This window comes from Myodes glareolus, chromosome 3 (genome assembly GCF_982192425.1).
Source record: "Myodes glareolus chromosome 3, mMyoGla1.1, whole genome shotgun sequence".
In the NCBI taxonomy this organism is placed as follows: Eukaryota; Metazoa; Chordata; class Mammalia; order Rodentia; family Cricetidae; genus Myodes; species Myodes glareolus.
In genome coordinates, this window is record NC_142028.1 from 71,896,790 (window position 1) to 72,010,846 (window position 114,057).

Genomic DNA, 114,057 nt, shown 5'->3' on the forward strand with positions numbered 1-114,057 from the left:
ACAGGAGGGGGACAGAGGAGCAGGAAGAGTTCAAGGCCACTTCTGGGCTACATAGCAAATTCGAAGTCAGTCAAATTACATGAGACTCCTGTCTCAAAATAAATAAGGGGCTGGACCTGGTGACAGAGGCCTGTAATCTCAACTGCCTTGGGGCTAACACAGTTTTACTGGAAGTTCAAGGCTGAAGTGGGCTAATGATGAGTTCAAGGACAGCAAATCTGGTAACTCAATGAGAATCCATTTTTGGGGGGAAGGTTTGTTTTGTTTTGGGGGACAGAATTTCTCTGTGTGGCCCTGTCTGTCCTAGAATTCGCTCCATAGACCAGGCTGACCTCAAACTCAGAGATCCACCTGCTTCACACCCCAACCCCCCAAGTGTTGGAATTAAAGGCATGTGCCACCACGGCAAGGCTTGACATTGTTTCAATAAAAAAAAAGAAATATTTTTAAAGTGCTTGGAATGAAGGTTCTGTTCACAGGTAGAATGTCTGTCCAGCAAATGCAAGACCCTAAATTCAATACTGAGTGGACAGGGGAAGGAGGGAATAGAGTAAGTGGATCATATTTGAAATATAAACACTCAGGAGTCAGAAGTAGGAAGGCAGTAGGAACGCTGCCCCAAGTTCAAGGCCAGCCTGTTTTATGTAGCAAATTCCAGGCCTGCCCAGGCTGCTTAGCAAGAGTCTGTCTCAAAAGCCAAATGATGATGATGATGATGATAGTGATGATGGTGATGATGATGATGGTGGTGGTGATGATGATGATGATAGTGATGATGGTGATGATGATGATGGTGGTGGTGATGATGATGGTGGTGGTGATGATGATGATGATGATAGTGGTGGTGGTGATGATGATGATGGTGATGGTGATGATGATGATGATGATAGTGGTGGTGGTGATGATGATGGTGGTGGTGATGATGATGGTGGTAGTGATGATGGTGATGGTGGTGATGAAGGTGATGGTGATGATAGTGATGGTGATGATGATGGTGATGATGGTAATGATGATGATGATGGTGATGGTGATGATGATGATGGTGATGATGGTGATGGTGATGATGATGATGATGATGGTGATGATGGTGGTGATGATAGTGATGAAGAGAGTGGAGGAAGAGTTATGTGAAGTGGCTTCATTTGAAATTTGCTACATTTTGTTTTAAAGCAGTCCCATCAAGAGACACTGAACTCTTCATGACTGAAAAGATATGTAAAACAAGTGAGAGATGAGCTCTCTCTTGGGATGTGATGGCCTTTGGGGAGATGGAGTGGAGGTTCTTGGGGTTGGTTTTAATGGGCAGAAATGGAAATTTTTTCACAGAATGCTGAGCAAAGCTCCAGGGCTATCTAAAAAATTGCAGAGTTCATTCTATGCATTTTATATTATTAAAGAATAAATTTGTCACAGGACATAAGAAAGGAACAGTTGTGAACAGCTGCTTAGCAAGAGTCTGTCTCAAAAGCCAAATGATGATGATGTCTCAGTCATCATATTAGCATTTTATATGAATCTGATATCTGATATTATTCTTGCAACCCTGTATTCAGAAGTACCCATGGCCTTACCAACAGCTAACACAAGCATGGAATACATCTAGCAATGCTTGAAAACACAGCACATTCTGGGCTGGAACTGTAGCTTAGTTGGTAGAATGTTTACCTTATGTATGTGAAGTCCTGGGTTTTATCCCCAGCGCTACATAATTAGGACTTGGTGACTTACGCCTATAATCCTAGCACTTGGGAGGATGAGGCAGGAGGATGAAGAGTTTAAGTCTACCCTTGGCTATATAGTAAGTTTCTCATCTTGGACCACATAAAACCCTGTCTCAAAAAAACAAAAACTAAGAAACAAAACAAATACCCACCCCTACCAAGCTCTGAATAAGCCCTTTCACGCTTATATAGCATAGAGGTAAGCTGTCAATCAGGTCCCCTCCCTAGTTCCCTGAGAAAGGTGAAACTCCCATGAACACTCTGCTGATTGGGAATCAGTTTGTTTGATGTCTAGTTTCTTCCTGAACCCCTGCATATTTTATCTGTGGTTCACTAATTTGATGGGGCCAATTTCAGGGATGATTTGGAGTTTTGTCTGTCTCCAGTGTGTTTGAGTAGGTTACAAAGATTCTAAAAGATTCTTAAGCTTACCTGGGCCCAGAGTCTGTTGTCTCAGAAACAAGTTCCTCTAGGGGGCAGTGTGGATAAACTCCTTGGCCAATCTACGCAGGTAATTCTTAGACATCTGATTATCAAAACAGATGGGCACCTAGTCTCCGGAGATCAAACAAACAGAGAACAAAAAACACCTTGACCAAATAGAGGGTATAAAGACTCATGCCTGTAATCCCAGCACCTAGGACACTGAAGTAGAAGTACCACAAATTCCTAGCCATTCTGGGTTAACATCAAGGTCCTCAGAAAACAACAAAGCCAGGCAGCATGCTTGCATACTTGGGAAGCACAGACAGGAGTATCTGCAATTCAAAGCCAGTTAGCTATACAAAGAGCTCCAGGTCAGCCAAGGCTACATAGTGAAACTTTGACTAAAAATAAATAAATAAATAAATAAGAAAACAAGGATTGGGGAGGAGGAGGGCAAGAAGGAGAAGAAAAAAAAAGACTGCAGAGCTAACTCAAAGGTTAAGAGAAGCACATTCTGTTCTTCCAGAGGACCCGAGTTCAGAATCTAGTACTTCTTACGGTCAAAATAAAACACTGTGGTTTCTCGAGGGATGCAGCAGCAGAAAGGCTGCAGGTCCCTGAGTGGCAGCAGTGGGCAGCAGGCCATGAGACCATGACAGACTATGAAGGCAGCCGGGTCCCAGGTAGGTAGCTGTGTGGAGAGCAAGAGCTGCATGGTGGGGCAGCCAGTCCCAGGAGGAGCCGCAGCTGTGGTGGGTGAGAAACAGATGGATAGGCACGCCATGCAGAGTGAGGTTGGATATTTATTTAGTGGGTTATGGAAGGGAAGGGGAAAGAGAATAAGGGGGGGCAAGGAAAGAAACAGAGAAGAGGAGGGAAAGAGAGGGGAGAAGAGAGGAGCCACAGCAGCAGCTACCTCTTTTGGAGAAAGACTGAAAAGGAAGAGAGCTCAGGCTGGAAGCAGAAGAAAGATCTGGACAGGGGTGAGGGAGTTGGGAGGGTAGGCTTGTCTCTTAAAGGGACAGGACAATTACATTCCCATCTCTTTTTTTATACTAAAAAGGCAGGAGGTTAGGCACAACAGGCTAAAGAAATTGGGGTGGCGATTTCTCAAGACTGCTTCCTGCTTATTTGTGAGTGTCATTTTGGGGGAGAAAGCTGAGAAAGCTGGGTGTTTGTCACATCCTGGCGTAGCCAGTCTGTTTGTTCCTGTCTGGTATTTGTGGTATGGAAATGTCTGGTGTCTCTTACACCTGTTTAAGGTATTGGCAGAACAGAGGACAAAGTTAAGTTTAGGAAAAAAAATTTAGGACCAAGGAATTGAGGGGTGTGTATCTGGCATGTTTAAGGTGGATCCTTCAATTCGGCTCCCTGGAACTCACAAGAATTCTTTGGGTTTGTGAAAACGTAAGCTTTAAACAGTAGTATATTTATATCAGAAGGACTGTGACAGATATTTTTGCATAATGAAACGTATCTTTAAGACTATGGAAGGTAGCATGAGAGAGAAATTTGATTAACTTGTATTTGTCCTCACACCTTTATAACTTGCAGGTTCACACCTTAATAACTTGTATTTGGGGACTGGAGAGATGGCTCAGGGGTTAAGAGCATTGACTGTTTTTTCAGGGGACCCGGGTTCAATTCCCATCACCCATGACACCCTCACACAGACATACATGCAAGCAAAACACTAATGTAAATAAAAATAAATTATAAAAATATAATAACTTGTATTTGTGTTTTACTGAAATTTGTTTGGTGAGGTTGTCTTTTAAACTGAGAAAACCTCTAAGCTGTCAAACTGCATCAGAGATCTTTGAGAAGGATAAAATTTTACTTGAGTTGTTGATTAAAAAGTGACAGAGAACTTACTTGGTTGGCACCCAGAGCTACTCCTCAGGGTCCTCCATGGTCGTTGAGGGTCGTATTTTTCTTTTGCTGTTTAGCACAGGGCCTGCCAGACTCCAGAAGATCCTGTGGGCTAAGAAATCTGTAGGAAGACAAGCCTACCTTGACCTGAGCAGCTAGTCTGTCGATTTCAGTGATTTTGTCCACTGTCTGGAGATCTTCAGTTTAGATGAAAGGCAGTTATATCCAGTGGTCAGCACTTGGCAGTTGAAACAAATTGCAGATGGACGTAGTTTTGTGCCCATTTGTCTTTTGCCTTCTTTGGAGGACATAGAGTGCTGCTGCTAGGAGCCAACCTGTCTTTTTTTGTTATGAAAAGTTTTTTAATAATTAAATATTTAAATGCCATATTCCCCCAGATCTCTGAGTAGTTGAGGGCTGTTTATTAGGTATAACTACAGTATAGAATAGAAGGAAGATCTGCTTGCCTTGGGGGGTTGGGCGGGGCTTGTCTCTTAAAAGGACAGGACAGACCATTACAGTACTAAAATCTGGTGGCTGACAATTGCTTGCAACTCCAGCTGCTGGGGTCCTGTCACCCTCTGCAGGCATCCATGACCACCCTCACATACATGACATACACTCACATACATACGTAAAAATAAAAAAATAAATCTTTGGGGCTAGAGAGATGACTCAGTGGTTAAGAGCACCAGCAGTTCTTGTAGAAGGCCCTGATTCGGTTGCCAGCACCCATATGGTGGCTAGTCATTGTCTGCGACTCTAATTTTAGGCACTCAACAACTTCTTCGGGCACCGGGCATACATGTGGTTCATAGACATATATGCAGACAAAGTATTCATTCACATATAATAACAATAAATAAATCTTTTTAAAAGAGGAGGAGGAGGGGGTGATTGTAACTCAGTTTAGGCTGCGTGTGGGAGTGATCCCGGAGATTGTGTTGTTCCTGCTATACTTACCCTGCCTTCCCTAATGAAACTTCTGTTACTAATTCTGTCCCCAAGGTGATTTTCCTATAGGGATGCCAATAGCTTTCTTAGGATCAGTTAGTACATTGGACTCTTGTGACTTGATCGGCAGCTAGATGAAAATGTAGACTCAAGTTCTCAAACTTGCAAAATCCAAAACTGAAGCCTAACCAGCTCCTTTAATGAGCCCCAGGATGGACTGTTTCCTCAATCACTTGTTCATGCACAAGGCAAAGTCATGAACACAGTTTCCATGGTGGCTGTTACGTGTGGACAGCCTACAAGAAGGGGGAACTAAAGTCACCCTCTGAGAAGCGTAGTGATAACATTTACTACGCATCTGATCCTGTTCTGGGCACTTCCAATATGGATTTTTCTCATTAGATGTCATCGCATTCCTCTGCTCTGCATGCGTCAGCCTACCTTAAGGTGAGAAAGAAACCCAGTCTCAACGCTGCTGCTTAGAGAGACAAGGCTTATTTCCCCTGATGCAGAACAGTAACAAAGAGTTCATAGCTGTTTGGGTTAAGGCTTCATCCCAGCCCCTGGCATCCATCTATCCAAAGAGTCTGGAAAGTTTGGGTGGAAAGTTCCATCCCAAGCCCCCTCCCCTGGGAGTTGCCTCAGTCCAGACTCCACCCGCAAGAAAGCCTGCCGAACGATGACCCCCTCCTCAGAGATGCTCAAGACCCACAGGGTCTTTGTAAACTGCAACCCAGAGAACAAACACGTGGCTTTCCGGTCTTCCTTCCCATCTTCATCCATGGGGGCTGGAAGGCCACCTGGGAGTGTTAGTATCTATTAAACCTGGACTTTTTCTAATTCGGTTTGATTCAGTCTAATTTGGATTATGGTGTCGGCGGAGAGGTTTATTGGGCAGCAAAAGCTTTTCATCAACCTTGTTCTTGCAACACAAACACCCCAAAGCACAGCTCCATCCCGATTAGCATGACCAATTTACAGTATGGATTTTGAGTATCCTCCATGAGCCCATGGCTTGGTCCCCAGTTCAGAAATTTCAGATGTATTAGAAAGGTATTGGGAGGTGTTCAGATCATAGAGAAAGCACCCTAAAGTGGGATTTTTGGATCGAGACCATCTTCTCCTTTTTTATTTCTAGTTTAATGGATAAAACACTGCTGGATGATTTTCCAGCTGCTCAGAGAGGAGACAGGAAAGAGAGATCAGAGAACCACGTCTATTTGGGGGGGGCAGTTTAAATATCTGATGGGTGTAGTCTTGAGCATCTCTGGAGAAGGGGCTATTATTTGGTGGGCTTCCTGAAATGTGGCAAGGTTTGGAGAGAGATGAGGGAGGGAGATTGGGGTGGAATTTCTACCAGATCATTCCAAGACTCTTTGGGTATATGGATGCCAGGGGCTGGGATGAAGCTTTCACCAGAACAGGTAGGTTGAAAGGTCAGTTTAGAACTGGTGTTGGGTTGGGTGGTGGTGGCAACAGATGCCTTTAATACTCAGGAGGCAGAGGCAGGAGGATCACTGTGAGTTTGAGGCCAGTCTGGTCTACAAGAGCGAGTTCCAGGACAGGCAATAAAGCTACAGAGAAACCCTGTCTTGAAAACAAAACAAAACAAAAAATAATTCTAATGTAGATATATCCAAAATAAATGAAGTTCTTACAGCAGCTGTGACACACGCTTCCCTGCAGTCTGTCATCCATAAGTTTCTTACTGCTGGACCATCTGCCTTCAACATCACCTCTCTGATTTCTCAAACTGCCCAGCTCTCTACACAAGCCCAGCCATCTAATCTGTCTTCAATGTCTCTAACATCCGATGCTTCGTCCCCAAGATCCTATGTGTCTCCAAGAATAAGCACACCTCAGGCTAACACAGTTCCGACCAAACCTTTGATTAGTACTCCACCTGTTTCATCACAGCCAAAGGTTAGTACTCCAGTAGTTAAGCAAGGACCAGTGTCCCAATTGGCCACACAGCACCTGTAACTGCTGACAAGCAGCAGGGTCGTGAGCCTGTCTCCCCTCGAAGTCTTCAGCGCTTAAGCAGCCAGAGAAGCCCATCCCCTGGCCCAAATCATACTTCCAGTAGTAATGCATCAAATGCAACAGTTGTACCACAGAATACATCTGCTCGGCCTGCGTGTTCATTAACACCTACACTAGCAGCACTCTTCAATGATAATCTCATAAAACATGTTCAAGGGTGGCCTGCGGACCATGCAGAGAAACAGGCATCAAGATTGCGTGAAGAAGCCCATAATATGGGAAGTGTTCACATATCAGAAATATGTACTGAATTAAAAAATTTGAGATCTTTAGTTCGAGTATGTGAAATTCAAGCAACTTTGCGAGAGATAAAGAGATAAAGAGGATACTGTTTTTGAGACAACAAATAAAGGAACTCGAAAAGCTAAAAAATCAGAATTCCTTCATGGTTTGAAGATGTGAATAACTGCACGTGATATCCTATAGGAACTGTAAATCTTTTGCCCAGTCAGAACATTTTGAGCTGCATTAAGTGGACCGTTAAGCCGGGCAAATGAAATAATAAGGGGACAGGGATCTGTGAGAGTCAATTCAGGGGATGGATACAAGACTGATTTGTAAAACCCTTGAAGTGTAGATTTCTTGTAGATGTATCTTCATCTGATGTAAATATGTTTTGTAGAGTGAAGCCATGGGAAGCCATGTGTAACAGAGCTTAGACATCCAAAATTAATCACTGCTGAGGTGGCTAAATGCCTAGCCTTTTACATGAAAACCTGTCTGCAAAGTTAGCTTATTTTTAAAAAAGAAAAAAATGGGGGGGGTTAATTTGTCATTCAGAAATCTTGCATTTTCAGAAATCCAGTGCAATCGCCAGGCGATCTGTGTCTAAGGATATAATTTTGAGCAGTGTACAAATATCATGAGACAACTGTTCCGCTCTTGGACCTGATCAGAAGCAGTTCTGCTTCATTTGTTTTGCAAAGAAATATTTTCATTTCCTGTATGTTCCATTCCCTCTGAAGTTCTTGGCCTGATTTTATCCATTTTTAAGGCGCCCCTTCTCTTTTCTTAGGGCACCGATGCTGTGGTACTTTTCTAGAGCCTTCTCATTCCTGTGCACAGCAGCTGGGAGTGGCAGTGGTTGAGCATAACCCATGTTTGTACAAATTATTGAAATTCATTTGTACCCTGTAAGAATGGACTTAAAAGTACTGCTGGGCAAGTGTGCTGAAAGTACATTGATGGCTCAAATATAAGAAAGTGGCCCAATGAACGTGGTTGTGGGAAGGGAAAAGGAAGCAAAGCTAGTCAGACGTGAATTGTATCTGTTGTAATAAACATGTTTAAAAATGAAAAACAAAAAGAACTGGTGTTGTTTCCACCTGCCAGGCCATTCAAAGGATGGGTGAATCCAATGACTATTTTTCAGAGTAATGTAAAACAATGGCACTATCTCACTGAACGTCCCCGACATACACACGCCTTTTTAAACAAAGACAGGGTCTCACCATAGAGTCTTGGCTGCCCTGGAACTTGATATATAGACCATTCTGATCTCAGACTCACAGAGATCAAACTTGTCTCTGCCCTCAGAGTATTTTGATTAAAGGTGATCACACCTGGGTTATGCTCTTGTCTTCTAAGGGTTAATACAAGTGTACTGAGAAATACCTAGGTTCAGTCAAGGGGAACATGTGTAGGATGTTTCTCTTCTCTTCTTGTCTTCTCTCTTAAGAATTCAATTGCGACACATAATTTAAGAGAAGTTTATTTAGCAAAGCAAAACAAAATACACTCCAGGCAAACGTGGGGCAGGCTGCCGGAAGGGAGAGTCCACTGGGTTCTGCACTGTGGATTTTTAAAGATGGTTCTTATAGTCTCCTCCTCTTATGATGTCATTGTCAGTTCCTTTCTTTGACCGCCTTCAAGTCATCCTACTCTGATATGCTCCAAAGGTCAAGGTGTCCTTGTGCTCCTTTACATTTTCTCCTTATCAAGAGGTCCTTCAGTGGCCCTGTACGGTCCCTGGGAAAGTGTCATGGTGCCTTTATTTCTGCAGGATGGGAAGAACATAATTGCTGCATCAAAGCTGACAAGCTGCAAAGGGTTATTTCATCCCACCCAGCTACCAGGATATAGTTGTTTCCTGGGTTAGCGTAGGCCTAAGTCTCTGTTTACCCAATCAGCTGGTCTCTAACTGCAGAAGAGATGGACAGCTTCCACGCTTCTGCTCCTGTGTACTTGGCTATCTGTTCTACCAGAACGAGGATGCTGAAAGAATTCCTTCCGGAGGGAGCCATGAAACAGCACTACTCTCTTCATAAGAGCCCAGTGACAAACCGAAGCACAATTCCACCAGAGTCCACCCTGGAAAACCAATGATTTTTTTTAAAATTTTTTTATTTTATTGTTATTATTATTATTATTTTGTTTTTCAAGACAGGGTTTCTCTGTAGCTTTGGCACCTGTCCTGGAACTAGCTCTTGTAGACCAGGCTGGCCTTGAACTCACAGAGATCCACCTGCCTCTGCCTCCAGAGTGTTGGGATTAAAGGCGCGTGCCACCACCGCCCAGCTGAGAACCAATGATTTTATGGGGCTTATTTGCAAAGCATGAATAAGAGTCTACTTGTAAGGGCATAGGTGACCCCAAAGCTACCACACTGGATAGTCTTTTCACCCAGCATAGTTCTCTTCAGTGAACCTCCCCCCAGCCTATATCTGCTAACACCCCTGAGGCCAAGTGCATCTAGGGAAGAATTGCATACACATGGTTGAAAGGAGCAGCTAGATTCACAGGTGTGGGTCTAATGACCCTCCCTACTTTCCCTTTCTATGAAAAGGTGTCAGCAATCAACAAGCTGTTTTCTGACAGACTCTTAAAAGCAGGAACAGCTTATCTGATGTAGACACAGCTGTTTTGCTCAGGACTGCCTTTTATAACACAGGCTATTGTAGGGAGCAGAGGAAGCTCTGAGTAAGTGGAGTACGGAGCAGTTCTATCTTTAGATATGGACAAGGCCTGCCAAGGACTCCAAGTCCATAGAAAATTGGCAAAGCTGAGCTGGGCAGTGATGGCACACACCTTTAATCCCAACACTTGGGAGGCAGAGGCAAGCAAATCTCTGTGAGTTAGGCCAACCTGGTCTGCAAATGAGTTCCAGGACAGCCAGGGTTACACAGTGAAGCCATGTCTCGGGGGAAAAAAAAAGTCTAAAAAAGAAAGAAAGGAGGGATGGAGGGAGGGAGGAAAGAAGGGAGGGAGAGAGAAAGGGAAAGGAAGGAAGGAAAGAAGAAAGGAAAGAAGGAAAGAAAGAGAGAAGAAAAAAGGAAGGAAGGAAGGAAGGAAGGTTGGTTGGCAAAGCTGTTACCTATACAGGCCAGGCTAGAGAGAAATAATCTAAGTTTTTCTTGTGAGTCGAAGTATTTAAGAACAATTGATCAGTCTCCATAAAGACCTAGCAACTGCAGTTTCCTCCTCCCGGATGTTTACAAGTCAAGACTGGTCTACAGAGAGACCTCCTACAGAGACTAGCTAACTCCTCCTTCTGAGCTGTGTCAATAGTTCAGATTCCAGCCTTAGACCCCCCCACCACACACACACCTGATCCCAGATTCAGTGTAGGTGTCTGTGTAGCTGTCATTTTCCTCATTTCCTGGCTCACCCTAGCTATGGTTCCAGGACTCAAGTTTCTCGGAATGTGGCAGGGTATGATACATACATACATACATACACAGAAGGTGTATGCGAATTAACTGTATTGTAACTTCTAGGGAACAAAAAGAATACAAAACTCAGGATGTGTTTTACAGGACAGAAACATATTACACTGTCAATGAGTGTTTGTTGAACAAATGAATGAAGTGCCATTCAACATTGCCCTAACTCGGTATCTATCTAGTATGTAGTTTCTCCTATCCTATTCTGAAACAACTTGAACAAGGCTTTGTTTCTTTCTCAGGAGCCCAATTTGGCCTTGATGACTGTTCTACTTTTACTGCTATGATCAAAACAATGACCAAAAGCAACTTGGAGAAGAAAGGGTTTATCTGGCTTACACGTCCCAGTCCCAGTTAGTTGATCATTGAGGATCATCATGGCAATAACTCAAACAGGGGTGGAGGGCAGAACTATGGAGGAAGGTTTCTGATTTGCTTCAGTGCTTATATTTAGCTACCATCTGCCCAAAGGTGGTATCACCAGCAATGGGCTGGGCCATCCCACATCAATCAACATACAAAATGTCACACAGACTTGCCTACAGGGCAGTGCGATGAAGGCATTTCCTGTTCCCTCCTCCCAGATGGCTCTAGTTTTGTATTAAGTTCACAAGCAACTAATTGGCACAGTGACTTATATTTCATGGGTGGGGGAGCATTTAGGCCCTGACTCTCAAATCTCCCATTACTGAATTACACCTCTACCTTCATCTGGACCCAGTTTATAGACTCCCTCCAGTTCAAATAAAATGTACCCCTTCATTTGTATACTAGACCAAGCCGCTTGTTGTGTTCTGGATACTATCTTCTCTGGCCTCCGCAAGGACTTTTCTTCTGCCAGTCCTTTTGTTTGTAACATTTCCATGCTTACACAAATACGCCATCTAGTTTTCACCGCTTCATTCCACACACCGGGTTCCAGCCATGTTAACTTTGCCATTCTCCCATTTTCCTCTCTCTTCTTCCTTGCATTTCTTTCTTATCCCTCCCCTCATGACCTGGAACACATGCTCCTCCTGGCTCAGTCTCTCAAGCGCTGTGATTGCAGGGGCTTTGTCATTCTTAAACATCAACAACAAAAAAACCTCATGACTTTCGTATTTACTATTTTCTTGCCTGGGGAACTCTGACTTTTTTGTTTGTTTTCCTTTAAATTTCTTTTTTTAAAAAAATCAAATTAGGGGCTGATGAGATGGCTTAGAAGTGAAAGCACCTGCCGCTGAGGCTGATGACCCGAGGTGGATCTTCACAACCCACATGGTGAACGTGCACCACCACGCCTGGCTTGGTTTTTTGTTTGTTTGTTTGTTTTTGTTTTTTTATGAGGACCCTGTTGTGCAGCAAAGAAGCTCCGGCAAGCTAGGGGCTTCAGAACTGCCACAGATATGTGGATATTACAGCTTCTTTTGCTTCTCCTCCTCCTCTTCTTTTTTGGTGGGACAAAGCCTTTTTTCTGCTGTGAAGTCTAGGGTAACCTGAGTTCAGCATCTTCTAGCCCCACTCTCATGGGTGCTAACATTGGGGTGTGCTGTGTTTTGCATATTTTTCCCCCCCGGGACAGGGTTTCTCTGTGTAGCCCTGGCTGTCCTAGAACTAGCTTTGGAGACCAGGCTGGCCTCGAACTCACAGAGATCCGTCAGCTTTACCTCCCGAGGGCTGGGATTAAAAGAGTATGCCACTACTGCCCGGCTCGCCCGGCCATTTTTTAAGTCTTTAATCCACAAACTTTGGATATTGATAGAAGTTTATTCTTTTACATATTTTCAGGGTGGTGGTGGCGCACAGCCTTTAATCCCAGAACTCAGGAGGCAGAGAAAGGTGGACCTTTGAGTTTGAGACCAGCCTGGTCTATAAAATGAGGTCCAGGAAAGCCAGGGAGAAACCCTGTCTTGATCTCCTCAGCCACTGCCCTCCCCCCAAAGTTCGTTCGTTCTCTCTCTCTCTCTCTCTCCTTAGAATCATCTCAACGCTAATTTTAGCTGATCCTTTCTCCAGCAATTAGTAATACCATTCCCATTATAAAACAAGTTCCTTTGTGCTTGTTTTCAGTTCGGGCCTAACAATCTTTGTTTATTTTCCTCCAAACGGGAGTGCTTTTATCCAGGCTTCATTCATTCTGTGATACCGTTGCCTCGCTCTTCGGCTCGCAGCTCGGCTGACACATTCTCTCTCCTATCTCGATTGTCTCTAGGCCCTTGGCGCTCCTCGACTCTGAAAGGCCTGTAGAACCCAGGGCCGCTAGAACCTCGCCGTTGCTAGGCTGTAGCTAGGGCGGCTGCGGTGGAGACTTCTGAGAGGAGCAACATTCGGCGTCCTAGTGACGGAATAAAGTTGGCGCCAGCGTCGCCACCGAGTGCGTCACCATTCACGGGCGGCCGGGGGCGGTGCCAGGCGGAGTCACGTGGTTTGGTTGCCTACGCGCTGCTGGGCCGTGGGAAGATGGCGGACGGAAAGGGAGACGCCACCGCCGCCGCCGCCGGGGCCGGGGCCGGGGCTGAGGCTCCGGCAGTCGCGGGAGCCGGAGCCGATACTGAGTCCATGGCTCGGGGTCATCGGCCTGCCTCTCCCGCGCCGGGAGCCCCGGGCCTGCGACCGTGTCTCTGGCAGCTGGAGACCGAGCTTAGGGAGCAGGAGGTGTCCGAGGTCTCATCTTTGAACTACTGCCGGAGCTTCTGCCAGGTGAGGGGCCGACTAGCTGGCCGAGGGTGGAGGGGCGGGGAGGCCTGGGGAAGAGGCCCCGAGTCCGCCTGAGAAGCCGGGGGCTGGAGGAGAAAATGCCACCCCCGTGTCTCGCCGCGCCCCCGGGCCGGGCAGGCCCAGCTCTGCCACAACCCTGACTTCAGTCACTGCCGGGGCGGGTTGCGCTGGGCGGTACTGAGAGCCCAGAAGAGCTCCCTGGAAGGGCTGTGCCCTGTCGCTCTTGCCTGGGTCCTGGCCGGGTGGTTGGAGCGCCACTGCCCCCCTGAGGGATCGATTGCCAGTTCCTGCAGGGAGACGCTTCTTCTTTTTTCTGAGTAGTGTGCTGATCTCCAAACTGGAAAGCCCTGGTTTTTCTGAATAATCAGGAGAGGTGGACAAGAGCTAGAGACTTGTCTTTGGAGTCAGCATCTTTTGACTTCCCAGAGATACGGCGGTTGGTTTTGGATGGCTTCGAGAAATTCCGGATTAGGATTACTGAACCGTTTGGTTGGTTGTGGTTTTGGGGTTTTTTTTTGTTTTTCATTTGGGTCGGGCATGAAGAGCTATGTTTATGCCATCCTGTGACCTGTTCTGTATCCGTTTGTGGATTGTACTGAGAATGGGGCTCCTGAGTCCTGTAGTGGGAATCAGACTGGGAGTAGAAGAAGTCGGGTGAGAAAGGTATGGAGTGGCCTATTCATCTGGTGTCGGGTGATTGATCGTTTCTGTGCGGGTCCCGATCTATGGGGCTGCATGCTGACGGGTGTGTTTTTAAGTTTGCTCTCCATGATCATATTGCAGTGTTTCGCCATGTTTTCAAGCGCCTCACAAGTGTAAATGACTGCCCTTATTGTTTCTGCTTCTGGTACTTGCACTATCGGGTTTCAGTCATCCCTCTGCTCCTCATTTGGCATACCTTAGAGAATACAAAATAATCGAAGTATGTTGGTACGTGGGCTCTTAATGAGCAGTTGAGCGCTGAAAAATTGTGGTGTTACAAAGTTGTAGTTGGGACAGGGAACAATTTACTCTGCTAGTCCTGGACAGATTTAAAGTTATCTCTGTTAGGTGCTATTCTGTTGGTGTCTACCCTGACCCAGAACCTCGTCTGTTTGGATTTTGGTCTCTGCGCATCTTTTCTGTACATTAGATCATTCCGGTTCCTGTGTGCGTGATGTTCAGCATTTCCATTGTTGTGTGTTTTACAAGTAATGATCATTCTTTTGGGGACTGTCATTTATTCCGCAGACTTTTGCCAACCCTTAGAATGGTGTCAGATGTTTAACCTAGCGTTGAGGAACCGTGAATAAGACTTCCCTTGATGAGATGTCAGTATTTGCAAAGCAGGGTGGGGAATACCTGTAACTCCAGCACCGTGGCAGGAAGATCTTTGCAAGTTTAAGGACACCGTAGGCTTCCAGGCTAGGCTCCTCAGATACACATTTCAAAAAGAAATGGCAGTATTTCCAGTGCAGTTTTGGTAGCGGTGAGGAAAAGAGTCACACAGAGTGTGTGAGGGAACATCCTAGTGAGAATGACAGGGAAAAGGTGAATGTAATGGGAGAAGCTCCTTTGAATAGGATAGACCCTTTGACTTCTGGGATATAAATGAATTCTAGGAAGGCTGGGGCTCGGGCTGAGAAGGCACACAATGCTATGGGACAGGAGGGCATTAATTGCAGGGAGAGTGGGGGTAAGAAAACAACTGAGGATTTCGAGGAGAGCTTTTGCTCTTGAGTTACCTACCAGCAAGGCTCACAAGTGAATGTAGCCAGTTAGGTTGGATCTTCTCAGAATACACTGTAGGTAAGTGTTCTGGGAAACTGTGACCATGAATTAGGTTGGCTGAAGAGCTTTCTAGGTTTTACTTTTTTTTTCCCCCCCTTTCTTCCCTCTGTGTACCCCTGGCTGTCCTGGAGCTTGCTCAGTAGACCAGGCTGGCCTTGAACTTCATCTGCCTCTACCTCCAGATCACTGAGATTAAAGGCAGGCACCACCGCTGCCTGGTTTTGGTTCTGCATTTGAAAGGCAGAAAAAGAAACACTTCATTGTACTACTACTGAGTGCTGAAGATGAGAAGCTGGGTGCACATAATATATAGATTGGTGGTCATTAGTGCATTTTCATAAAGGGCTGAACTGTACTCTTCCAGTGTTTACTACTACAAATTGTTTTATTGGGTATCTAGCGATGTCATCCTAGCCTGGGTGTGGTGGTACATATCTTTAGTCCCAGAGGCAGAAGGGGCAAGTGGGCCTCTGGGTTTAAGGATGCTTGGTCTACATGGATCATTCAGGCGTACACACTGAAACCCTGTCTCAAAAAGAAAGAAATGCTCAGTCAGGCAATAGTTGCACACTTTTAATCCCAACACTAGGCAAGTATCTGAGTTTGAGGCCAGCCTAGCCTTCAGAGCGAGTTCCAGGATAGCCAGGGCTACACAAAGAAAACTTGTCTTAAAAAAAAAAATGTTCTAAAGACTTAAATTGTACCAACAGTTGTAACATGCTGTTAACAAATAAGAAATAAGCCAGGCAGTGATAGCACATGCCTTTAATCCCAGCACGCAGGAGGCAGAGGCAGGTGGATCTCTGTGAGTTCAAGGCCAGCCTGGTCTATAAGAGCTAGTTCCCAGGATAGGCTCCAAAGCTACAGAGAAACCCTGTCTTGAAAAAGCAAAAACAAAAACAAAAACAAAAAAAAAACAAATAAGAAATATGTCTATCTCAAGCCAGACAAGTAATTAATGCATGCCTTTAATCCTAGTGCTTGAGAGGCTGAGCCAGGTGAAAGAGCAGCAGCCAGTGTTCTTTATTTGTTTGTTTGTTTGCTTGCTTGTTTGCTTTTTTTTTTCTTTTTCCCAATATAAGGTTTCTCTGTGTATCTCTGGCTGCCCTGGAACTCACTCTGTAGACTACGCTGACCTCGAACTCACTAATATCCGCCTGCCTCTGCCCCTCTTAGTGCTGGGATTAAAGGTATGTGCCACCACTACCTAACTAGTTTTCTTAACCACTGAGTCATCTCTCCTGTCCAAGAACTCTGGTTTTAGGGTTAATCATCCGAGACTCTGCCTTGGTAATAAGGTGAAGAACAAGCAAGGAAGATACTCCAGCTTCCAGTCTTTGTTTGGAGAAAGACCATTCCCAGAAGTTGTCCTTTGACTTCCATGGTACCACACATCTGCACATAAATGTTCTTTAAAGACGGGCGGTGGTGGCGCACGCCTTTAATCCCAGCACTCGGGAGGCAGAGGCAGGTAGATCTCTGTGAGCTTGAGGCCAGCCTGGTCTACAAGAGCTAGTTCCAGGACAGATGCCAAAGCTATAGAGAAACCCTGTCTCAAAAAACTTAAAAAAAAATTTTTTTTAAAAAAAGATTAATGCTACACTTTTTGTTACTGTTGAAAAATTGATGTCTTTAGATTTTTTTTCCCCTATATTTAGGAAACCAAAATTCTCACAGTTTAAGTCAGCAAGGTGATTCAGTGGATGGAAGCTGCCGAGCCTGATAACCTGAGATTGACCCAGTGACCCACATGGTAGAATAAGGTCCTAATCCCTTAGGTTTTCCTCTGACCTCCACATGTACAGACTAGCATGCCCTTCAATGAATGGATGAAGGAATGAATAAAAATTTTAAAAACATTTTGAAAGTTTTAGAACTGGTGGCTCTATTTGTAACACAAGCTTTGAAGGCTTTTTAATTAAACTTCATTTAGCATACATGAAATTAGGAGGCAGATGAGTGATTCTACTCTAAGAATACCAAAGTAATTTTATGAGTAAACATGTTTCATACTTTTAGATTCCAAGTTTATAGTAACATTGCACATATTTTTTTGTTTGCTCACTTGCTTTTTGAGACAGGGTCTGACTTTGTAGCCTTGGCTTCTAGACCAAACTGTCCTGCCACTCAGAGAGAGATGCCTGCCTCTACCTCACAAGTGCTGGAAATAAAGGCTATACACTCCCAGCTCAACTTCATTGATTTCTAATGGTTAAATAAGTACTGCATGTGTCTTTCTGGATTTGTTACCGAGTAGAAGGGTTCTGAGTCAAATAGGCCACACAATAATTATCTCTCTATGGTCAGGGTATGCATTCCAAGACTGTTGATGTCAGAAATTGCAGGCACTATAAAGCTCTTTCCATACTGTTGTCATTGTCCTTGCCCTCAGGCCCCCCCCCCCAAATATTTACCCATGGAGCAGGTGGGATGATTCAGAGAGGAAAATTGGAATCGGTTACTGCAAAGCCTAATAACCTGCGTTCAGTCCCAAGAACCCACAGTAAGAAAGAACAACTAACTCTGCAAAGTAGTTCTCTGACCTTCAACACATTCACCAACACAAATAACTAAGTAGGCTTACTTTATAAATCAGGCATAGTAACCCCGTATCCTAGAACAGTTACAACAGTAGACTGTAGTGAAGGTTGTCTGAATGGTGTCTCTTTCTCAAGGTGTCATGTATCCTTCCTATGATGACATGAGATGAAGTTCCTAAGAGAGGAAATGAAAGATGGACTTCTTAGGACTTACCCATTAGCTTTAAGCTATATAAGGATCACTTGAGCACAACCTCCGTAATAACTGAGCTGGCTACACAGTAACTAACATTGTAGCATGGGTATTTGAACAGAGGGATGTTTATGTCCCTAGTGGGGTAGAGATGGGTGGCTCAAGATTTCATTGCGCTACTTAAATCAGTGTGCCATGCCATTTAAAAGTTAATACATTATCATTTGGGGACTTTTCCATTTTACATTTTTGACTAGCCAAAAAAGTATGGGGGCTGCCATTCTATCTTCATTTAAATTAGCTCTGTGGACTTTGTTGTTGCTGTTTGTTTTTTCCTGAAACAGGATTTGTAGCCCTGACTGTCATGGAACTCACCTTGTAGACCTGACTGGCCTCCAGCTCAGAGAGTCACCTGCCTCTGCCTCCCAAGTCCTGGGGTTAAAGGCGTGTGCCACCACTGCCCAGCCTGGGTGGTTGTTTGAAATAGAATCTGCTGGTTTGGGTGGCTCAGGCCTTAGTTCCAGCCCCTGGGAGTTAAAGGAAAGGGAATAGAATTTGAAGTCAGCCTGGGCTATATTAGACCGTCACAAAAAAACAAACAAACAAAAAAACCAATAACAACAAAAACCAGACCAAACTGAAAATGGCCTGAGATGTAAATCAGTTGGTAGAATGCTTGCCTACTCTGGAAGAAGCCCAGGGCATGGTGATGCACACCTGCACTAATTAATACTCAGGAAGTGGAAGTGAAGCAGGAGGTGTTAAGAATTTTAAGGTTGGTCTTAGGATGTGGTCTTTGGTAGAATGCTCTTAGCATGCCTGAAGCCCAGGGTTTAGTACCCAGAACCCACTAAACTGGGTGTGGCGTATCCAGGGTCAGAGATTTAAGGTAAACCTCAGCTATAATGCCAGTTTGAGGCCAGCCTAGGCTCCAGAAGAACCTGTCTCAAAAACAAAACAAAGCAAGCCTACATCTAACGTGGTGTTGGGATTATAGGACTGTATTGTGAATCAGCCTGCCTGACTGGCTTTTTAAGGCTGGGTCACTATATATATCAGTACATACCAGGTATAGGACTCTGTGTGTACCAGTCTGTCCTTCAATTTGTAATCCTTCTGCCCCTTTACAAATGCTAGGATTGCAGGTGTGGGCTAACTAGTACAGGAAGTTATTTTTTACTTAGTAGCCTCAATGCTTGACAAGTGTTTACCACTGAGCCCTTCCTGTGTGTTTGTTTGACATTTAGTTTCAACTGTTTTTTCTTGACATCATTGTTTTAGTTGGATTTCTCCTTTATTTGGAGCATTATTTTCACAAATTTCTTGATTTCTGATTGGCCTTATCTCTGGTTTGCGTTTCTTTTAAAAATTCCTGTAAAGAATGTCTTATTCTGTTACTCCCCACACACCACAAACATACACCCTTTAGGACCGGATCTAACTTAGCTAGCCAGGAGCACTACATAGACCAGGCTAGCCACACTTGCCTTTGCCTCCTGAATGTGCTGCACTGCTGTCCCACAGTCCTATGACTTCACCCTCTTGAGTGCTGGGGTTACTGGCATGAGCCACTGCACCCAGCTTTCTTTGTGTTCTTTGTATTTAATAAGTAGTACAATGCTGACATATAAATGATATATTTAAAGGATTTGTCCTACTGTGTGTGCGCGCACTCATATGTTCATGTTCTAATGCTTGCAAGTGCCCAAGGCGGCCAGGAGCGGGTATCAGTCCGGTCCTCTGAAGCTGGAGAAGCTAGTTACAGCCAACAGGCATAGCTGCTGGGAACAGTTCCTGGTTCTCTGAAAGAGCAGCAAGCTGTTTTAACTGCTGAGCTGTCTTCTGTACCCACCGCCCACTTCAAATAATTAGTGGAATGAGCTAGAGTGTAGGAACTTCGTGGCACTTGCAGGAGACAAGAATTTTAAAAGGAACACCTGTCTGGGGTAAAGAACGAGGTAGGAGACTGAGCACTTCCTGGAGAACATTGTCAGCTCTAGCCTGTATTTATATAATGTACACATTTCCCTGTGTACATTGAGGGGTTAGGGAGGATGGACAGATAATATGAAAAACATTTTAGTATTGTGGAAGAATTGAATTAGCAAATGAACAGGACAACAGTGCAGAGATGGTGAGATGGAAGAGAGCTTGGTGACCATGAAGAATCCTGGGCTCATTATTTTCAGTATATTGAAAGAAGTTTAAATCAGTCTGAAGGTGGAACTAGAAGAAAATTTGCCTAGCATGCCACATGGTCTGGATTCTATCGTCAGCATCACAGATACATTTTAAAGCTTTCAATATTGTGTGTGTATTCATTATTTATCTAAGTGTAAGTATACGCTGTCATTGTGCTGGTGGGGGGCATCAGGACAGCTCTCAGGGAGTCAGCTCTCCTTCCCCAGTGAACTCTGGGAACTGAACTCAGGTTGTCAGACTTGAGAGGCTGGTGCTTTTGCTTGCTGAAGCATCTCCTTGGCCTGCAAAAAAGTAATTTCAAACACATTAACTTTTCTTCTGCCTCTGCCTTCTCTTGGGAGATGTCTAGATAGAAATTATATGGCAAGCTATTCTCTAAGCAGAAGCTAGCCTTGTACCTTGTATAACCCTAACACTGAATAGTGACCTTCGAAGCAGTGGAAACTTTGGTTGTTGTGTCTACCATGGGGACACTGTTTCTTTTGCTGTTCTCTGAAACATCTGTTGTTCTGTTTCATTCTGTCCACCCACTATTTGAATAAATAGAAGCACCAATAATTGTAAGACCATGAAGACTACCAAAACATAGGTGTTTTGTCTCATTCAGATCAAATGTCTATCACCTCTTCCAGAGCCCTTCCTTAACTGTCTTTGGTTCTGAGGAGCAGGTCTCCAGGTTAAACTCAGCTTAACCGCTCAGCTGTCCCGTGGGAGAAGTAAAGGTGTGAGCCACCACCTCCCGCCCTGGCTGTCTTATCTAAAATAGCACTTTCTGCTTCTCTTCAGGTCACTGCCTATCTGATCCTCCTGACCTCTACCTGGACGGTGTCAGGAAAGTGTTGACTTCAGAGTTGTTCCTAGCACTTTATGGGAATGTAGTAAATATAATTGCTGGTTTTAAAATTTTTCTTAAAATTTGCTTATGCTTTATTGTATGTGTGTGCACTGGGTGAATGTGGGCATGTGGAGATCAGAAGACAATTTTGTGGAGTGGTTTTCTTCTGTGTGGGTTTATCTGATTGAGTTCACATTGTCAGCCTTGGTGGTAGGTGCCCTCACCCACAGAGCAATTTCACAAGCTATCATCTTGTTGTTTGTCTTTGAGACAAGGGTCTCATTGTGAACTGCATTGGCTTGGAGCTCAAGTAGCTACTAGTGCTGACCCTGGAACTTCTGCTCCTCCTGCTTCTGCCCCCTGAGTGCTGGGCCTACAGGTATGGGTCATCTCATGTGTATTGTTTCACAGATGTTTCAGAAAGCATGCTTGGTTATTTATACCTGCAACATAAATTCCTCGATTAAAAAGAATGTTGATGGGGACAGGAGAGATGGCTCAGTGAGTGATTAAGAGCACTACTGCTGCTCTTCCAGAAGATCTGAGTTCAAGTCCCAGCACCTACATGGCTGCTCACGCTGTCTGTAGCTCCGGGAGATCAACACGCTTATCATCATGGGCACTGTACACACATTGTGCACAGATATATTTACAGGCTAAGCACCTATATACATAAAACAGTAAATTTTTAAAGTTTTGGTAGATTTTAGTCTACCAGTAAATTAAACAGATATGTCTATCAGTTTGTGAATCCCTATTCTCTGTTTATCCTTACTAATTTGATATTATTAAACTTAATACTTTTAGTGTTAAAAGCATGTTCTCATCTTGCAAATTTGCATTGAAGTAACTGGGGTTTTTCCATGTAGTTATTTAAATTTTCTTTGAAAATATTTTTATTTGTTCTTTGAGAATTTCATGCAGTATATTTTGATCATATTCATCACCCCAAGTTCCTCCAAAATCTATCCCCACCTTCCCACCCGCCCAGCTTCTTGTCTTTTTTTTTTTTTTTGGTCCCCCCCCCCCCCCATCCAGTCCAGTGTGATGTCCAGTTACTCTTGGGTGTGGGAACATTCCCCGGAGCATGATCAATCTACCAAGGGGTCAATCTTGTGCTGACTCTTTTCCAGTAGCTATTGGTTGCTGATAGGCCTTCATTTAGTGCCTACTAGCCTTCTCCATGCTAGAATTTTGTCTGATTTGAGCTTGTCTGGGTCTTGTGTATATTTTCTCAGCATTCTTTACACTAGGCATTCTTACGTGGAGCTGTCCTGTTTTATCTGGAAAATATTGTTTCATTGCTGTCATCCACCACCTAGGGAATCTATCCCAGGTCACACTGTCTCTAAAACAAAGCAAACATAACAGCAAAGGCAAAGAAGAATATATCCTAAAGTGTTAAACAGAGAGTCTGCTGAAGCGATTGGGAGGTGATATGATACATTGTGGTGATGTATTGGGGCTGTGAGAGATTTGTCTTTTGTCTTTTTAGAAGTGCTTGGTCTCTTAGTTACTGTTCTTCCGTTGCTGTGAAGAGACACCTTATAGAACAACTATATAGAACAAAGACAACTTATAGAACAAAGCATTTTATTGGGGGCTTACTTGCAGTTTTGAAAGGTGAGTTCATTGATCACCATGGTAGGAAGAGTGGCCAAGAGCTTACTTATGAACCACAGGCAGCAGGCAGAGACTGAGGGAGACAAGGTCTACTAGTGTGAACTTTGAAACCTCAAGGCCACACCTCCTAATCCTTCTCAAATAGTTCCCCCTGTGGGGGCCATTCTTGTTCAAACTACTTTAGTTTCTGACTCCTGCCTCATGGGATTAAAGGTATGTGTCATCTTATCCTGGTCTGGAGAGATTTGTTTTTTTCTGTGTGAGTGCTGTTAGCCTCTGGGAGCTCTAAACCGTGGATGAATAATTAGAAAGATCTGTGCTTTCCTTTAGTTAACTTTCTTACATTTTAATGCTTGTTAGGTTTGTAAATAGGGACATAGAGTACCACTGAAGGATGCATGCATGACTTGGGAATTCAGTTAGCTCCAGATGTTTGTCTGTTGTATCATTATCAAAGTAATTGAGTGAATCTTTTGTGTGTGAGTGTAATATTAGGGATTGAACGTGGACCTTCTTACATGGTACACAGTTTACCACTAATCCGGAACTATGTATACCTAGCCTTTAAACTTTGTATTATGAAACTGGATCTCACTACATTGCCCAGACTGCACTTGAACTTACTCAGTTACCTGTTCTATCCTTAAAACTGCATTCTTACAAACTACCTAGAATTAACAGGCCTGTGTCACTGGGCTCAGATATAAATCTTATTTATATCTTAATAATAATTTGTATAATTACAGTGCCAAACCAAAAATGTACAAAAGGGATGGTGACCTCTCTCACTCCAGGCTAACCTGGAACTCATTTTGTAGCTCAGACTGGCCTCAAACTGAGTTCTCTTACCTGAGTCTAGATTACTGGCATAGCCATCAGCATTCCTGGTTTGTGTGGTGCTGGGATCAATCCAGAGCCCCTTACAGGGTAGACAAGCCCTCTGCCAATCCACAGCCCCCAGGGTAAGACGTTACTTAGCCGTAACTATTAAGATTATATTTGTGCCTCTGGTGGGTTCTCTTTTACCCCTCTAGAGTAACCGCCTATCCCAATAGAAGCCTCACTACTAATTTAGCTAAGATTGCTTGTTTACATGAGTTGTTATGCTTACTCTTTTAATTTGGCTTTTTTCTTTGTAGCAAAGTCTTGATTTCTACTTTAAAAGGACTTGTAAATGCAAATGTTAATTTAGAGTGCATTTTCCCATAACAATTTAGCAGTAAGTGTGGAGAAAATATCATGCATGCTTGGATCAGCCTGGTGTTTTCTTTGTCATGAACTAGAGAGCATGTATATGTATGTATCTTTGATGTTAGGAGTTTGCACTTAAGTCTTCCATTCTCGTTTAAAGATAGATATATTTACTTATTTGCAGTGTTCTGTCTGCATGTATCCCTACAGGCCAGAAGAGGGTGTCGGATCTCATTACAGATGATTGTGACCCACCATGTGGTTGCTTGGAATTGAACTCAGGACCTCTGGAAGAGCAGCCAATGCTCTTCACCTCTCTTTGAGCCATCTCTCCAGCCTGAAAGATCTTTCATTCTAATACCTATTGACCTTCAGCCTTCTTACAGATGTGTATTATCTAGAGTTGGAGGATATAGACAGCTGCTATGCAGTAGGTGGCTGGGCACATTAAATGGGACCAGATACTATTGCTCTTATCTTTGCTTGAGTAAAAGATAAGTGTGTTAATTTCTTTCAAAGAAAAAAATTTAAGATAGGATTCTGCTGTGTAGCTCAGGCTGCCCTAGGATTTGGTACTCTCTTCTGCCTCCACATTTAGGAGTTATGATACGTATATGCTACTGTGCTTGGTTCAAAAAAAGTTTTTGTTTTGAGACAGGGTCTTTATGTAGCCCAAGTTGGTCTCAAACTTTGAACTTCTGGTATTTCTGTCTTTACTTCCCCAGTGCTGGGATATAGGCTTATACAACCACATCTGGCTTATGGGGTGCTAGGGAGCCAATCTACTACTTCTTACAGGTTACAAGCCTTAACTATGTCTCTAGCTTCCCAGAAATGTGTAGGTGTGTATGCGTGTGGTATGTGTATGTGTGTAACTGAGCTGCAATCTCAGCCCCAAAGGATAGGGCGAGGGAGGGGCGAGAGATTGATTGATGTCTGTATACATTTTTGAATATGTGTGGAGATCAGAGGTCAGCATGTCGTTTTCACTTTCTCTCCTGTTTTCTTACTGAGACAGAGTCCAACTGAACCCAGAACTCCTCTTTGGCTCCTCTTGTCCACAGGAATTCTGTCTCCACCTCTCAAGCACTAGGATTACAGACTGGCTGCTATATCTACTTGGGTTTTATATGGATGCTAGGTATCTGAACTCCTGGTCCTCACAGTTGAGGGGCAAACATTTTATCCACTGACCATCATTGTGTCCCCCAAAGACATTTGCAAAGCAGCTGTTCTATTTTCTCGTCAGTATATAGCCAACGGAAAGGGAAAGGTCCTGGTGTATTGTTGCAGGATGATCACACTGTGAACCCCAACATTGCCATTTACTGAAAAAACCTGTTTCTGGTTGTGGTGTGGCTCAGCCGTAGCACGCACGTTTAACCCAAGAGCTTTCTTCTTAAATAAAGTCAACCATAGATCAAGAAATTGGAGCAAGCAACCAGTTGACAGGAAGGAGCAAGAAAAAAAGGAGAGAGCAAGAGGGAATCAGGAAGATGGAGAGGGAGATGCACAGGAAGTAGAAGGGAGGGACATTCAGTTAGAGGAGGTTGGTTGGAGATGGCATAGGAGAAGGAAGGCTTCTGGGACATGGGCTGAAGAAGGAGGTCAGCTGGATGCTTGCTTTCTCTGCCTCCTGAACCAGCAGGCTTTCACTCCAGCATCTGGCTCCATAGTATTTATTGGTAAAATCGAACGATTGAGATTTTGCTGGGAGGGGGAGGGGAAACGAACCTAACAAGAGTGTCACAGAACATTTTTTTTAGCTACTTTTAGATTTTAGAGACCTATCTCTAAATCTAAAAGATTTTATGTATTACCAATTACAGTGAACTTCTGTTGTATATAAGTGATAAATACTTGTTAATGCTTGTTGTGAATATAATAGATTTTACCTTTTGTAACCAATAGATTGGTCTCTTTTAAAAAGGTTTTATTTTCATTCCATATGTACACAAGAGTATAGACCCAGAGAAGCCAGTTTAATTTCAGGTGATCGTGAGCCACGCAAAGTGATAATATAACTCGGGTCCTCTACAAGAGTAGTATGCACTTTTACCCACGGAACCACCTCTCCAGCCCCATTTTATTTTATTTCCTTTTGGTCTTTTGAGACAGGGTTTTTCTGTGTAGCCCTGGCTAACCTTGAACTTACAGAGATCTTCCTGCTTGTCTCTGGAATTAAAGGCATGTGCCACCATACCAGGCTGCCATAGATTATTCTACTTTTTTTTTTCTTTAAAACTTGACTATCTACATTATGTGTTTCTTTCTCTTTTTCCTTCTTTTGGTTTTTTGAGACAGGGTCTTAGTTCAAGTTGACTCCTGATCCTCCCTCCTAAATTGCTGGATTCAGGCATGTATTATGATGCCCAGTTATGTGTTTTACTAGTTTGAAGTATGAATTTATAACCTGCAAATTCATGTCCCTGGGAAAAATAAAGCCATGTTTCTATAATTGTAGAATTTTGTGTTTGAAGTAAGAAAGAACTTTGGAAGTCATTTAGCACATCTACTTGTCAGCTAAAAACGTATTTAAGTTTTTAATTATATTTTTATTGAGAGAGAGTGTATCTGTCCAAGTCACAATGCCCGTGTGGAAGTCAGAGGACATCTTTCATGAGTAAGTGTTCTCCTTTCACATTGTAGGTCTCAGGAAGGGATCAAACTCAGGTTATCAGCATTGATGACAAGCACTTTTATCCACTGAGCCATCTAGCTGACCCTTAAACCCGTGTTTTGTTTTGCTTTGAGCCCAGGATGGTTTTATGTAATTCAGACTGACCTCGAACTCACTATAGGTTATTTTACTTTATTTTAGACATGGTGTTCAGTTATGTATCCTGATTGGCGTGGAACTAGAGATGAGCCTGCCATTGTGTTCTTAGTACCGGGATTAAAGTCATGTACCACTCCATCATGCCCACTAAATTTAGTGTAGTAGATGGCATTCTCCAACTGACTGAGCATATGTGCCCGGAAAATTGTCTTATTATACTTTGAAAATAATTTAGCACCTTTTAACAGAAGTGCAGTGCATAGGCCTGTTAAGTCGATGGCCTAGTAGAGAAGATAAACATTAAACAAATGTTCATATTACATTTGCAGTAGAACAATAGTGTTTGATGGCCAAGTGTTTTTATTTATCTACCTTCTAACCAGCTTGTCCTCAGGGGAGAACGTAAGTAGAGTAACTCCCATTGGAGCAGTAGATGTAGCTCAGCCATAAAACACTTGCCAAAGCATGCTAGAGTTCCTGAATTCTATCACACAAACCATGCATTCTGGTTTTGTGCTTTTTACCATGACTTTTTAATGTTACTCATTTTCTTGGCCTGGAATTGCTGTGTAGACCAGGCTGACTATGAATTTGCAGTCATCCTGCCCATGCCTTCAAATTCCTGGGATTACCAGAGCGTATCACTCCCAGCTCTCTCCCACCAAGTTAAATCTTACTTGATTTATATGTGTATAGTTTTTTTGCCTGCATGTCTGTTCACAACGTGTATGTAGTGCCCAAAAAGACCAGAAAAGGGTGTCAGATCCCTTGGTACTGGAGTTTGTGGGTGCTAGAAATTGAACCTGGGTCCTGGAAGAAAATCCAGTGCTCTTAACTACTGAGCCATCTTTCCAGCCCTTAGGTTGCATTTTTTTATGTACGATCATAGTCTGTTTGTTTGGCCTCTTTGACTCAGTGTAATTATTTTGAAATTCATGTTAGTTTCAAAATAATTGGTTCCTTGGTATGGATATACTATAATTTTAATATTCATTCAGCTGTTGATAAATATTAAGTGTTTTCTAGTTTGTGAATACTATAAATTGAGCTGTTAGGAGCTTTCTTTGTTTTTGGTGTAGACAAAATGCTTTTATCCTTTTTTTTAGGTGAATAGCTGGATCCCTTGGCAGGTTGCATCATTTTACATCCATCAACAAAGTAGGAAGTCTGTCTTTTCTTTCCTGATAGACGCTGGACACTGGCATCTCTACTTTCTAAACTGTCACTACTCTAAATTCGTGGGAGCTTGATGAAGCTCCAATTTGCATTTCCCTTATGAGTTATGTTTAGTATTTTTTCTTGTGCTTACTTTTACAATCTGTGTCTGGTCCTCTGTCCAGGACTTTGGCTTTTTTTTAAATACATTATGTTTATTATTAGCATTCTATTTATTCATCTTTGTTTTCGAGTAAGTTTTTTTTATTTTATGATCATTAGCATTTATGATCATGTATATCTCTTTGAGGGTATCAAAAGCCCTGGAACTGGAGTTACAGACAGTTGTGAGCTGCCATGTGGGTGCTGGGACTTGAACCTGGATCCTCTGGAAGAGCAGCCAGTGCTCTTTACTGCTGAGCCATCTCTCCAGCCCCGACTTTGTCATACTGTTGAGACGTAAGAAAAGTGTCTGTTTCTAGATAAAAAGTTAGATGGGCTCGCAAAGATTTTCTCCTTTTGCTTCTTCTACAGTTAATTCAAAACATACGTTCTTAATTTTAATTTCAATTTTTCCACCTTTCCTTTGGATTGTAATTTTCATCTTTGCCTAAAGAAAACCTCCCCATCTTAAGAACATTAAGAAACCTTCTGTGATTCCCCTGTAGAGATTTTATAGTTTTAAAATTCAGGTATATGATCCATTTGAAGTAATTTTTTTATTTAGTGTAAGGCAAAGGTGGACATTGCTTTCGTAAAAATTTGAATTTCTAATTAAACACTATTTGTTGAAACATCCTTTCTCTTTTGAACTGGTTTTGTGCCTTGTGAGAATCAATAGTCAGATTGTAGGGCTGCATTTCTGGATTCAACTCTGTGTCATTTTTTGCTTTGCTGCCAACAGCACATTTATTTTGCTCTTTTCAAACAGTATATTATAAAAGTGATATCGCATGTAGAAACAGGAAAGGTGGTACTTGCCAAGGATTGGAGAGTATGGAGAATATGGAGGTTTTGTTTGATTTGAATTGATTTTTCGAGACTGGGTTTCTCTGTGTAGGCCAGGCTGATCTCAAACTCACAGAGATATGCCTGCATCTGCCTCGTGAGAGCTGGAATTAAAGACGTTCACCACTATGCCAAGTTTGAAGTTCTTATCTTTTTCTAAAAATAAATTTTCAAGGGCTGGAGAGATGGCTCAGTGGTTAAGAGCATTGCCTGCTCTTCCAAAGGTCCTGAGTTCAATTCCTGGCAACCACATGGTGGCTCACAACCATCTGTAATGAGGTCTGGTACCCTCTTCTGGCTTGCAGACATACACACAGACAGAATATTGTATACATAATAAATAAATAAATATTTAAAAAAATAAATAAATAAATTTTCAATATTCCAAGTTGTGTGGATGAGTGTTAGTGACTGTTGCAGATGTGAATGCTTTCGCTGCTGTAGAGTTGTAGGTGTAGGCTTGTGCGGGTACTTGTTATGCTACTTATTTCACCCCAACTTTTAATTGCTTAATAGAACACCTGTCAACATGAATGAGGCCCAGGGCTCAATCTTCAGCACTGCCAGACAAAGCAAAAAAATCCTAGAGGGGTTGGTTGTCTTAAAAACGATGGGGCTTGCTGAGTGGTGGTGGTGGTGCACGCTTTTAATCCTAGCACTCAGGGAGGCAGAGGTAGGTGGATCTCTGTGAGTTCGAGGCAAGCCTGGTCTAAAGAGTGAGTTCCTGGACAAGCAGAGATACACAAAGGAAACCCTGTCTCAAAAAAGCAAAAGCAACAAACAAAAAAACCGATGGGGCTTGGACTGGAGAGATGACTCTATATTTAAGATGAGGCAGAGATCAGCTTTCAAAGAGCCAAAATCCTTGTCATTCCCTCTTACACATTTAAGATGGTGATACTTTTATCATATATGGCAAATCACAAATTTAAAAATATCCAACCTTGGGGCTAGGGTTGTAACTCAAATTGGTGAGTATTTGCTAAACATGAAGGAAACCTTGGGTTCTAGTTCCAGAATCCATTAACCAGGCTGGGTGGCATAAGTTCCAGCTCTTGGAAGAGCTTACATTTAAAATCATTGTTAGCTGGGCAATGGTGGTGCACACCTTTAATCCCAGCACTTGGAAGGCAGAGGCAGGCGGGTCTCCGTGAGCTTGAGGCCAGCCTGATCTACAGAGTGAGTTCCAGGACAGCCAGAGCTGTTACACGGAGAAACCTTGTCTTACAAAAAAGCAGAGAGAGGGAGGGAGAGGAGAGATCAAGGCCAGTGTGGGGTACATGAAACTCACTCTAAAAAGAAAAGAAAACTCATTGCAGCAATGAACAAACACTGTAGGTTATCTCAGTAATTGTGCTCACTAAAGTAGAACAGGACAGTTGTTTGTATTTATCTCCCTCCCTAGAGCCTTCCTTTTGCACGTTCAAGTTTCTCTAAAATCTTGAGGCTCATAGTTGATCCTTTTCATTTATTTAACCTTTTTTAAGTTAATTTATTTTTTTATGTGTTTTGCCTGCTTGCATGTGTGTATGTGTGCTATGTTCAATTATGTGCATGCTTGATGGTTGCAGAGGTCAGAAAAAAAAAGCATTAGACCCCTGTTACTAGAGTTCAAGATGGTTGTGAGCTACCATGTAGGTACTTAGAACTGATCCTGGGTCATCTACAAGAGCAGCGTGTGCTCTTAGCCACTGAGCTATCTCTCCAGCCCCATATTTAAATTTTTTAAAAGATGTTTTTATTTTATGTGTATGAAGGTTTTCCTGTGTGTATGTGCACTGTGTGCATGCCTGGTGCCTTTTGGAGGTTGTTGGCCAGATCCCCTGGAACTGGAGTGGATGGTTGTGAGTGATGGAAATCAGGCCCAGGTTCCCAGTAATGGAAGCAAATGCCCTTTAGCCATTTAGCCTTTTCCAGCCCCAGTTAACTCCTTTTAGATTAATTGAAGTAAAATATATATGACATAATTTACTTAACATGGAGTGGGGCTTGCTGTGTGTATTTCTGGTCTCAGATTCTTGAGTTGAAGCTTTTTTCTGTTTTAACTTCCTCTGTATGCTCTTTTGTCTGTATCGCCACACCTGTATCCAGTTAATTACAGCGGTATATTCATTTATGGTGTTGTACAACAGAACTTTTTCATCTTCTCCAAATGAAACTGTTCATTAATCACTTGAATCCCTATTTTCTCCTTTCCCCTTTCTATGAATTTGATCTAGTATGTACCTTTTTGCCTTCTTTTTTGAGACAGTGTCTCTGTGTGTGTGTCTCTCCATAGCCCTAACTATCCTAGAATTCACAGTGTAGACCAGGCTGGCCTAAATCACAGAGATCCAACTGCCTCTGCCTCCTAAGTGCTGGGATTAAAGGTGTGTGCCATCAAGCCTGGCTTTTATTTTTCTCCCAGTTTTTAAAATTTGTACATGGATGTGTGTTTATGTAGGTATGTGAGTGCCTCGGATGCTGTGGGAGTGAATCAGTTCTTTCCTACATGTGCATCCCAGGGCTTGAACTCCCGTCTCCTATTTATCAACAACTGGTGGTCTCTGAACTGTCTCAGCTGCTCCCAGTTTCATCCTTTTGCATGTGGGTGTCTTGTTTCCTAGGACTAGTTAATGAAAAGCTTGTCTTTCGTATTGAATGGTCTTGTTGCAGGTTTTGAAAATTATTTCACCATGTACATAAGATTTATTTCTAGACTATCTGTTGGATTCCATTGGTCTCTAACTCAATTCATAATTTTAAATTATATTATAAAAAATTTCAGCCACATGGTGGTGAGAAGGTTGTTAGATGAGCACAGTGGCACAAGCCTGTAATCTCATCACTTCAGAGGCAGAGGTGTAGGATCAGGAATTCAAGACCAGCACAGACTACACTATACCCTGCCTCAAAAAATAAAGAACAAACAACAGAAATACAATAAAAAGAATTGTAAATCAAATAAGTAAGATGCTGAATTTCTCCATTAAGCTGATCTTTTTTGTCTATGCAAAAAAACACCTCTTAACTCAAAGGAATAGTTTATTCTGGAGCCAGATATGAGTGGCAGTGGTCTGGGAACGTGAATTTCCTCATGCTTCTAGTCACACTAGTTTAGGTCGGACAAACATTGGGGTCATCAATGAATAGCTTTAAAGGGGACTAAAAATAGCTCACGGCCTTGTAGAATCTTTGACTCAGGTGTGACTACACTATGTCAAAAAAAAATAAAAAAAACAAAAAACCCAACAGATCACACTTTAAAATTTGTATTTAAAATATACTGTTTTATGTGATAGCTCTTTAGTGTGCCACTTTCTTTTACTGATACTAGGATTGTAATTGAAATTAACAAGTTATGGGACTAGAAATTCTATTTATAGTCCATTCTAAGAGAATAGTCATGAGGCACCAAGTTCCAGTGGATAGTTTTAACTCTGTGGTCTCTAAGCAAAACAAAAAGGTGTGGATGTGGGAAAAGAAGTCATTACAGCGTAGGGATGTATGCATGCATGTAGAGTACCTTATATATAATTTATTAAATTGTCAAAGATCAAGTTAAGACAGTAAGATAGTCATGAAGTAAAACCTTAGACATACGGGAACTTATCTTAATGTCATATTCGATATTGCTGAGTTAAGAGAGCAGAACAGGATGTGGTAGTAGACACCTGTAATTCCATCATTTAGACTGAAGCAGGAGGATTGTGAGTTCAAGGCCAACCTGGGGTACATTACTAAGTTTTAGGGTCAGCCTTGGTTACATATTGAGTTCCTGCCTGAAAAAGTCAAAACAAAGCTGGACGATGATGGTGCATGCCTTTAATCCCAGCATTAGCATTTGAGAGACAGAGCCAGGAGGATCTCTGTGAGTTCCAGGACTGTTAGGGCTGTTACACAGCCTGTGTTGGGGCGGGGGAGACAAGAGTCAAAACAAAAGTTAGAAATCATGATGTCCATAATGGAATTGGCTTCCGTACAAGGTGGTTGTGCAGCATTGAGCGCACAGTGAACATCTACATGTGGCTGGAGCTAGAGCTCAGTGCAAGAGAGCTTGCCCAGCATGCCAAACTGAGTGGTGGTCACTCAACAAAGATAAAAGTAAAGTCAAAGGAAGCCCTACAATAAATGTAGAAACATCACATCAGCATAACGTGCTTCACTTTATACATTGAGGAAACTCCTAAACTTGCCTGTTAGCAGTGATCTGTTTCTGGATTGTGTTTTTATGCATTGTGGGAAAACGTGTGTATTTAAAGATATACTATGGCTACGGCAAAAGCAAGAGGCATGTTAAAACTGAAAATGAGATGAAGCTAGGAAGCATATTTTTGACCCATGGCTGGATCACTTTCTAACATAATCTGGGGAGAAGGGGATGGTGGGTTGAATCCAGTGAAATGTCATCAGGGTGTGGATAAAGAACTGTAGATGGATGGATAACAAGTAAGCCAGATTCCTGAACTTCAAGCAGCTGTAACCTAATGTGCGGCGTATGCGGTGGGTCACAGCAGCAGCACAGATGGAAGACTCTGGACTGGACTGGACTGGACTTTAGTTAACTTCCTGAGCTGGCACAGCCCACTCTTCTCTTCCCATTCAGGTTTGTGTAGACCTATTTAGTCCTCATGGCTAATTGATGTTAAGTCTCAGTCCTGACCATCTCTGAAGTCCTCACATCCTCTTACCTTTCTCTTTAAAACTTTGCCCACTGCTTCAGGGATGAGGTTTGATTGCTGACACATTTTGTTTGTTTATTTGTTTCCAGAAAAGATTACTCTGGGTAGCTGTGACTGTCCTAGAACTCACTCTGTAGACCAGGCTGGCCTTGGATTCAGAGATCTGCCCGCCTCTGCCTTCTAAGTGCTGTGATTAAAGGTCTGCCCGGGTAGATTTAGAATTTGGCCCCCACCCAATAGCGCATCAAACAGGTCTATAATCCCATAATCCCAACATTTAGAAGGTTGAAGCAAGTGAATCAGAAATTCAAAGTCATCCTTGCCTAAATGGGAATTTTGAGACTGACTAGGACCCTATCAGTACTTTAAAAAAAAAAAAAGTGACTGCACAAGTTGCAAGAGGTAGGGTTTTAATTAGCACTTTCTCATTGTATGTGAGCAGGGTCTAGCATGCTTGAAATGCTAGGTTCAGCTGTACACCCCCCCACACACACACCACACACACAGGCCTTGATCAGCCTCTGCCTCCCCAAGTGCTGAGATTAAAGTCCTGTATCACCGCCACATGACTTTTTAAAGGGTAAACTGCTAAAGATATGCCTTTTCCTTCCTTTATAATCCCAGCACAGATCATTTTTGTTCTGAGCTTCTGCATTCTGGGATTCTCCAGATAATCTGTATTCTCTACCCTAATGATGCTATAGTCTTCTTTCCATCTGTGTAAGAGAATCCGGTGGCCTAACCTGTTTTCTCCCAGGCAGACCGTAGAGATTTGGCTCACTCTTAGGCTTGTCTCCTTTTCCCACTGTGTGGCATTGGCATACTTCTGAACAAAATTCTTTCTTTTCTTGCTTTCAAATTTGTACTTATTTTATGTATATGGGTGTTTGGTCTTCATGTAAGTCTTTTTGCTTTTCTTAACATCACCCATTTGATTATTTTTAATTATGTGAATTTGTCAGTCTGTGTGTGGATGTGAGTGCCGGTGCATGTGGAGGCTGTAAGAGGGTGCTAGGGTTTTAAAGGCAGTTGTGAGCTGCCCAGCAGGGATGGTGTGTGTGTTTGCTGCGAGTTTAACTTGAGCCCTTAACAAGAACAGCATGTCCAGCTTGATGTGGTAACGTTTAATTCCAGCACCCAGGAGGCAGAGGCAGGTAGAACTCTTGAGTTTGAGGCCAGCCTGGTCTACATAGCGAATTCAATGACAGCCAGAACTACATAACAGAGAGACTCTGTCTCAGGACAAAGAACACTATGTACTCCCCCGCCCCCTGGTTTTTGAGACAGGGTTTCTCTGTGTAACAACTGGAACTAACTCTGTAGACCAGGCTGGCCTTGAACTCATAGAAATCCCCTGTCTCTGCCTCCCAAGTGCTGGGATTAAAGGTGTTGTGCCACCACTGCCCAGCGCACTATATACTCTTAATGAACACTTAATGTGACTGAGCCATCTTTGTAGATCCAACATCACCCACTTTTAATTTGTTCTCTATTCATTAAAACTATGAATAGTATGATCCAAAGCTGGACATCTTGTTATTTCCCTTATAATCTTAAGAGCTCATCATCATAAATACAGTCCCTGTTGACTAAAGCATTGCCATGTGATTCCTGACTGTAATAGAGTGAAAGCCCTTAGGAAAGTGCCAATTCCATACTACAAGCCCAGTGAATATAACTATGATTTTCTGTGGAAAAATTAATACTAAAATTGAAATGTATCCTTTGCATAAAATGTGACCACCCTGAAATTACTCTCTCCTGATAGTTTCATAGAACAAAATACGAAGATGACAGAACTAGCCCACAGTCATATAACCATTGCAATCTAGTTGTGTTAGCAGTTTTTAATCCAGCTCTTTGTGGTCTTTTCACCCTATGCATTGATTCTTTTTTTATAATTTATTTTTAATTTTAAGCACATTGGTATGACAGTGTTAGATTCCTGATCCAAACTGAGTTACAGACAGTTGTGAGCTGCCATGTGGGTGCTAGGAGTGTTTGAACCCGGATCCTCTGGGAAGGCAGCCAGTGCTCTTAACCATTGAGCCATCTCTCCAGCCCCGCATTGATTCTTTAATGTCCAAATATCTTGCATTTATACCACACCCCCAAGAACTGGAGAGCGTTCAGATCTGCAGAAATGTGAAGCAATTCTGATGAAATTATCATGAACTTGGAATAAGTCACCAGCTATTGACGTGGTGGGTGGGCTGAGTTATTTTGTGAGCTAAAATCAACAAACTTTGGTGTGATGGTTCCAACATTATTTTTAGTTTTGGCTCCTGAAAAGAGGCAGAGGAAATGAAAACAGGTGTATTTTCTGGGGAAGATGTTTGGTTTTGTACATAATGATGTTTGAGACTTGAATAGGCCATCCAGTTGAAAATTTTTAATAGAGATTTGAAATATATAGCAAGGGCTTGAGGAAGTGTTCTCATGATAGTCTGCCTGGAACTTGAGTAAGAGCATCCTTTAAGAGTATTTAAATACAGCTCCGTGGTGGTGGTACACATCTTAATCCCACAATTCAGGAGGCAGAGGCAGGCAAGTCTCTGTTAGTTCGAGGCCAGCCTGGTCTACAGAGTAAGTTCCAAGACATCCAGGATTGTTTCACAGAGAAACTCTGTCTTGAAAAACAAACAAACAAACAAAAAAAAAAAAACAAAAAAAAGAGTGTTTAAATAGTTAAACACGGTGCCTAAATAGTTAGGTATGGTGCTTTTTCAAACTTGCATATCTGGTTTTATTTGTGAAATGAATGAGTTTACTAAAAGACAGGGAAATTTCATTAATTTGACCTCTGTAGAATGCCACTGGACTCGAAAGGGTCGTTATTTATCGTGATTTACCCCGTTTCAGCTTTGTTCAGAAAAGAACAAGAAAACTTTAATTCTTTTGTTTTTGGTTTTTGATTTTTCAAGACAGAGATTCTCTGTGTAGTTCTAACTGTCCTAGAACTCACTTTATTGACCAAGTTGGCCTTGAACTGAGATCCACCTGCCTCTCCTGAGTGCTGGAACTAAAAATCTGAGCCATCATCACCAGCAAGAAAACTTTTCTTAAATGCTTCTGATGGAATTTTGTTTATATGGGGTATTTATGTTATTTGGACAAATATAATTCTTTCATCTTAATCTTGCATTAAAAACAATAAAACTTTGGGAGTATAGTTTAGTGGTAGAGAATTTACTTACCAAGTACAAGGCCTTTGGTTCAGTCTCCAGCAATAGCAAAAATCAGTGAATATTGTTTTAGGGGCTCTTGAAATCTTCAGCATGATTCTATTGGTTATATTAAGAGCCCATTATTTAATTTGGAATAACATGGGGGAGGTAAGGATTTAGGAATATCAAAAATAGAAATCAAGAGGTTAGGGAGACAGCTTAGCACTAAAAAGCATATACTATTATAGAGGAGTTGGTTTGCAGCATTCATATTGGCTGACACACAAGGGATCCAGGTCTAGAGGTAGCCTCCTCAGCCACTAGCACTCGTGTGTTCAAGTGCATGTGTTTAAGAATAAAATAAGAGACCAAGCATAATGGCACACGCCTTCACAGGCAGAGGCAGGTGAATCTCTGCGAATTTGAGACCAACCAAAGCTATGTATTGAAACCTTGTGTCAAAGTAAAACAAAATCTTAAAAAGAAAAAGAAAAGGAAAGGGGAAAAAAAAACCACACACACAGCACAGTGGAATAAAATTCCAAGTCTTGAATACTTGAAAGGGCATGACCTGGACTGTGGCTGTAGCTTAGTGTGTGGAGTGCCTGTCTGATTTGCTTGATCTCAAGCACAGCAGCAATTGAGCATGGTGGACACACCTGTAATCCCAGCACTCCGCATGGACAAGGTCAGCTGGGGCTACATGAAACCCTGTCTTTGCTGGGAGGAGGGTGATTTGATTAAATCATACTTTATTTACTTTTCTGAAAATACAGAAGGCCATTGTTGTAGCTTAGTAGGTATTCAAGTACATTCAGTGCGTTGAGAGCATTTTACCATATGCAGTACGGTGGTTTATCACATCACTAGAGGCTTTCTTTGTTTTGTTTTTTCAATCAGAACTTATGGTAAAGATCTTTTGATATTCATGTTGTTTTGATGTAGGCTATCATGTAACCTAGGCCACCCTCATACTGTAAAGTCAAAGATTACCTATAACTCTTGACCCTCAGGCTAAAACACTTGGCATTACAGCCCTGGCATTACAGGTGTGCAGCCCAACCAGCTCAGAAAGGGATCCTTTTGGTTTTCAAGACAGGGTTTCTGTCCTTAAACTCAAGTATGTAGACCAGACTGGCCTTGAACTCACAGAGAACTGCCTGTCTCTGCCTCCTGAGTGCTGGGATTAAAGGCGTGTGCACCACCACTCAGCTCAGAAAGAGATCTTAATATGAACACTAAAGTGTAGAAAGTTTGGAATCTTGCACTGTTGCCGTATTGTGTGTGTGTGTTTGGGGGGGGGGCATATATATGTGCCTGACACTTATGTGGAGAAAGGGCATCTTGCAGGAGCTGGTTTACTCCTTTCACCATATAGGTTGAACTCAGGACATCAGGTTGATAGCCAGTGTCATTAACAATTAGCCATCTTACTAGCCCTATTTGTAGTTCTTTAGACAGAAAATTCCAAGACAATAAGTTAGGAATCTTTACAGAAATTATTCTGTAAAAACTTGAGGTCACGTCGAATTCACTCATCATCACGCTGCTTTCTGTACTGTTAGGAGTAGCCCTAACTAGAAGCCTGATTTTATTAGGAACTCTCCAAACCAGTTAGAATGTGTTCTCTAGAGGGAAAATGATAATCCTGCCAGTGTGGGGCACAACACATAAAGTCATGTAAGGTTTATTTGGTTTTGGTTTTTTGAGACAGGGTTACTCAGTGTAACAGCTCTGACTGTCCTGGAACTCACTTTGTAGACCCAGCTGACCTCCAGCTCACAAAGATACTCCTGCCTGTGCCTCCCTGAATGCTGGAATTAAAGGCATTCACCACCACTGCCCAGCTTCACACAGGGTTCTTGGTGCCTTTTGTCAAGGAATAAAAATAAAGGCTCATGTAGATTACAAGAGTAAGCAAGAATATTTTGTTCAAAAGCAAGCTAGTATAGCTCAGGATTTGGCTGTCAAGAGTGACAGTGGGTCATAGGAATTAGAGATGCTCTAGTGCCCCAGGTTATTCCTGGGACTTTGCTTGTAAGGGTACAAGGGGAAGGAGGGACCGATTGTTACGGGTCATAATTTGGGCTTTTCTCTATTTTGGTTGACAGACTTGAGTTGTCCCTTCTGATGATGTCTCTGATTTTAATTATATATAGTATATTTGTGCCTAGGCATAAGATGGTAAATAGGAAATTCCCTCTAAAAGTTCAACTCAGGACAATTTGCCACATGTCTCTCCATTGTGGATATATTTGGGAGTATATTTGAATAATAAATGTCTACAAAGGGGGAGGAGAAACTCTGTTACTGGGAATAGGGTGTGTGCATGTAACAGCCCTCCTCTTTTTTTTCCTCTTCAATTTAATGTTGTATTAACCAAACTTGCTACTTGTAATTCCACATGAATGGGGATACCCAGCTCAGGCATATTATGGCTCTTCTCTTCAGATTTGTCAGAAGAACCGTTCTGTATTCTGCTAACTCCAGAGGGATGATTCATTATTTGGTGAATATAGAATCCTCTAAACAAACCAGGGCCTAAAAAGACAGTGTGTAAGTGTGTGCTAGGAAAGAAGGAACAATAGTACTTTTGAAAACAAAAAAATCAATTTGTTTAATTTTTATTTGTAAAATGATTGTTATTTTTTTTTTAGACCTTACTGCAATATGCAAGCAACAAGAATGCGTCGGAACACATTGCATATCTTCTGGAGGTATACCGCCTTGCTATCCAAAGCTTTGCCAGCGCACGTCCATTTTTAACTACTGAATGTGAAGATGTCCTCTTAGTGCTGGGCAGACTAGTCCTGTAAGTTTAAGCACTTAAATTACTTAAGAATTGAGTATTATTGGTTGTGCTGTTTGCCTAACTTCTCTTTACAGCGACACTGTTTATTATGAAAAAAGCACCAGTTCCCTTTGCCCTGAGCTTTCACCCCTAAATTCTCAGGAGATAAAGTCTAAGTGAAGCTCCAGCTAAATATAATCTTTGGGGTCTCTTTTCTTATTCAGGCTTGTACCACAAGTCCGATTCATTTCCCTTCTCTTTCTCTTAGTTATAGATTGTGTGTTAAACAGTGTTCTGTGACCGTGACTAAATGCCAGAGAAAACCAACTTGAAAAGGATTGTTTTGGCTCAGTTTTGGAGGTTTTAGTCCATCATGAGAAGGAGCCATGGCCAAGTAAAGCTGTCTTACCCTGGAGCAAGAAGCAGAGAATGCCCACAGGCTGGGCTGACTCCACTATCCTCCTTTAAGCCACCTGAACCTCAGTCTGCAGACAGTACTAGTACTGCTCACCTAATGGAAGTCTCTCCTTAGCTAATCATTTGTGGAAATGCTCTCCCAAATACACTTACAGGTGTGCTCTGCCCATTTTCTAGGAATCTCAGTCTAATCAAGTTGGCAATTATCATAGAATTAATTATCATAGATTGAGGATCTGGAAACTGGTGTCTTTGAGAAACACCATATACTTTGGAGAAGATAATGCGAAATCTCAGTTATATCATTTGAACTAAAAATAATTTTACCAGCACAAAATATCAGTAAAGTCTGTAGATATTTAGCTGTTTTAATATTAGATTGCCCAATAACAGACAGAATTATACTATCAACATACTTGTTTTACCAACAGCTGTTGAGGTGTAGGCTGGTGCTGCCTCATTTAGACACTGCATTGTTGACTGAGATACGTGCTAGGAAGGGTAGTAAGGGTAGTCTGTTACTTCTCTGTACTGGCCCTACCTGTTTCTGTTCTGTTCACCACAAAATAATCTTGGACATCATACTTTTGTGGAAGATTAGCATTCTGCTTTTAATCCCATTGTTCTCCCTACCATGTCCTGCTTCCTACCATTTGATACCAGGTAGAGTGATCATGCTGTGGGGTTTAGGAGAGTATGCTGGATTCATATTTTGAGTTGTTCTTTTTTGATGTTTTTCTGAATCTTTAAAAAAATCTCTTCCTGTTCCTCCTTCTCTGTGTCTGGGGAGTGGTTAGGGTAGAGAGAAGAAACTCTTTTGCTTCCTTTTTAGAAGTGAAGAAATCACTTTGCTGATCATTCTGCTTCCTTTGCAAGTGATCGGGAACTGATGTGGGTGACAGGCTACTTCTCTTTATCACTGTGTCAGCTAAAGTCACAGCATCCCCAGGTCCTAGCTTTTTTGGTCTCTTGGTATAGATAACCTTCCCATACTAAGCTGACTTTTTTGGAAGGTTCGTGTATTTCTAAACTTTATTAAAATAATAATAAATGTAAACATAAAGCATTATATTTTTTCTTTTCTGTTTTTAATACTTGAAAAGCCAGAACAATTTCAAAGAGAAATTTAAAGAGGATAAGTATAGTATTTAAAATAGTTCGAGCAAGTATAAAAATCTTGCATATTGCTTTCATGCTGTACTAAAGTTTTGCTGTAACCTCCTTATGTATTTACATAGTTATTTGTATTGTAGGAGTTGTTTTGAATTGCTGCTTTCAGTGCCTGAAAGTGAACTGCCCTGTGAAGTCTGGGTACCATTCCTTCAGTCTCTACAGGTGAGTCCAGTTTAATTAAGAAAAATTCTCAGCCTAGTTCCCCAAGACATTTACTCTTAGCAAAGTAACTTTGAAACATAGAACAAAACAAGCTAATTGCATATTCATATATTTATAATCATAAAATAAAATATTCAGATTGTTCATAACACCCTTCTGTCTTGTCAGTCAATATATATCTCTAAATCAGTCAAACTTGTGCCATACATTCTGTGCATGCATTATATTCACAGGGGACCACTCAGCCTCTTACCTTTCCAAGTGGGGGAACGGATTAGAAAATGGCGAGTGTCTTGCCCAGCAGCAGGTGTCAAATGATCCATTAAGGTAGAAGCTGAGAAGATATTTTAAAAATACACATAGGAACTGGAGAGATGCTTTAACCAGTAAAATGCCTGCCTTGCAAGCTTGAGGACCTGTGTTTGGATCCCCGGAACCCAGGCCCTAAATTTCCGACAGCAAGATGGGAAACAGAAACGAAGAACCCTTAGAGCTCGTGTTCACCTAGCCTGTTTGGCAAAGCTCCAGGCCTCTTGAACAAAAGAAATTGGTGAAATGCCTAAGGAACAACATTGATCTCTGTGTGCATACACCTGCATTTATACATGCGCGTGCGCGCATACACACACACACACAGAGGCATCAAATAATTATCAGTCATTTAATTATTGTCACTAATTAAGGATCACTGCTTTGTACTTTATTTTAAATCTTATATATTCCTTAATCAAGTAAACTTTATAATGTGAAGATTGAGTCCCCATTTACAAACAAGGAGGCACAAATAGGAAACTTAGCTTGCCCAGAGTAGCACCCACCTTCAGACTCAGAACCTTTATTAACTTTATTATTATCTAGGGCACACATTTCAAAGTAACTTGGACCTGTTTTATATGTGTGCAGATAAAGATTCACATATTTAAAACGCACTTCAGAGTGTAGGAATCTTATTTCCTCTGAAGTGCATACTAAGAAATGAAATGATTGTAGTATTTTCCTCCTTGGAGAGAATAAAATTCTTTTTCGTACTCCTGGCCTATTTTAAGCCCTGTAATGTGGTCTGACTTCTCATATATACAAACGGCCTTCAAAGTCATCTTTCCTGTATGGCATGTTGATTTCTGCTTTTGTTTGGGTTTTGTTTGTGTGTGAAATGATCACATTGTGGCCCTGGTTTAGCTGAAATCCAAGACCCAGACTGTCCTTGAACTCAATCTTTAGCCCAAATAGGCCACAACCTTGTGACAGTCCTACTCCAGCCTCCTGAGTGCTAGAATTACAGGCATGCAGCACTGTGCCCAGCTGAACCACATGTTCTTGCTGGATATTATGTGATCTTGCTCGTGCTATGTGAGCACTTGTACACTGAGCTATATTCCAGCCTGAAAAGGAGAAGATATTCAGATAATGTACATTTCAGTTGCTGTTTATCCCAGTGGAGAAATGTTTTCTGCCAGTGTTGTAGAAGACAGTATAGGTCCGGTGACCTGACAGGAAATTCTGAAATTGTCACCTAGAATCCTTGTCTTCACTGCAGAGTAGAAAGAAGTCTGAAGATCTGTCAAGCCGTTAAAGGAAAGTTGCTGTGCTAAAAAGATATTAAATAATTACAGAGTGAATATTGGTATTAGTGAACCATTATTACACACACGCACACACCCTTTTATTTTTCTGAGATAAGGTTTTATATAGCCAGGTTGACCTTGAACTCTTGATCTTCCTTCCTTTTTACTTACTGATTTTGGAATCTGCATCACTTTCTCCTTACCAACTTTCTTTCTTTCCCTTTTTTTCTTTTTCTTCTTTCTTTCTTTTCTTTTCTTTTTCTTTTTTTTTTTTTTTGACACTTGATTTCACTATGTGTCCATGGCTGACCTAGAACTCCAAATGTGCCTGTCTCTGCCTCTCAAATTTGAGATTAAAGGTATCTGCTAACATACATAGTAACAATTAAATTTTTTGAAATCCACTAATAACCAAGACCTTATAACATTTTGTATAGAGCTACTCTTTTTTTCAATAATAGATTAACAGGAATTCAAATAGTTGGAAATCAGGGCTGGGGCTGAAGTTCAACAATAGGATGGTTATGTAACATGCACTATCACCCCCACACCCCCTGCCATTCAGTAATTATTGCCATACAGTAATAATTTTTGTTTGCAAGAGTATGATTGTATGAATACTGAGCAGGCATTTAAATGAATGCTGTGTCGGTGGTCGTAAAAAAATTAAGTCTGTTACTGCCAAGATTATTACGTCTGATCATCTTAATTACTAGGACACTTCAGAAATTCAGTTCAGGCATAAATTGTTTGTAATAAGAAATTTGCGGGACTGGAGATATGGCTCAGCGGTTAAGAACATTGCCTGCTCTTCCAAAGGTCTTGAGTTCAATTCCCGGCAACCACATGGTGGCTCACAACCATCTGTGATGAGGTCTGGTGCCCTCTTCTGACATGAAGGCATACACACAGACAGAATATTGTATACATAATAAATAAATAAATAAATAAATAAATATTTAAAAAAAAGAATTTTGCATGAGGGAAATTCACAGAAACATTTTAAATGTATTTTGGTTCAACATATCCCAGTAGAAAAGTACAAATTTCTACAAACCCTCCCTTCATCTCTTTCTCTTAAACCCTTTTCAGTTTTTTGATACTTAACTAGATTGAGAAGGCAAAGCTTTGTTATTAGCTTCTCTTTTAAATATGTTGCTTTTATTTTAGGAGTCACATGATGCATTGTTGGAATTTGGGAATAATAATCTACAAATACTGGTTCATGTTACAAAAGAAGGAGTATGGAAAAACCCTGTTCTTCTTAAAATTCTCTCTCAACAGCCAGTAGAAACAGAGGAGGGTAAGTCTTAAAACTTCATTGACCATGTCAGGTTCTAAGAGAACTGAAATTGGTTATGGATTTGTTTGTTTGTTTGGTTGGTTCTGTGTAGCTTTGAAGCCTGTCCTGGAACTAGCTCTTGTAGACCAGGCTGTCCTTGAACTCACAGAGATCCACCTGTTTCTGCCTCCCAAGAGCTACACTGCCTGGTGGATTTAAATTTTGTGCCTGAGGTGTTGTGTTTTATTTCGTTTTGAGTAGTAAAAAATAGTTGTGTGTGTTGTGTGGTGGTGCACACTGCAATTCCCTCTTGAGATGGAGACAGGAGGATCAGTCTAAAATGATTCTCTGTTAGATAGCACTGTGGAGACCAGCCTGTCACGATGAGAACCTGCATTGAACAAAATAATGATTCCTGTTGGATCCTTAACTTTTTCCATAAGAATTCTTAGACTAGTGTTGTGAGTATGCCTTTGCTCTTGTTTTCTTATTTCAAGTTGAGTAATGATGCTCATACACAGTTCCTGAGATTAAAAGGGAAGTGTTACATTTCTAGGGTAACAACATTTCAGAATATCCCAGTTAGCTAACATTGCATTAGGTGTGACTAATCTGTATTGTTTAGGCCTTTTTATATAGTAAGAAACGTTCATAAGGGGTTTTCCTGCTCTCTAAAAGAATTAGAGTTGGGTGGGTACATGTGCTGTAATATATATGTGGAGTTCAGAGGACAGCTCCCTGGACTAGGTTCCTCCTTCCAATTTTTCATTCTGAGGGTCTTGCCTCAGCTTGCCAGGCCATCTTGCCAGCCCTAAGGTGTTCAGATTTTCTATTGGCCGTGTCTTTTGATGATTTGTTTGGAAAAAAATAATCTCCTTTTGTAAATGCAGACAAATGGAGACTAGCAAAACTCGTTCAGTGTCAATAAGCTGTTAGAGGTCATACACTGTTTAATGGTGGTATATATTCTAGAATGTTAAGTGTTCTCACACTGTCACCATTCACGGTGGCCTGCTGCAGTCAAGACTGGGAGAAATTTTGAGATTGGGGCTGACTGGCACAGTACAGCATTTTGTTTTACAATAAACTTTTTTTTTCCTTTGGCTTTTTGTTTTTCAAAACAAGGATTCTCTAGCTCTGGCTTTCTTGAAACTCACTCTGTAGACCAGGCTACCTCAAACTCAGAGATCCACCCGCCTATGGTTCCCAAGTGCTTGCCACCGCTGCCCAGCGGCCTTGGGTTTTTGATCAGCCTCCCAAGTATTCAAATCCCAAGCCTGTAGCACATTGCCTAGCTAAAGAGCTCCTTTTGTTTTTTAAAGTTTCAGGGGGAGTTTTTTCTTTTGTGTCTGTGTGAGTGTGTGCACGTGCTCAAGGAGACCTGAGTCATTGGATTCATCCGGAGCTAGAGTTACAGTTGTGAATCATCTGAAGTGAATTCTGGGAATTGGACTTTGGTCCTCCGGAGAGCAGGATATGTGCTAGCCACTGAGCACCTCTCCAGCCTTAAGAACTGCTTTTAAATTAAACCTTAAATGTGATTGTTTTCAGATGATAAAGTATAGGTAGGTAAAGTATCACACTGTCTGTAACTTTCTTTTTCCTCCTCGGCACCTGTGGCCAGGGAGCAAACCCAGGCCTTGCCCGTAATTGGCAAGTGCTCTACCTACTTACTAAGCTACACTCCCAGTCACATTTTTATTTTTCTGATTTTTTTTTACTTACTAATTTATTTATGTATATGTGGGCCACAGCATGTGTAGAGTTTGTAAGTATTGAAACACATGATTCACACAGTCCTCATTTGTCATTGCCAGGCATAAACCTAATATCTTGGACATAAAAGATAAATGCTTTATTGTTGTTCTGCCTTTCCAGCCCCTGGATTTCCTTTCAGCACATACATGTATTGACAAGTAAAAATACGATACTTTTTTTTTTTAAATATTTATTTACTTATTTTTGTATACAATATTCTGTCTGCGTGTATGCCTGAAGGCCAGAAGAGGGCACCAGACCTCGTTACAGATGGTTGTGAGCCACCATGTGGTTGCTGGGAATTGAACTCAGGACCTCTGGAAGAGCAGGCAGTGCTCTTAACCGCTGAGCCATCTCCCCAGCCCCAAAATACGATACTTTTAAGAAAGGAATAGAAGCTAGGCATGGTGGAGCACACGAATCCCCACATTAAAAGGCAGGGAGGCAGGTGGATAAAACTTTACCTTGAGACAGGCAGGGTTTGTTATTAAGCCGGAAGAACAGTGGTGCTGGCTTGCCAGCAGAGCTCTGGAGATCTGCCCATCTCCAAACCTCAGTGGTAGGGTCACTAACACATGCCCACCTTTTATGTGAGTGCTGCTATGAAACGCCAGTCCTCACCTCATGCCTGCCGAGCAAGTGCTTTTAACCAGTGAGCATTTCCCCAGCCCTTGAAATGATATTTTTTATGATTTTTTTTAAAAAAATTTCTATGTATTGTTTTGTCTGCATGTATATCTGTGTGAAGGTATCGGATCTCCTAGAACTGGAGTTACAGGCAATTGTGAGCTTCCATGGGAATTCAGCCTGGGACCTCTGAAAGAGCATCTAGTGCTAAGACTGAGCTGTGTTAAAATTGAAAGGAGGGTCTGGAGATACAGCACAGTGACAGAACTGCTTACCTAGCAAACTTGAAGCAATGGATTCAGCCTCCCCCCCCATCTCCACACACACAAGCGAAAGTTACAGTAATTGCTTAACCATTGTAATGAATTGAGTAGATCAGTTTTTTCTCCTAGAAATAACAGCAGTGATGCTTAGAGGGCCTGTTCTGTGTTGATATCTCATCTGTAGGCAGATGAGAGCTCACACATGTCCAAGACCATGTAGTTAAAATTATTGAGGTAGGTTCAAACATCTTTAAAAGTATCTTTAAAAAGTGACTTTAAAAGTACCTGAATGAGGGTTAATTGCTGTGTTCATGGTGCTTAGTCCTATAGAGAATACAGAAGTTAACCCAACATTGTATGGGATCACATTGTATTTGGTAACAGAAGAGCACAGACGCTGTCAGAAAATAACCATTAATAGTGAGTGCTTATTCCATGCTTGATTTTTTTTTGTGCTGTTTCTTTATTTGTGCTACTCTTGTTTCATATATGAGTCTGGGATCCCTTCAAGGCGAATGAATTTTTAATAACATTTTGTAGGTGAAAAGTTTGGACTTCAGAGTGGTCAGTGAATTTGTGTCAGAGTCAGGCTGAATTCTCAGATGTTGATTTTGAAATCTACACTCTAACCCTCCCCCCTTACCTTACAGCCCCTTATTCTACATTTACAGGGAAATCTTAGTGTACTAAGAGGTAGAAAGTAGTGTGCAAAATTAGCGGTGCTGTGGGCTTCAGGTAACATTCCTGTTTTCAAGTGTGTTGCCTTCTATGGGATTTATGAGATGTTCATAGCCTGGGAAGGCAGATGGCGCAGGATCTAATGTTATAGGTCAGAATGGGAGGAGACAGGGCAATAATGAAAAATGTTTTGAAGAACCACAAGGTCGGGACAAGTAACTCAATGATTCACTGAGGAAAGGAGGAGCACAGAAGAACGTTATGTAGTTGTTTTGTTCTTTGAATAATTGACATAATATTACTGAAAATAATAAAGAACTATTGATGGGGAAGCTATGGTTATGAATTATTTTGTGGATTTTAATGACTATAACTCTAAAATAGAAAGGGCCAAGGGGTAAATGTGATGTTTTTCCTCCACGACTTTTGACTTGGGCTGCATTTTATAGACTTTAAAGCCAAAAACATATACTAAAATCCAAGTTCTGCCTGCTAAATCTAAAGTCTCCAGAATTGGAATTCTGAAGTAGTTTAATGTAGGTACAAATTCTGGAGAATCGTTTGGCAGTATGGGCCAGAACTATTGAACAAAACCTTTAACCTGGTAATTTCACATGCTCATTGGCAAAGTGACCTGTGCACATCTTTGTGAATTGTGTCATTATTGATGACTGCTAAAGATTAGAAACAGCTTGTAAATGGATCAGTTAGGGGATCTTTAAGGTGAATTATAGTGTGGTTCTATTTGGTTGATAACAATAGTAAGGCAGTTCTAAATCATATACTTTGTTCGTCAAGAAGGGATCATTTCTGGAAGGTACAGAAAAAGTTGAAAAGAATTGTTTCTCTGGAAGGGAAACTAGAGCACTGAGGTCAAAATAAGAGAATTTTGTTTCTTGCTTTAAAAAAAAAAAAGAATCTTGCAGTCTGGAGAGATGGCTCAGTGGTTAAGCGCACTTGTTGCTCTCAAAGAGGACTTACTTAGGTTTGGCTTCCCAGCTTATACATGATGGCTCATAACTCTAACTTTCAGATATTCATATGGTATGAATGTAAATATATAAATCTAGAACAGAGGCACCTGCATCTCTGTGAGTACAAGACTAGCTAGGTCCATAGCAAGCTCCTGCGCCACCTGGGGCTACATAGTGAAGCCCTGTCTTAAAAAAGGAAAAAGAAAGAAAGAAAAGAAGAAAAAAAAAAGCTTTGCCCTAAAATGCATGAAGGCTTTCCCTTGTTGGCCTTGATTCGACTCCCATGCTAGTATTACACGCATGCACCACCATGCTTGGCTTGTACAATAATTTTAGCTGTGTGTGTATATACACATTGTTCATACATATATAGATAGTGAGTTTCCTTATGTTTTAAATTACCCTTTAAAAAGTAATTTAAAAACCAGGGGGACTACAACAGAGGGGAGTTAGAAAAAATTAAAGAAATGATGGCACTCACTTTTAATCTTAACAAAGACAAGTGAATCTCTGAGCCCAGGGCCCAGGCTAGCCAGGGATATATAGTGAGACTTTGTAGAGAGTCCCATCTTCAGACCTATTAAATCAGAATCTACATTTAAATAAGCTCCTTGGGTGTCTTGGATTAACCACCTAAAGCTGTCTTTTAGCTTGAATATTGCATTTCAACCTCTGTTCTTTAGGTGAGACTGAGTAATGTCACACACTTGTTGAGTGTTTCGCAAGTTGAGGTCTTGGCTGAGTGCTGTAAGTTAGTGCTCCAAGCAGCATTTTCCAAAGTGTGTACTAAGCCAGGGATATGTATTTTACAAGGACTAATATTCACAAAAGGGTTCTCTGGTCAAATCACCTTGGGAAACAATGGACTAAATACACATGAACAGTTTAGTCATTGCAGGACTGTTCAAAGATTTGACCAAGGAATCCTTTTTTTTTCTAGGACTATCTCTCAGGTCTTTTGGTCGGTGGAACACACTTTGAGAAATGCCTGGTTTAGAGGAAACAGCACCACTGGCTTTGGAATCCTTGGCAAGTTACCTAACTTCTCTGAATGTTAATGTTTCTAACCTTAATCTGTGGACATTACTTGCCTTGGTGGTGGTGTGAAGAATAAATGAGGTATATGAGAACATTCAGCTTAAAACTTGGCACCTCATACTCGTCCAATTGGTAGTTGTTAATATTATATAGGTCAGTTATTGCATTTTCTTGAATTTATTTACTCTTATGGTTGATTTTACTATTCTTAACTGGACTTATCAGAAAGTGGAGGGGGGAGATGATTAAATAATTTAAAAATATTGAAAGTTTAATAAGTTTGTTTAGAATAAGACTAATTATAGAAATTGTTAGCTTTATTTTTCTCTTGCTTCTGTTAGAGGAGTCTAGAGACTAGAATAAATACTCATTTATAGCAACTCACAGTTTAGTAACAGGCAATCTGGAGGTGGAGGCAGGCAGGAAGGAGAATCCAGAATCAAAGGTGTCATCCTCAACTGTGTAGTGAGTGAACTTAAGGCAGCCTGAGCTCCCTCAGACTATCTCAGAAGAAAAAAGACAAGAACAACGAAGAAAGATGAGAGGTGTCATCACCACTCTGGCATGTGGTATATTGTCATACTATTGCATTTTTCCTTTTTTCTAGTTAACAAATTGATTGCACAAGAAGGATCTTCCTTTCTACAAATGCGAATCAAACATTTGTTGAAATCTAACTGCATCCCCCAAGCCACTGCTTTATCAAAACTGTGTGCAGAGTCTAAAGAACTTTCCCAGGTGTCATGTTTTCAGCAAGCCTATGTCACATGCTTATGTTCCATGCTTCCCAGCGAAGAGGCTATCCAGGAGGTGAGTACATTAGGTAACTCTTCAGTCTTGCTACAGATGCAAGGTTAAGTACAGACATTGCATCATTTGTTTCCTCTTGTCAGAGTGAAATCCAGGATTCATCTTTTAGGCCATGAAAAATCGTGCTTTAGCTATATGTTTAACTGTTCTTCAGATTAATATGAAGTTAGTTATGGGTGTAGGTGGTTTTCTATAGAAGGGGACTAAGATTGTACAAATGGTGTTTACAGGTATTTGAGTGACAGTCTATTCTGGAATCTTCAGATGTGAAAGCAGCTTTGAATTTGGGCAATTAATAAATAATAGGTCAAGAAATAATCCAAGGAGAGTGGGACTTAGTTTCAATTTAGCACTGTGTATGTTTACCTCTACGGCACACAAATGCAGAATTCTAAACTCTGTGAATTGTGCTTTAATAATAATTAGCTGGTCAAACAGGATACCATGGGACATAATGTTAATATACATGGTTGAGTCTTTAAAAGCTATTTTATGTTGCATCATTTTTTAATGAAATCTGAATCAGTTTCCTTAAATAATTTGTAATTAGTTCTCTCCAAAATTTTAATAAATCACACAGAAAAAAAAATAGAAATGCTTAGGCTTTACTTCATCATCTGCCTTTACTCTGCTGCCAATTCAGATCTTTGTTTATAATTGTGCATGTGTGATGTATTTTTGTGAGCATTTATGCCATGACACTCATGTGGATGCCAATATGAGCGTTAATTCTTTCCTTCACCTGGGTTCCAGGGAGCTCAGATCATAGGAGTGTGTGGCAGGTGCCTTTCCCTGCTGAGCCACCTGCCAGCCCTGCCCTAAAGTTTGTCTTCTTTCTTTTTTTCTTTTTCTTTTTTTTTTTTTTAATTTTATGTGCCTTGCTGTGAGGGTGTTGGGTCCCCTGGAAGTCGAGTTACAGACAGTTGTGGGTTGTTATGTAGATGCTCAGAATTGAACCCCGATCCTCTGGAAGAGCAGACAGTGTTCTTAACCTTTGAACCATCTCTCCAGTCCCTAAAGTTGCTTGATAAATGTAGGTATCTCAAAGATCAGATTCCCTATTAGTTCCTAAATTTTACCTCTCTCCTGTTCTCTTCGCTTCATTCTTTTTACTCTATGGACTTTGCCAGCACCAACCAGAATGTATTGTTCACGTTCATCCTGCCTCATCTCCATCATGTAATCCTCTTTATACTCTGCTTCTTGGTAGTCAGTTACTGTTTTGTGGCGTATACTCATGTCCTTTGTTGTTCTTGTCCTTAATTGTGTCTGTTTGACTACCTTCAGTCTTTACCTCCTCTGTTAGATTTACCAGCATCCACAGGGTCAGCCAGGTTGAGAAAAGCCTGCCTCCTAATCCCCCTTTCCATCAGTTGTACTATGTTTACCATCGTCTGCTTACTACCCCACTGTCTTAGGAAACTCTCTCTCTTTGAAACCTGTTGGTGAGGAGCTTCTCCTGTTCTGTAGAAACTGAGGTACTTTGAAGAGATTTTCTGTAAGCTTCTGAATATCTGTTCATCTCTGACTATGAATACACACCTCTTTTATTATTAGAGATATAATTCTTCTTCGGACTAACTTCTTCGCTTGTGTACCAGAGCTCATCCACTCTTCGCCATCCTGGTGGATAATCAGATAGTCCTTCTCTCTATTCCATTAGAAATCTTTTGTGCCCACTTCCTCTTACAGTGACAATCTAATTTCTTACCCAGCCTACTCAGCCTCACCCTAGCGAGAGGATACCAGGTATGTACCACTATAGCTGGTTTTGTGGTACTCAGTACTGAACCAAAGGCTTCATGCTAGGCGAACATGATACAAACTGAACTACACTCTAAGTCCCATCACCTTATATTTTCAGTATGAATTCACTGTGGAGTATTTTTCTCCTCTTAGGACATTCATGTTCATTCTTTCTCAGTTTCTCCACCCCCAATCTCCCTGACTGAGTTTCATATAGCCTGGGTTGGCCTTGAACTCTTGGTCCTCCTGCCTCCAGCTTCAGTGCTAGGGTCACAGGTGTATTCTACCAAACCCCGTTTTACTCAGTACTGATGGAGGTCAAACACTCTACCAATTGAACTAGCTATATTCCCTAGTACCACCTCTCCCACGCCTTGAACTTGTGATTCTCCTGCTACCCATCCAGCTATGACTTTTCCATTTCCCCTTTTGAAACAGGATCTCTCTATGTAGCCCCTGCTGACTTGTAATTCAACAAAGATCCACCTATCTCTGCCTCCCCAGTACTAGGATTAAAGACATGGGCTACCACTCCAAGCCCTGATATGACAGTCTAATATGACATTTGAGTCCCAGCCAGTCACATCACTGAATGAATCAGTGGTGATTTTTTTTAGTTTGTGTTTGTTTGTTTGATTGTTTGTTTCCTCACTAGTGTGTCTCTTTAACTTTGGTTTGTTTTGGTTTTAGAGACAGGGTTTCTCTAGCTTTGGAGACTGTTCTGGAACTAGTTCTTTTGAACCAGGCTGACCTCGAACTCACAGAGATCCGCCTGCCTCTGCCTCCCACGTGCTGGGATTAAAGGTATGCACTACCACCGCTCGGCTGACTGCTTGACTTTTACTCCTGGGGTTTTTGCTTGTCTTCTTGAAGTCCATACACTTTGACTTCCTAACCCTTCGGTGATTATCCCTTCTCAGTTCGGGTGTGCTTTCCCTTGGTTAAGTGCTGCAGTACCCTGTTGAGTCTTCTCTTTTTTCTGAACTTCTTTTATGGTCCCATATAGTCTAAAGGTTTTAGATACCAACTGTGATCTGAATCCCAAATGTCTTTTCTCTACCACAATCTTCTCTAAACCTAGCCCTCATTATCATTCCAGCTTATATAATTAGTATCTCAGATCTAACATGCCCACAACTAAGTTTCTGATATTACTATTATTACCTTGATTGCCTTTATGACTTTCTGAGCTTTAGTTTAGTTTGAGTTTTGAGACAGATCATTACTGTTGCCCAGGCTGGTCTTTGGAGCTCATTGTAGCTCATCCTGGCTACCATTTCACAATACTCTGGCCTCCACATCCCTAGTGAGGGAATTGTAGAGGCATGTCACCATAACTTGTCTTGAGCTTGCTTTTAAATGAAATTGGAAAAGGGAGAATGTGTAGTTCAGTGTTAAGCATTTGCCTAGTATTGACCAAGGCCTCTGGACTGATCCTCAGTATAGCTAGAAGTAAACCAGTGAGTGAAGTCAGTTGCCTTTCATTTATATGGAGGCGCTCCATATTGAAGGTGGAAAGACTCAATGAATACATAGTTCCTTGTAGGTGAAGCATGCTATATACTTTGTCAGATTTCACCTCTCTGACAAAGCTCCCTTTTGTTGATAAGGAAAGGGAGGTTTCAATTAAGAAATGTGTTAGATAGTATAAAGCTAAACTAGTTAATAATGCTGGAGTTTAAACCAAGTTAGGGGTACTGTTAGTAGTGCTATATTGAAAATATAAGGTGATGGGACTTAGAGTGTAGTTCAGTTTGTATCATGTTCACCTAGCATGAAGCCTTTGGTTCAGTACTGAGTACCACAAAACCAGCTATAGTGGTCATACCTGTTATCCTCTCGTTAGGGTGAGGCTGAGGCAGAAAGATATAGATTTAAGATCATTCTCTTCTTCAGCAGGTTTGAGGACAACTTGGTATGTATGAGAGCCTTATAATAGTAATAATAACAATAATAATATATTTATTGATCTTGTTGATCTATATCTGAGAGGCAAGGATGAATATCAGAAATTCTGAACTGTTATGTGTAGTTTCACTCATGGCTTCTGCATTTTATTATGCAGAAGTAGCCAGAAAAATTTCTTTAGCATTTAGGTAAGGCAATTTTCTGTTTAGAACCATACAATAATTTTCCATTTTCCTCATAATAAATCCAGAAACCATTACTCTATTTGATGGCCATGTTCTATTTTTCTGACTGTCTTGCACAACTTAATGTTCACTGCTCTTAAGCTATCTTATCTCTGTAGTTTAAGAGCAAGCAAATGTCATCTTGCCATAGAGCTTTGTGCTTGCAGGTCACCGTGCATGGTTTACCTTCTTGTCCCATATTACCCATCACAGTGCTATGTGAGGCAATGCCCGAGAGACTGCTTAGATGGTCCACCAGATGTCTGGTGGCAGAGGCACTTGCCTACCCCGTTCTGTGGTGGGAAGAGAGAACCAACTCATAAAAGTCGTCTTCTAATCTCTACATGTGCTCCAGGCTGCATACACACAAATTACAAAGAAATTTTAAATAAAGAAATACCCATATTCCCTCTTCTACTCTATTTTCAGTAAATATCTGTTGTAATGTGGTGCTGTCAAACCAACTTCTCTTTGTTTGACTCCTGTACCAGTGTCTGGTAGTTATCTGAAGTGGCTAAACCATCCTGTGACTTGTAATCCAAGACCCATTTCTGTTTCCTGGCTGTCCAGAACTGAATAATCAATCGCACAGAAACTATATTAATTACTATACTGTTTGGCCAGTGGCTCAGGCGCATACCTAGCTAGCTCTTACATCTTAAATTAACGTATTTCTATTAATCTGTATATCGCCACGAGGCTGTGGCTTACTGGTAATGTTCTGGCATATTTCTCCTTCAGTAGCTACATGGCAAGTCCTCAACTCCGCCTACTCTCTATCTCTGTCTCTGCTCAGATTTCCCGCCTGGCTTTACTCTGCTAAGCCATTGGCCAAAACAGCTTTATTCACCAACCTGTAAAAACTACACTTATACAGAAGGACATCCCATATCATCTCATGGTTCATTATCTCTTGCTTCTTGAGCAGCTACATGGTGTCCGCCTGACTCTGCCTTCTTTCCTCTTTGCTTGGTTTTCCCATCTTGTTATAGTCTGCCCTGCCATAGGCCAAAGCAGCTTCAATATTAAACAATGGTAATAAAACATTTTCACAGCATACAGAAGGAACTCCCACACCAGTGACTCATGCCTTATGGCCCTGTTGGGAGAAGCTTGTCAACTACGTTGTTGAAATTTAAAGTGTTTCTTACAGGACTGACTCCCATAGCCTGTCCTTCCATCCTGACTCCCATCAACCTTCCTACCGACTTCCTGGTCTTTGTTGTTACTGTTAGCATTTACATGCTCTTTATCCTGGGATGTTGAAGCAACATCCCAGTGGGGACAGTGTAACCTGTTAATATATTTCATAATCTCTTGTATCTGAGAAGATTGTCTGGTGTGTAGTATGTGGATAGTGAGAGAGTGTTGGTCATCGTTGTTTTGAAATGTGGTTCCCTAGACTGTCCCAGATAGCATACAAAGATGAAACAGCTGTTTGGTGCTGTGGACACCTGAATGTAGTTTTCCAAAATGAAGATTGACTTTATGACTTTTTACATATTTAAACCTACTTTGATTCTAGCATTGTATTAAGCATTGACAAATGCAGAAGATTTAGCATGTTTGCCAGATGCTAACTATTAGGCTACTGCTGTGCTCAGAGCAAAAGTAGGTATGGGAACTACCCATGTAAATGCCATTTAAGAACTCCTCTAACAAAACTGATGCCTCAGTTGGACCTTAAAGTAAGGGTAGATTGGTGGATAGCTGTGTTAAGAACAACTGGCTGGTTCTAAGACATAGTAATTAAATTGTGCTTTCAGTAACTCACTAGAAAACACCTGTGTAAGCCAAAGCATGTGTGTTAAGGTCTTGTGAGAAATAAGATCTGTTGGTTTGGGGAAAGCAGGTCTTCAGAAATAATGATTTAAGCTTAGGTTGGATGAGGTTTAAACAAGTTATGGTTGCTATCATATTTTAGGGAAATTTACTGAAAGAGTAGTGTATTGGGGTTATGACAAGAGATTGTGAAAAATAACAGCGCTCACAAGACAGAAGTAGGGAGTAATATACAGATATGACTTCAAGATGCTCAGAATGATAGTATGTGGTAGTGCACACCTATAATCCTAGCACTCTGGCGTTTGAGACCAGTGTGGCCTTCTTAAAGAGACACCCTCCTTAGATTAGGGATACAACTGGGGAGATGATTCATTTGGTGAAGTACTGAGGATATAGAATTCAGTCTCCAGAACAGTTTTTTGTTTTTTAAATGTTTGTCTTAGGATTTTTATTGCTGTTTAGAGATACCTTGGGAACTCTTAAATAAAGAAAACATTTAATTGGGCTGGCTTAGAGTTTCAGAGGGTTAGTCCGTTGTCATCATGGTGGGAAACATGGTAACACACAGCGGACATGGTGTTGGAGGAGCCAAGTGTTCTACATCTGGATCCACAGGCAACAGGAAGAGAGGGAGACACTGGGCCTAGATTGAGTATCTGAAGCCTGAAAGCCCAATGGCACACTTCCTCCAACAAGGCCACACTTCATAATAGTGTCACTACCCACCACATGGATGCTAGTGCACACTTACAATCCTTGCACTGAGGAAGTGGTGATAGGTGGATTCCTAGAGTTTGTTGGTCAGCCAGGGCAAGTTCCAGGCCAGGGCAAGTTGCAGAAAAATGGTGGTACTCGATGAGTGAGTGGCACTGAGGGATTGTTCTCTAGCCTTCCGTATGCCTACATATACGCAAAAGAAGCACATAAAGCTTTGAGATGTGAGGGTAGTGGCCCTGTGCTGCTGCTCGCTGAGATGACAGGAGTGGAGGAGCAAGGAAGGTCCAGGAAGAGTCAGAGCTGTGGGTGGCTGTTGTAATGGTACTGCAGTTGAACCTTGGACTGTGCACTTGTTCAAGATTATACACTTAGCTGTCAGCTTCATTTGATCTGTGATCTTTCTTTGTTTACTAATAATAAATTAAGGAACTAGGTTGTAACTGCCATGCTAAGCTCCTTAAACCAAGTAAGTAAATGGGATTTTTCCTGGAATTACTTAATTGGTTCCTTTTGCTCTACATTGTATCTGGATTGGCAGACTGCTTGATGAAGGGATATGTATGAAAAATGTGTCATTAGGCAGTTTCATCTTTGTGCCAGCATTGCAGTGCAGTTACATAATCTGGACAGCATTAACCTACTACCCACCCACATAGGCTATTTAGCGGATATTATCATATGCAGTCTGATTAAAACTTGATATGGCATGTGATTGTATCTATTTTGTGTTTGCTTATCTCAGGTAGTGTTGAACATTCTGTGTAATCTAGGCTGACTTCAAACTCTCTTGTTTCTTGGCCTCCTAAATACGATTACTATAGGCATGTACCAACATTTCCACCTCAGTTTTTGAGGGGTTTTGTTTTTTTTTTTTTTTTTTTTTTGACTCAGTTACTCTTCGGTCTTGCCTGTCTCTAGCTGCTTTTGTGCTACAGTGGTAGGATGCTTACAGCAGAAACTTGTTTACTAAAGGCTACAAGTATTGTTTGTCCCCCTTTTCCAAAAACGTTTATAGACTCTTAAAATACTGATATTTGTCACCACCATCAGATGACAGTCTCCATAACTACAATTAGTCTTCTATACTCTACCAGTGATGAAATTGAAGCCAATGTGGTAATGTCCCCAAAGCCCTCCAGGTATTATGCTAATGATAGTCTGAAGTCATACTAAAAGGTAGTTCAGCTGGCTCCTTGGCGATTTTTCCACTGTGTGATATATGTTCAATAGGTAGATAGAGAGTAGCAGTGTCTCTCCCTGCCCCTCTTCAGCGTTGAGAATTGGATCCAAGGGTTTCATACATACTAAGCAAATATGCAGATAAGTAGTTTTAAGTATTTCTTGTAATGTGGATTAATTTGTTAAATTTATTGTCACACAAAATTATTTTAAAAGAAGCTCTGATTTTTATCTAGTGATGCTTTATTTTGCAGTCAACAGTAGAATTATAAAGAACCTTTAGTTTGGAAACTAATGATGACTTGCTACATGTTCAGTAAGTGGTGTTTTTAGTCATCTCATGTTCTAATGCAGGATAGTTTTTACTCTTGGCTTTCAGATGAGTTAAATTAACCTGAGCAACAGCTGGGAATAAAAGTTCTTTGTATGTTGGCACCTGTGGGTATCTTAGTAATGGGTATATGTAATGAGAAACCTCTGCTGGGGACCATTTTGCCAAACACAATTAAGATTAATTGACTGAGTTATGTGAAAGCCAGAATTCATTGCCAGTGCATAGTTAGGCAAATTAGGAACTGAAGATCTAAAAAACAGAATACTTTGGAATCTGGAGTTCAAGGTTGAAACCATTTGCATAGAATTAAATGAGTTGTCATCGTTGGTACTCATGAAAATGTTTTTTAGATTTTTTTTAAAGTATATTTTTAAATGAATGCTGTGCCTACGTGCATGTATGTGTACCAATTGCATGTCAGTGCTTGTGGAAGTCAGAAAAAACTGTCACACTCTGGAACTGGAGTTAATGATTGTGAGCCACCATGTAGGTGCTGGGAGGTGAACTTGGGTATTCTGAAAGAGCAGCTCATGCTCTCAACTGCTGGTATATCTCTCCAGTCCCTAACTAACGTTTATTAGATCACATGTATTTATTTACTTATCCATTTATGTGCGTGTGCGCACATATGCATTTGTATGCCTGGCATGTTCCTTGGTACGCAGTGTAGAGGCCAGAAGACAACTTCAAGAGCCCATTTTCTCATTCCACCATTTGTGTGTGAATGGATTTTTAATGAAAGTAACAAAGGTCAAGTCTGTTTCTTTATTTTTTCATTATTAAAAGGGCAAATCGTTGCAAGGACAATGTTTCAAATGTGAAATGCTTATATTACTTTTAAAGAAACAGAAGCCCTACCAACAGAGGTCCTGGGCAAAGTAGTAGCCCAGTGTCCATCTGTGAATTAATTGCATATTTCCTGAGTGTTGTGGTTGGTAGGCACAGTAGCAGTTACTTACCTCTTCTCTTGATGGAGACAAGGAAATATAAACAGGATCTAATTTACTCACCAGGCTAACTAACTCTGTTGGGAATTGGCACCCTCACTAGTATAAATGATAAACAGCAGGTACTGTAAACGGGACCCCGTGGGAATTCAGTTTGGGAGTAGAAAAGTAAACAGGAGCATAGAAATTCTAGGTATAGATTTAGATTAAATAGAAATTAAATTAAAGGAAAAACAACAAGGAGTTGATAGAAAATGTTTAAAAATATGTATGTGTGTCTGTAAAATTCTATTTAATTTTTTTGAGACAGGGTCTTAACGATGTCACCGTGACTGGCTTTAAAAGCTGTGTAGATCAGGCTGGTCTTGAAGTCACAGAGAGCCAACTGATCTGATTAAAGGCATGAACCACCACTACTCCTAACTTTAAAATTACAATCTTTTGAGATTTCCCCTCCTCTGCCTCCCGAGTGCTGGGATTAAAGGCTTGCTCCACTACTGCCCAGCTAAAATTTGCAATCTTAATACTTACATTTTTTCCATACAGTCATATGGGGAAATAAGAAGTATACTCAAGAAATACACTAAGATAAAAAGTTGTGAAGAATTGAAGACTTACCTATTTAATATTTTACAAGTAGAGTTCCTCTAAATAGTTTTTAACCCAGGGCCTTGTGCCTGCTAGGAAATTGAGCTACCATGGGGCTGTGTCCCCAGCCCTAAGCAGTTTTGAAGAGGGCTTGATACAAGTCTGTACTACACTTCTAGGCTCACTTCTGTGGGTTATCTTCTATGGACTTTCATTGGACTGGAGGATTCACTGCAGAGCCAAACATAATTTTTAAGAATCCACCCAGGGAGCTGGATGGCTCAGTGATGAAGAGCATTGCCTACCCTTCCAAAGGTCCTGAGTTCAATTCCCAGCAACCACATGGTGGCTCACAACCATCTGTAATGGGGTCTGGTGCCCTCTTCTGGCCTGCAGGCATACATGCAGACAGAATACCGAGAATACTGTATACATAATAAATAAATAGATTTAAAAAAAAAAAGATTCCACCTAGGTGGTTCATGCAGGTAATCCCAGTGCTTGGGAAGCTGAAGAACGGTGAGGATTGCTGTTTATTCAAGTTAGCCTAGGCTACATAGTGAATTCCAGACCAACTTGAGCTACAGGTTGTATCAAAAATAAAAAAAAAAAAACGTTTAAAAAGAAGGTTGTAGAAACAACTGAATTGGTAAAGTGTTTGCCATACAAGAATGAAAGCCATTTGGAACCCAGAACCCATTTCAAAAACAAACAAAACAAGCATGGTGGCACAATCTTGTAATCCCAGCTTGTTGGCCAGGTGAGATTTAGGGGCAAAAGTCTGAACTGGAACAGTTCTTGGAGCAAAGTTGGGTGTGGTTGGTGGTGCACGCCTTTAAACCTAGCACTTTGTGAGGCAGAGCCTGCCAAAGCTGCATAATGAGACCCTGTCAAAAAACAAACATAAATGGATTGGGTCATCAGGAGGGAGGGAGAAACTGAAGGCGGGAATAAATAAAACTAACTTTTTCAGAGAGCCAGCAAGATAGCTCAACCCATAGAGATACATGTATACAGGCCTGACAACCTGAATATGATCCTGGATCCCACAAGTTGGTGAAAGGGAACGTGCTCCCAAGAGTTGTCCCCAGACTTCCACTTGAGTGATGATATGCTTATATAGGTGTATGTGCACGTATGCACACCAATAAATAAGTAACATTTTAAAAGAGGATCTGATTTCAGAACTCTGGAAAGTAAATATTTGTAATATTTGGGGCAGTTGACTCAAATACAGAAAGCCAGAACACTGAACAGGTCACTCGTGACTGTCTTACCTGCAGTGTAGCCTGAATAAAGTTAGGATGAGGAATTCGTGAGGAAGAGACAAGACAGGATGCAGTGGTGTGCTCCCCAGCTGCTAAGGAGCTTTAGGATCATGAGTTTGAGGCCTGTTTGGGGCAACTTAATAAGACCTATTTCAAAAGGAGGAGCGAAGGGCAGTGCTCTTGTTACTCACCAACCTTCTGCCCCTTTTAGTGTATTTGGTAGACATACTTATTCCTACTAAAAAATGGGGGACGTAGCTCAGTTGTGGGGTGATAGTTGAGTGTGCTAAGATTACCCTGGTTCACTGCCCAGAACTGGGAGTTTGAGGGGAGAGGATGAAAATGACAGCTGGTGTGTATAATGTGGCTCACTTATGTGGTAGAGGTGCTCCTGAATACTGTAAGACTGCAGAGTGTTTAAGTCCATATTAATGACGAACAGAGTGGAGCTTCCTTCCAAGTGCCTGTTCGTTTCTCATTTTAGTAATTTGACAAATAAAGCGTTCGTGCCATACTGCTCAGATATTAGTCAGTAAAGTAGTTACTGTGCCTCTAACACTTGTCTTGCCAATTATCAAAGAAGTTACCAAAAATAGAAAATATTGCAGAAAAGTTTCCCTTTTACCTAACAAATTTTACAGAAAAACAATCACCATTTTCTTTTTAACTTAGTTATCTCGTTTTTGATAGATTGCAAAGGTGGACTGCAAGGAAGTATTAGACATCATATGTAATCTTGAGTCCGAGGGCCAGGATAACACAGCGTTCGTTCTTTGTACGACTTACCTTACCCAGCAGCTGCAAACGGCCAGTGTGTATTGTTCATGGTAAGTATACTTAGTTTGTATATACTTTGTTAGTGCATAGCATAGTATTGAGGGTTTGTGTCAGATTTAAGTCTTAGCATGTAAACAAAATCTTGATTACTAATGAAGTCATTTAAATAAAAAAAATGCAATTGATTTAATGTAATCAAGGAAAGGTAAGGTGCTCCTTCCTTTTGGTTGTCCTGTTTCCATCGATGTCTTCTTCCTTGGAGACAACATTATGTCAGTATGGAATAGATAGAAATTATGTTATTTTCCCTTAACCTTTATTAATATCTTTTGGTGCTAACTCATTCTTATTTGGAAACTCATTAATGAAAAGATCAGATTACCTAGGAGTCTAGCTAAAATTAGCATTAGATTGAGTGCCGATTTAATTTGCAACCTTGGTACCATGTTGCTGACAGTGCATTATTTTTTATTTAATTTTCTTCGTATTTTGTTTGCCTGTGATTGCTTAGTTCTTAAAAAATAGAAACAAATAAATCCATAACCCCTTAATTCTAATTGCATTAGATCATTTAGACCAGAAGGATAAACTTGATAGGCAGGAAACTGCCAAATTACATGTGTCTTTTCAGTGAGCATCTGATTAGTTACGGTAAGTCCTGGCTGTTCTGAAATTCACTGTGTAGACCATGGTGGCTTCAAACTCGTAGAGATCCTCCTGCCTCTGTCTCCTAAGTGCTAGAATTAAAGGCATTTGCCATCATGCCTGGCTATATCTAGACTTTGATTTCAAAAGTTAATAAAATCATATATAGAATTTTATAGATTCTGTGGTATATGTGTCTGTTACGGGGAGAGATATTTCTGTATGTGTAGCCACTGGCTATGTCAGGCCTGTGGAGATTAGAAGGCAGTCTTGGGCATAGGTTTTCACCTTCTACTTTGTCTGAGACAGATCTCTGTTGTTTGCTGCTGCATATGTCAGGCTGACTGGTCGGGAAATGTATAGGAATTCTCCTGTCTCTTCCTGGCGTCTTGGAACAGAAGCCCCAGGACTGCAGGCTAACAGTCTCTGTTATGTCTGCCCTGCATGAGTTTGGGGAATTCCAGCTCAGGTCCTCATGTCTGTATGACCCAAGATTCTAAGTATTTTCAAATGTAAACCCACACATTTACTGTGGGAGTTTTTTCATGTTTGTTTTCCCCCTTTGGGTTATTTGTGATAGGATCTTATTCTGTAGCCCAGGCTAGCCCCAAATATAAGGCACTTCTACTGCCTCTGCCTCCCAAGTGCTAGGATTACAATTTGAGACATTACACCACACCCAACTTGAGACTTTTCCCATTTGCGTCTGTGTTTATGTCCATATGCTCAGAGGGCTTTCTCTCAGTAAACACACTTTCTGATTGGGCTGTCTAGACTAGCCAGCAGGCTTCAGGGCCCCTGCTGTCTCCAGCTTCCTAGTACTGGGATGCTGTGTTCACCACCATACCCAGCCTTTTTCCAGGTGCTGCAGATCCAAATTCAGGTCTCCATTCTTGTACATCAAGCACCTCACATGCTAAACCACCCGCCCCCCCCCCCAGCCTCCTCCCTCAATCTTTCAGTGTTCCTGACACAACTTTTATTTTACAGTGGTCTCCCCCCACTTCTTCACTCAGCCATGGTTCGCATGAAACTGAGGCTGGCTCTAGGATTAATGCTGTTCTCTGGAAGCAGGAAGGGATTAATAGGGATTTCCTTTTTTGTCTATGCCAAAAAAAGAAAGAAAATCTTGTTTACTTAACACTTTATTTAAAAGCTTCTTCTAAGCAATTCAAAGAGAAATAGAATCTAATTACAAACAAAAAAAATTTTCCTCCTTTTTGTGGGGTGGAGCTAGACTGAAATTAGATATAATCACCGCACAAAACAGCAAGTTTAAGAAAAACTTGAACTCAGATCATCTGTACAAGAAAGGTTATTTTATTATGCTCAGGGTTTTTCTGTGTTTACGATGGAGAGCCTTTGGTTCTTGTTTTGGGAAGTATTTTAAGGCTGGAGTTGTGACTCAAAGCTGTCTTTCCAGAATTTGGGAGTCTGGGGGAAAGAAAGGGTGGCCGTGAGCTTGAGGAGAGCCTGCCTACAGAGTGAGAACCCATATCAAAAGATAAAGTCTAAGTGACATTTTTGATAAGAGGGATAGCAAGATTAAAAAATACATAAAGGATTGAAATAACCATAATAAAGTCACATAACACCTGGGCAGTGGTCGCGCACGTCTTTTATCCAAGCTCTGAGGAGGCAGAGGCAGGCGGATCTCTGTTGGGTTTGAGGTCAGCCTGGTCTACAGAGCAAGTTCCAGGGTAGCCAGGGCTACACAGAGAAACGCTGTCTCGAAGTCACATGGCTTTTCTAGCATATACCCTAAGTTTATTCCTAGAAAATGTCATTCTTGAATTTGTTATCAAGAAAGATAGTATTTGAAATGTGAACTACATAGCTCTATCACCTAGAATATTTTTTTATTCTGAGGAAATTTTCTTCAAAGACATTTAAAAATCCTACTAATAATTTAGAACAAAAACCATGCAGCATTCACCATGCCTTCTTTCTTAGAAGCTGTGTCATTTAGTTTATCCATTAATCCCAGCTGCACACAGTTTGGGGATGGGTGGGGATGTCGAAGAGTGGGAACAGGAGTATGGGCACTGTGGGTGCCCAGCAGTGCTAATAGAGTCGCCCAGCAAGTGAAAAGGGGCCATTTTGAACACTGCACAACAGCATATGGTTACGCTCCTGCTTTAGAAATAAAGGGAGGCAGTTAATCCTGACATTTAACACATTTTCTGTTGATAGACTAGCCTTTGCCTACACCAGCATTTCTGAAACTTAAACTTTGTATACTGAACATTTTGCTATGGTTTAGTATTTACATGGCTGTTCTCCTACAACTGGACTGTGACGTACCCTGGTCTTGTATGTCATGTATTACAGAGTTGTGTCCCTGCACATCGGAAAAAACCAAGATATTTTATTTAGCTTAATTTTGTAGGGAAGTTAAAAGAGACCACAAAGACCAGTGTTGTTGAATAGCCATCGTTAGGATGTGATCTTTCCTTCATTCTTCAGTTTTCTTTTGGTGTTTTAAATACTCAAATCAAAGTGGACACTGTTTGAAATTCTTGTTTAATACATAAATCTGTCCCAAATTGTTTTTCCTACTGTACATAAACTAAAATTTCTTTTTTTAAAAGTTTATTTTATGTGCATTGGTGTTTTTTCTGAGCATGTCTGTATGAGGGTGTTGGATCCAATGGAACTGGAGCTTTGGGAGTTCCACGTGGGTGCTGGGAATTGAACCTGAGTTCTCTGGCAGAAAGCTGGTGCTCTTAACCACTGAGCCATCCCTTTAACCTCATAAATTTTCTAATTTTTAAAATAAATATTTATATATTAGATAATATGAAGAATCCTCATCACTTTACCATTGGAAATACACATAGGAAATATATTTGTGTTTGTTTTATGAAGAGATGTACACTGTAGATAGCTTTAAGTTCACTTTGTAGCCCAGGCTAGCCTCAGACTTGAGATGACCTTCCTTTCTCAGCCTCGGTGCTCAGGTTATAGTTATGTAATATTTCATTGTTTTCAGAACTGGGAATAGAACTTGGCCTCATATACAGTAGGCAAGTGTGTTACCAGCTAAGCTATATCACTTGCTTGATTCACATTAAAAATGTGTGTATTTATTTGCTTTCATGTGTATGGGTGTTTTATCTGCAAGTCTGTGTGTGCACCAGTGAATTCAGTGCCCTCAGAGGCCTAAAGAAGTTGTCAGATCCCTTAAAACTGGAGTTACAGGCAGTTGTCAGCTGCCATGCGGTGCTGGGAATCACACCCGACTCCTCTGCACTAACGGCAAGTGCTCCAAACACCAAGCCATCTCTCCTGCTCCCCTTTTTCTGCATTTGGGGAGGGTGTTCTTTTATTTGGAAACAAGATCTTGCTATGTTGTACACTAGACTGGCCTCCAACTCATAGCGGTCCACCTACTTCAGTCTTCAGAGTGGTGGGATTTACTTTTTTGGTTGTTTCTGGTTTTGTTTGGTTGGTTTGGGGACAAGATCTCACTATCACAGCTCTGACTGTCCCAGACTCTGAGAGATCAGCCGTCCTCTGCTTCCTAGGTGCTGGGATTAAAGGCAGGCACAGCTGATTTTTACAAAGATTTATGCACATATCCAGAGAAACTCTGTCTTGGGGGGGGGTGTTTATCTGTGACTGTGCCACATATGTGGAGGCACCCCCAAGTCCACAGAGGGCATCAGATTCTTTGGAGTTAGAGTTGCAGGCACTTGCGAGCCTGACTTGCGTGCTGGCCTCCAAATCTGCAAGATCAGCGAGTATTTTTAAATGAGCCATCTTTTCAAACTGGTGAGCTTGCACATGCCTGCAGAGACCAGTATAGGATATAAGGTCCCCTGAAGCTGGAGTAACAAAGCTGTTGTTAGCTTCTAGACGTGGATGCTAAAAACAGAATTCTGTCCCTCTGCAGAAGCAAGAGTAGTCTGTTACTGAACCATCTCTCCTGCCCCAAACGGTTTTGGTTTAAGGTTTTGTCTTTGTGTTGTTTTTGAGACTGGCTCTTGCCGTTCATCCTATCTGGCTTCATACTCATTATGTGGCCCCGGCATTTGAACTAGTAACAGTGCTTCTTACAGCCTCTTGAGTGGCAAGATTACACATGTGCTACCATTGCCTGGTTTTAGATAGTTAAATATCTTACATTATGTATCCTTTAATCTTTATAATATGTAACTGGCTTTTACCCCTCCCCCAACGCACACACACAGACAGACTTGAGATGGAACTTAGGGATTTTGCCCATACTGAGCAAGTATTATACCACTGAACCATCTATCTCCCCGGGCTTCACATACATATATTTTGACCATTAAGCCTTTTTTAAAAATGTATATTTATTTTTGAGACAATGTCTGTCTACAGAGACCTGGCTGGTCTGGAATTCATGATGGCTTCGAGCTCACAAGTGCTGCCTCTGCCTTCCAAGTGCTGGGGTTAAAAGCGTACATCACCACTCCTGCCTTCAGACATTCCTTTTTATTTAAGATTTGTTTTTATTTTATATGCATGCGTGTTTCACCTGCATGTAAGTATGTGAACCACATACATGCCTTGTGCCCTCAGATGCCAGGAGAGAATACAGGATTCCCTAGAATTAGAGTTGTAAGCTGAGAACTGAACCTGCATTCTCTGCAAGAGCATCAAGTGCTCTTAATTGATGAGCTGTCTGTCCAACCTTCTCCCCTTTATTTCTAAGCATATATAATTTATCAAAGTCTCATTATGGTTTTGAAGTTTCTGTTGAAATACTTAAATCTGAATAAAGCAGTTTTCTGATGAAAGTGAACCATTGGCCAGGGCTCTAATTCCAGCCCTGGAAGCATAGGCATTTTGACCTCTGAGCCATGGTCTGTGTAATTAAACCTGATCTCAGACTAATAATTTATTTCCTTCAATCTTTTTATTACATCCATAATAAATAGTTTTAAACTTCGGTGTTTTAACTATTTCCCAGAGTGCCGTTTTATTTAAGCATTCAGTAACATAGGCCTAGCAGCAACATCACATTTTAGAGTCAGAAATCAAGTGTCTGTTGGGATGTTGACAGGCTGCATAGATTTCCTTAGTACTTGCCCAGTTAATAAAACGAGGTTTAATTTGCTCTATATAAGTAATTACCAACGTAAATTTTAAGCCTTTTAGAACAAGAGGGAATCTAAGTAGAGGGGAAAGGTTAATGTCATAATAAAGGAAATAGTTATTTTTTGTCTTTGGACAGACAAGAAAGGAATCAGAACTTTCAGAACAGATTCTTCACAGTGTTACCTATTTAGGGGCAAGTGGTGGAAGATGTAGACAGCTTTTCATTTGGTTTCCATTGTCTGTGTTATCAGCTTAATTTCATTGACCCAGGAAAAAAAGAGGTGGTCAAGAGTTGGGCAGCAAACACCAGTTTTAATACTTAATACAACTGTTTTCTTCCACAGGGAGCTGACTCTCTTTTGGAGTAAACTGCAAAGAAGAATTGACCCGTCTTTGGAGACGTTTTTGGAACGCTGTCGGCAGTTTGGTGTCATAGCTAAAACACAGCAGCATTTGTTCTGCCTGATTAGAGTCATACAGACTGAAGTGAGTAGTTTTTTTCCTTCCCTGCTGATCGTGGCAGTTTCTCAAGGAATTCTTGTTGGAGAAAGAGAATCTAAAATTGTGGAGTTGGCCCTGCCTCACTGATGTGCAGACTGACCTCTAAGGAGCCACAGGTTTGGTTGGTTGGGACAAGGTCTCAAGTAGTGCAGGGTGCCATTAAATGTTTGGTTCTCTGCCTCCTTATCAAGTGTTGGTTTCTATTGTATGCGTCCATGACTGGTTCCTTGGTTTTGAGATCAACCTTGAACTTTACTGCTTGTCTCATTGTTGTCTTTATTGCTAAGATGAGAAACTGGGATCATGGGAACCGCAATGTGGTACTGGAATCTAAACCCAGGTCCTTTAGAAAACTGAGCAATGTGTGCTCTAACCACTGAGTCATCTCTCAAGCTCCTGACCTAGACTTCTTAACTTAGATTTATGTCTCTTGTTTGTTTGTTTGTTTTGTTTTTCGAGACAGGGTTTCTCTGTAGCTTTGGAGCCTGTCCTGGAACTAGCTCTTGTAGACCAGGATGGCCTCGAACTCACAGAGATCTGCCTGCCTCTGCCTCCCAAGTGCTGGGATTAAAAGCGTGCACCACCACCGTCTCTTAAAAAAAATTATTTCTGTGTGTGTGCACATGGGCACAAGAATATAATGAAATTGGTTCTCTCCTAACATGTGGGTCCTAGGGCATCAACCTCAGGTTATCAGTTTTGACAGCATGTACTCTTGCCTGCTGAGCCATCTTACTGGCCCTGTCTAGACCTAGATGTAAAGAGTCAGTCTAGATAGTGTACTTACTGTAAGGTCAGCTTATTGGAGACTTATCTGCAAAGTCCCTTTTGTTATTACATGAACACTAACATATTTACACATTCACCCTTAAGAAGAAGAGATTGTGTGAAGTTGAATGCCAACCAAGAGGGGTTGTTTTCTTACTTTTTTATGGGTTAAAAAAATTAGTTTATGATTATGAGTGTTCTGCACTGTATGTGTACCACATGTATGTCTGGAGCCTGCAAAGGCCAAAACTGGATGTTGGATCCCCTGGATCTGGCATTTACAGATGGGACTCAAACACAGGTCCTCTGGAAGAGCAGCAAGTGCTCTTAACCATTGAACCATCTCTCCAGGCCTAGCTAGATTTTTGTGGGCTTTCTCTCTCTCTCTCTCTCTCTCTCTCTCTCTCTCTCTCTCTCTCTCTCTCTCTCTCTCTCTCTCTAAAAAAAGGCAAGATCTTGCTATGTAGCCCAGGTTATCATCAAACTCAAAGCAATCTTGCTTTTTTTTCTTTCCTAATACAGAAATTCTATGTATGAGTCACCGATGACAGCTACTAGGGGTTATTTTTTAATTCTACACAGTTTTAGAAATATGGGATAAGGGGTAAGCTGCTAGATATTAGAGAAGGTGGGGTTTTTTGTTTTGTTTGGGGGTGCTCGCTGAGGAATTTCAGTGAACCTCTAGTATTTTAACTCTCTTGGATATGGGTGTGGACTGTCCTTGCCTAGTCTTTACACGGTATCCACCTGAAGGACATAAGAGATATGAAGAGGAAGGAGGAACTAAGTATAGGCTCTCTTTATTGAGTTTCTTAAGTCTGTTGACAAGAGCTATACAGAAATTTTTCTTTCTTTGTATAGCAGTGTAATCTAGGTAGACAGGCCAGGTTGCTTTATAGACTCCATATAGAAAACACACATAGCTTCCATACCAATTCCCATCTTAGACTGTATGACCTAACTATTCCAGTCCTGACATGGTGTGTCCATTTTAGAGAGCAGGAAAGAAGAGGTCGAAGGGCAGACTACACAATGACACGCCTTCATAACCAAGGCATGAGCACATGCATGTGACCACATAAAACTGCAAGAGAGGCTAGGGCATATTTCATTGTCATAGGTGACTTTATAACTACTTAAAACTCACGTGTTGCACATGTCTATAATCCCAGTATTTGCAAAACAAAAATAGAAGAATCACAAGTTCAAGTTCAAAATGAACTATTGTAGCAAATTCGACTCAACTGACCAAGGACTTAGATTATAGCTTTATGGTGACTGGCCTAGGATTTGCAAGGCTCTGTGACCACCATGCTTGTATTAATGTTATGGCCCAAGCTTGTCCTCTGACTACCACATGATTATTGTGGCAAACATGTTCGCTTCCCTAGCCCAAAACAAAACCAAAAACATGAGAACATATCGTAAAGTAAGGCATGAAACTGTTAAAACCCCAGATTCTGAGAGAGATGGCTTGAACCAGCCAGTGACATTGAACAACTGAATCTCTTGAACTTTTTTTAAATTTTGAAATGAGGATTATATATACAGAAAATTTTATCTAGAATAAATAAATAGGCAGTGTTAAGACTCTGCACATTTATACAATTATTTCTTTATACTCACAGTATTTTTTTAGCTTTTAAAATTTAAATTTTTTTATGTGTATGAGTGTTTTGCCTTCATGTCTGTCTGTTGTACTACCTTCATGCTTGGTGCCCATGGAGATCAGAAGGTGTTGTCAGATCCCCTAGAACTAGAGTTACAGGTGGCTATGAGATGCCATATATGTGCTGGGAACCAAACCCAGGTCCTGAAGGTCCGCCTGTGCGCTCAAGAACGGAGTCATTTCTCCAGCTCCATGTTCCCAGTTTTGGAATCGTGTCCAACACAGAGTAATTACATAGCAATTGTTTCCCAAACTTTCAAATGCTCATCATATATTGTGGCAGTCAGTTTATGTTCTCTTTATTTCATTTATGTAATAACCTTGAGGAAAATTGAATACTGCCCAGTACTGTTAGCATTTTACCAATAAAGAAATTGAGGCTTGGAGAAATTGAGAACTTGTATCAAGTCTGACTCTAATCTCTACTGTTAGTCACTGCGTATTAAACCACTTTGCCACACATGCAGTCCTCCTTGCTCATGCTGTGTCACCTTTCATTCCAGCCTTTCTGAATAGAAGACAGGTATACAGTAGTCTTTGCTTTTTGTGATCATGTCTTTTTTGTGAGTTTTAACTACTTTCTTAAGAGTTGTTACTTTGTCCCTTATTCTATGGAATATTGTGATTTGATTATACCTTTGACTGAAATGTACAAAAAAGTTCTTTAGGAGATATTGGAGAAGGATTTAGTGTTGGGGTTCTGAAAAACCAAGTACTTTTCATTACAAAGAGTTCCTTGAACGCAACATTATAATCAGTTAATCATCCATCTCTCTCCTGCCCACCCCTTCACCCCACCCCCGTTTTCTCACATTTTTTGTTTTGTTGCTTGAATCTTCCTGTCTCCATGTATTCAGTGCTAGGATTACAGGTGTCTGTCTGCTAAATACCGAGGTTTAGACGATCCATTTTACCCAGCATACCACCATTCTTTTTTAATCAGTCATTGAGCTCATTTTCCCCATAAGCCTTTGAACTCATGTGGATTTATTGTTTATATATTTGACTCATGAGTAATTTCATGACGGGTAAGAATTACTTCAGTAAACAGTACCATCAGCACAGTGCCTGGTGGCATACCACACACCAAGACCGTGTCCCAAAACAGCTGGAACATTATACCATGCTGTGTACTGTAAGTATACTTTGTTGCGTAATTACAGCATGTAGTTCAGTCCCTTGCATGTAGCCACAGAAAGGATCTAAATATGACTTGGCTCTCTGTGTAGTGGTACATGCCTGTGATCCCACCATTCGGGAAAAGGTAGTTCAAGGCCTATGTGCAACCATGTCTGTTTGCATGAAAAGGGGGGCATTTTTAATGTTTTTCAAGACAGAGATTCTCTGTAGCTTTGGAGCCTGTCCTGGAACTAGCTCTTGTAGATCAGGCTGGCTTTGAACTCACAGAGATCTGCCTGCTTCTACCTCCCAAGTGCTGGGATTAAAGGCGTGCGCCACCACCGCCCGACCTTTTTTTTTTTTTTAATTTATTTAATGTGCATTTGTGTTTTGCCTATATATCCTCTGTGCGAGGGTGACAGGTCCCCAGGAACTGGAGTTACAGACACTTGTGAGCTGTCATGTGGGTGCTTGAAATTGAACCCTGGTCCTTTCAAAGAACAGTCAGCAGTACTCTTAACTGCTGAGCTATTTCTCCAGTCACTCCTAAGTTGAAGTTTAAGAACCAAAAGGAACAGGGCAGTAGTGGTGCACGCCTTCAATCCTAGTACTTGTAGGGAGGGGGCAGAGGAAGGCGGATCTCTGAGTTTGAGGCTAGCCTGGTCTACATAGAGAAATCCTGTCTCAAAAATTTTTTTTTAAAAAAAGGAACCCAAATGGAGTAGTTAGTACTATGTTTTTAGTTGTTGGTTGAGTGGTTAAAAAAAGTTTTGTTTAAATGTACATTTACACAATGGAGTACTACACAGCAGAAAAAAAAATAATGACATACTGAATTTTGCAGGCAAATAGATGAGGCTAGAAAACATTATTTTGAGTGAGGTGACTCAGACACAGAAAGACAATATTCTCACTCATAGGTGGTTTTTAAACATAAAACAAAGGAAACCAGCCTACAAATCACAATCCCAGAGAACCTAGACAACAATGAACACCCTAAGAGAGACATACATAGATCTAATATACATGGGAAGTAGAAAAAGACAGTATCTCCTGAGTAAATTGGGAGCATGGGGCCCTTGGGAGAGGGCTGAAGGGGAGGGGAAGAGGCTGGGAGGGGAGCAGAGAAAAATGTAGAGCACAATAAAACAAAATAAAAAAAAATTAAGGGTAGATTCTTGTTTGGCATCTTAACATGTTCCATTGCTTATGAAACAAAATGTTCTTTTTTCTTGTATGTGTGTGCATGTATTTCCTCTTCCATATACATCTTAGAATGATGAGTCCTGGCCTCTGCATTCCCTTACACAATAAACAGAAAAACATGCTGAATAATATAATATAGTTGCAATACTATAACTTATACTATATCTTATTTATATTATATATCTCTATAGATTGGCTCCCCCCCCTTTGGTGGTCATCGCCTTTATCTACTGGGCTATCTCACTATCCTGTTTATTTTTGAAACACGCTTTTACTAATATAGTTCAGGCCAACCTCCAGCTCTGCTTAGTCCTAACTGGTCACTAATAATGCTCTTGTCTCGACCTCCCAAATACTGAGATTATAGACATGTGCCATGAATTCCAAAGGTTTTGAGAAGTTGAAATGTCTTTGCAACAGAAGTTAATGTAATTTTTTTGTGTACAACAAGATTGATTGACTTCCTCTTTTCCTTATAGGCACAAGATGCTGGTATTGGGGTGTCAATTTTACTCTGTGTCAGAGCTCTTCAACTCAGATCAAGTGAAGACGAGGAGATGAAAGCTTCAGTCTGTAAAACAATCTCCTGTCTTTTACCAGAAGATTTGGAAGTTAGACGAGCCTGTCAGCTTACAGAATTCTTAATTGAACCTAGTTTGGATGGATTCAATATGCTGGAAGAACTGTATTTGCAGCCAGATCAAAAATTCGATGAAGAAAATGCACCAGTTCCAAATTCCCTCCGATGTGAGCTCTTACTAGCCTTAAAAGCCCACTGGCCCTTCGATCCTGAATTTTGGGACTGGAAAACTTTGAAACGACACTGCCACCAACTCTTGGGACAAGAAGCCTCGGATTCTGATGATGACTTAAGTGGCTATGAAATGTCTATTAATGACACAGACGTCCTTGAGTCGTTTCTCAGTGACTATGATGAAGGTAAAGAAGATAAGCATTATAGGAGAAATCTGGCAGATCAGAATAAGGAGAAAAGAGATAAAAAGCCCATTGGTTCCTCTGAGAGATACCAGAGATGGTTGCAGTACAAGTTCTTCTGTTTGTTGTGTAAGCGGGAATGCATAGAGGCCAGGATTCTTCATCATTCCAAGATGCACATGGAAGATGGAATATACACCTGTCCAGTTTGTATTAAAAAATTTAAGAGGAAAGAACTCTTTGTTCCTCATGTAATGGAGCATGTTAAAATGCCACCAAGCAGAAGAGACCGCTCTAGAAAGAAATTACTGTTGAAAGGTTCTCAAAGGGGTATTTATCCCAAGAGTCCCACTGGAAGTTTGGAACAAAATCAGTCATTGAGTGAAGAAACCAAAGGAGAATCTCATGAATATGTCACATTTAGTAAGTTAGAAGACTGCCGCCTGCAAGACAGAGACCTGTACCCATGTCCCGGTACAGATTGTTCCCGTGTGTTCAAACAGTTTAAATACTTAAGTGTGCATCTTAAAGCTGAACACCAAAATAATGATGAAAATGCCAAGCACTACTTGGATATGAAAAACAGAAGAGAAAAGTGTACTTATTGCCGGAGGCATTTCATGTCTGCTTTTCACCTGCGAGAGCATGAGCAGGTGCACTGTGGTCCTCAACCTTATATGTGTGTTTCTATAGATTGCTATGCAAGGTTTGGATCAGTGAATGAACTCCTTAACCACAAACAAAAGCATGATGACCTTCGTTACAAATGTGAATTGAATGGCTGTAACATTGTGTTCAGTGACTTGGGCCAGCTTTACCACCACGAAGCACAGCATTTTAGGGATGCATCCTACACGTGCAATGTCCTTGGCTGTAAAAAGTTCTATTATTCCAAAATTGAATACCAGGACCACCTCTCAATGCATAATGTTGAAAGTCCAGGTGAAGAATTAAAGAAATCAGTGAAACTTGAGGAACCTGCAGCAGGTGGAAAGCAAGATTGTGTGGACCAGGCTCATCTACTTGACCAAATTGATAAGTCCCATTCTCCTGAAGACCTTCTTTTCTGTGCAGGATCAGCTAGTGCTCACATAGACACCTCAGAAAACCTGAAGGACAACAGTGACAGCAATTGTAGTGATGAGTTAAGTCACAGCTCTTCCACTTCAATAAATGAGGAATTAATTGACACACTAGATCAATCAGAAACCATGCAGGACCTATTACTATCTCATGAGAAAGTCTTTGTGCCCTCCACTTTAAAAGAGAAGTGCTCTAATGTGGCCATTTGTTTTGATGGAACTAAATTCACCTGTGGTTTTGACGGCTGTGGATCTACCTACAAAAACGCAAGGGGGATTCAGAAACACCTGCGGAAGGTGCATCCCTACCACTGCAAGTCGAGAAAGGTAAAGGCAAAAGACCTCTTTACCTGCTTAAATGACAAACATAATGAAGCTGACAAGTTTGATGCAGAACCTAAACCCAGCTCTGATACAAACAGTGACTCCCCAGATGAAGGTCTAGATCACAGCATCCACGCTAAATGCAAGCGAGACCATCGAAGTTATTCCCCTGAACCTTCCATTTGTGCTTCTAAAAGGCCATGTACAGAGGATACCATGTTGGAACTTCTGTTACGTTTGAAACATTTAAGCTTGAAGAACTCGATAGCACATGGCTCTTTCCCAGGGTCACTGCAGGGGTGCCCATCTAGTGGTGCTAAGTCTCTTCAGTCAGTCCCATCTTCCATTGCAGACCTTAACCTTCAGAATGAGGATGAAAATATGCCGAGTCAGTACCTTGCGCAACTGGCCGCTAAGCCTTTCTTCTGTGAGCTTCAAGGATGCAAATACGAATTTGTGACCAGAGAGGCTTTACTAATGCATTATCTTAAAAAGCATAATTATTCTAAAGAGAAGGTCCTTCAGTTATCCATGTTTCAGCACCGGTATTCTCCATTCCGATGTCATATCTGCCAAAGGTCATTTACAAGAAAAACACACCTTAGGATTCATTATAAAAACAAACATCAAATTGGCAGTGACAGGGCAACTCACAGACTGTTAGACAGTGAGAAATGTGATCATGAAGGGCCATGCTCAGTAGATAGATTGAAAGATGACTGCTCTGCAGAACTCGGTCCCAACAGTAACTCAGAGACTCCATGCCATTCCAAGAAAGATGAGTGCAGCTCGGAAACGGACTTGGAGTCCTCTTGTGAGGAATCAGAAAGTAAGGTGTCTGGTATTTCATCACCAATCGGCAGCCACAGAGAAGAGGGAGAGGGGAGAGAGGGGAGAGGAAGCAGGCGGACTGTTGCTAAAGGAAATCTGTGCTATATATTGAATAAGTACCACAAACCATTCCATTGTATCCACAAAACTTGCAACTCTTCATTTACCAATCTAAAAGGCCTGATTCGTCACTATAGAACTGTGCATCAGTACAACAAAGAGCAGTTATGCTTAGAGAAGGACAAAGCAAGAACCAAAAGGGAACTTGTAAAATGTAAAAAGCTGTTTGCTTGTAAATATAAGGACTGTAACAAGCGCTTCCTGTGCTCCAAAGCCCTGGCTAAGCACTGCAGTGACTCCCATAACCTAGACCACATTGAAGAGTCTAAAGCGCTTTCTGAGACCGAGTCTGCAGCGAGGTTTTCTTGTAACCAGCCTCAGTGCCCTGCTGTTTTTTATTCATTTGGTAAGTTGAAGCACCACCTATTAGAACAGCATAATATTGAAGGAGAGATCCATTCGGATTATGAAATCCATTGTACTCTTAATGGCTGTGGCCAGATTTTCAGCCATCGAAGTAATTACTTCCAGCATGTCTACTACCGACATAAGGACAGTTATGACAGCCTGTTCAGCAGCCAGAAAGTAGCGAATGAGCGGCTCTTAAGGAGTGAAAAGGTGTGTCAAACAACTGAGGAGCAGGGGCAGACACAGACACAGGGGCAGATGCAGGGACAGCCACAGGGGCAGACACAGGGACAGGAGCAGCAGACTGCCAAAAGGCCATTGAATACTAAAGCTAAAAAATGTGGCTTACTCAAAGATAAGAAAGCCCCAATTAGCTTTAAAACAAGAGCAGAAGCTATCCATATGTGCGTTGAGCATTCTGAGCACACGCAATACCCGTGTATGGTCCAGGGATGCTTGTCTGTGGTGAAGCTGGAGAGCAGCATCGTGAGGCATTACAAACGTACCCATCAGATGAATAGTGCCTATTTAGAGCAGCAGCTGGAGAACCTTGTCGTCTGTGTGAAGTATGGGACCAAAATTAAGGAGGAGCCCCCTTCAGAAGTAGAGCCCTGTGTAAAGAAAGAGGAAAATGCTAGCTGTGAGTTGGTGCACACAGAGCACCGTTCCCCAGGTGACAGCAGCGTGCCCCTCCAGAACAGTGATTCCACTTGTCCAACTGAACAGGATGGTGGTCAGAAAAGGTGTACAGAAAGAAACCCAGCTCTTGACACAGACACTCTGCTCTACAGGGGAACTTTGAAATGCAACCATACTTCAGAAACCACTTCTTTGGAACAATGTGATACAGTTCAGTCTGCTCCCTGTAAAATAGAAAGCCCCATCCCTCATCCCTGTGAAACAGAAAGTGGTACTTACTTCACAGACTTCCAGCTGCCTTTATCAAGGATCAAAGAAGAACCTGAGCAGCATAGTTCAGGGCAAGAAAACACTGTCAAGAATGCAACCCAGGTCCCAAAAGAGAACATTAGGAAGCATTCTCAGCCCAGGTCATTTGATCTGAAGACTTACAAACCTATGGGATTTGAATCTTCCTTTCTGAAATTTATTCAGGAAAGTGAGGAGAAAGATGACGATTTTGATGACTGGGAGCCTTCAGAGCACTTGCCATTGAATAACTCCTCCCAGCCCGCTAATGACTTGACAGGGAATGTTGTGGCGAATGCCGCAGTGAATGACAGCGATCCTCCAGTTGACATACCTCATTCTTCCAGTGAGCCTCCAGTTGCGGAAAACCTGACTGCAATCACACCATTAGTGGTCGCTGAAGCAGCGGCGGTCCCTTCCTTGGAGAACCTGAGGGTGGTACTGGACAAAGCATTAACAGACTGTGGAGAGCTTGCCTTAAAGCAGCTTCATTATCTCCGCCCCGTGGTTGTCCTTGAAAGATCTAAGTTCTCCACACCGATTTTAGACTTGTTTCCAACTAAGAAGACAGATGAGCTTTGTGTAGGAAGTTCCTAAATCACTGTTTTGTTTTTGAAGCAACTAGCTCCAGCACTGCAACGTGGAGACACTTGCCGGCGTGAACAAAGGCTGGGAACCAGCCACGCTTGCTTAGGGTAGAATAGGCTGTATTTACATGAATGTACAATATCTATGTCAGCAGTATTGGCAGCGTCCAGTAGCTCTCCAGTTGGTTTTTTGATTGGGATTTTTGTTTGTTTGTTTATTAAAAAAAATGGAACTGTACTCTTGTTTGGTGCTAATTAATACATCAAAATATACTGGGGCTTCCTTTTTCCAATTACGTGTGCATGATTGTATATGGAACATATATTAAGGTCCCAGGGTGGGAGGGCTAGGGAAACGGTAGGAAGTTCTTACTTGACTTGAATGTGCACCCAAGGGTGCTTTGTGTAATATATTGTACACTACAGCATCTTATATTTTTTGAGTTGAGTTTCAATAAATTACAATTTTTCACCCACTTCTTGTTTACTCATAATGAGTTTTCATGCCCCGTGCAAACCGCAGTTGCACCCGTGTTTTCTGGGGTGTGTCTCACATTTTACTCCAGTGATTTTCTGCTAATTTAACCATTCAGATCATGATTCTTTTTTGAATGACCCCTGTCTTAACGTTTTTATGGAAAGAAAATTCTGAGGTTTGAGTTATTTGCCTTAACAGTCAAGATAGTTCCCAGACAAGAAAGGACGGGGGCTGACTGTGTAGACCGCAGGCTGAACATAAAGGATGTGGCAGACTCGGAGGCAAGGTTCCCAGCAAACTACAAATGATGTCATGCTGGGGTAAGAGGGACAGGGCAGGAAACTTAGGAAGCCGAGAGCCTCAGAAGGATGGTGAGCAAAGTGGCACATTCAAATGTATTGATAGATGTATTATAGAATGGAATTTGAGTATCTGAGAGTGGATAAAGGAGATAAATAATAGGAACTCGGCAGTTAAGAGTGCCTGCTGGTCTTGCTGGACCTGGGTTTGGTTCCCAGGATCTGGCACATTTTTCTGGCTTCTGCTATCAGCAGACATACATGTGGTGCTCATACATATGTGGAGGCAATACACAAAAATAAGTCTTTGAATAGTTGAGGGTAACTTGATGATGGTCTGTGCTGACGTGCAGTGTAGACAGTAGATAAAGTCAGAGTTCATAAAGAGGCCAGGGAGATGGCACGGTGGTTAAAGGGACTTGCCAGGTCTAACAACTGAGTTTGATTCCTGTGACTACCTGGTAAAACAACCGACTCCTGCAAAGTTGTCCTGACTGACCACAGTGCAGTCACCATGGCATATGCACATAAGTAATTTTTAATCCTTATTAAGGTAGGTAACAACACAGGACTATTGAGAATTAGAGCAAGAAAAGCATTTGAAAAAAATAGATATGTCCAGCCAAGGTGGAAATATGAAAGGGAGTGGGTGTTTGGGAAAAAGCCAGGTTCAAGGTGAGTCTGGTTTTGTATGTTTGCAGTGACTGGGACTTGTAGGTCTGGCAACAAAACGACAGGGTTTGATTTGGTTTGTGGGCTGTTTTACACTAGTATCTGTTCTGCAGCTTCAACCCATATCTTCCTGCCTGGCCCCTCCTGAGTGATATAACTCATTTAGTGCACCAGCCTTTGGGTTTCTGATACACCATCTCCAGCGTGGCTTGTAAGTCAACCCACTAAGTTGAATAATAGCCTTGAGCTGTCATCCCCCTGCCTCCACCTCCTGAGTGCTGATGACTGACTTGTTCTATTCCGAGTTTACAGTCCTGTTCCCTGCTTCCTTGACAAACACTACCAACTGAATTACATTTCCAACTGTTTTGTGTGTTTACAGATAGGCTCAGTGTGGTCTAAGCTCAAACAAATCCTCCTTCCTCGGCCTTCCTAAAACTAATTACAAGTTCCCATTATGCCCAGTTCAGTATTAAATTCTTAACAATACATTAGTATCACTGTCCCGAAGACATTTTCAGCCGCTTTGATTAGCTAGCAATGAAATGACATAGGTATCCCCTCTTGTCTTCCATGGTACTTCTCAGTGCCATCCCGTTCTGAAACCAGCTGTGTGGACAGCTCATCATTTATTTATTTGTGTGTATTGTATAAAGTAATGGGGCTTGTTTTATTTTTTTTTTTATTTTGAAACAAGATTGGTTATTAAGTCCAGGTTGGCCTTGGATTTGATTGACATCCTCCAGTCTTAGTCTCCCAAGCACCATAATTACTGTCATGTACCACCTTGAAATTTGAATTGAATTTGAAATTTATGCCCTGACAATCCTGAAGTATGCTTTGACAGCCCGTATATGGCAGTTCTGTTAAACTTGTCCATATTGGGTTTCATGGTCTAAGTTGATGACGACTAATCAGGTCTCTTCCTTAAGAGGACACCAGATCTCACTCATTACAGATGGTTGTAAGTCACCATGTGGTTGCTGGGAATTGAACTCAAGACCTTTGGAAGAGCAGGCAGTGCTCTTAACCACTCATCTCTCCAGCCCCATGTGCCACCATGACTAATGTTTGTTTCTTTGTACCCCAGTCTGGCCTCTAAACTCCTTCAGTAGTTGGGAATGTCTTTGAATTCCTATCCTCTTTCGCATCCCGAGTGTACTAGGATTACAGATGTCTAGTTTACAACTGGTGCTTTTTTCCTTCTTTCTTTTTGACAAGGTCTCACTATGCAGCCCTGCCTGGCCTGGAACTCAGAATCATTTGCCTCTGCCTCCCAAGTGCTCAGATTAAAGGCATGTGCTACCACACTCAGTCAAGCTAAAACCTTTTCGAATATAGGTTCTATATATCCAAGAAAATGTGATTATTATTCTGAATCTAGTATATTTCACTTTACATGAAAATATCCAACCCAATCCACCTTTCTACAAACATGATTTTAAACTACACCATTGTGTATATATGCCACGTGTTCATGATGCATTTGTCCGTGGGTGGTCTTTAGATTGAGCCCATAGTTTGGCTGTTTTGAATAGTGCTGTACTGAGCAAGGGTGAACAGACATCCCTAGTCTATGTTGACCATTCATAGCCGTGAGTGCTCACCAGGAGACTTTGCTAGTTAGTTGTTTCTTTTTGTTTTGTTTAATTCTTTGGGCATTTAGTACAGGTATACTATGTGTTTTGTGACCGGCCTCTACTCCCCTCTCTAGCTTCCCTCGGATCCCCCATCACATCCTCTTCCTTTTTTCGCATCCTCTGTTTTCATGCCCTCTTCCCCCACCCCATATCCTATTGAGTCCAATCCATGCTACCCTTATGCAGGTGGGGGTGGGGCCAACCACTGGCACATAGGCGCCCTACTGGTAGCCACATCCCCTGGTAGCCTCCCCTTGTAGCCATCAACTACCAATAGCTCCTCATTCTTCGTGGTTTTAGGGTTTTGAGATGGAGTCCATCTAACCCAAGCTGTCCTCAAAATTTAAAATCCCAAGCCTTGGATTACATAGTATACAAACATGCCTGGCTGTTTGTTTCTTTTGAGACCAGGCTGGCTTAGAACTCAGATCCCATGCCTCTGCCTCTTGGTTACTGGATTAGAAGTGAGAGCTACCAAGGAAAATAGGTGCCACTCTTTGCAGCTATTCTTAGTTATGTTTTGACTTTGAGAAATGAGAACACTGATTTCCCTAGTGGCTGAACTAGCTATGGTCCCACAGCAGTGTATGAGGGTCATCTTAGCCTCTTCACCGGCACCTGTTATTTTTTTGTTGATGGTGGTGTCTATTTTTGATAATTGTCTTTCTGGCAGAGGTGAGATGGGATCATCCATGTAGTTTTGGTTTGCATTTTCCCAGTGGCTAAAAATGTATTTTTTAAAAAATATGATTACTGGTCCTCTACTTTTGAGAATTGTTAAGTTTAATGTCCATTTTATTGGTTGAATCATCCTTTGATGTTTAATTTTTTGAGTTCTTTTTTTTTTGTGGGGGGGGATTCAAGACAGGGTGTCTTTTTTAAATTATGTTTATTTTTTATGTGCATTAATGTTTTGCCTGCTTGTATGTCTGTATGAGGGTGTCAGATCCCCTGGAACTGGAGATACAGACAGTTGTGAGCTGACATGTGGTTGCTGGGAATTGAACCCGGGTCCTCTGAAAGAGCAGCCAGTGCTCTTAACCTCTGAGCCATCTCTCCAGCCCCCAACAGGGTTTCTTTGTATAGCCTAGGCTGTACCTCTACATGGTCTGTGGTGTCGCCTGGTAAACTGTTGCTCTCTACCGTGTATATGTAGCTGTTCTAGAAGGTCTAGCCTACTCTACTCAGCCTGCCTGGGCTAAACCTCAGGAATGATAGATTGCATTTGGAGGTCTGAACCCCTTCGAAATAGCTAAGCAACCTAAGTAAAAGAGTTTGAAATCTGTCCGTGGATCTGTGGGATAGCTCAGTGTAGAGCACTTGCCAAGTAAGCTCAAGGCCTTGCGCTCAGTCCTTAGCACTGCAAAAACAGTCATGGTGGTACTCTCCATCAATCCCAGCACTCGGGAGGCAGAGGTCAGCCTGGTCTATGTAGCAATTTTCAGGCCAGGGCTATGTAATGACCTTAAGCAAGCCAAAATCAGATTTACTCCAAAGGGAAAAAAAAAAAAAGAAAAGAAAATCACCTAAAATTTAAAATGCAAAGTATTTACTATGTGTATATGCTGTGTCCACCTCTGGGCAAGATGGTGTTGAATGAGATGTTTTAGTTTCTGGCATCCTGCCAGTGGAACCTAGTAGGGAGACTGACATGAGGCAGAACAATACGGAAGGGAAAGCTGCACCAAAAAAAAAAAAAAAAAAAAAAAAGATACGGGAACCAAACAGTGTTACAATACGAAGGCGATGTTAAGGCAAACCTGAGTTGGGTTAGCCAGGTGGAGAGGGCAGTCCCAATTCATGCCGGGGCTTTGTGGCGCATCTGCTTTATCTGTGATGTGGACAAGAATTTGGAAAAATAAATAGGGAAGAGGGGACAGTTGGATAAGTAATAGGGCAAGTACCATGGCTCAGGCTGTGCTCCTTGTCTGGGAAAGGGTTATCTTTGAAGGAGCTACTGAAGGCTGGAAAGGCATGTGTTGCTCACATCACTGCTACGGTGAGCTGTGGAAGATGACTGAGCAGTCAGGTTGGTGGCTGGGAGGGTGGCACTGAGGAGCTAGACTGAAATGCCTCATAGTTATAACTGCATTTTCACCATTGAAAGGGCCAAGTGTCCAAGAGTCAAAAGACTCAAAGTACCGTATGCTTCTGGATTTATAAAACCATGTGTTCTTGCTGGGCAGTGGTGGTGCACACCTTTAATCTTAGCACTCAGGAGGCAGAGGCAGGGAATCTCTGTGAGTTTGAGGCCAGCCTAGGATACAAGACCTAGTTCCAGACCAGCTAGGATGGTTACACAGAGAAACCCTGTGTCAGCAAAACAAAACAAAAGACCCAAGTGTTCCCATAAATGTCACTAGTAATAATCATCCTCACCTACATGTGTGGGATGAGCTCTTTGCTTTTTGCTTTTTATTTAAGACCGTTCTAAGTATTTCCAACAGTGACAACTGACAAAAAGCATCCAAGCACAGTAAGTCACAGCCTGCAAGCAAGCAGCATTCTTGTGTGTAGCTAACGCATGTGAGACACCTGAGCACGCTGGTGAACTCTGCTTCCAGTTCTCGCCAAAGCGCGCCACAAGCCCCACCCAGGTTCTCAGCTCATCAGCCTCAGTACACGTTCCCACGCTTTCAGATCAGTCCCAGTATACAAGGCATACAGCATCCACAGCATTCCCCCCACCCGCAAGGTGGAGTACAAGTACCATTTCCCTTTACACATTCAACTGAAGTAGTTTCTCCAAGGACAAAACTCAGCGTTCTAACAGGTGTGGCTGTCCTTTGATTTTCAGGTATTTCCTCTCATTGCTCTCCGCTACAGGATTGAGGACACCACATTTCTGCTACACCCCTCTCCCTTTCTCGCTCTTAGAAGCCTCTCATGCCTTGGCACCACTGTCAGTCCCACACAGGGTTCCAATCAACTGTCCTCTGGTTCCGTGTCCCAGCTTTGCAATCATTGTGTAGACCCCACTCCTGGAAGTACAGAGTAGCGGGTGAAAATGGAACACCCATCGTGATGAATTCTGGGATGAGAAAACTCAGAGACAGGAGTGTTCCCATGGCGCAGTATGCACAGCCCTGCTGTCCATGAAGTGCGACATTTGAAATGAGATGGACTGCAGAGCTTAAATGACAACTTCAGATTCACTTTTACTCTTTTTTTTTTTTTTAAAGAACTGGCCAATTCCAAGGACCGTTTCTTTCTTTTTTTTTTTTAGATTTATTTATTTATTATGTATACATTGTTCAGCCTCCACGTATGCTTGCTGGCCAGAAGAGGGCACCAGATCTCATTACTGATGGTTGTGAGCCACCATGTGGTTGCTGGGAATTGAACTCAGGACCTCTGGAAGAGCAGTCAGTGCTCTTAACCTCTGAGCCATCTCTCCAGCCCCCTCACTTTTACTCCTGAAAGAAAATAAGTGTTAAGAACACACCACCAAAAGAACCAAATCCATGACACCATGACCTCCCAAAAGGAGATTCTACTAAAGGAAAAAAATCTATAGGGTGGGACTCAAAATAAGAGACTAATACAGTTCTAACCAATGCTTTCCACATTGGACATGCCGAGGATTCTCTCAGTCCAAGGTTAGGCTGTGTCTGAGAAGCCTGAGGCAGATGGTAATGTGTTGTTTCCCAACCAGACACGCAGCAGCTCACTTTCGGCCACTCAATTATTTTAACCCTTTATGTAACAACACAAGATTCCTTGATCTCTTCATTTTTCCAAAGAAAGCATGTCAAAAAGTACTGCTGAGTATACTCCACACTAAGCAAGCAAATTTTTAAAAATTACTACATATGTTTTTACAAGGAGCTTTCTGTGGCTTTAGAAAATTTTGAATTCCCACCATTATATACGAACCAACCACATCGACCTTCCCCAGCAAGGGGATATAGACTCTACACTTGAGCCAAAGCCTCCTCAGAGTCACAGCCACTGCCTGGCCCTGCATTTGATGCCAGCCCCCAACCAAGATGGGCACCGGAGTTAGCATGGCTGTAGGAGCTGTTTCCAGAACCAAAGGTTGGTTTGGCTCACTCTGCTTACTGCCCTGGTTTTGGTTATTACCTAAGGAGCCTGGCTGCTTCTCAATTGGCCGACATGCCCATCCTGCACCCAACATGGCCCATCGCTGCTGAATTGATGCAGAGGGCTCCAAGTTCATCCCTCCACCCCATATCATCACTTCAGTTATTTTCCAAGCCAACTCCACCCCCTCAGCTTCTACCCAACCCACCCTGATTCCCAAAGCCGTGTGGGTTACGGCCAGATCTTCCTCTTCCTTCTGTTTATTGCTGCTGTGGTAAGGTTCAGGTTACATATATGATCACTGATTCCTTTATCGAGTCCTCTCCACAGGGTCTGCATGGTCGGATCACCTGCAGATGTGACAAAGGCCCGGAATAGTTTGGGAATGAAGACCCCGGCCACGCCTGTGCTGACAACCCTGAGCTCTTCTGCAGCGGTGTCCTCTATCCGAGACCAGCACATATGTGAGCCTTACAAAGGCACATCTGGGCCTGATTATTTGGAAGTTTCCAGTCGTACCATTGCACATCCATCACACATCACTATAAAGTACTTCCATTTGGGCTTCATAGCCCCTTGATTAATTGGTTTTGAGATCTTTCTTGATCTACATCATGAGAACTCCAGAAGAAACCGGGCGATGGTGGTGCACGCCTTTAATCCCAGCACTTGGCAGGCAGATCTTTGTGAGCTCGAGGCCAGCTTGATCTACAGAGCTAGTTTCAGGACAGCTATGGCTGATACACAGAGAAACCCTGTCTCAAAAAAAAAACAAAAAAAAAAAAAAACAAAAAAAAAACGAAACAAAACAAAAAACCAATCTCTTTAAAATCCTATTCATTTGTTCTCCATGGCATCTCAGCACCATTAAATCAGAAGTTTCTGGGCTGTTCTGTCCACTTTAACTTCCAGGAAACATCTGTCTCGTCCATTTTCCTTGGTGTCGTCAAGGTAGATAACAATATAGACCAAAGTTCCCCAGTCAGCTTGAGGGATGTGCAGAACTGTCAACTGGATACCCTTATACACTATCCACCGATGCACTAGATTCCTGTAGCACAGCCCACATTCCCCTGGAAACTGACCATAACTATAGACAGAAACACTGTCCTGTTACAGCTAGGTGTGCGGCACATGCCTTTGACCCCATCACTCAGGAGGCAGAAGTCCAAGGATCTCTAAGTTTAAGGTCAGTCTGGTTTACATAGCACGTTCTAGGTCAGCAAGAGCTACATAGTGAGACCTTGTTTAAAAAACAAACACCCCAAACCTTTCTCATCATCTTATGGTATTTAATGGGCTCATTATTCCCATCTTCTGCTACCTGGATATATTCAGACAACTTTGCTTAGTTCTCCACTCGACTATTGTAGGAAGTACAGTGAGAAACTGAGGCGGCAAGGGATCTGAGAATCTTTTGTCTTGGGATAGCCTTGATCTCACTCTCCCAAGTACCAAGTATAAGTGTACTGAGGTTGTGTTCTTTTACAAAAAATATTGATGATGATGATTGTGGGGTACACATGAGTCACCAGAACATATGTGGAGGCCAGAAGGCAGCTTTGTGGAGCCCATTTCTCTTCTAACTTTTTTTTTTCTCAAGAAAGGGTTTCTCTGCAGCACTGACTGTCCTAGAAGTCACTCTGTAGATCACGCTGGCCTCAAACCTGAAGGATCCTGAGTGCTGGGATTAAAGGCATGAGCTACCCATGCTTCCTCTACCTTTATTTATCTGGTTCTGGGAATCAAACTCGGGTCACCAAACTTGCAGAGCAGGTGCCCTGCTGAGCCGTCTCTCTAGCCCCTGAGCTACCGTTCTTGAATGCTTTCAGGCCTGTGCTTGACCTGTGGCAGTCACATCTGGGTCATCTCTGGGTCATTCCTTGCTAGAATGGACTCTGGCTGTGGTCAGTCCCTTGTCGACAGTGATTAACACATCATTCTCGAATTCCTGTTGTGGGGTGTCCACCAGAGAAAACCGCTCTGACATAGGTTTAAGCCAACAGAAAGTGTTCATTAGCCACCCGAAGACTACACTGGGTGTTTGGGATCCCAGTCTAGCCCCAAACCTTTCTCAGAGTGACCTTTAAAAAAAAAGATTTATTTATTTTTATGTGCATTGTTGTTTTGCTTACATGTATGTCTGTGTGAGGGTATTGGGTCCCCTGGAACTGGAGTCAGACAGTTATAAGCTGCCATGTGGGTGCCGGGAATTGAACCTAGGATCTCTGGAAGAGCAGCCAGGGCTCTTAACCCCTGAACCATCTCTCTAGACCCCTCAGGGTGAGCTTCTAAGCACAAAAACCATCCTGGGTTGACATCCTTTAGTTAACAAGCACAGTCAGCCAGACGCAGAACTGCAGAAGCTAAAAAGCAAGGCTAGTACATTCAGAGACTTTCCCAGGACTAGGGACTTTGGTGGACTAGGTTTTCATTTTCATTTTGTCAGGTGGTGCTGTCTGCCTGCTGAGTTTTGTGGCCTGAATGGTATTTCCATCATGGAGTCAGCTATGCTGAGGTCTAAAGTCTGTTACAAATCCTTCAGTCATTTTACTCTGAAGTAGACTCCTTCTGCAGTAGCAGCATCAACCTGATTTTCTCATGTGCCCTTGGCAAGTCAAGAAACATACCATCCCCTCTCAGTCTGCTGCATAGACGAGGATTTCCTTTCTTCTCCAGCCACCAGGCCTCTCTGTCATTTAGAAAGGATAAATCAGAGCCCATGTCTGTGTCTCTACTTGTATGTCAGACAATATTTTTAACCAATAATATTTATCAGAGTCCTTCCTTTCTTATACGTTAACTTTATCTGAGTGAAAATAGTAAATCTTTTTAAATTTTTGTTTTTATTTTATATATACAGGTGTTTTGCCTTCTGGTGTGTCTGTGCGCTGTGTGTGTGGTGCCCATGGGGGCCAGAACAGGGAATCAGATCCTTTTGAATGGGAACTACAAATGGTTGCAAGCCTGCATGTACATGCTAGGAATGGAACCCGGGTCCTCTGGAAGAGCAACCAGTGCTCTTATGCTCTGAGCCATCTCTCCAGCCCCCCAGCTGATCTCCTTTTTTGTTTGTTTGTTTTTCGAGACAGGGTTTCTCTGTGTAGCCCTAGCTATCCTGGAATTCGCTCTGTGCACCAGGCTGCCCTCACACTCAGGAGATCTGCCTGCCTTTACCTCCAGGGTGCTGGGATTTAAGGTCTGTACTACCACCACCTGGATAAACTGACCCTTCCCTGTTGCGTTTCTGTTCTTCTTGCTGCAAGCTTTTGGATTCTTGAATGCTTGTTTCTCTTATTTTTCAAAATATGGAACACCTGACAAACTCGTGTGTCATCCTCGGACGGGGCTATGTACTATCCTGATCACTTAGTGTGTGTGTGTACCAAAGCAAGCACCCTGACTGTCTTTCTAATCTGGCCTCACAGTTTATTCTTTTGTATGTGAACTAGCGACTTCATGAAACCCTTTGGGAAATGTGCTGACTAGATAGGGAGTAGGCAGAACAACAGAGCTAAGGATGTTATGTGGGTTACCAGACAGCATGCTAATCTCACAAAACTCTGGGAAAAACCTTTATTTATTCTTAATACAAATCTGGTGAAGGAGGTGGAGTCCCTTTCTGTAGGCTCATATGCAAATGAGGCACAAATAGGTGGTGAGACTGAAAAAGTGACAGAAAGTGATGTCATTATCATGAATAATTAATATATGCTAATAAAAATTCCTTAAAGATAACCCAAAAAAGAAAAGAATTCTACAAAATGACAAGGAAATAACTATTTTCTATATTTGTCAAGAAAGCCTAAAGGGGGGGCCCTGCAGATGTCCAACAGAGAAGCAAACCCCAAGAAGAGATAAGAATGAAAACCCTGTGCAGACTGACTTCATCGACTTGGATCAGACGCAGGGAGTCTAATGCCAGGCGGTTCCCTGTCGGCAGATTTAAACACAGCACAATTTGGGAATAGGTTTCCAGGCAACAGTCAGTCATCTTCCAGGCGCAAAATAAAGCATAGGTGTCCCTACACCATGAGGGTGGGTTCTAGCTACAAGGCCTGGGATTTAGTGTCTGTCAATTGTACAGATCAGGGGGCCATAAGGTACATGGGGCATCTCCCTAAGGATGGGGAATGTTCCAGGGAGGGAGAGTCTGGAGTAACCCATTCTGAGAAATTAGGATGAGGTCCATCTCTGCAGGAAAAGGTGGATGAGATCTGCCTCCAGATAGCAAAAAGGTCGCCAGGTTGTTAACAAAACCCACTCCCAGTCTTCTGGGTGGGAAAACAGGTCTTTTATCTTCTCCACTGAGAAGAGGTTCCTGAGTGTTTAGTATTCCTGGGGTTTCTTTCTTTCTTTCCTTTTTTTGGGGGGGGTGTTTTGGTTTGGTTTTTCCGAGGCGGGGTTTCTCTGTAACTTTTTGGAGCCTGTCCTGGAACTCACTCTGTAGACCAGGCTGGTCTCGAACTCACAGAAATCTGCCTGCCTCTACCTCCCCAGTGCTTGGGATTAAAGGCGTGCACCATCACCACTTGGCACCACCCTGCTTTTTCATAATGTTTCTTTGTGAGTACAAGGACCTCCCTGCCCCAACATCTCCTCCCTTCTAATTTTCTTTTAAGAAAACGAAGTGTCTGTAATAGATGTCAAGGTTGAAAGCACTGGCTCTGTAGCTAGTCTAATTAGTACAGGCAAGCGGAAAAGAGTTATAGTCAGAACTAGCAGAGGCCTGAGGAAAAGGGAAAGCCATACTCACTTCAGCCATCTCTTGATTAATTGCTGCTAGTATTTTTGCTGTGAGCAAAATGGGTGGGATATGGTCTATTCCACATAAATCTTCATAAAATCCTCAGTATGGCGAAACTCTCATGCTGTCCCTCTCACAGGTGTGTCTTTTGTCCCCCTGACAAAATAGGGTCGTTAACATGGCAGTATCGTGCTTGCCTTAGTCCTTGTTGTTTTCCCCAAAGTCTCAGCTTGATGAGTTAAAGCCCTGATGTCCCCCAAGTTATCTCCTTCTTGGGACATCTCCTCTTGATGGATGTGTCATCTGCCTTCGGACATTTCCTCCGTCTGGTGCCCTCTGAATGTCCTGGTCAGATGCACAAAATCAGGACTTCATTTATTTTCCGAAAAGACATAAGGATGACCTCACCTCAGTGCTAGGACATCCGGCTCTTTCTTTTTATTTAGTATATACTTTTGGTGGTATCTCCTCTAAGGAAAATGCTTTTGGGCAGCAGAAAAAGCATTATCCTTTAAAATGAAAAAAAATAATTTAAAGTTAGCATAACTTAATATGTGAGGATTTAGGTGGGTGTAAATACCCCTTTTGTTTATCTTTTACATTTGTCAATTAAGTATCTGTGATATCATTCCACAAAGCTTGACCCTGTGGATAGAAAGGGATTTTAGTAACATGATTAATATTAAAATTTCTCAAATCATTTGCTAGCATAAGTAGGACCTGTCTTAGTTAGAGCTTCTATTGCTATGCAGAGACACCATGACCGTGGCAACTCTTACAAAGGAAAACATTTAACTGGGCTGGCTCACTTACAGTTCAGAGGTTCAGTCCGTTTTCATCATGGTGGAATGTGGTGGTGTGCAGGCAGCTACTGAAGAAGTAGCTGAGAGTCCTACACCTTGCAGGCAGCAGGAAGTGGCCTGAGCATATTTGACACCTCAGCGCCCTCCTCCCCAGTGACACACTTCCTCCAGCAAGACCACACCCCCAGTAGTGCCACTCCCTATGAGATTATGGGGGGCCGATTACATTCAAACCACCACAGGGCCATAATCACTTTTTAGTTGTAGAGGGTCCTAGAAAGGAAAGCTATAAAGAGCTATTTGACAAAGTTACGTTTCAGATATGATAGAATGGTCTTTCACTGGAGATTTCCAGGCCCCATGCATGCCTGGGGCTAGGTTGTAGAGCTGACAAGTTAGGGAGAGACATGGTGCACGCCTGGGGTGTACTTTAAACACAGATCTTTACATACCCTACATGACGCAGACAGCAATATTTTCAGATGTCAAGCTGCTGTCCGGTCACTACCAGCCCTGCCTTGACGTGTGGGTGCTGTATGAAATTTGTCTTTCTGCTGCATAAAACAAAGCCTTTGATAAAGGACAGCTCTCCAGAGCCTCCTTTGACTTTCTCTCTTGCCAGAGTCTGATCTTTTATCAGACCAAGGGGAAGCATAAAACTAATCAAAAAACAAAATTCAATCAATTAACAGCGGTCATTAACTTTTAAAGACTTAAACTTAAGGCTTTTAATTTAAGATTTGGTGTCATTAAATTTTAGGACAATTTTAGTTATGAGCTTAAGACTTTTTTTTAATTAGGTAACAGGATATTTAGAAGTACCTAAGAAATAATCATAGAAAACCCTGAAGTACAAAACAATTTTATTTTTCCATGCAAGCATGAAAGTACCTCTTCAGATTCAAATGATGCTGGAAATGAAACAAAACTGTGAACAAAACCGAAGTCTAACAAACAGTTCCATGGATGACGAGCTTCTTAGAGGGTCCTGGTTGTTGTTGTTGTTGCTTTTGTTTTTTTGAGACAGGGTTTCTCTGCAGCTTCAGAGCCTGACCTGGAACTCGCTATGTAGACCAGACAGGCCTCGAACTCACAGAGATCCGCCTGCCTCTGCCTCCCAAGTGCTGGGATTAAAAGCTGCACCACCGCCCAACTAAAATAAAATTTCTTATTTTGCTACTGTTGCTAGTGCATTTTTGGATGGATGCATACTTTAACCAGACAACCACCTCAGAGAGATCCTCCTGCCTCTGCCTCCCAAGGACTGAGATTAAAGGTGTGCACTACCACATTCAGCTCAAATCTTGTCTTTTTAAATTAATCATATTTGTACTATATAAGACTAAAAATTAGTTCCAAGAAGATTAAAAAATTGGATCATTTATAAGGTGATTAACCATTAACTTGCATGTTTTAATTATCATTAGCAATATACAACAAGTATGAAGTATAAAGTATTGAGCATCCTATGAATATATACCCAAAAGTGACATTACTGTGTCTTGAGGAAGGTTGTTTCCTAATTTTCTGAGAAATCACCACACTGACATCCAAAGGGGTTGTACCAGCTTGCATTCTCACCAGCAATGCAGAAATGTTCCCTTTTCCCCACAACCTCTCCAGCATAAGCTATCATCAGGGTTTTTGATCTTGGCTATTCTTCCAGGTGTAAGATGGAATCTCAGAGTTGTTTTGATTTGCATTTCTCTGATGACTAAGGATGTTGAACATTTCCTTAAGTGTCTTTCAGCCTTTTTAGATTCCTCTGTTGAGAGTTCTCTGTTTAGGTCTGTACTCTTTTTTTTATTGGATTATGTGTTCTTTTGGTGTCCAATTTCTTGAGTTCTTTGTATATTTTGGAGATCAGACCTCTGTCTGATGTGGGGTTAATGAAGATCTTTTCCCATTTTGTAGGCTGTTGTTTTGTCTTGTTGACCGTGTCCTTTGCTTTACAGAAGCTTTTCAGTTTCAGGAGGCCCCATTTATTAATTGTTTCTCTCAGTGTCTGTGCTGCTGGGGTTCTATTTAGAAAGTGGTTCCCTGTGCCAATACGTTCAAGTGTACTTCCCACTTTCTCTTCTACAAGGTTCAGTGTGGTTGGCTTTATGTTGAGGTCTTCGATCCATTTGGACTTGAGTTTTGTGCATGGTGATAGATATGGGTCTATTTTCATTCTTCTACATGTTGATATCCAATTATGCCAGCACCACTTGTTAAATATGCTTTCTTTTTTTTTCATTTGATATTTTTTTTATTCTTTATCAAAGATCAGGTGTTCGAAGATGTGTGGGTTGATATCCGGGTCTTCTATTTGGTTCCATTGGTCCTCCTGTCTGTTCTTATGCCAATACCAGGCTGTTTTCAGTACTGTGGCTCTAGAGTAGAGTTTGAAGTCAGGGATTGTGATTCCTCCAGAAGTTCTTTTATTGTACAGGATTGTGTTGGCTATCCTGGGCTTTTTGCTTTTCCATATGAAACTGAGTACCGTTCTTTCGAGGTCTTTGAAGAATTTTGCTGGGATTTTGATGGGCACTGCGTTGACTCTGTAGATTGTTTTTGGTAAGATTGCCATTTTTACTGTGTTAATTCTGCCTACCCAAGAACACTTTCTGGTGTCTTCTTCAATTTCTTTTTTTTTGTTGTTTGTTTGTTTGTTTGTTTGTTTTCTTCAATTTCTTTCTTCAAAAACTTAAAGTTATTGTCATACAAGTCTTCCACTTGTTTAGAGTTACTCCAAGATATTTTATGCTATTTGTGGCTATTGTGAAGGATGGTGATTCTCTGATTTCTTCCCCAGCCCTTTTATCATCTGTGTACAGGAGGGCTACTGATTTTTTTGAGTTAATCTTGTATCCTGCTACATTGCTGAAAGTGTTTATGAGTTTTAGAAGTTCCTTGGTAGAATTTTTGGATCACTTATGTAAACTATCATATCATCAGCCAACAGTGAGAGTTTGACTTCTTTTCCAATTTGTATCCTCTTGATCTCCCTTTGGTGTCTTATTGCTCTAGCTAGGGCCTCAAGAACTATATTAAATAGATATGGAGAGAGTGGACAACCTTGTCTTGTTCCTGATTTCAGTGGAATCACTGGGAGTTTCTCTCCATTTAGTTTGATGTTGGCTGTTGGCTTGCTGTATACTGCCTTAATTAAGTTTAGGTATGTTCCTTGTATCCCTGCTCTATCCAAGACCTTTATTATGAAGGGCTGTCGTCTTTTGTCAAAAGCTTTTTTGGCATCTAATGAGATGATTATGTGGTTTTTATTTTTCAGCTTGTTTATATGATGGATTATGTTGAATTTCGTATGTTGAACCATCCCTGCATCTCTGGGATGAAGCCATCTTGATCATGGTGGATGATGGTTCTGATGTGTTCTTGAATTTGATTTACTAGTATTTTATTTAGTATTTTTGCATCGATGTTCATGAGTGAGATTGGTCTGTAATTCTCTTTCTTAGTAATGTCTTTCTGTGGTTTGGGTATCAGGGTAATTGTAGCCTCATAAAAAGAGTTTGGCGATGTCCCTTCTATTTCTATTGTGTGGAATAATTTGAGGAGTATTGGTATTAGTTCTTCTTTGAAAGTCTTGTAGAATTCTGTCCAGGGCTGGAGAGATGGTTCAGAGGTTAAGAGCATTGCCTGCTCTTCCAAAGGTCCTGAGTTCAATTCCCAGCAACCACATGGTGGCTCACAACCATCTGTAATGGGGTTTGGTGCCCTCTTCTGGCCTGCGGGCATATACACAGACAGAATATTGTATACATAATAAATAAATATTTAAGAAAAAAACCCACATCTGGTCCTGGGCTTTTTTTGGTTGGGAGACTTTTGATGACTGTTTCTATTTCTTCAGCAGTTATAGGTCTGTTTAATTTGCTTATCTGATCTTGATTTAATTTTGGTAAGTGATATTTTTCCAGAAAGTTGTCCATTTCCTTTAAGTTGTTCAGTTTTGTGGAGTACAGATTTTTGAAATATGACCTGATAATTCTCTGTATTTCCTCCATGTCTGTTGCTATGTCCCTCTTTTCATTTCTGATTTTGTTAATTTGGATATTCTCTCTCCGTCTTCTGGTTAGTTTGGATAAAGATTTGTCTATTTTGCTGATTTTCTTGAAGAACCAGCTCTTTGTCTCATTGATTCTTTGTATTGTTTTTGTTGTTGTTTCTATTTTGTTGATTTTAGCTCTCACTTTGATTATTTCCTGCCATCTGGTTCTCTTAGGTAAGTTTACTTCTTTTTGTTCTAAAGTTTTCAAATGTTCTGTTAATTCACTAGTGTGGGATTTTTCCAGCTTCTTTCTGTAGGCATTTAGTGCTGTGAACTTTCCTCTTAACACTGCTTTCATTGTGTCCCATAAATTTGGGCATGTTGTGTGGTCATTTTCATTGAATTTTAGGAAGTCTTTAATTTCTCCCTTTATTTCGTCCTTGACCCATTGATGATTCAGGTGAGCATTGTTTAATTTCCATGTCTTTGTGGGTTTTCTGGAATTAGTATTGCTGTTGACTTCTAGTTTCATACCATGGTGATCTGATAACGTATATTGGGTTATTCCAATTTTTTTGCATTTGTTGAGGTTTGTTTTGTACCGAGTATGTGGTCAATTTTTGAGAAGGTTCCATGAGGTGCTGAGAAGAAGGTATATTCTTTTCTGTTTGGATGGAATATTCTATAGATGTCTGTTAAGTCCATTTGAGTCATAACATCTGTTAGTTCTCTTATATCTCTGTTAATTTTTTGTCTGACTGACCTGTCCAGTGGTGAAAGGGGAGTGCTAAAGTCTCCCACTATTAGTGTGTGGGGTTTAATGTATGATTGAAGTTTTAGAAGTGTTTCTTTCACATATGAGGGTGTTCTTGTATTTGAGGCATAGATGTTCAGTATTGAAATTTCCTCTTGATGAATTTTTCCTGTGACTTCTTTGTCTCTTTTGACTGATTTTAGCTTGAAGTCTATTTTGTTAGATATTAGAATAGCTACACCTGCTTGTTTCTTAGATCCATTTGATTGGTATATTTTTTCCCAACCCTTTACCCTGAGATGATGCCTGTCTTTGAGGTTGAGATGTGTTTCTTGTATGCATAAGAAGGATGGATTCTGTTTTAGTATCCAATCTGTTAGCCTGTGCCTTTTTATAGGTGAGTTGAGTCCATTTACATTAAGGGATATTAATGACCAGTGATTGTTATCTCCTGTTAATTTAGTTTTCATCGGTGATGTTAATTTGTGCTTTTTTTTTTTTATTCTTCAGGATTTGCTGTAATGAGATCATCAATTGTCTGTTTTTGTTGGTGTAGCTATCTTCCTTGGGCTGGATTTTTCCTTCTAGTATTTTGTGTAGGACTGGGTTTGTGGCTAGGTATTGGTGAAATCTAGATTTGTCATGGAATATCTTGTTTTGTCCTTCTATGGTGATTGACAGTTTTGCTGGGTATAGTAGTCTACATACCCTATTATTATTATTATTATTATTATTATTATTATTATTTTGCGCAAGGAAACTGAGCTGAAGGTACATAAAGCCCTTTTCCCATTTTTGTCTCCTTTCCATGTTTACTCCTTTTGCAATGTTTCCATTCTCGGTGCATTTCTCCCCTTTGTGTGCTAATTTATACCTGAGGTCAAGTATAAATGAGCCTTGGTCCTCCTTACGGAAACCCATTTCGGACGAGGAGGTCTAAACTGGGGTTCCAAAGCTATCCATTGTGACTAGAAGACTTTGATTCTTCTTAGTCCGTCCAGTAAACTGTCAACCAGACTTAAGGATCAGCAGAGTCAGATAAAATAAATCTGCAGTCAGTTAGACTATTCAATGGCTGAGAAACGTCTAGTAAAGGCTCATTGGTTACAAAGAGTTTAGATTTTTGAGCTGTAGAACCCAGAGTGGGCACAATCTTTTTGTGGACCATGTGGAATTTGTGTGTAAATACACTCATGGTCCTTTCCAAGAGCCATCTTAAAAAAAAAAAAAAAAAAAGAAAAAGAAAAAATTAAAAGCCATCTCTATTAAGATGTAATTTTAGGCAATACCCATTGGGTATTTTTGTAAAATCTTAAAAAGAGGATTTTTAAAAATAGATCCTGAGTAACATGTTAATGTGACCTGCCAATTATTAACAGCATGGAGCAAATAACTTACCTGCATTTTATTCAATAGAAAGATAATTTTTGCATGTTCTTTACCAGTAAGAGATTATTTCTGTGAATTTCTGCCTTAGCGGCCACATTACTAAATAAGCTAATAACCTGCTGTTTCAGGTGTTACATTTATATAGAATTTAACTGAGTTTCCAGAATGCAGCTTAAAGAGCAGAGCCAAATCCTGTGGTGTGTAAATGACGGGGGTGACAGACAGGTAAGAGCAGACTCAGTGATAGTTCAACATTATGAATCTTGATCTGTTAGTTTATTTACTATGAAAATTAAGCCTTCATTTACATATTATTAGATGATCAGGAGAAGAGAACATCCTCAATGCAATGAATAATTAATATCCCTGGAAATTTAAACAACATTGGCCTAATTAGTGCTTTATGCTCTAGTTGTGATTGTTTCTGTACTAGAAGTTTTGATTTTTTTTTTTTCTCCCTTGAAGGAACCATTGATACTGAGTTAATCCCTGTAGTAGGGAGGAAAAAACCCAAAAACATTTCAACAAAAATCAAGCAAACAAATGCTTAATGGCTCTCTTTGAGTACAAGGACCTCTGTTTCCCTAACAAAAGCACTTCCTAGCACTGTGGTGGTGGTGGTGCTTTAATCCCCACACTCAGGAGTCAGAGGCAAGCTTGGTCTACAGAGCGAGCTCTAGCACAGCCAGACCTACTACTGATCCCCTTCAAGTTCCTCTCAGCCTTAATATACTTGGGCTTTCTCGTTCAGAAAAAAGTCACTACTACCCTGTGTGTTCGAAGTGCCGGAAATGTTCTATATGGGCACGATATAAAAAGTACTCGTGTGGCTGTTTAAATTTAAATAAAGCTGAAATGTAAAACCAGTCCTTCTTCAACACTATCTAATTTTGTTGTTTTGATGAGGGGTCTCTCATAGCCCTGTCCAGCTTGTAATCTTTATGGATCCTAGGATAACTTGGAATTTTGGATCTTCTTTCCCAACCTCTTCAGCACTGGGATTATAGGCACTTGCCGCCACTGCTTCGGCTAGTTTTGCTTTGGGCTTTTTGTTTTTGTTTTGTTTTGGTTTTCAACTTGAAACAAGCTGGGGCCATCTGGGTAGAAGAAATCTTAATTGAGAAAATGCTTTGCCTACAGGTTGACCTGTAGACAAATCTGGGGATATTTTCTTGATTGGTGATTGATGTTGGCCGGCCCAGCTCACAGTGGGCAGTGCCACCCCTTAGCTGGTGGCCCAGGATTGTAAAGAAAGCCTGCTGAGGGGTGGAGAGATAGATAGATAGCTCAGCCATTAGGAACACTGACTACTTGTTTGGACTCCCACCACCTACAGGGGATCTAGGTCCTCTTTTGGCCTGTGCAGGCATATGGTGCACAGACATACATGCAAGCAAAATACCCATACACATTAAAATAAAATAAAATCAACCAAAAAAAAAAAATGCTGAGCAAGCCACGGGGAGCAAGCTAGTAAGCAGTGCTCCTCTATGGCCACGGCTTCAGTTCCTAGTTCCTACCCCAACATCCCTTGAGCATGGGCTATAGTCTACTAGGTGAAATAACCCTTTCCACCTCGAGTTGCTTTTGGTCACATTGTTCATCACAGCCATAGAAACCAAACAAGGACAGCTACCATGGCTTGTTTCTGTAGTGCTTGGAATCCAACCCTAAGCTTTGTGTGTAGTAGGCAAAAACAATACCCACTGAGCTACACTCCTTGCCCCAACTGTCCCCATTTTGAGTGACAGCAGCTGCTATATCAGACAAGGCAGACACAGAGCATCTCCATCATCGCAGAAGGTGCTGCCAGGGGACTGCTATGCCAGAACCAAGACGAGCTAGAGACCAGAGTGAACGGTGTGGACGAACTGAAAACTGCTGCCTGCTTGCTCTTGAGTGAGAAGGGCCACTGCTGAGCAGGAAGAAGCTGAGCCTCCAGAGCGGTGACATCACAAAGCATAGCTCACAATGGCTCCAGAACACCTCAGCTCCCTGAACACTTTCCCTAACTCATCGCTAGATTCCTGAAGCCTCTGCACATGTAGTTCCTGCAGCTGCCGTTTTAAAAATGCCAACATCTCCAACGGCAACTTCTTCCTGGGACAACCTCTTAAATGCTCTTGCTCGCAGCTCGATATGGAATTGGTTACAAGCAACTTTTGTGGGGGAGACTAGTGTGCCTCAGCCAACAAATTTGGGGATACTCGATAATCTCGCGCCAACAGTGCAAATCATCCTAGCGATTTCTTTTTTGATTTTGTTGGCAATTGGATTATTTTCCTTATGGAAACGAAGCGTTCGATCAATCCAGGTTGTATTCGTAGAAAGTTAAGTCTTTTGTGTCTGGGGGAAGGTGTGTTTGTTGGGTTTTGCTGTTCTAATACAGGGTGGTGGTTTAGGCTGGTCTTAAACTCATGGTAGAAATTTGTGGGCTTCCTGCTTCATTAAGTCCTTACCCCAAACTCTCACCCTGAAGGCTGACACACACCATGATTTCTGGCTAGAAATCAACTTTGGTTGCTTCTCTTTCATATTGCGCCTGCTTAGTTTTCTAAGTTCGTGAAAAGGATCACGAAGCGGGGATCCTTTGTCTCTTCCTCTTGAGTTGGTTGAAACTACACTGTCCTTAGATGAAAAAGACAAGATCTCTTGAGTAAATATGGAATGTGGGGTCACGGAAGAGGGAAGAAGGGGAGAGGGGAGTGGAGAAAAATGTATAACTCAATAAAATGAAAAAGAAGTAAACTTTCTTCCCTAAAGAGAAAGGAAGGAAGGAAGGAAGGAAGGAAGGAAGGAAGGAAGGAAGGAAGGAAGGAAGGAAGGAAGAACACTATCTTTGAAAACCTCCACCAATTAGGTTGTGAACATAAAAATACTTTCTCACAATGGTGTTTGATTTGTCTCTATTATAAAATAGATTTGGACAAGTTCATCACTTGAGAAAGTCATCTGGCTCAAAGCTAATTGATCACTTGTCTCTGAGAGCCTACCATGTTCATAGAATAAGCAGTGTGGGACAACCAGGCTCGTGTGTGTGTGTGTGTGTGTGTGTGTGTGTGTGTTTGTACTGCCATTGATTTTTTTCTGCTATTTCTCTTTAACTGAGAGAACTGTGTGAGTTAGAGCAGCCCAATGTTTTCATCATTGTTTTAACAAGCTAAGCCGCAGAAACATAACAGGGGTTCTTTAGTGGGATAGAAATTTAACAGGCTTATTATAAGGAACATTGGGAATTTGTGTAATTTTGTCTAACCTTCAGTAATAATCATAGCTCGCCAGGCAGTGGCAGCACACGCCTTTAATCACAGCAGCTTGCTCTCTGAGTTCTAGGCCAGGCTCATCTACAGAGCGAGTTCCAGGACAGAGAAACCCTATTGAAAAACAACAACAACAATAATGATAATGAAAATTCATTTATAGCATGGTTTTCAATGTTTTGGGAAATCTGAATAACTCCATGGAATAGTTTGTTTTCACATGAGAAATGAGGAGAGTGAGGTACATGGAAGCTCAGTGGAAATTTAAGGAGGTAGAATTTAAAGAGGGCTTTTGTTTTGTTTTGTCAAGAAGAACCCCTGCACTGAGGCTGACCTCAGATTAGCTGGATAGTAAAAGCTAACACAGGACTCCCTAGCACCTTCATTCCCCCTTTCAAGAGTTTGAATTACAGTCATGAGGACTTTCTTTCTTACTTTTGGTTTTTCGAGACAGAATTTCTTAGTAGCTATGGTGCCAGTGCTGGAACTCACTCTGTAGATCAGGCTGGAATCATGGCTGAACGCACATTCAAGTTTAACTTTGGAAAGCTCTGCATAGCAGGCAGGCCAGGGATCATCACGGCCACTGTGGAAGTCGGGTAACTTAGCTGGTGCTCAGGTTCACATGGTTTCGTTAGAGCTTGGAAAGCTGGAGCTAGAACCCAGTGTTTAGGATTTCAAACTTAAGTTTTGTTCAAAAGCTCATAAAATAGACTCCAACAAATCAACATGACTCATCAATACAAGACTGTGTGCACACATAAACACATCTCAGTTATGTAACGCTAGAGTGGACGATAGCAACACAAACTTGGTTCAGTGCAGTCAGAGAGGAGCTTTCAGACTCCCGAACAGGGCCGGCAAAAGTGTAAAACCAGAAATCAACTGCGGCGGTGCATGGCTGTAATCCCATCATTTGGAGGGTGGAGTAAGGGTGATTGGAAATTTGTTACCAAGTTGTAGGACCAGCCTAGGATACACGAGACCCCATCTCTAAAAGAAAAGGAAGAAAAAGGAGCAATACAACAGAATGAGTAACCGTGTGGGCTCAGGAGTCAGACTGCTTGGTAGACATTTTTGCGAACTATCTGCTCTGTGAACTGAGATCACTCACTGGGCCTCTAGCTCAGTTCCCTTGTCTGTAAAAATGGTCTTAGTGGAATGCCTTATGGGGTTGTGGTGAGGTATAAAGGAGACAGACTGTGTATCAAGCCTAACCCATGTATATTCATTAAACAGTATTAATTGCTCTGAGGAAAACAGTGATGGGTTTGCTTTTGTCCTACCAGGAATCTATTCCAAATAGGTTAAAGTAGTTTTTCCATGACCAGTGTCTTAGTTTGGGGAACGGGCTATTGGCTGTGCTGAAACACCATGACCAGAGCAACCTGGGAGGAGAGGGTTTTTTTGGCTCCTGCTTCCACATCACAGTTCATTATGGTAGTCAGGACAGGAGCTCAAACAGGTCAGGAACCTGGAGGCAGGAGCTGATACAGAAACCATGGAGGGTGTTGCTTACTGGCTTGGTCTTTATGGTTTTCTCAGCCTGCTTTCTTACAGAACCCAGGACCACCACCCCAGGATGGCACCACCCAAAATAGACTGGGCCCTCTCCTATCAAACACCAACTAAGAAAATGACCTACAGACTTGGCGACAGCTCCGTTTTATGGAGGCCTCTTCTCCATTGAGGTTCCCTCCTCTCAGATGACTTTAGCTTGTGTCAAGTTAACGTAAAACTAGCCAGCACTACCAGAAAATCAACTTTTTAGACCTCTTTACTTGGGAGAATTCCTGGATTCCAGTCCTGGCTTTATCAGTTCCAGTCTGTGACATTGAACATTGATTGACAGGGTTCACACTGGAAGGTGTGAACTAGTGTGAACTAGTGGATGGGTGCGTCTATTCTGGGTTTTCCTGCATGAAGAGTTAGCATGTACTTGAGCAAATGGAACTTACTATCATGCTTTTTGTTGTTGTTGTTTTCAAGACAGGGTTTCTCTGAAGCTTTGGTGCCTGTCCCGGAACCAGCTCTTGTTGACTAGGCTGGTCTCGAACTCACAGAGCCTGCCTTTGCCTCCCGAGTGCTGGGATTAAAGGCGTGTGCCACTACTGCCCGACCTATTATGCTTTTTATTTTCCAAGTAGAAATCAAACCCCTACCACTCCGGTGACGGTGAACAAAAGATTAAAAGTAGGAGGGCTGGAGAGATGACTCGACAAGGTAAAGGGCACTGGGTGCTCTCACGGAGGACCCCGTTTGGATTCCCAACACCCACATAGCAGCTCACAACCATCTGTAACTCCAGTTCCAGGAAATCCCATACCCTCTTTTGGCCTCCTTGGGCACCAGCTAGGCATATAGTGATATATCTATATACATGCAAGCGAAGCACTCATACACATTACAGTGTCTTTACAAAGATTAAAAGTCTGCGTGAAATGTTTCGTTAAAGGAAAAGCTTGGCTTAGGAATGAGGGAGTGTCGTCACTAGAAGACTGTCGTCTCGTTTGGGGTATGTAGTTGCCTGTGACTTTTCACTTGCATGGCCAAGTAACGCTTGTTTTGTTTCATTTTAGAAAATAGTGGTGTTTGTGATCACACTCTATCAACTTTACAAGAAAGGCTCAGATTTCTTTCAGGCTTTGCTAGCCAACCCAGAAGGAAGCAATCGCCAGATTCAAGACAATAGTAATATCTTCCTGTCTTTGGGTCTGCAAGAAAAAATCTTGAAAAAGCTTCAGATGGTGGAAAACAAAGTGAGAGACCTGGAGGGGATGATTGTCTCCCAGAAGCCCTCTGTGAAGCGGGATTGCTCCTCTGAGCCCTACTGCAGCTGCTCCGACTGCCAGAGTCCCTTGCCCACATCAGGGTTTACTTCCACATCTGAAATGTGATGGACTCCAATCTTTTCCATAAAAGCACTGCTTCCCTCGTGTGTGCAGTGGTGTATCAATAAATAGAGAACTATATTGAAATTACCCTTCAAAGATCTGACACCCTCTTCTGCAGAGCCCAGAGTCTACTTTGTGTGTGTTGGCCATGTGGGCTAAAGATAGTTGGATATGTCTCTGAGCATGAGGGCTGGGGCTTGCTAGGAAGTCATTTGCCTGGTACAGACAAGTATGCTGCTGATTCAGTAGGCTGGAGACCATAGAGTAATGCGAGATAGCTAGACTGGAGGAGAAGCAGATGTAGAAAGGAGGGAGGCACTCAGGGCTGTGACTCTGAGGTTCATGCTGAAGACACTGCAGAAGATGTGATGCAAGCCAATCACAGATTGAAGGCCAGATTGTGTGAATAGACTGCCCCTTGCTGGTCTGTAACATGAGGACCTGCTCTTGGGTTTTCTGTCCTGCCCTGTCCCCCTAGCCGGCAAGTCCCAAAGAAAATCACAGAGGTCTCCATAAGATTATAAACTGATTGGCCCATTTGCTCAGGCTTCTTATTAGCTCTTATCACTTATATTAACCCATTATTCTTATCTATGTTAGCCACCTTTCTCAGCGGGGCAGGTCACATCTTGCTTCTTCAGTGATCTGGGCAGGACTGTGGAGGAATGGACTTCCTCCTTCCCAGCATTCTCCTGTTCTCGACGCCCTGCTTCTACTTCCTGTCTGGTTGACCCGCCTATACTTTCTGCCTGGCCAATCAGCATTTATTTAAAACATGATTGACAGAATATGAACAATTCTCCTGCACCATTGGTCCTTGTCGTAAGAAAAGTGTGCAGTCCAGGAACCCCTGGATTATTCAGAGGTGAGCGAAAGGGAGAGTATTCATAAAGGAGGACATTGTGGGCTTGTTTGTTTTCTAGGCAAGGTTTCACTAGGTAGCCCAGCATGGCCTGGAATTCTGTGTGTGTGTGTGTGTGTGTGTCTGTGTGTCTGTGTGTCTGTGTGTCTGTGTGTTGGGGTAGGGGGTGGGAATGGGGAGGTTGTTGCCTTCACATCTGTACACCACTTTCTTGCCTGATGTCCACAGAAGCCAGAAGCAGTACCCTAGGACTAGAGTTACAGGTAGTTGTGTGTAGCTAACAGGGCCAGCCTCCAGTCAGCACCAAGGTAAATTAAATCCACAAAGGTGGCAGGGGTGGGGGGTAGGGAGCTAGACTTTTTCTATCTGAGGGGAAAAATAAGTAAACACACGCTATCTGCTGGTCACCTAAGAGGAACATGCACATGCTGTCCGGATGGTCACCTTCTCCTCTTTATCTTACAATAATCTTTTTCTTGACACACTCTCTGCACAGTTACATTCCATCTACATTCACATGGTTACACATATTTACATACATTTCTCTTCTACATGTCTGTATACAGCTTCATCTTCCCTGCCTCCACACACTCACAAATCTCCACAAGGCCGCAGCCATACATCTCATTTACATGCCCTCTCACCATACAGCCCGTTAGACAGCTCCCAGGCACAGCTTCTCTATGTGGCAGCAGCGCTCACATGGCGCTCTCTGTCACACTCATTAACACACGTATGCTGCTTCTACATTACCCACACGCTCTTTGCCCACTCACTCACGCTTCTCTCATTCAGCACACACACACACACACACACACACACACACACACAGCAGCAGCAGCTCTCACAGAACTCTGGACAGCCGTCTCTCTCTATACTGCTGCCTACCCTCTTACACAGCCAAACTCTGAACAATTAGAAGTTACAATTTCAGGGCCCGATTCATTCTCATAACACAAGATAAGTCACCTACTTTCTCCTAGGCTAGTGATGTCACACTGACCCCTGCACATAGCTCTAAGTTGGTGAGGGTTTCCAGACAGTAAACAACTGGCTGGACTGTGATGTCGGGGAGGACGTGCAGATGAATGCTGCTTCAGACTCTAAGACTGAATCAGAAAAACAACAGCTGGGAAAATGACCTGGTGTATTTGCCTCTAGGGGCAACCAGATATTTGTCTCTAGGGGTGACCAGCCTGCTTTGAATTTGTTCTTAAGTCCAAAATTAGCTGTTTGTGTAAAAGGCTGTCTTTGTGACTGAGAATTCTGTCAGTCTGAGTAATATAAAATATCCTAGTATTATTTCTATCCATCAAAATTGTGCAGGATCATCTTCCTGACCATCCTGAGCTATATGTGAGCCCAATAAGTGTAAAAGACACCCCCAAAGGGCTGTGGAAAGAGCCCCACAGCTGTTCTTACAGAAGAAATTCAGTTCTTAGGGAAGAAATGAAGTGGCTCATGAGAGAAATCACAGAGACAGTTATCTACAGCCAGTGACTCCATAGCCTTGCCAGGTGGGGCTTCCCATCAAGAATCATACGTCTGGTGGGTGAACCTGTTAAACACTGATTAATTGTCACTGATTTGTACTTTCCCACGGACCCTGCAGTTGTGAGACCGCATGTGGCCACTAGAAATCAAACTTGGATCCTCTGCAAGAGCAACAAGTGCTCTTAACTGGTGAGTCATCCTTCCATCCCCAAGTGCGCTCTTAATTTTATAAACTATGATTTACCCCAGCCCACCCAGCTCTTTAGCAGATTGATGATAGAATTTTACCATTTATGTTTATATATTATAAAATTTATAGTTGTTTTATTTTGATCAGTTATGTATAAAAATTGTAATGACAATCAGAAGAATTCTAATTTTTGTTTGTTTGTTTTCAAGACAGGGTTTCTCTCTGTAATGGCCTTGGCTGTCCTGGAACTCTTTGTAGATCAGGCTGGCCTTGAACTCACAGAGATCCACCTGCCTCTGTCTCCCTGAGTGCTGAGATTATAAGTGTCATTTTGATTAGCTGATAGTTCAGAAGAATTCTAACTGTTTCCAGTTACAGGGATTTTTAATTTTTTTATTTTTTGGTTTTTCAATACAGGGTTTCTCTGTGTAGTAGTCCTGGCTGTCCTGGAACTAGCTTTTGTAGACCAGGCTGGCCTCGAACTCACAGATATCCGCCTGCCTCTACCTCCCAAATGCTGGAATTAAAGGCGTGCACCACCACTGCCTGGCTGATTTTGTATTTTTTAGATAAGGTCTTTGCTATGTAGCCTAAGCTGGCCTCAAATTTGCTATCCTTCTGTCCCTGCTTCTCAAGTGCTGCAATTACAGATGTAAGGCCAACCTGATCTACATAGCAAGTTCCAGGTTAGTTGGGGCTATGTAGTGAAACTCGGTCTCAAAAAATTTTATTTATTTACAAGATATGTTTGTTATGTAAGCATAATGTACACTTTACAATATACACTTTTTATTGCACAGAGAGGGTTTTGCTTGTTTGTTTGCTTTGTTATTTTTTCCCAGACAGGACAGCCCCAGCTTCCTGGAACTTGTTCTGTAGACCAGGCTGATTCTGAATTCAGAGATCTGTCTGCCTCTTCCTCCCAAGTGCTAGGATTAAAAGCATGTGCCACTATTGCCTCTCACCAAGCTGAGGTTTTAAAAATAGAAAACTATTACATTGAACCCTTAAAAAAAGTAGAACCTATTATTATGTATGGTGATAAGAACAATGTTGAGGTCCTGATCTATGTCGCCCTCAACTTTGGTCGTTGAAGCTACTGTTGCTTCCATGACTTCATCATAATTCTAAATTTTCTTTAGGTCTCCATAAGATTATCAGCGTCCCCCAATCAGCAGGAAATAGCTTGGAAAACTACACCCACATTCCCTAAAAAATAGAGTACGGCTATTTTCCTTTGTTTAGAATGTTGGCTACAAGTTGTCATGGATAATGGTCAGGAGCAAAGCTAAACAAAGGAGATTAGATTCAGAGTTCTTTTTAAAAAAAAAAAAGGTGGGGAGTACTGTGGGACAATGGTCTTTTATCCTGTCATTTGTATTATTTTGAATAAAATATTTCTTGGCCAGTAGCCAGGCAGGAAGTATAGACAGGGCGACAGTGATCAGGCAGGAAGTAGAGGTGTGGCAACGAGAATTATGGGAAGAGGAAAGAGTCAGTGTGTAGTCGTCACCCAGTCAGAGAGGAAGCCAGACACAGAGCAAGTAAGATGTGACTGCCTTGCTGAGAAAGGTACCAAGCCACTTGGTTAACACAGACAAGAATTATATGCTAATATAAGTTATAATAGTTAATAAGAAGCCTAAGATACTCGGCCAATCAATTTATAATTAATGTAGACCTCTGTGTGATTTCTTTGAGACTTAACAACTGCAGGATTGGGCAGGACAGAAAACCTCTGTCAACACCTCCTCTTTCTCTCTTTTTAAAAAATATTTATTTATTATGTATACTGTGTTCTACCTGCATGTATGCCTGTATGCCAGAAGGGGGCACTAGACCTCATTATAGATGGTTGTGAGTCACCATGTGGTTCCTGGGAATTGAACTCAGGACCTCTAGAAGAGCAGCAGCCAATGCTCTTAACCACTGAGCCACCTCTCCAGCCCCTCTTCTCTTCTATTTTAAGATTTATGCTTGAGGGCTGGAGAGATGGCTCAGTGGTTAAGAGCACTGACTGCTCTTCCAGAGGACCTGAATTCAATTCACAGCATCCATGTGGCAGCTCACATCTGTCTGAAGATTCAGTTGCAGGGAATCTGACACCTTCACACCAATACACATAAAATACAGTTAAATAAACCATAAAAAAATAAAAATAAAAATAAAATAAGTTTTAAAAAATTAAGATTTATGCTTTTTGGATGCTCAATCATGCCACAAGGACATGTGCTCAACTATATGTGTTCATAGCAGCTTTGTTTGTCATAGCCAGAACCTGGAAATAACCTAAATGCCCCTCGACTAAAGAATGGATAAGGAAAATGTGATACATTTACACAATGGAGTGCTACACAGCAGAAAAAAATAACGACAGCTTGAATTTTGCAGGAAAATGGATGGAGCTAGAAAACATTATTTTGAGTGAGGTAACCCAGACACAGAAAGACAATTATCACATGTACTCACTCCTAGGTGGTTTTTAAACATAAGGCAAAGAAAGCCAGCCTACAAACCACAATCCCAGAGAACTTAGACAACAATGAGGACACTAAGAGAGACTTACATAGATCTAATCTACATGGGAAGTAGAAAGCAGAAAAAGACAAGATCTCGTGAATAAATTGGGAGCAATTTTTAAAAAAGAGGCAGTCACATCTTACTTGCTCTGTGTAGAGCTCAATAAATATCAATAAAAAATGTATAAAAAAAACCAAAAAAGCCTGTGAGCTGCATATGTAATCAGACTGCTTCTTTCAAGCTTAAAAAAATCTATTACTGGGCTGGAGAGATGGCTCAGCGGTTAAGAGCATTGCCTGCTCTTCCAAAGGTCTTGAGTTCAATTCCCAGCAACCACAAGGTGGCTCACAACCATCTGTAATGAGATCTGGTGCCCTCTTCTGGCCTGCAGGCATACATGCAGACAGAATATTGTATACATAATGAATAAATAAATAAATAAATCTATTACTGCAAACAACAACAACAAAGATTTATGCTTTTCACATATACAAGTTCTCTCTCTGCATGTACATTTACATGCCAGAAAAGGGCATTGGGTCCCATTATAGATGGTTGTGACCCACCATGTAGTTTCTGTGAATTGAACTCAGGGCATCTAGAAGAGCAGCCAGTGCTCTTCACTGCTGAGGCATCTTTCCACCCCAGAGAAACTTCTTTTCCTTTCAGTGGGTATACAGAGACGTCTAGCGGGTCAAACTACTAAAAATAATGACTATGAGCGCTTAGCTCTAAATGGGACACACTGCCTATCACCATCCTGCCCTCAAAGTTCAGGGGACATCCGGATGCACTATCACCATCCTGCCCTCAGGGTTCAGGGGACATTGGAATACCTGCCTATCACCATCCTGCCCTCAAGGTTCAGGGGACATCCGGATGCACTATCACCATCCTGCCCTCAGGGTTCAGGGGACATCCGGATGCACTATCACCATCCTGCCCTCGAGGCTCAGGGGGACATTGAGACACACAACCTATCACCACCCTGCCCTCGAGGCTCAGGGGACATCAGGATGCACTATCACCATCCTACCCTCAGGGTTCAGGGGACATCAGGACACACTGCATTTCACCATCCTGCCACCGAGGTTCAGGGGACATCGGGATGCATTATCACCACTCTGCCCTCAAGATTCAGGGGAACATTGAAGAAGAGGGAGCAGAAAGAATGTGAGGGCCAGAGATGGCAGGAGTGTTCTAAAATGCTCTCTGCAGAAATGACGTAACCGTCACACTCACGAACTCACAGCGGCTACAATCACCTCCATAAGATCAATACAGTCAAAATTCTAGTATGAATGAGGGTGAGACTCACCAGGCCTCACTCTTAGCTGAGCAGTTCGTTGTAAAGAGGCTGCTTGTTCGTTTCCCACCACCCAGACTCCTGAAATATAATGGCTGATACACAGCCATTAATCAGTGTATCGCCATGAGGCTGTGGCTTACCAGATAAAGTTCCATCCGGTGTCTGTCTTCGGTGGTTTCTCTCTCACTCCTCCTTCTTTCTCCCAGCATTCAGCTTAGTTTTCCCTGCCTACCTCTATTCCCTGTGCAGGCCCAAGACAGTTTCATTACTAACCAATGGCATTCACAGCATACAGCACTTATTGACACTTAGTGGCTGCCATGGAATAAAGAATCATTTTCTTTGGAAGTGTGGCCACTGGTAGGTTGGCCATGTTCTAATAGATGGCCCACACCCACACACCCACACAGGCAACAATAATTGGAATCATTGGTTTTCAAAAGGAAGAAGAATCAGACCTAGTGAAACGGGCCATTAATCTCAACACTCTGGAGACAGAGGTTTGCTGTGGAATATTAGTTTAAGGCGTGTTACATTTGTTTATGATGTGGAACATTTGTTCAATGATGTGTTACATTCTTTTATGTTACATTTGTTTAACTTTGTAAAACTATGTTACTTTGCCTGCCTAAAACATCTGGTTGGTCTAATAAAGAACTACACAGCTAATAGCAAGGTAGGAGAAAGGATAGGCAGAGCTAACAAGCAGAGAGAATAAACGAGGATAAATCTGGGAAGAGAAGATCAAGGAGCAAGAAAAGAGGCCAGCCATCCAGCCAGACACAAACTAAGAAGGAAAAAAAAAAAGATATAACAAAATAGAGAAAGGTAGAAGCCCAGAGGCAAAGATGGGATAATTGTTAAGAAAAGCTGGCAGTGCTAGGTGGTGGTGCACACCTTTAATCCCAGCACTCAGGAGGCAGAGGCAGGCGGATCTCTGTGAGTTCGAGGCCAGCCTGGTCTACAGAGCTAGTGCCAGGACTCGCTCCACAGCTACACAGAGAAACCCTGTCTCAAGAAACCAAAAAATAAAAATAAATAAAAAAATTAAAAAAAAAATAAGGAAAGAAAAGAAAAGCTGGCAAGAAAACAAGCCAAGCTAAGCCTGGGCATTGACAATTAATAATAAGTCTCCCTGTGTATTTATCTGAAAGCTGCTTGGCAGTTCCCGCAAAAGACCTAAAAGAGGCAAAGAATAAAAAGAGTGAGAAAAAACAACCAACTATAGAGACCCATGGATCTCTTTGAGTTTAAGGCCAGCAAGGGTTACCAGTGTCTCACTATATAGACAAGGCTGACCTCGAACTCACAGAGATCTGCCTACTTCTGCCTCCTGAGTGCTAGCATTAAAGGAATGAGTCACTATACCCTGTTGTGGAATATTAGTTGAAGATGTGTTACATTTGTTTATGCTGCGGAACATTTGTTTCATGATGCAATGATGTGCTGCATTCTTTTATGTTGCATTTGTTTAACTCTGTAAAACTGTTACTTTGCCTGTTTAAAATACCTGACTGGTCTAATAAAGGTCTAAGTGACCAATAAGTTAGGCAGGAGAGAGGGATAGGCGGGGCTTCCAGGGAGAGAGAATAAATACGAGGAGAAATCTAGGCTCTGGAGAAGAGAGAAGGAAGAGGAAAAAAAATGAGGAAATGAGGACACCTAGAGCCTGCCACACAACCACACAGCCAGCCACGGAGTAAGAACAAAAGACAGAAAAATGAGTAAAGAAAGATAAAAAGCCCAGAGGCAAAATGTAGTTAAAGAGAAACAAACCAAGCTAAAGCCGGATAGCGTAAGTAAGAATAAGTTTCTGTGTATTTATTTGGGAGCTGGGTGGTGGGTCCCTTAAGAACAAAAACAAACAAACAAAAAAAGCCCACCAAATACATACCCTGCTATGATTGTATACATATTTTTAATTTATTTCTTTTTGAAACATGGTCTATGTAACCCTCATCCTGGAGCTCACTATGGTTTTTTTTTTCCTTGTTTTGTTTTGTTTTGTTTTTTCGAGACAGTGTTTCTCTGTGATTTTGGAGCCTGTCCTGGAACTAGCTCTTGTAGACCAGGCTGGTTTCGAACTCACAGAGATCCTCCTGCCTCTGCCTCCCAAGTGCTGGGATTAAAGTGTGTGCCACTGCACCCGGACCTGTATACACATTTTTGTTTTAAAGATAGAGATGAGCTAGGCAGTAGTGGTGCACACCTTTAATCCCAACACTTAGGAAGCAGAGCAGGCAGATCTCTGTGAGTTCAAGGCCAGCCTGGTCTACAGAGCGAGTTCCAGAACATCCAGGGTTGTTACACAGAGAGAAACCCTGTCTTGAAACTCCCCCTTCTACATAAAGCTAGAGATAGGGACCGAGAACAGACATGACGTTGGGTACAAATTGTTCCCTCTCTGTTTAAAAAGAGAACCATCTTGAAAATTTAGGAATACTTTCTAATAGATGAGGGTGGCTATTTGTTAGGGCTTAGATATGAAATATTTCCCATAGGTTCATGTGTTTCATCCTCATACAATGTTTTGGGAGATTGGAGATTATAGGGTCTTTAGGATGTGGGCCTTTACTGGAGTAAATAGGTTGTTAGGGCCTTCTATCAACTCCTGCTCTGGCCTGAGTCCTTTATTTCCTGGTCCACTGAAGTGCGAACAAGCAACCTCATGCTCCCGCTACCACAGAACCAGCTACTTCAGATGCCCTGCCTGCCCCACCACAATGGACTGTACCTTCTCAAATCCATGAGCAATAGATCCCCAGTTGCTGCTTTCTGGGATTTTATCAAAGTAACTAATACAGAAAATCAGTACCAGGAGGTGTAATCATCGTTGTGATAAACCCGACTATTGCCTTTCTAACTGGTTCGTACGAGGAATGTGGATGAGTTTCACGCTGTGTGCTAGAGATGTTCTGGAGTGCCATAGCAGAACTTATTCTGATGAGAGTTTGGAAGAGCAGACCGTCAATGCAAATGCAGTCAACAGAGGCCATGCTTCTGAGGTTTCAGAGGGGAACAAGAACTCTATTGGGAATTAGACGCATGTACTTGTGTTCCATTATAATGAAGGGATTCTATATTACAAGCTGCTAATGGCCTATTATAAGTTAGCTGTCAATCTAGAGAATTCAAGAGCAACACAAGATTCAGTGGCATTGGCATATGTGAACCTTCCCCCTGCTACACAGAGAATGATGCTACACAGGAGGTGATGAGGAAGAAGGCTCCAGCAAAGTGAATGAATCTCATAGACAAAACAGATCACCTGACAAGAGGGGCAAGACTGAAATGATTGCTTGTTTTCCTCCCATATATAATCTGCTGGTTGAAAATGAGGTGTTAGGGGGAAAAAGATGTTAGAGCCTTAGAATGTTAATCTACTATTTTTGGACTGCTGGCTTTCACCATAAAACACAAAGATCCAGCTGGGCAGCAGTGGCGCATGCACCCCAGCACTCGGGAGGCAGAAGAAGGCGGATATCTGTGAGTTCCAGCCTGGTCTACAAGAGCTAGTTCCAGGCTACAGAGAAACCCTGTCTCAAAAAAAGAAAAAACCCACCAAAGATCCGGTGCCTGGCTTTTGCTTGTGTGGCAGGTGGCAGGGACTTACAAATGGGACTTTCCCATCAACTCATGTTCCTGCATATGTATTTCATATTGCTAAACCAACAGGGTCAGTTCACTTTCGCTTCCTGTTTTGTTAGAAGCGCTAAGACTATTTTATTTTATGTGCATTGGTGTTTTGCCTGTATGTATATCTATGTGAGGGTGTCAGATTCCCTGGAGCCGGAGTTACAGACAGTTGTGAGCTGGGAATTGATCTTGGATCCTCTGGAAAAACAGCCAATGTCCTTAATCTTTCCAGCCCCAGGAAGTACTTTAATAACTAAATAATAATGGGGTGCTGGAGCAATGGGGTACTAGCTCAGCTGCAAGTACTAGCTACTCTTGCAGCCCACCAGGGTTCAATTCCTAGCATCCATATGGCAGCTCACAACCATCCTACAGCTCCAGTCCCAGAGGTACAATGTCTTCTGTGGCCCCATGAGCACTGCACGAAGGTGATGCACAGACACACATACAGGCAAAACATATATACACACAAAATAATTTTTATTTTAAAATTAAAAAAATGTTGTACTTCTTGATAATGTCAACCAATTGTTTTCTCTTGCTACATTCTAAAACTCGAAGTTCTGCTAACAGTCAATCAAGCACACCACTGATTTTGCTGGAAGCAAAAATTCCCCCAAAGAACATTTGGTTTGCAAAAGAGTTTGTGATCCTATTATATTGAAATAATTCACACTGTCTGGTGGCTTATACTGATTACTCTCAGGTGGATGAATCTCGGCACAGTTGAGAAATTTGAAACCTTGTTAATCTCAACACATCTTTAGCATTCCAATTTCACCATAATTTACATATATTTTAGTTGAAGCTACAGACTTAGCTCAATTCACTATAAATAATGATTATGCAAATTAGCAAAATTAGTTTTTAGAAACTATTAACTAAATCGTATTTACATTTACTTTTGTTCAGAAAAAAATCTGACTTCACTTTTCAAGTAAATTCAATGTATTAACGGGTCAGTGACCCCATTTCACTGATGAATTCCAAGGCAAAAACGGTAGTGAGTTGTATGAGTGTGGGGGAGTGGGAGAGTGTTGGAGGAGGCGTTTGAAACCAGGTCTTGCTGGGATTTCAGACAGTGGCCACCAAGCTCACCCTGCCTGTTTGGGGTTAGAAATGCTATCCATAGTTGCCTTGTCCCAGGACACACAAGGCAACATGCCCCCTTTGACTGCACTTGGGGAGAATAAGATGAAATGTCTAAATAAAAGTCCTCATCAGTAGTGTAATTTTCACTCTCTCTAATACTCCCGAAGTCAGGACTTACCAAGACAAGCGGTATGACCCAGCTGTAACGCCTTGTTTGGCTAGCTATCTTTTGAACAGCGCTAAATAGAAGAAAGGAAAGTTTTAGAGCTCCACCCATCCTTCCCAGCTACTTCTAGGTAGGATTGGGTCCGCCCTGTTAGTTCCCGCTAAACCTGGTTAC

General features: G+C 41.7%; 2 protein-coding genes across 2 annotated transcripts; both read left to right on the forward strand.

Moving 5' to 3' along the window:
• Positions 1-13,102: 13,102 nt before the first annotated feature.
• Rlf (RLF zinc finger) lies at positions 13,103-78,116 on the forward strand. Its single transcript, XM_048434528.3, has 8 exons — positions 13,103-13,357; positions 39,157-39,311; positions 40,961-41,042; positions 43,778-43,910; positions 49,835-50,037; positions 61,424-61,560; positions 67,567-67,708; positions 72,965-78,116. Exons 1-8 carry the CDS (start codon positions 13,118-13,120, stop codon positions 77,648-77,650), a joined length of 5,778 nt encoding a protein of 1,925 aa, XP_048290485.1. The 5' UTR covers positions 13,103-13,117; the 3' UTR covers positions 77,651-78,116.
• Positions 78,117-98,443: 20,327 nt separating this feature from the next.
• On the forward strand, positions 98,444-102,702 carry Tmco2 (transmembrane and coiled-coil domains 2). The gene is made up of 2 exons (XM_048434534.3): positions 98,444-98,774; positions 102,300-102,702. Exons 1-2 carry the CDS (start codon positions 98,532-98,534, stop codon positions 102,615-102,617), a joined length of 561 nt encoding a protein of 186 aa, XP_048290491.1. The 5' UTR covers positions 98,444-98,531; the 3' UTR covers positions 102,618-102,702.
• Positions 102,703-114,057: the final 11,355 nt, after the last annotated feature.

Bases quoted from the DNA above. Each gene is read 5' to 3' on its own strand.
- Rlf (XM_048434528.3), top strand. From the start codon at position 13,118: ATGGCGGACGGAAAGGGAGACGCCACCGCCGCCGCCGCCGGGGCCGGG. The intron at 39,312-40,960 runs GTAAGTTTAAGC...TTTGTATTGTAG, and splicing joins GTGCTGGGCAGACTAGTCCT to GAGTTGTTTTGAATTGCTGC. The intron at 67,709-72,964 runs GTGAGTAGTTTT...TTTTCCTTATAG, and splicing joins TTAGAGTCATACAGACTGAA to GCACAAGATGCTGGTATTGG.
- Tmco2 (XM_048434534.3), top strand. From the start codon at position 98,532: ATGCCAACATCTCCAACGGCAACTTCTTCCTGGGACAACCTCTTAAAT. The intron at 98,775-102,299 runs GTTGTATTCGTA...GTTTCATTTTAG, and splicing joins GAAGCGTTCGATCAATCCAG to AAAATAGTGGTGTTTGTGAT.